Source organism: Gambusia affinis, linkage group LG13, assembly GCF_019740435.1.
Source record: "Gambusia affinis linkage group LG13, SWU_Gaff_1.0, whole genome shotgun sequence".
Lineage (NCBI taxonomy): Eukaryota > Metazoa > Chordata > Actinopteri > Cyprinodontiformes > Poeciliidae > Gambusia > Gambusia affinis.
Genome location: NC_057880.1, coordinates 15,325,945 through 15,467,676, shown reverse-complemented (window position 1 = coordinate 15,467,676; position 141,732 = coordinate 15,325,945). Strand labels below are relative to the sequence as shown.

The window sequence follows — 141,732 nt, the reverse complement described above, 5'->3', positions numbered from 1 at the left end:
TAAAAAAAAGTTTTTTAATCAGCTACTCTTATGTATCAAGTCACATTTGTAAATTCTCAACCAGGAAAAGATTTAGACTTTTTTTGTTTTTTTGCATCAAATTTGAGATGGCAATTGTGTAAATAGGCTATTGTTCTTGACTTTATTTAAGGTGAAAAGCAGTTGGTTTTGCTGGCTCTGTAGTGCAGAGAGAGAGAGAGAGAGTTAATCCCAGATGAGATTGGCAGCTGTTTCTTGACTAAGCAAATTCACTCTCGGTTCTTCTCTTCACTCTCTGCTCTTGCAGTGGCCTAATTATCCTTCTGCACATGGTTTTATGCTCTCATTCACCCTGATGCTCAAATAAATGGAAGAGCGGCCCTAATGAGATTTCATATTTATAGCTGCCAAATAAATTGTGTTGGCACATGTATTTTTTCTCGACTCCCAGCAACTAAATGTCAATGCAAATGGGCAGACATGTCATGGTGGTGAGGATGGGCTCATGTGAAGAATGATATTATTACAGTGGGCTGGATTTCTGGTTGGGTTGCAGGGGGTGAAGCGGGGTGGGGGCAGAAAAGTGTAATTAACTGAACCAATGCTTAGTCTTGACTTAATTAGAGAGTGTGGTCTCCCAGGCCCAGCTAAAGGACCGGTTTTGTAACAGGGTGACAGGACTGGGCCCAAATGAAGATGGATTCTTATCCTGCATACCTCACACCTTTCTGGGGAACTCACACTGCTAATTGTCTGTATCAATCTTCATTTGCTGGATGACGACTGTGCCTTTAACTGCCCTCTCCCCTGCACTGTTAAGACTCTCCTCTTTAAAATAACTTATTTTGTTGCAAAATCTCCACTGTGCTCAGCGTAAGTATTTACGGCCCCACTAACAAATGAAAACATCCACATATCTGTAAAAAAGCAATACATTTTTTAAAGTGCGTTGCAAATTCCGAAATAAATACAATTGCTGCTATATGTAAACTGATTTAGTGTGCAGACATGCTCATTATTGATTTCCGTGTTTTAGGAAATGGAAGCGACAGCGGATTCGAGAACGAGAGGAGAAGCGAGAAAGAGGGGAGGAGCTTACAGACGACAGTGACGCAGAGTTTGACGAAGGCTTCAAAGTTCCTGGTTTCCTCTGGAAAAAACTGTACAAGTAGGTTCAGTGTGAACATTTACAATTAGGAAGATCAGAAGGTATCCACAAATGCTTACACACTATATATCAACTAATATTACCAGTGTACTTTGTCATAGAGTTTTCCCACTGTTTTGGTTGTCCTTTATAAGACGATAATAAACAGGAATATTTTGATAACTTGGAAAGAAACAAACGGGTTCATTGATAATCTATTAGTGGTTACGAAAAAAGAAGAAAAATCTGTCGGGAGAATGTGTGCGTTTTTGTCAGCCAACTCCTTAACATCTGTTAACTCGGATGTGTTTGGTCCCTGCAACATATTAATAACATCTCTAGGTACCAGCAGACCGGTGTGCGGTGGATGTGGGAACTCCACTGTCAGCAGGCAGGAGGCATCCTGGGAGACGAGATGGGATTGGGCAAAACCATCCAGGTCATCAGCTTTCTGGCAGGACTAAGCTACAGTAAACTGAGGACTAGAGGGTCCAACTACAGGTACACGCATATATATACACACACACTTGCACAAATAAACTGTGTCCAGAGACTGTGTGTCTGTATGGTATGAATATTTGATCAGGAGGATTTCTGCTTGAGAGTGTTCGTCTGAATTATTAAACGTGTTTCAATTATCAGACTCCTCACTTTCTTACTGCAGACATAAGAGAAAACACTTACGCTCTGCCTGTGTGTGTTTGAAGAAGACTGTTAGCGGCTTCATGGCTTCCTAAAATGAACCTTTTGACTTGTGAAATGTAGGCGGGGCAGGCGCGGGACGGCTAATCAGCCACAGAGAGCGCGGCATAGTGTTGGAGATAATCGGGTTTTGCTGCACAAATGACACTTTGTGCATTCGATGGGTGGAGTCTCCCAGATGGTCAATACTGTGTCTACTATAGACGCCCACAAATTGATTGTTTGCAAACTCAATTATGGCCCAGTATCAATAGCTTCCACCAGTCAGAGGCTCATACCAGCCCATTAGTACATGTTGGTGTGTGTTTGACAATGGTATTGTAAATCTTTGCAGAAGAGCTGAGGATGTGTACCATTAATTCCTTTGATTCTTAAGTTAGAGATACAGTTGCAGGAAAACTTTGTGTTGTTTCTTTAAGAAGTATGAAGTTGCACGCAAACCGAGCTCATTTTCCGCTTTTCATTTGCCTCTCTATCACCAGTCTGGGCTGAAACATTTCTCTCTCGTGCTTGGTTCCAGATACGTCGGTTTAGGTCCAACGCTGATCGTGTGCCCGGCCACTGTGATGCACCAGTGGGTGAAGGAGTTCCACACCTGGTGGCCTCCTTTCAGAGTGGCGGTCCTGCATGAAACCGGCTCTTTCACCAGCAGCAAGGTAATGTTTTTATTTGTGTGTACTGGTGTCCATGTTTTAGCTTAAAGTGTTTAATGTCCTCTGGGAGGCACTAGAGGTCTGTATGTAGAGAGTTTGCTCATCATTTGCAGCATAGAAAAAAAATATATATATATATATATGTTTTTTTTAAATTTCTACGCTGCAGGAAAAGTTGATTCCAGAGATAGCAGCGGGTCATGGCATCCTGATCACATCATATTCAGCAGTGAGAAATTTGCAAGACATCTTACAGCGCTATGACTGGCACTATGTTATACTGGATGAGGGCCACAAGATCAGGAACCCAAATGCTGGTGTGACCGTCGCCTGCAAACAGGTATCACTCACTCTCACACACACACGTACACACTAATGAGCATGCACACAGTTCAGTAAGGTTCCATCTTTTATAGGTAGTAGGTAATGTACTGAAGTTTCTTCCTTGCAGTATAAATAAGTTTTCAGTGTGAAAAGAGGAAGCCATCATGAGAATGTTGAAAGGCAACCTAGATTAGGTGAAAAATATTTCAAAGACTTTCATTTTACACAAATAATCAAAATATATCAAATTGTGACCAAGCTTTGTCTGAATTAGAGTCTCATTCTGCCAGAACGCATCTTAACACACTGACTAAACAGAGTGGTAGCACTCCACCAATCGGCAAACTCACTAGTCATCACAATGAGATGTTTTTAAGAATAAAATAGATTTCAATTTAATTTATCTTTATTTGCTTTAATTAAAGTGAAAGTAAAAGAGAGAGAAAAAAGACAAAAGTGGGACCACTGTGTTGTCGATGAGGCGTTGCTCTTTTTAAAGCATTAACAGATCAGTGATGTGAGACAATAAGAAGCCTTGAGGAGTTTCCTGCCATTAATTGTGTCGTTAATATGTGGACTCATATTCTTGCTTTCTTCCCTGTAGTTTCGCACTCCTCACAGATTCATTCTGTCCGGCTCACCGATGCAGAACAACTTGAAGGAGCTGTGGTCTCTGTTTGACTTCGTCTTCCCTGGCAAACTAGGGACACTTCCTGTCTTCATGGAGCAGTTTTCTGTGCCAATAACTATGGGAGGATACAGCAACGCATCACCTGTCCAGGTACATCACCCTGCTGTATGATGAAGGTGGTCTGTCAGGCGTTTAATCCCTTTTAACTTGATGACAAGGAGAGGTGGCAAGCAAACTCACATGAAGGCATTTCTGCACACTTGTGCGTGGCTGGACTGAAGCCCGTCAGAAGGAAGGAGAGTGGAGCAACAGAGCTATTAAGCCTGGATAATGTAGGTCTGTGCAAAGGAACTTGAGTCCTTCCCTAATGTGTGAGAGTGGAAGAGGATAAAGTAAAGAGCCAGCGAGCTAAATTGTAGCTCTTTGTCATTAGCGTCTAATCGTTAATAACCCACTGACTGTATAGATTTAATTATTTAAGATGGCTATTGATGCTTCTTCCGCTGTCGATAATAAAAACCTTTACTAATTATTAATGTTATTAAATGGTCAGAGAGGGCAAAGCTCTGCTGCTTTATCCTAATCTTGAAAGTAGCAGAGCAGCAGAGCAGCCGCTCGATGCCACATTAAAAGCACGTATGTACAGACAGATGTGAGTGAAAACATACATGTTTGGGGCTGGACTTGATGAGTGTGTGGAAATTGGATCCATTATCGGAGCATGTTGCTTGCAGCCCCGTGTGGCTCCACTCAGCAGCTTGTGCTGAGATCGCTGGATCCTCTACTGCCCTCCTCTGATTCTTTCCCTCTCTGACCTCCATTTAGCTCCGGATCCCTCCTTTTTATTTTCCCCTCCAGCATCGCCACTGGTGTCTTTGATCCTTCTCAAGGCCCCCCAGTGAGTTAATGTTTAAAAGGCTAACTGGCTTTTAGCGCTAGCTTTAGATAAAGTGTAGCAGAACGTTTACAGCGGGGGTTCCTGGGGATGGAACCAGGTGCTCCCCCTCTGTTTCCAATAAAGCTGATCAGTCCCAAGGATGAAAGAGGAAGGCGCGAGTCCCCTGAGAGTGGAAGTGTTCTGGTCAATGTTTACTGGCCGTCCTGAGAGGGACGGCAACGCGAGGGACAAAACGAGACAATCAAGCCACTCAAACCGTGAAGTCTGAAACGCTTTGAAGTGTGTGTTCATCTCTGAGATTTGCCGGTTGTAATTTTTGTAGGTCCAGACGGCGTTCAAGTGTGCATGTGTGTTGAGGGACACAATAAATCCTTACCTGCTCAGGAGAATGAAGGACGACGTCAAGGCCAACCTCTCCTTGCCTGACAAAAACGAACAGGTACACCTCAAACCTAAATCCTCTCCACTTTGTCGCTGTTTTTCTGTTTCCAGTCTTTGAGCGTCTGATGACCTTGTATGGCTCCTGTCAGGTGAAGCCAGCTAATAAAGTCCCTGTAAAGTAAAAGGGGCTGGTATTCATTAAAGTGGCTGGTCTCTGGTCTGTCCTCGTGGCTGATGCTGCTTGACTGCTCAGTCCACTTCAGCTCATTAAATCAGTCCCACAGGAAGGTGTTTTCTTCAACAACAACAACAAAAAAATAACAAAATCACATTGCTCCCACTAATTTCTCCTTTCACTCACTTCACTTCATCAGGGGCCTTTAAAGTGGACATTCACTGCCCGTTACTCTGTCCTGATATGTTTGTGTCTGCAGGTGCTGTTCTGCAGGTTAACAGAGGAGCAGCGGCAGGTTTATCAAAGCTTCTTAGATTCCAAAGAGGTCTACCAAATACTAAATGGTGACATGCAGGTAAGTCTCATTTAAACTCACAAAATATCACATATCATAATTCTGGTTTTTCCTTTTAATTCTTTTTTTTTTTTTTTTTTTTTTTTAACACAAAAGTCTTATTCGGGATATATGTTGCTTTCTCCTTAAATCTCTAATCTTGTAAATTTAACTTTTAAGAGTTAAACATCTTCTTCTTTATTTTTTGCTGGAATTAATCATCAAGTATGAACATTTCATCACTTGACTGAATACCAAACAACATAAACAAAATGAGAAATTAGGAAAAAGAAAGAAATAAATGTAACACGAATGGATTAAAACACAAAATGGATAACAGATATAAAATGAGTGGAGCTTTGAAAATCACCTGGGGCCTTTAGTTTTCGCACTAAAACTTGGCATACGGGAAAAATTCTGAAAAGTGCGGCGCACAAAAAATTCAGATGTATAAAGCCGCTGCGCACTTTTCCTTTATAAATCCCGATTTGCGGGAAATTGAATGCAGCTGCTGGTCCGCCCTGTCGCCACCCATAAATACATATGTAAATTAGTATAAATACCCGGAAGTCTGCCAACACATGAAGCAATAACCATGGCAACGTCCTTGTTTGAAGCAGTATAAGTATTAATAATAATAATAATTATATATTTTATTTAAAAGGTGCTTTCAGGACACATAAGGTCACCTCACAAAAATAAAAATAATACATTTTAAAGAAAAAAAAATCTAAATAAAACAATAAAGGATTGTGCAAATGCCTGTTTGAGCAGTAGTGCTTTCAGACAGCATGTCAGTCATTTGAGTGGGAATGTGGACGTTTATTCTAACTAGTGGAATCATGTGCATAAGTTGTACATTTCCAGAATAGAGATGCTTTCTGTCCAGAAAGGCACATTGAAGGATGACTGCAGCTGGACCAGTACCAGTAAAGCACGGCTCCTTCTTTAAGTTTTGCTCAGAGAACCAGGATGATCAGTATGGGCAATCTAAACGCTAATAAACCATCATCAACATTTCCCGGCAGATCAATATGATCTCTTTCTTTCTTTCTTTTTTCTGATATCTTGGGTTCTGAGGTTTTTGGATTCATAATTAAACCGAAACCCATGGAGAATAGCAGCATTGAGGAAATTAAATGAAAAATCTACATGAATCTTACTTCTGAAACATCCTGACCTGTATATTTTAATAAATGAAATCCAAGCTCCCATTTGTCACAACTGACCAACTGGACGTGGTTGAAGAGCCATGGGTGACCAGATTGTTTGCACACACACACACACTCACCCACGCACTCCCATTGTAGACGTATTCAGTGGTCACTCTCAGTCCATTAACCACCATTACTAATGCAGTGACCACTGGGCCCTCATCATGAAACACAGCCTTTATTGTCTGTAAATAAATAATTTAATTCATTCCTGTTGACTAAAGTAAATGGGCTTATTTGTTTAAAAGCATAACACTGCACAACCTTAAAATGAACAGTTTCTTCTCCGTAGGTTTTCTCGGGTTTGATTGCGCTGCGTAAGATCTGCAACCACCCGGACCTTTTCTCCGGCGGGCCCCGAATCCTGAGGGGAATCCCAGAGGACCAGCTGACCGAGGAGGAACACTTCGGCTTTTGGAAACGCTCGGGCAAGCTGATGGTGGTTGAGTCGCTGCTGCGCCTCTGGTTCAAACAGGGCCACAGGGTCCTGCTCTTCACTCAGTCTAGACAGGTCAGGAAAGCAAACACAAATATTTCCTTCTTCTTGTAAAGAGAATAAGGCTTCCTAAAAGAATTTGATTTAGGTATCATGCCAAGTAAGGAGGAAGAAAGAGGGTGCTGAATAATATTTACATTTTCAGACTATTTCCTTTGAAAAGTCAGTCAGTCATTGCTTATTTTTGCATTTGTCTCTTTTTAAATCCTGACCACTGTAAACACTTTTGTCAAGAAGTTTTGTTTCTATCCAAAATTCTCTTGTTTGAAAAAGTACAAAATTTAGAAATTCAAAATATGTGAGAACCCTGCAGAATAAAGAGTTTATTTTTTGTTCTTATTAGATCGTGATGTCACATTTCCTGGCGTAAGTGTGTCTTAGAAAGAGGAAGTGTGTGCATGTGACAGAGGCCCCAGCTGTTGCAGTCAATACCAATGAGATTAAACCTCAGAGGGAACCTGAGACCCTCCCTGTCGGCATCTCTGTCCATGTAATATTAATCTGCTCTAATCCTTTTAGAGCTAATCCAGACCTCAAACCCTGCTCTCTGCCCCTCCCCGTCTTCTTCACCGTCTCCCTCATGTGCAGATGCTGGACATCTTGGAGGTGTTTGTGAGGGAGAAGGACTACTCGTACCTGAAAATGGACGGTACGACCGCGATTGCTTCCCGACAGCCGCTCATTGCTCGCTACAACGAGGTAAGGATTAACCTTCCCTAATGGCTCTGAGTGTTTCCCATGAAAATCCCCTCCTTAGGGACACAGTGCTGCAGTGGACCGCTGCTCCGCCTGAGGTGGAGACACTAATTGATGTGCAATCTGTTGTTCAGAGTGGAAATTCTTTAATCTGTGTGTGATTAGTGGAAACATCGCTTGGCGCACATGTTTATTTTTAAAGGTACTTTAGAACTGTAATGTGTTTTAATTATTGCTTAGTGCTCTAAAAGGATGCACTACTTTATTAGTGCATTCTTTTGCATGTTAAATGTTGTGATGAAATGTAATTTTTGCCAATGATTTTCACAATATATGTAAAAACTGTTGAAATGCTGCTTATTAACCACTGACATTTTACCCTGGAACCGCTTTGTTACAGGACAAATCCATTTTTATCTTCCTGCTGACCACTAAAGTTGGTGGTCTGGGAGTCAATCTGACTGGAGCCAACAGAGTTATCATTTATGACCCAGACTGGAACCCCAGCACCGACACACAGGTTGGACACTTGCATACTATAATTCAAATAAAACACTTATCAGCTGCATTATTGCTCTGGTGAGCCTATAGAGCCTCACTAGTGTAGCCATGCCTCTTAAACTTTGTCACAACAAACTATTTTCTTGAGAATGTATGTACATATTTTTAATTGGGAAATAAATGCAACTTCTGGTTAATGCTAGTTTGCCTTCAGACGTTATCTAATATGTAGTCTTCCTGTGTGTAATTAGTATAAATCCAGATCTTTGAAGGCATCAGAGCTCATTAGTGAACAAACAGCATCTTAAAGACCAAGGAACCCAGCAGACAGGTCAGGGGTCAAGATTTGGAGAAGTTTAAAGCAGATTTAGGTTTTAAAACCACATCCCACTTTGTGAACATCTGACAAGGAGTTTGAAAGATCTGCAAACATACCAAGACATGACTGTCCAGCAAAAGAAAAAGCCCTTATTATTGCCCTTAGTTCCATACCTAATCAGCCAGGAGGCCCGCGGTGACACTGCAGGAGCTGCAGGTATCCATTGCTCAGGTGTGTCAGCAGGAGAGCTAATCCGGCATGCTGTGTGGCAAACTACCACATGAAGAGGACGCAGCAAACATAGAATATGGTCCTCCAGTCAGAGGAGACCAAAGTGTAACTGTTTAGGAATTCATGCAAAACGTGATTTGTGCTCATTCAGGCACATAAGACGTGGTGGTGGCAGTATCATGCTGTGGGGACACTTTCATTCACCAGGAACAGGACATTTTGTTGGAGTTTATAGAAAGATGAATGGAGCTAAATGAATGGCAATCAGGAATAAAACCATGACATGCTGCAGAAAACTTGAGACTTGAGGTTCACCTTTCAGTGGTACAGCAACACTAAACAAATCCACAGAGCTGCAACTGAATGGTTTAGATCAAAGCTTATTCATGGCCCAGTTAAAGTCCAGACCTAAATCTGATTGAAAAGGTCACTGGTGCTGAATACAAATGAATGGAAACTTTTTTTATATAAAAGACAGATGGCATTTCTATCAGTGTTACATGATGCTGAGAGCAAACGTTTGGCCCTTGTTTCTATTTTACTTGTCTTTATTTTCGTCCAGATATTGATATTTACGTGTTTGTCTCTCTTACTGTAGCTGCTTCTCAATGCAGAGAATTTCCGTCTTTCATACTGACTGTCTTGCTTGATTCGCTGCGATGTGATCTGTTGTTCACAGGCTCGAGAACGAGCGTGGAGGATAGGTCAAAAGCAGCAGGTAACAATCTACAGGCTGCTGACTGCAGGGACCATTGAAGAGAAAATCTACCACCGGTGATTTAATACCTTCTTTAAACATGCATGTGATCACTCTGTTATATGAACATAATAGATTCCAGAAAGCCTGAGATTTTAACACATTTTTGTGTTTAGTTGTGTTCCCTTTGACCTCACAGATCCCCGTTTCTTACTGTTTACCTCAGCTCAGTTTTACTATTTGCACTGTCCCACTTCTCAGTAATTGAAACGCTTTCCTGCAATATTAAATGGCCAATTGAGGAGTCTGAAACTGTTGCTGTGTTTGGCTTGTGTCGGTGCGGAGCTCTTGGAAAAAAAGCAGATTGAAGAGCTGCAGGGATTCTATTTTGATACCTGCAGCAGTGAACTTATTTAATTTTCTCATCCATCAGCCAAACTACTCTGCGGTGACATGATCAAAATTGCCTGCTGAGTTAAAAAGGAAAAACTAATTAGATACAAGTGTCTAATTCTGTATTATATCTGTTGCCATCCAGGCAAATCTTCAAGCAATTTCTCACCAATCGCGTTCTGAAGGATCCCAAACAAAGACGGTTCTTCAAGTCTAATGACATCTACGAGCTTTTTACTTTGGCTGATCCCGACGGAACGCAGGGAACAGAGACCAGTGCCATATTCGCAGGTCTGTCTGTCTATTTTGTTACCAGAGAAACGTTTTATGGTGCTTTTTAATGTAAAAACTGTATGCTGGTACATTTAAATTTGTTTGAAGATAATCAAAAGAGTAATTTACTATAGTTATTCAACTGAAGAAATGCAAATTATGTATAAATTTAAAGTAGTGTTTTTTTGTCATGTGTTTATTACTGATCATTTTGATGATTGTGGCTTACAGACAATGAGAACCACAAAAATCAGTTTCTTAGAAACTTAAACTATAACATAAAAGTATACAAAAGGAAGAAAAGAATATACTCCATAAGTATTATAGAGTATATTCCTTCAGGACGTTTTTTGCATGAATTACTGCATCAAAGCTGGTGATTAGCTTGATGCTATGTGGAGATGTTAAGGAAGCCCAGGTTTTAGTAGCCGCCTCAATCTTCTCTGTATTGTTGTGTTTGGTATTTCTTATCTTCCTCTTGAAAATACTTCAGAGATTATCGGTGAGATTTAGGTCTCTGTCTGTTGGTCAGTGAATCACAGTGGCCATGATCTTTATTGGTACGTTTGACTGCAGGCTGGAGCCAAGCCCTGTTGGACAACGAAATCAATGTCTCCATAAAACTTGTCTACAGAGGGAAGAATGAAGTTGTCCAAAATGTTCTAGTAGATGGTGGCTCAGACTTTTGGACTTGAAAATACACAGTGGGCCAAGTCCAGCAGATGACATGACTAATAGAATAATAACATTTTCAGGGAAAGTACATTTTCAAAGCAATATTCATCAAAAGTTAAATAACACTTCAGATACGTCACCATACAATGTATCAATTTCACTTTTTGAGTTGAATTAGAAAAATAAATGAAGTGTTTGTAGATATTGTTTAATGGAGATGCACCTGTAACAATCTTCCGAACAAGATGCAAGAACAAACTTACCAAGTTAAGTTTTTGTCTTTAAACAGGCACTGGATCTGACGTCAAAGTACCCAAGAAACCTGACAGGTTAAAGTCCTCACCCTCCATCAACGGCATCAGCCATGATTATAGACCGTCTGCAGGAAAACAGAGAGAATCCGGTGCAGAGAACAGAAACTCATTATCATTAGGACACTCCAGCATATCTCCATCCAGTGGAAACTCTCAGGGTAAATCAAACATGCCAACAGACAGTCGGAGCGCAAACCAAGATGCAAAAAATATAGAGATGAGAAATTCTCCAAATATGCTTCTCGTAAGAGACGAGAATGATTCGGGTTTAGTTGAGAGAGCAAACAAAAGCCCAACCTCGACCAACTGCCACCAGCACAGAGACAAAGACAGAGGAAAGCACAGGGAAAAAAGAAAGCACTGTGACTCCAGGGGTACGGACAAACGCAGGCATAAAAGACGGAAGCACTCCCGGGATGCTCGGTTCGAAGGCCACCGCATCTCTCATCTGGTGAAGAAACGTGCTTTCAATAAACAAGAAAATGAAGAGACTTCGACAGAAGACCAGAAGAAATGCGACGATTACGTCTTGGCAAAGCTCTTTAGGAAATCCGGTAGGCTCAATGCACATCTGTAGTATTTGACCGGTATCTTATGTTTGGTTGGGTTACTCATCCTACTTGGCCTTCCTCAGGTATCCACAGTGTGATGCAACATGACAGCATCATGGAGTCATCCAACCCAGACTATGTTCTAGTGGAAGCAGAAGCCAACAGGGTGGCTAAAGATGCACTCAAAGCCCTTAAGATTTCTCGCCAGCAGTGCAGGTTGCCTTATAACAGACCTCCTCCTCCGCCTACTAAGTAAGTGTCCTCCTTTCTGCTGAGTTTACCAGGAGCTTTGCTTGTTCCATTCCAAACAAACATTATATTTTGCTTTTCTTATTTTTTATTTTTTTCTCAGAAAACGTTTTGGACAAAAGAAGAATTCGCTCTTAGTCACATCTTCTGCTCAGCCTGTCGCCACTTCTGTTAAATGCAAGGTAATAGCATCACGCGTTTCTGTACTTTGTCGATTTCAAATTTGTAAACTTATGTGTTCACTTCAATACTTCCTGTTTTTAGGATGCCGCTGTTGTGAAGAAGTCTATCTCAAAGAAGCCAACTACAGGCGCTCATTTTAGTGGGGAAGGAGCAGATGATGAGTCAAACTCAGCCCCGCTGTCCTCCGCTTCTCTGCTGGCCAAGATGAAAGCTCGAAACCACATCGCTAAGCCTTCCTCCCAGGGTGCCGCAGCAGCAGAGGAGGAGGAAGAAGGGGAGGTTGGCCCTGGAGCTCCAGGAACAAGCTCTCCTCCCTCTGTCCCCACTGAGCACGACGAGCTGCTGGTGGATCTGCGCAACTTTGTGGCCTTCCAGGCGAGTGTGGACGGAGAGGCCACCACGCAGGAGGTGCTGGAGTATTTCAAACCCAGATTGACCCAGAAACAGGCGCCCGTCTTCAGAGAGCTGCTCAGGAGCATCTGTGACTTCCACCGGACTTGCGGTCAGGAGGGCATCTGGAGGCTGAAGGAGAACTTTCGCTGAAGCAGAGAAATTTCTGTCAACTGCAGGGAAAAAAAAAAAAGAACTTCCAGCTATTAGCCTCTTATGACGAAGCTCATGTCTTTTCGTAAATGTTTTTATTTGTGAAATACTCACCAAACAGCGATGATAATATTATGACATCAATCAGGAATACAACATTTAAATGGTGCTTTAGGGACTCCTTCCAGGAAAGCCAGTTTACTGTCTGAAACTTAAGTTGCAGCGTTGTTGCACACGTCTCCATGAGTTTTGTTCATTTTAATCTGGTTGTCTGTGAATTCGTTTTTGTGTCATATTATCAAGCCATATTACCTCATATGCTGTCAGGTGAATTGTTTCTACTTAAACCACCTCACTTTTGTTAGATTTGTGATATTTTTCTATCAAGGTGAAAGTGTGCCACTTTATAAATATCACTGTACAGCAGATTTTGGTGAATTTTCTAATGACTGACTGATTCATCTGTCTGAATAAGCGGACCTTAAGTTGCTTCATGTGGGGAAAAAAAAAATTACCTGCCTTTTTGTAGGTAATGTGCAAAATACGGTAGTAAATTAGTCACTATATTTAACTTGAATTGAATCTCCTGTCTTTTCTTGCATATCTTTTGTGCAATAAACATCTGTAAGCTCATGTTTTTATATAAAAAAATATAAAAGGGGGGTCAGATTTTACTTGAATGTGTTCTTAACATTTGTAGTTACATTGAATTAGGGTAAGTAATGTTTTATGGTGACTATTTGGAAGAAGATGACACTGGAAAAAAGAAGAATTCTCACTTTAATCTCAGATTTTTTTACATTGCTTCTCAAAATTCTTAATCAAAACAAAAATCAGGAATCAGGTTAGAAACCTGGCTATCATGTCAGAATTTTATTTTGCTAACAACATGAAACGCAAGGACAAAATGCTCAACATGCTCATGGAAACATCGTTCTTCAGGCCTCCACTTTTTTGCACTGAAGCCCAAGCAGTAACAATCATAACGCATATCAATAGATGATTGTAGGTACTGAAATGTGTGGTTTTCTGTCAGACATTAATATACTCTACTGTGAGGTGACAACGTGTTTTGATTTTATTTCTGTTAAAACAACTGACTAGCATATGGAGCAGATTTCTGCTCAGGTTTGCAGTAAATAAGCCGATAACTTCCTTCTTTCAGAGCAATTTGCTCTTGAAATGATGCTGTCATGGTGTAATATAACAATTCCTTAGCCAGAACTACAACACAGAAAATGTATGCTGTAATTTGATTTATTTACTAGATTGTATCAGTCTGCCAAATGTCCTAGTTATAAAATGTTTGCACATTTAGCAAAAAAAAAGGTTGTTGAGTAAGCAGATTTGTATTCATTATTGATGAAGGCAAAGCAATGCTTTTATGAACTGTCTGTAGGACTGTAGTTTGATTGTTTCGTTTGGTTTTAGTGAGAATTGACTAGTGAATGTAATTAATTATTTTATTTATTTTTTTTTTTTTTACCAATTCATAAACTGTTGAATCATATTTGATTACAATCAGATGTCTGGGAGCTTCAGGGAGCAATCAGGGGTTTTTGCTAACCTGGCCCCGTGCATATCTCCTTTTAAAAGCTTAAAGAAATGTTGCACATTGTAAAAGTCAAGTGGAGAAAAAAAAGCAAGTGGTGCATAAATCTCAGCCATGACTAAATTGATTTTACAATAGACGATGAAAATCTCCAAATGTTCTTTGAGGCCTAATACTGAGATAATTATATTTCCATCTTAAGACCCTGTAGAAATCCTGTCATTTACCAGACATAAAAATTACCAAAAAAAATGACTGATAACTTTTTTTATGAGTGGTTGAGGTGTCCCCTAACCTAAAGCGCCCTGATCAGTGAGCCATATTCCACCTATGAAGATCAGCCTCTGGTTGTGCAGCATATCGGAAAACTGTAGAAATAATGATTTCTTGAGTTATCTGGGAAATTTCAGGTGCAAGTCCTAATTCAGGTCACGAAATCAGCAAGAGTGGGCATAACTAAAAAGGAAGGGAAAAAAAATCCTGCCCGCTGACACGGAGCTCTGTAATGTCGTTACAGGCGCTTGAATAATCATCGGAGGATTCAGAGAAACGTCGCTGACAGAAAACAATCACACTTCAGGCCTGCGCTTCTGTCAGAGTAGTGTAGACCAAATGTTGGGATAAAGTTATCAACTCTTATTTGATTTCAATTTTCTCCACGCACTTCACCGAGGTCATAATAACAACTTTATTTTCAGTGGTGCATAAATTAATTACGCGCATTTAATAACTAAAATATCATTATATTCCCCCTTTAATAACATAAACGCTGCACGCCAGGGAAACCCTTAATAGCGCGGGGCCCTGTAACTGGCCATTATCCGCCTGTAATGATATTACAGAACCAATTACGCGCCATTAGAAGGGATTTTCTGCACTTTATGTGGTTTAGTCCAATCCCGCACTCCTCTTCTAAATTTCAGCTGCTTCTCGAAGCCTCATTTTGTCTCCACCTCAGAGACGCATGGCGTCTGCGCTCTGCCGTCCCAGAAGCGCTTTAAAACTAATTGAAAGGGTCCCGCAGCAGATCATTTATCTGAGGAAGCGAAATAAATCGCGGGACCCCTTGCTGTGAACAAAATCAAAAATTTGGCCTTGTGAGTGCTCTACATGCGCAAGCCCTTGTAAAGTGGACCCCCTAACACACCCTGACGAGCAATTAACCCACCCGACAGTCAATCTAAAACCCAAAAGCAGTCATCCTCCTTTTTTTAATATATGAAAGAACCAAATAAAAAGTGCAGTGGGTATGTGTGGATGTTTATGGTTAGGGAATATGCCTGACTCTGAAATAACAATCACTTGTGATGAATTTTTTTAGGTACCTTGGGCATGTCTCCCCGCTTCCTCTTCCTTTATTTCTGTCTTTCCAGACAGAACATAAACACACCCACACACACACACACACACACCCACACACACACACACACACACACACCAGGGGTTCGGGGTGAGAGAGACAAAGCCGTGATAATCCGATTAGGACCAATTAGGCGTGAGATTCTGCGACACTAGCTGAAAGCCTTAACACTCTGTAGACAGTTATACAGTTATAGAGACATCTGGACACTCCCAGAGAGAGAAAGATAGTTTGTGTGCGTGCGGGCGTGTGCGTGTGTGTGTGTGTGTGTGTGTGTGTTGGAGAAAGAGAGGAGAGAGCAGGAGGGATCTGGACACTCCCAGGCAGAGAGTCAGTGGGAGCGCAGCATCAGCCGCCTCTCTCTCTCCAGAGCGCAAACTCACTCTCATCAGCATCCTCACTTGCAGGTAGGATGCGTTCAGGTTTCAGCTCTGAATCCGTCTCCTCCGTTTTGTTTTAATCTGCCGCAAGATCAGAGTGATAGCACTAAGGACGTCTGGGGTGGGGAGAGGCTGAAACTTTTTCTCTGTGTTCCAGGTTCCGAGGTTTGTCATCAAGGATGTTCTACTTTCACTGCCCGCCTCAACTTGACGGAGAGTGTTGTCGCTCCAACACGCGTGAGTTTTCCCCCCTTCCCTTGTCGTTTTCATTCAAAGTGTGAGCTGCTCTAAAATATTTCCACTAATGAAGTTTTGTTTAGTGCCTGTGCGCCCAGTCTGTTCCTAGCAGGCCGCCTTATTTATTTATTTATTTTTATTCATTATCTTTTCATCACCTAAATAAATGTTGCAAAAGCGTTATTACTGTTGCTGCTGTTTCCAGTAGTACGATTTTCTTCCCCTTCATAAACTAATTAAAATCGTTTGCTTTATTTAAAAATAACAATAATATTTAAAATAATAATAATACAAAAAAACAGGCTGCTAGGTGTTTGTCATAAATCCAAAGGTGGATATAAAGGGTTAAACGGGATTTTCCCTCTCTGCTTGTGGCAGTTTGTTGGCTGGGTTAGTGAGAAGCGCTGGTGGTTTGGCCCCGGGGCAGTGGGGCCCGCTTTGTCCCGGGCACAGATGTTGGGTGTCATGGCTCTTAGTCCGTCATGGTTCCCTTTAGACTCTCCGCATCAATGTTTCATGAAACAAATGGAAACAAAATATGACCAGTTGGCCAATTTTGGGGGCCTTCTTTTTTTAATGTAATTAAAAACAAATAGGCTAGTTCAAAATTCCCACCTCATATGCTTTTAAAAAAATAAGACATACACATAGCTGAATTACAAAACTAGTTTCTAACATTTTCTAAAATGAAAAATGTCAATCATCTGTTTCTGTTTTTTTTTTTTTATCTTATTTTATGATTTCAGTTAATTCCGGCGGTTTTGGAAACCACACCCCGACTGATTTCGACGATGGGTTTTTGCGGAGGAAGCAACGCAGAAACAGAACAACATTCACCTTACAGCAGGTAATAACTTTTTTTTTCTTTTTTTCAGCAGCCAAATAGGAGGACAGATCTACGATTGAGCTGACGGCTATAAGACAAATACGAGCAAAGAAAAATTCACTGCGACGCAAAAATCGATGAAAAGTTGGCAAAGTTTTAAAACTAGAGTTTTACCCTTGACATTAATAAAGTTGAGGGTCTTTCTCCGGTTCAAGCTAATCAGATAAAAATAAGCCCATTTTCGTGTCTCTTTGGTATTGCATATTAAGTTTTAGATTGATCGATAAAGTAGAAGGTTAAAAGTTTGAGCTATTTCAAATAAATAAAGAAAGAAGGGAAGAAGGAAAGAAACACAATGAATATTCAATTAGTTGTTAATAATATTGAATTGAAAGTTGTGTGCAACCTTATTTTGTGTCCCCGCAGTTGGAGGCTTTGGAGGCTGTCTTTGCACAGACTCACTACCCGGACGTGTTCACCCGGGAGGAGCTGGCGATGAAAATCAACCTGACCGAGGCCAGGGTGCAGGTGAGCCGCATGTAGGCTGCCGTGTCCTGTCACCGGGCACAGTTTGACTAGGCTAGAGAGAGGGGATAAATGAAGCCACTCTGTCATCCCAACGATACACTTTAATAACATCAACGTAATGGTGAATATTAGATTAGCTTGATTAATCGGTCATTCATAATTAAGCAGCGATAATGTTCGGCACTAATTTGTCAGCGTCTGCTGAGGCAGGAATACATCATCCGTGCAGATCCGGTGACGCACACACGGTGTTTTTTTTGTTTTGTTTTTTAAAGAGCGGACAAAAAGTCAGATTCCCCACAAACTCTCTCTGACTGTCCCACACTCACGACTTAAAATGTAACAATTGATATTCGGCTCCTGCCCTGCACATGTGCGCCGCTATAAACTTGGCCAGATGTAATTAAGTTAGGCGTCCTGTATGTAATTTCCCTGCATTCCAGATTTGCTTTTGGGTTTTGTTGTGCGCAGCAGATCTAATTGTAGGAAATATAATAGTTTGGCTTTTTGTTCCCCAGGGTCATCTTTACTATCGCTTAAACCCAATGGCGGGGCTTGATAATGGAATCCAGCGCTGTAAATTAGGGATTGTAAACAAATTATTCCCCCTCCTAATCCGATTACCGCATTCCTATTATTAAATCTGAACATGAATCCACCGCACTATGCAGGGGATATTAAACTTACATTATTATTAGAAAATAAATTTCCTTTCTCTTGTACTGTTGTTGCCCCCCTCTCCTTTTTGTAAAGTGTCAATGGGCCCTCCCCCGCATTAAGAGCACGCAGCAAATTGAGATTAATGGAGCAATTATAGCCCATTCAGAGATGGTTGCGTGTGGGGGGGGGGCGCGACTTCTAGCTGGAAGGTGCAGGGGTGAGATAAGTCCATTGGATGTATTGTTGTCCTGCCACGAAAATGTTGTCCCTTTCTCTACAGAATGAATGCATGTGTTTTGTTTGGCTGTTGACATCATTTATACCCTCCGTCACAATGGGGAGGATGCAGAGCGCATGCACGCAGACTCTAACCTCCATTCACACATCATGATTAATGCCTGCTAGAACCAAGTCCTAATCGAATCTGATGTTGTCAAACAATCACTAAATAGGGAAATAAACGACTTCATCATAGCTGCCTCTCTCTCGGGCAGCACAACTGTCAGTGGGAAGTCATTAAAATATGATAATGAAAAATTGCTCAATTAAATGTTGTTATAGGCACTGACCTTCAGTTGATTAAGATCCCAAGAACTTGACTATATGTGTTCTTTGCTGTGTGGACCGTGAAGTTTTTGGGGATAAATTAGGGGAAGGTGGGAAATTAGAGCTCTTGGTGGGTTCACACACCTAGTTCATACCGACTGAGCTCATCTGATTTAGCTTTTCTGATTACAAAACTCAATATTATACTCGACAGGTACAGACATAATGCAGCATCAGGGCACACAGTCATAATCACATGTATGTCGAACCCAGTTTACTGGGGCATATCCCTCGTGATCAAATTTCTTCTAAAACTGCCATTAATAAATACTTAATGATGCATTTATTAATTGTAAAGCTACTTGTATTTTAAAGTTAACTAGAAAAGTTAGGAAAAGTAAGGTTTTGTTGTATATTCGTGTCCAAAGTAACTTTGGAAGTGAAAATACTTTTACTAAAAGACCAACTTAAAAAAAAGACTAGAAAGTTGTGATCATATACTTAAAGAGCTACATATATATTCTCTTTGTGTATTGCCTAACAATGCTGTGCTATTAGCCACTTTAAACTCTGTGATGCCAGAAGTATAATTTTTGATGCACACATTTATTAAATCCTCTATTTGACAAAACTGGTCCTTATTTTTTTTTTTTTAAATCTGTAGTACTGAATCCAAGATGGCCACGTGAACCTTCTAAGAAATAGAGATTTTATAAATTACACGATCCTGCTTTTCAAATGGAGCAGGTTAAACATGTTAAAAATTGTTGTCATTATTTAAATGACTCTTTAATACAATTATATATAATTTGTTCTAACATAAAATATTTTCCTGAAAGCAGCAGTTGTTATGTTTTATGTATACAGGCATTTTTATTGGTCAGATCTGTTTTTTTCTTTGTTTACTTATTTTCAGTGGACTTCTGCCATGAGCTTTTTAGTGCATGCAATTTTTGGGTTTTTTTTGCTATCAGTTATGTTATGATGGAAGTAAAAGAGAATTTGGTGTGATATTTCAAACTCAAAATGTTTTTTTAAAAAATGATTCAGTTTTTATAATGTAAATTTCTCTTGTTTTTAATTTTCCAGGCTTCTTCCTTTATTAGCCAGTATTTGTCAGAGAGATCTGGTTTTGTCCTTATTTGGATAGATTTGGATCCAAATTATTTGGCTATTATTTTAAAATTAATGTTAAGAATTTTCAACCAGAATCCAAAACAAAAATCACTCTTTTCTTTTTGTTCCTCACAGTCAATATCACACCTGCTAAAGACAGCAATGTCTCTCAGTGTCTTAAAGACACATATTATAAAATTGGAAGTCCCTAATATCTCCATCCTTTTTGAACTTGATTTTAATTTAATTTAAATAGAGAAACTGATGATTATACAAACTGAACTAAAGTGCATATTCTTGGAGTTTCCTTCTTGCACATCAGAATAAATTGAAGGAGGATTTCTTTAAGTGATTTTGATTGAGAATGAACAATATTTCATCACACATTACAATATTGCAAATAAAATTTACATTTTGCAGTAATGTGCATGTGTTTTTAATCTATATGTTATTACATTTATGTTTTGGGTAGTTGTCTGTTGCACTATATTTAAATAATATATATTTCAGTTGTGACATGCTAATATAGTTTGCAGCAGAAAATCTTTCCAAGTTAGATATTTATGCTCAGTCAATATGGATAAAAATCTCAAAATGTCTTTATATTTACTGGTTTCCAGGTTTGGTTTCAGAACCGCAGAGCAAAGTGGAGGAAAACAGAGCGAGGGGGTTCAGAACCTGAAGCAGGGAAGGAGCCGCTGAGCGATGGCACTCCTCCATCTCGCAGCATCAACTCTCAGTCTCCGGTGGACCACGGCAGGAAACAGAAAGAACCTCTGGAGTTACAGCAAAGGTAAAGGAAGACAGACACAGAAATGTCGTGAAAACGGCTGGAGATTTGTACTGGAAATTCATCAGAATAGGTATCTCTGATTGACCTTCCCTGTATTCATTTTCCCAGTCTTTTTAAGTTTTATTTTGAATTTGTTTATGTATACATGTGGTGGGACTAGTTTTTGCAACTACATGAAGTACTGTAAATAACATTTTCCCTATTATGGACAATAAATTACGGTATGCCTTGATGTTGAACAGTTGGAAATCATATTAATTGTTATTTTGTTGTACATTATTATAATAAGCATATAATCTTCAATGTATTATTAAGGCGCAGTTTGTCTCTTGTCTCCAGCATCAACAGGACGGTGGGTCCAGGTGGTCCATTTTTCCCATCATGTATTCCAGGCACGCTCCTCAACTCTGCCACCTACGCCCAGGCCCTCTCACATGTCGCTACGCTCAAAGGTGAATATGATTCTCATTACCTGTCTGATGAACCTATTATTGCTTTTAGCAACTCGTTATGAATTTAACTTTCTCCTTCTTCTTCTACTTATTATTTTCCAGGGAATGGTTTGTGCTCGTGCTGCGTCTCTGACCCCATGGGCTTGTCCTTCCTGCCTCCCTACGGCTGTCAGGGAAACCGCACAGCCAGCGTCGCCGCCCTGCGCATGAAGGCCCGCGAGCATTCAGAGGCCGTGCTGCAGTCCGCCAACCTGCTCGGAGCCGCAGCCACACCAGGAGCCAGCGTGGGGGTCCTTTCCAGTGTGGGGTCGGCCGGGGTGGTCCGGCCCTCTGTGGGACCCGCCATCGAGGTGCCTGGCGCCGGCCTGAGAGGGGGAGACAGCTCCAGTCCTGGCACGGCTGCTAAAGTTCCAATCCTGGGCGGTAGTCCTGATAAACATCCTCACTGCTCCAAGGAACCTCTGGAGAAGAAGTGAGGAGCTGGACACAAACATGGATGTTGCTGATAATCTGTGATTTTTGCCTCCTTTATTCTTTTTCTTTTCTGCTCCGAACTGAGCAACAAAGCACAACTACTGGCTGACTCCAGAAAAATCCTGGGACAGACGTTTTGTATGGATGCAGACATAAATGTATTTATTTGATTGTATAGTATCCTTGTGAGAAACGATGAATAACTGGGTTGTTATTACGCTTGACAAGACAAAACTGTGTTTTTTTTTACCTTTAGCGATCTACGTGCACTCTTGGGCTATATTATCTATAACATAGATGCATTATGTATGAAGCAGAGGCCTATTTGATAATGTGAATTGAAATAATCCTGTGGGGACCGTTGCTAACATTTTGAATGTCAGTGCATGAAGAGTGTTTCATTTTATAAAGATAAAATGATGGTAGGACTGACAATTTTTTTAAGTCAGCAGTGACACAAAACCATGATTTGCATTGATTTTTTAAAAATTAATTTAAAGTGAAATTGCACTTTAGTAATAATCAGCTGTGCTCCTTGTAAAAAAAAAAAAGAAAAAGTAATTGACATTGTCAGTGTGTGTATTCAGTTATCCCTCGCTCTCTGTTAGCACATCTGTAGTGGCAGCAGACAGGGAAACACACCAGTCCTGTTGTGACATGTTCTTTAAAACAATTAAAGATGTAGTCACTCATGTTCCTCTCCTGTTGCCTCTCGCTCCAGCCATCTGTTCTGATACATTATTTATGACCCACTCTTAAAGCCGGGAGAGGACGCTTATCACTTATTTACTTTTAGGAACGCTCTCTGTTCCTGCTACTAAACATTTTTTAAATAAATTCCATCCATAAAAAAGAAAAAAAAAGTTTATTCTATTAATTATGTTGAGTTTAAAATTTCTGTCCACGTTTGTCGCCTTCTCTTTTTCCCGTCTCTTGAATAACGGGGTCAGCTGATCGGACTGATTATACTTAACTGCAGAGCACAACGGCCAGTAGTTTGCCTGATTCAATTTGCGTCCTTGAGGATTTCCAGGAAATTACTTTTGATAGTCAATAACACAATTAAGTAAACTACACACACATTATCGTGAATAATTGATGGGAAATTATGTATTACCATGAAGTACCGGTTCAATAATTGATGAGGAGACACCCCCACCCATGACATGGTAGAGGGAGATAATGTCAGAAGTCGTACCAGATTGTACACAGAGCACTCACAACTCTCAGTTCATTATTATTATTATTATTATTATTATTATTATTACTCCATTGTGTGTGCATGTTGTAAATATCTCACAGCTATAACAATAAAGTGATGCATTCATGTACCGGACTTTAAGATTCAATAAGATTTTTATTTTACCGAAGCATCAAATAACCCAGAAAAAAGGCTTAATTAGTTTGAAAAAAAAACTAAAGTTTTAAACATGAGATGCCTATCAGTGCATGTTTGGTTTCTGTCGCAGGTACTCTGTTGGATTCACTGAAAACATCTTGTTCTCACATAATGGTTTTGTTTTAAGTCAATGGGAAAGCCACCGTGTTAAGCCGAGTGACATGGCAGCTAACGATAACACAATAAATCAGCTTCACTTCACAATGTGGCAGATTGGATAGCAGACCTCATACAAAAGGCACCAAAAAACACATTCAATCTCCCCAAAATTGACTACAGTAGTTGTGGAATTTAATCATTTGGCAAAACAAAGGAAGCTGGAGTCATAATGACTCCGATCATCATTAAGTTCTGCATGGTGCCCATAATTCACCGCTTTAATATTTCATAAACAAGTCAAGTTGGTTGTTGACATTCAGCTTGTGCATGTGGCATCATTGATAATTCTCCATCACCTAAAAAAAAAAAGTCCTGGGGATGTTTTGCCGAGCATTGTTATATCAAATTAGCTGGAGAGCGTCCAGAAAAGCAGACAAACACTGTGAATGCTGGGGGACAACAGCTGAACTCTGTTCTTACATTGCAGTTAATGGGCTTCTTTTGTTGCAGTAATGAAATATTTTTTTTTTTGTCCTGCAAAGAAGCAGTAAAATGGGCTCACGCAACCATCTGCATCTACAAAAAGAGACGCCGCACACTCGAGAAGACCCAGCAAATCTTTACACAAAATTTAAAGTTAGACATAACTCCGTACTCCAGTTAGGCCTGTTCCACTGAAGGCCCCAAAATGGCCCACTAACACATCATCTCTGCTTTTAATTCCTGCAACAGAGCTGATCAATAACACAATCAATTAGAATCAGTGGAGTTCATGTCTGAATGGAGATTATACAAACAAAGCACATCTTAATGCAGCGAGTAATGTGCCTGTCTACTGTCTGCCACATAACCACAGCTCTCCCTTTCTCCTGACTCAGCCCAGGGAGGAGCATCATCAGCGTTTGTGATCAATGCTCGCAGGGTTCAGTGGCTTCTCACTAAAACTATTTAGAAAGGAGGATGCAGAACTGCAAGGTGCAATAACCTGACATGCTTTTTCAAAAGTCTTTTCTGCAGAATCAAATCATTTTTAAATGTGTGACTTATTTTATCCACTAGAGGGACTCAGTGAGCAGGAATCCTGTCCGTACTTCATGAGCGAATCTCAAGATCCTGCTGGAAACCTGAATATTTAAAAGGGAGACAGTCAGCAGGTTATTTCATGTTTTTTATTTTATTTTATTTTATTTTTTTATTTATTTTTATTTTATTTTATTTTATTTGCTTTATAACATTTAGAACATTTGCATAGCATAATCTTAAGTGTTTTATGGAAAAAGGAAAAGGTAAAACAAATAATCATTAATGGAAAGTAATTTCTTAATTAGTTAGAAATGGACGTATTTGATGTTTTAAAAGGAGAAGAGCAATTATTCTCCTGCCTCAGCCTTTCCTCGTGCACTCTGAGCTTGTATGTGTGCTTGTGCATGCACACGTGAACAAGTGTGTCTCCATTAATGCCCATGTGTGTGTGTCCATCATCCCACCCTGGCAGCTCTGCAGCCGCCGCCAACAATCCCAGAGAGCAATCCGCTGCAGCGATCTCCTATTATAGCAGCGGGCGGTTGGAGAGGAGGAAGATGGAAGTTAAAGAGGGAGGTACAGTTCCTCCCTTTTCTGTGCCCTATGGTATTTTTTATTGGGGTGAGGAAGGTTGTAGTCAGGGAGATCAGACAATAAATCTTTAATTACAGTTGGTGGGGAGTTAGTGTGAAAACTAAATTCTTGGAAGTGTTTCTTTAAAGCACAAAAAGCCAATAAATTGTTAAAACATCCACAAACTGCAAAGTTATTCAGAAACCTTCATATTTTGTCTCAGTGCAATCAAAAACTTCAGTGTTGGTCAGTTATGGAGATTTTAGATGGTAGATAGACCAACTCAAAGTAATAAAGTGGATTGATTTTTTTATTTATTTTTTTTACAAATAAAACCCAAAGAGTGTGGTGTGTATATCATTTATTCACATTTAGTTTAATTAACCCAAACAAAGTCCAGTGCAACCAGGTGTCTTCAGAATTCACTTAATTAATAAACAGAGGAATGTTAGGGAACATTAGTGAACAAATAACAACATAAAGAGCAAGAAACACACCAGAAGGGTCAGGGAGAAAAGGATGTCGATTTTTCAAGCAGGTTGGGATTACAGATCTATAACTACAAGTTTATTATAGACAGCTACTTAAGATATCATCTAAAATTGGTAAAAAGTATATGCTTAATATGGTTTTTTAAGGAGAAAATTATTTGAAGCGGCCAAAAGGAAGATGCAATTAATTCAATTCAGTTCAGTTCAGTTTATTCGTATAGCACCGTTTTACTTGCTTGTAAAAGAAATTTCAAAATCATCCATGATTTTCCATCCATCTCACAATTATTCACTACTTTATGTTTATCTGTCAAATTCTATGTTGAGATTTGCTGTTAGCAATGTGAAAAGTTGTGCGAATAATTTTGGCAAACAAAATCTCACTTTGTCTTTTGCTTCAACCACCTTTCCTATGATGTTGTGGGTGGTGACTAAAGGCCAGATGTTTATAACCCATCCACTTCCTGTCTGCTCTGTTTATAGGTCTGAATTACAACCCTCCTGGGGCAACCCTCACCTACCCTTCACCCTTCAACACATCTTCAGAAAATGTAGTTTTATCCCCATCACCCTGTGTGTTCACCTACTCAACCTTCTCACCGACTTCCCCAGATTACTCACAGTTAGCTGTCACTGCTAATGGCCAACATAGCTGTCCAGATTTATAAATAGTTTAGAGGCTGTTTGTTTCATTCGTCTGACACTCGACACCAAAGGATCTCACAGAGCCGCAGGCTAAGCTCAAGCCCTCATTCTATGGCCTCATGGTGGACAGTCTCTGTGGGACAGCTCCTCTATTTTTGTCTGATCCCCTGTCCTGACTTCCACTGCCTGCTGCTGGTCAGATCTTCAGAGATCACACAGTGGACCTCAAACTGGATTTGGGTTATTCTCAATAGAAAGAGCCTGGATCTCCCAGAGAGTGGATGCGTGAGGTGACAGTTCAGGATTAGATCAATAAGGCCTCCTTTTGGGGAGAGGGACAAAACAAGCAAAAAGGGACATAATAAACAGTTCCCAAATTATGGATTATAAACCTGGAAGGTAAGATTATGGGTTTGCTGTGTATTGTTCCATATAAAAAAAAAATCTAAAAAGCACATTAGAGAAATGTTGAATTGAGTAAAATCTGAGTTGTAGAAATTTAAAAACAAATCAAAACTATGAAAGTTATTCTTTAATCCTAACCTCATCTGACTGATGTTTATTTTAACCTCGCTGCCATTTAAAAGCATTTAGTCTATTCTGTTCTCAGAAGCTATGAAGCTGTTAGAGTTCGCCATCGGACCAAAGCTGAAATTTACTCCTCTTTGGTGTCAGGTTTTAGAGCTGCAAGTTCGTCACTGGACAAAAATAAACCTGCCACATGCAAGAATGAAAAGAAATCATCTTGACAGCTAGAGAGGAGTTTATTGCTGCATAAAAGACTCACAGTAAGGAAACTTGTCATAGTTCTGCATGATCTTATTTCATGTTTTATGAAGAATGTGGGTTTTCTTGCTAATATTGATTGGCTGCTGTTGAAAGGCAGAGTTAGTTTTTGGACTGTTTTCTTAATTTAAAGTTAGCAGTAAAAAGTTCAAATCAAAATGATGGTCAAAGGCTTAGTGCTGACTGAGCATGTGTGAAGATGTGCATGAAATGAAAGGCCTCCAGATCAGAGAATATTAATGATTCACGCCGGATATTCTGGGCAAAGTGACGTCTGCTTGGCAGTCACTTGTATAGGCGCATGATTCACACGATAATACTAAGTTACCTCAAAATATGTTAATATTTTGTATAAAGTTCATGCATGATGTCTTAAAGTGAGGCTTCATGAGAGGCAAATATAATACTAGTGGTATGTTAGCACATACTGTTATTGTTTTATATATTAATTGTAAATATAGATGAGTGGAAACTGCAAGTTCAGTTAAGTAATGTGGTTTAAACAGTCAGCTTCACAGTTCTATGTCTAAACAAACTAATCTTTCGCCAGGTAGTGTATAGTTAACATTTGTAAATCTAGACAATAATTTAATCGCTAAAGAAATTACTTTATTGAACTCATTAAACCTGATTCATTTGTATTAAACCTTTCTATGGCAACATAGAAATGTCATATTAAACAATGTTTGAATTTTACTAAATGTATCTGAAGTTATTCTCTTATCTTTATTGCCTAATCTTTAAAGTACTTCTGGTACAGGAAAATCTACTTTCCACCTGCTATCTCTATAATAAGCAAAATGACTTTTCCAAGATTAGGTTTAGGTAGGTCATAAGTCACTGTTCCCAAACCATATATGACTTTATTATTTCTTCCAAATTCTTGTTGTTAATAGTAAATTAAACAATTCATTTTGTTCAAGTTAATGCCAAATCTGCATCAATATCTTTCTTTAGGTGCAATATCAACTTGTATGCGTGTGTTTGTGTGTGTGTGCACTGTCAAACCTGCACTGATGTATCTTGATCACCTAAAATAACTCACGTGAGTCCATCTTTTCTGAGCCTAGCAACAGGCTGGTTTGCTTCACAACATGTCCCTGAAGGTCATAGTGACTGAGTGAAAGGATTTACAGAGCTGTTTTCAGAACCACATACAGTACATTGCTGCTTAGTTCAAATGGGAAAGAAAATCACTTATCATAAGTAAAACATTGCAATGACAGAGAATGAATTAATTGTGGCTGTGGCTGTCTGATAGGAAAACGTCTGCCTTATTCTGAAGGCTTTTGAAGCCTCTGACTCGTGTTCTTCAGGATTTTCCTACATTTATCTCTGACCATCTTTTACCAGCTTCCACCTTCCCACCACATGATGCTGCCACCATTATGTTTAACATTAGGAGTAGTGTGTTCAGGGTGATGTGCAGGGTTAGCTTTTTGCCACACTAGTATTTTGATGTTGTTTTATTGAATAACTTCAAAGCTCTTCAAAATATTCTAAGCTGCAAATCCAGGAGCTTTTGCAGAACAACTTTATTTGTTCTGAGGCTGATGTACACACAGGGGCACTCTATTTGATAATTAGGTGACTTTGCCTTGCAATTTATAGGAAACAAAAACACTTCAGATTTCCATTAGTAAAAAAGAGAGAAAACTGAATAATTTTCCTTGCAATTCACCATTATGTTCTTTACTTACTGTATGTCTGTCGAATCAATTCTAAATGACATACATTTTTATTATGTGACAAAATGTGTACAATTTCAAAAAGCCTGAATACATTTGAAAGGCACAGTAATTCAATCTTTGCATCAAGCTTAAAACATACCTTTCTTACAAATCAAAGCTCTGTTTTTTTGGAGTCAGTGGTTACATTGTTGCATCTGGGCTGATTCTCTTCTCTTTTATTTCTTCCAGGCAAGCAGCAGATTGAAGGATCATTTGTACAGAGCCAAACTGAAACAAACAATGCCTTTGGAGAAAATCCTGACCAGAGGCCCGAAACTTCGGGTGCAGCAGCTCTACCAGCAGAACCTGATTGAAACTTTAAGGTCTACATTTGCATGAATGACCGAACGACTAAAAAGCAATATTTTTTTTTTTTGTAAGTCTGCGTCATGACCTCAGTTGAGAAGCGTCGCTCGAGCCGGAAGAGCAGTGGGCACAGGAAGCACAGTGATGGAGGCTTCAGCGACACGTCGAGTGGGGGCTCCTTCCTGGATGAGACTGATCGGGAGGTCAGCAATCTGACGGACAGAGCCTTCAGGAGCCTTTGTATTGGAGATGAGGCTGTTTATAATGACTCTGACCTCAGTTTGTCTTCACCTAGCGCCTACTCAGACAGACAGCTGGCTTTCTGCAGAGACAGAGAGGAGAGAGAACGGGAGGACCGAAAGAGAGCTGCACAGGAAAATTTTAACCTCAGTGTGCAGCAATATGGTCAGGACTGGATCACAGCAGGGATGTATGGAGCAGAGATCCAGAGAGATGCTCAGTGGGAGGCTTATGGGGACATGACACAGGGGATGGTTTCTGCCACATTCCAGCACTCCTTAGTGGAAACCTCACAGCTGGGCAAGTCTCTGAGGGAAGAGGAGCTGTCCTTCCACAGCAACGGAGCCACAGATTTGAGTTCACAGCAACGCAGAAGCCACTCGAGAGTTTCGTCTCTCATCAGGGCGTTTAACTCTGACGGACACAGAGATGCAGCAGGAGCGGAAGATAACATCAGAGAGCGGGATGATGGGACGAGTTGGGACAAATCAGCTCTCATGAGTATTCAGAGAGAACTTTCTGAATTCTCATACCAGCAAAATTTCAACCATCATTTCCATCCTGCCGGGGCGTTTTCATGCCGAGACCCAAACTTCTATTCCTCTGAAGCAGAATCAGTGGCCCAAATGTCTCACAGCTACATGAGGTCATCACAAACCAAACACATGTCTGCACAGGCCAACTGCAACTCCAACTTCTTCATCCACAGTGAGTTCAGTCCCTTCCAGTTATGGAGAGATTACAACAGGTTTCCGTTTCAGCAGACAGAAGTCTCAGGCTTTATGCATTACTCGGAGTTCCCTAAATGGTATCAGACGCCAATGTACAATGAACTTTCTCTTGAAAATCAAGGACACGGCTGTCATAGAGACATCAGACAACCTAGGAATCACCTGGGATATCCGGTTCCTCTGACGGCTCCACGCTCCATCTCAACTTCCTCTCAGATCCAGAGAGCGTCAGCTGTGGAGAAACGCTGCGAGTCAGAGTTGGCGGTTCATCATCCGCACAGGAAGTGGACACGGAGCCTGGGGACTAACAAACTTCCGCCCCACCGCCCGTCAACTGCGTCACCCTCTACTGAGATGTCTCGACGTGTCAGAGACACCATCGGCTCTGTCAAAGCTCTGCAGCAAAAGGTTAAAATGATGTCAGAGTACGACACGACTAATCAACAAGAAACATTCAGTAGGAATGAAAGTTGGTTTAACTCAGGAAAGAACACATTGACAGCAGAGACAAACATTGTTGGCAGTAACAAAGCAAATTCCTTTAGAATTGGCCAGCAGCTCACACCTTCAGTCCAACAACATCAGGATGTAGACACATCCCGCTTACACCAGCATGAAGTCTCCCCTCAACCAGTAGAGCATCCTCCAGTGAGAGCCGAAAGCCGAGGAGCAACTCCCGATGTGAGGATGTCCAGCTATAGATCTCGAGCCACAAGCCTGCTCTTCAACCTGAAAGACAACAGAAAAAGAGTAAAAAGCACCTACAGTCCAACCAAGTTCAAAGGCTTAGAGACAGCGGAGAGGAACCAACAGTCCTACAGCCAGCAGCCACATGAAACTGCACTTACCAGTTTAGATGTTCAGTGTCTCCAGCCAGAAGCACTAAGAAGTACAAATGCTGCTATAAACCAGTATCACAGCCCCGGCCTATCACTTACTGCCCAGACATCTCACCCCGCTAGAGTAAGCTCAGGCCACTATTCAGAAAACACTGCAAATGATTACCAGGTAGCTCCGATGCAAAGCCATGGCTCTGGATTCAGTGGCTTTGTAACTTCAAATTACTCCAACAATCAGCTGCTGGGAAATGGGCAGAATCCTCCTAAATATTTTGCATCATTTACTCCCTATAGGCATGATATTTATAGATCTGCAGATGAAGTCAAGCAGCCTTACTCAGCTGAGGACACAACAAGGCTGAGTGTTGACAACTATCAACACAGAGAACATCTAATAGGCAAAGCACATGCAACCCAAGAAGGAGTGTTCGTAAAGGTGGACAGATATGAGCAGCTCGCAGAAAACAAACACAATTACAAAAATGTGTCTTCCCAGGATAACTGGAGACAAGCAAGCGTCCAAGATACAGAAAACATCCATCTCAAAACAAATGTCCCCCCAGTGAAATATGAGACAGTGTCTTTAGTAGAATCCTTAAAGCAAGAAAATCTGTATGGTGGAGAAAAAGAAGAAGTAAAAGATGCTAATTTAACACAGAATTATAACAGATTTACTGATCAGTATGGTAGAGGCCAACAAAATCTTACATCAGACAAAGCAATGGACATGATAACAACAGGTCAGACTAAACTAAATATACCAGCTCCAAATCAAAACATACAAACTAAACCTCGGTTTGAAAAGAAAAATCAGCCAAATCCAACTTTTATTGAAGAAAATGCATCAGTCGTCGCAATGACAAATCATGTAAAGAACACGCAGACTGTAGACACCAAATGTGAACAGGTGATGGCATCCCACAGGAAACCACAATATACCCAAGTGGATATGGCCAAAACCCAACAGAAAGATCATGCAGAACCACCAAAAACAGAAATAGCAAAGTTTATTTCATCAAGGCAACCTGCATTAGAAACAGTCAAAATGCAAGAGCTGCAAAATATAAGACAAGTCAAAGATGATCATATAGTTAAAGTGGAAGAGAGGAAAAATGAACAAAAAGAAAAGTCAAGAGACACATATTTTCAGCAGGAAGAAGAGAAACAGATGAAGGGTGAAAAAGAAAGGGATTTGAAGCTAACAGACGACCCAACAAATGTCACAGAAAAAGTCCCTAAAAAGCTCAAAACAGAACAAGCTGAAAAGGAGAAGCTTAAAGAGGAACACATAAAAACCAAACTGGCAAAGACTGAGGCGCCTGAGCAGGTCAGAATAGACCAAGTCAAACATGAACAGGCCAATGGCGTGCAAGCAGAGGAAAAACAGCAGAGCACAGAAAAAGCAAAGGGAGAGCAGATGGATGCAGAGAAAAGCAATATGGAAAAGGTTAAAGAAGAACAGATCAGAGGCGAACAAAGAGAGCAGATAAAAGAGCCGCAAACTAAAACAATAGATGTGAAGAGAATGGGAATGGAGGTGTTGGAGGTCAAAACAGACCAAATGAAAGTCGAGTATGTCAGGGAAGGTAGGGATGAGAAAGATTCAAGTCATGCATGTCAAATTAATTTAGAGAAGGCCACATCAGGTACTTATAGCACCGAAGACACACAAGAAGAAAAGACAAAACTGGAAGAAAACCTGGAGCAAAAGGAATCTGAGCAATCAAAAACAGAAAGCCTGCTGGAGAGGTCAGCTAAACTCACAGCCAAGCTTGCAGCAACACAGCAGGCCAGACAGGAACAGGACAGAGTTGAGCAAGTCAAGACAGAATTAGCGAAAGCCAAAGCAGAGTTAGCTAAAATAAAGGAGAAAATGAGAGGAGAGCAAAAAGAAAAAGTGAGAAACATTCTTTTCACCAAAGAAGAAGGTCTTTTAAAGAATGATGATTCTAATACTGGTGAAAACGCCAGCAACAAAAACCAGAACCACCCACTGGAAACACAAACTCATGCAGTGACTGATGATTATGAAAGGCTTAGGGAAAAATATGGTTTCACATATCCAACATCTGCAAACAGCACCAAAGTGTCAGATGCAGAAAATAACGAACAAGCCAAAGAAAGCAAAGTTGAAATAGAAAATAATTTGATATCAACTGACAGACCTTCTGTTAGTGACTCATTTTTGACACCAGAGACAGCGAATAAGGAGGGAGATAAAAACTTTAAACACAGTAACGAGACAGTACAGGAGAGTGATTGCAATGAGCCCTTAAATAAACCACAATTAGGCAGCTGTCATTCTCTTCTAACAAATTCATGTGATAAAGCAAACAGAGTTAATGTATCTGACAAACTGAAGGACGACAGTGGTCAGAAATTAGAAAAAAGTGATGTTATTAAAGACATGGCCTCCTTGCAAAAAGACTCTGTTTCAGCTAAACATGAAAGGAAGTTAACTGATCAGCAAATTAATACAGGCAAAGACATGGCTGTTGCTCCACTTAGAGCTTTATCTCAAAGGGAGAAAGCTCAAACTAAGCAGGAAATACTGACTTCCAAGATAAAAGCACATGCTGAAAAAGAGATTTCCGCAATAAAAGAAAAGGGATTTGCTTTACCAGAAGGCTGTATAGGCAAAAGCTCGGCCATGCTGTTAACAAGTGGTCAGAGTGTTAATATTCGACAGAGACCTTCATCACGAGAAGTGCCTAAGAAGCATGAAACCACAGTGTCCAATAAAATCACAGCGAAGCATCAGCTGGAGCCTTCAGGAGTGCAAAAAGAACCAGGCAAGTCTGCTTCATCTCTGAGCTCTGATACAGTGGGTGGTGAAGCAGCAGCTGATCATTCAGAAAAATCCACAAAAACAATCCTCCCCACAGGTACCTCTGCGAGCACAACTAATATATGTGTGCAAAACAAACAAAAAGAGGCAAATCACACAGAAGAATCTGGAAGACTGAGCGGGGAAATGCAACAAGTGGAAAATGATGAAACTCTCACCAAAACGAAAGACACAGCACACGCTACGGGTATATCCAAACCTGTGACTGCAGAGGCCGCTAAAGAAGATCTTAAAGACTCAGAATCAGAAGATTGCGTGACTCAAAAAGAATCCTCTGTAAGAGATGACAGTGTGCTGATTATGGGGATTATGGTGACTGTAGTAGAAAGAAATCCAACAGTCAATAGTGCCCCACAGAATAACAACACTGAAAAACAGACCAATTCAGTAAAGGCAGAGAGTAATACATCAGATTCAGGTACAAGGAATTCCAGCCAAGAAGAAGCAGAGGTATTAGTGAAGGCAACAGACTCAAAAAAGAGTCCCTATGTTATCAAAGAAAATGAAGATTCTCTTGGTAAGAATAACTATTCAGATAATGTGAAAGAAACTTTAAACTGGAAAGAAATGAACAGAGAAATATCAGGTGAAAACCCAGATCTCCAACTCAACAATTGTGCCACTAATACAGAACCACAGAAGAAGAGACAACCAGAAGCCGGATCTATACCTTCTAAAGACGAATTCTTGGCCAAAACTCAAACAGTTCTCCACCAAATGGACACAACTCTAGGAGAATCAAAGGATGTAAGTGTTAATACGCCAAAGGAAAAATTGTCAGAAACTTCTGGCCACCCAGAGGCAGGAGACAAGGGAAGTCAACCTGAAATGCAAAAGCCTCTCATCAATGAAATATCCTATGATAAAGTCAACAAAGCCAAAAACAATCAGCCAGTGAAAGACGACATGACAACAGTTAAAAATATTTCCAAAAGCAGTAACAATGATGAGCAGTGTGCACCAGTACCAGAAGACAACACCTGCCCTTCTACTCCACCAAGCCCCTTCAATGATTCATGCGTGGATAACTCTAGGATTGTGTCTCAAAACCAGCAACCCACTGAAACATTCAGTAATGAACACGATCAAGAAGATACTAGTGTGCATATTGATAACATTGCCGTCAGAGTTGTGCCAACTGAAAGTAAAACAGATAACGTGGACATGTTGGAAAAATGTGACATGAAAGCTGTTCCTCCGAATGTGGGGTCTGCCTCTGAACAGAATCAGGTTGTCACATCCAGTAGTGAAGGAAAACCACAGATTTCAAGTCATGGACATCATTTTGAAAACTTGATTCAAGAAAACAGTGAGCAGAAGGTGAAAGACAGTCTGGAAGAAAAATTAGCTGTACAGTATGTTTTATCCAGCGTCAGGAAACTGTCTGACTCATTGAAGGCAAGTGAGAAACAGAACAATGCAAGTACAACCAGGGAATGCATTAAAGCTGGAGACAAAACGTCAGAATCTAGTGTACAGCTGGGGGAAGCAGATTATTTTCAAGTACAAGGACCAGCAGAGACAAGCAACACGTCTCCTAACAATATCACAACTGGAAAAGATTCAAAGGGAAACGACGTCCTAAAGTTATTACCAAACGAGACATTTATTGGCACTGACCTGCACAAGAAACAGCAAAGTGATGTCTTTGTGTTCACCGTGGATCCAAGTGAACGAAAGACAGATCAGTCAAGTTCAGAAATTATTGATGGTGAGAACTTGACAGGTGAAAATTTGGAAACTGGCGATAATACAGTCACTTCAAAACAGCCTGGTGGTTCCATGGAGAGTTGTAATAAATTAAAAAATGTAAATGCAAGCCAATCTAATCCCACCAGAACATATGATGAGGTGAACCAGTTGGAGTCCTGTGCAACGGAAAGACAGAATTCGGGTAATCAAAATTTAACAAACACACATTCTGACGCTAAGCCAAATCCAAGAGAACGAGTGTCTGCAATACCGGAAATATCAGCTATTGCAGACTACGCCAGATTAAAGGTGATTGTTTCAGAGGATAAAGAAGAGCAGCCACTTCAGCATTTCCCTCCCAACAAAAAGGAAGGGTTCTTCCCTCTAATACAGACTCGTCATAGCAGACGCCCTGTGTTTACTGATTACCCACAAGACCACTCTGTTAAAACCCAAAGCTTACCAAGTAAGACAGAGAAAACAGCCACTGTCAGCAAAGAGTGCAAATCGCTAGTATTTCCTATCATGGAGAAGGAGCACCAAAGAACTGGAATGTTCAAACTTGGAGACAAAGAAGGACAAGAAAAACCACCTCTGAATGCCCAAATTACTGTCTATGTAGACAAAGGTCCAAATCAGATTGATACAAAGAACTCCCCCACAGATAAAACAGAAATAGTGGCTCAAGCAGCAGAGGAGCATCAATGGAGGACAGTAGAAGAAGAGCAACAGATGAAAGTTCCACATGAGATACAACGGAGAGGAGCAGTGGAGGAGCAGTACAGGAGGACTGCACAACAAGCGCAACAAAGGGTTGCAGAAAAGGAGCAACAGAGGAAGGCTCTACATGAAAAACATCAGAGAAGAGTAGCAGAGGAGCAGCGGAGGGTGGAGGAAGCGGAGCAAAAAAGAAAAGCTGCATATGAAGAACAACAAAGAAAAGCAGCGGAGGAACAGCAAAGGCAAGCTGCACAACTGGAGCAAAAAAGAAGGATTGCAGAAGAAGAGCAACAGAAGAAGGCTCTACATGAAGAACAACAAAGAAGAATAGCAGAAGACCAGCAAAGGAAAATTGAGGAAGAGGAGCAAAGAAGGAAAGCTGCATATGAAGAACAACAGAGAAGAGTAGCAGAGGAGCAGAGAAAGAGGATGGAGGAAGAGGAGCAAAAAAAGAAAGCTGCCTTTGAAGAAAAACAAAGAAAAGCAGCAGAGGAACAGCAAAGGAGGGCTGCACAACTTGAGCAACAAAGAAGGATTGCAGAAGAAGAGCAACAGAGAAAAGCTGCACATGAAGAACAACAGAGAAGATTGGCAGAGGAGCAGCAAATGAGGATCGCACAAATGGAGCAACGACAAAAAATTGCACAAAAAGAACAACAGAGGAGAGCAGCAGAGGAAGAGCAACGGAGGATTGTTGAAGAACAAAGAAAGAAAGCTGTCCATGAAGAACAACAGAGAAGAAAAGTGGAGGAGCAGCAAAGAAGGGCTGCACTACTGGAGAAAAAAAGAAGGATAGCAGAAGAAGAGCAACAGAGGACAGCTACAGAGCAGCAAAGGATTGCAGAAGAGGAGCAAAAAAGGAAATCAGCATATGATGAACAACAAAAGAAAGCAGCAGAGGAAAAGCAAAAGAGGAGTACAGAGGAGGAACAAATAAAAATGGCTGCTCGTGAAGAACAACAGAGAATAGAGGTGGAGGAGAAGCAAAGAATGGCTGCACAACTGGTTCAACAAAGACGGACTGCAGAGGAGCGACAGATGAAAGCTGCCCATGAAGAGCAACAGAGAAGTGCAGCAGAGAGGCAACAACTGAGGGCTTCACAATTTGAGCAACAAAGAAGGACTGCAGAAGAAGAGCAGCAGAGGATAGCTTCCCATGAAAAACAACACAAAAGGGCAGCAGAAGAGCAGCAGAAGAGAGCTGCACAAATTGGTCTTCATAGGAGGACTGCAGAACAAGAGCCAAGAAGACAAGATGCACACAAAGGACAACAAAGAAGAGAAGCAGAAGAGCAGCAAAGGAGGATTGCAAAAGAAGAGCAACAGACAAAAACTTTACATGAACAACAGAGCTTAGCAGTTGAAGAGAAGCTGAGGAGAGCTGGACAGTTGGAGCAAGAAAGAAGGCCCAGGGAAGGCCCACAAATGAGAAAAGCCGCACATGAAGAGCAGGAGGGGAAAACCGCACAAGAACAAAAAAGAGAAACAGAACAGCAACAAAGGAGAGTACCTCAAAATCCAAATGACCAACAAAGGAAAGCAATAGAATTGAATCAAAGAAGATATTCACGATTAGAACAGAGAGAAAAAGAACATGAACAACAAAGCCAAACTGCCCAACAGGACAAGCAAAGAAGAGAAGAAGAGGAGCAACAAAGGGGACTTTCTCAAGAGGACAAGCAAAGGATGCTTTCAGCAGAAGAACAAAAGAGAGCAGAGTTAGACGAGCAGGAAAGAAAAGCAACACATGAGAAGCAACAGAGGAGAGTTGCACAGAAGGAGCAACAACAAAGTGATGTAGAAGAACACCAGAAAAGGCTTGCACAAGAAAAGCAGCACAGGATAGCATCTCTGATTGAGGAGCAAAGGCAAGTAAAAGAGCAGACAGTTAGCAATACTGAAAAAGAAGCAAAAGGAAAAGCAAAAGAAGGAATAAATGTTTTCATTTCAGAGAAGGAAAGTGTCAAACAGACACAGGAACTTAACAAAATCCAACATTTGAATGAAGAGCCAATGAATGAAAGTCTTGTGGGAGAGGAGAAAACTGCATCACAAAAAATGTTGAAAAATGAGAACATAGCTGCTGAAAAGGAACAAATTATGGGAGAACAGAGAATAGAAAAACATTTCAAGCAGGAGAATTCTAAAGAATTGACACCAGCTAAAACAGATAATGATAGTCAAGCTAACAAGATGGAAGATGATGAGCAGGTATCATCTCTCAAAGTAAAAGTAAGAGACCGTCAAGAGATGGACAAAGGAACAGCACAGAAGACAAATGCTCTCCAGTATTTTGCAGTCTCCTCAACCAACAGAGAGAGAAGATCCAGAGAAAAACAGTTGTCCCCCCCTTTACCTTTACAACAACAAAATAAGAAACAAGGGGAGCTTGAATCACCCAATGACTTGTTGTGCCACAGACATTACAGACCTCAAGCAGCTGCATCTCCAGCTCCAACTCTGCCCCGCTCCAACACCTCCTCTCCTGCGCTTGGGGCCAAGCCCTTGATGTTCAGAGTAAAGGACAACACCATCAGAGGTTCCCCTCTCACAAAGTCTGTCAAGCCACGCTTCCATAAGAACTTTGGAGAGGACTTCTTAATGGGTTCAACATTTGACGGGGCATCAGATAAAGCAGAGGATGACCAGGAGATAATCAGACGAAATACAGGGACCCCATTAAGTCGTTTTGCTGCTATCAGTGAGTCTTCATTACAAGATTACTCAAACACTACCCCTCACCCGAGACCCTATTCTAGGAGAAGCATGGCAACGGATGATGATGAATCTCGCTCTGTCATCAGTAGCATGTCAGAGGATGTGGAGAGCTTTGCGACAAGTGCAGCAGATCTGACTGAAATGCATGGCCTGTTTGATTTGGACAGACCTGAATCGGCATGCAGTTTCAGCAGTGATGTGTCGCGGTCTCTGGGCAAACCTCCAGCTGTTCCACCGAAAAGTGAGAAAGCCTTACGGAGAGCTCAAAGGTTAACCTCTCGAAGGATGAAGAAAGAACTTTCCAAGGCTGCAGAAGGAAACCCTGTGGGAGTTGGGAAAGAGGTCACCAGTTTTCCTACTTCATCATCCTCCTCCAATGAGGTATGCTCCTCCAATCAACATGTTGTGGCTTCCCCCCATTTCTCTCAACCTGTTTCCTTTGCTCTTGCTCCGGCTACTGGATCCAGCTTGCCTTCCTCTCATAAAGATCGCAAATCCTCTCATTGTTCTTTTCATGCTTCTCCTCATGCCACCGGCCCCATTTCTATCCCCAGTCTTTCGCCTCATGCTGGTTCTGTTGCGTCTCTTCATGCTTCTAGCCCTGCTTCCAAACCTGCAGCTCTTCAAACAGTTGCTCATGTATCCTCTTCTCCTACTCTCCATCATGTCAATCACCCAGCCACTCCTGTGACACAATACCATGTAGAGTCAACCAACTATCCATTGACTCAGCGGAAGGTTCTGCAGGATCTGGGATCTGGTCAGTTCTTTGTCGTAGATGTGCCTGTTCAAGTAAAAACAAAAACTTTCTTTGATCCTGAGACAGGAAAATATGTTCAGCTGAATGTGCGCCAGACTGGTCAGAATATTTCTCAACCTCAGCTTCACCAAAACTACCAACAGGTTCAAGGACAACAACAACTGCAAGTCAAGCAGCAACCACAGTCCCTCTCCTCCATCACCACGGTTGCTAGAAAGCCTTTTAGGTTTTATCAAGGCTACCACAGTTCTCCCCAAAACTACCAGGCAGCTGTTGTCAACTCTGTGCATGAAAGCAGCTCATCAGTCCCAGCAGCTCTACACCAAAGCCAGCAGGCCTCAAGAGAAAACCACTGCTCCAGAACTCCAGTTCTTGAAATTGATCAGAACTCTGAGGGCCATCGCTACAGTCCAGAGAAAACACCATACATGGACACAGTTAATGACATCACCAAGACATACAACTTGGTCAACAGCACACGGGACTCATGCGACCCTTTTCCTGAGTGTGACACGAGCAGCCCGCTTGGTAGAAGTTCAGTTTGTGAAAACGATCACTCAGCTAACTTGGAGTATCAGCCTCGTGACATTATTGCCATAAGTGAATTAGAAGATTTCATGGAGGTGTCTGATTGGTGAGAAAAAAAAAATTGACATTAAAGTAAAGAAGTTTTTCCTGAAATTACAATACCTGAAACATACAGTGTATAAATAATGCAATACAAAGTTTAAGTAACTTGTCATCTGCAACAAATTTGTTTTTGATTGTATAGGTCACTGTGACATGCTCTTAAACTGCTGACGATGTCTTTTTCAGAGATTAACTGTTTAATTTTGTATTTGTATTCTATATTTATTGTTACCATTCCATTTGACTTTGAATGTCAGAAGCTAACATATCTCTCGTGTTAACAGTAACATCTGTATCTCATTTCCTGGTATGGTGAACATACCTTACATAAACAAATTGCGAACTGCCCCATCATAAAGTGCTTGGTCCTTTATTGGAAGAATATGCATTTATTTTGCATTACAAACAATGGCTGGTCTGTTTTACCTCTCCTGTTGTGAAAGCCATACAATGCACGAAATAACTCTTCAAAGTCAAAGATCTTCAAATGGTATACAACATAGTTTGTCTATGCAGCAAGAGTGTCAAAACGAACATGGTCACACGGAAGTGATACGATTGTTGCTGTTTTAAAGTTATACAGTACTCTGTTTTATAAGATGGATGTTTCTAGAAGTGCTTTTGTGTTGCTGTGAATGTAGCATGACATGGACTTTTTCAGACAACAAAACCACATTTAACAGATATTTTCCCACCATGTGATTGATAATTTTTTTTTCTTTTCAGGATTAAAAATAAAACAAGATTTCTGAAAGATTTCACAATAGGTTCTTTTTATTTTTGCAATGCTTCAAAATGGGGGAAGACTGCATTCTTAAAGCTTTTTCTTGAGATGTTGAGAAGGTGCGTTAAATGGGTGGGGATTTGGGTAGTGTGTAGGTGGAGGTGTGGACTGCCTTGAGTTGGGCAGCCAGGGGGCAAGAATCTGGGTGCACCGGCTGGGGCCTGCATTACAAACAATGGCTGGTCTGTTTTACCTCTCCTAGGGATTTCCTGGGTCATAGGCTGTTGGCAGGAAGCTCTTTAGGCCCAGGTTCACTCCTTCTACCTGAAGGAAATCACTTTGTGGGAATTCTTTCATGTGGGGTACCTTGCTATGGCCTCCACTTTGGTAATTTGAGCAAGAGTGAGATAAGTCCAATTGGTGTGATATTGTTAATTTAGGCCTCATTACCGAGTGGTTGGCTCCTTTCAGACAGTCTATGGCTCTGCAGACTAAACTGGGCTCAGGTGGGAATCCATTCCTCTTGACCTTTGTGGGGCTATCTCACTGGGCCCAATGGCACTGTGTCCTCCCTCCACTGGTATATCTGCTACCTGCTGATGTCAGCAGGTAGCAGTTAAACTGACTAAAAAACCTTATGTAACACAAGTATAAAACAAATAATGGTGTAAGAATTCTCACAACCCTGTGTTAAACTGGCAACATGTCCTGAGTTTAATCAGCCTTTGGTCCGTTACTTTGGGATGACAGATTAAAATGGTCCAGAAATATCATACAAAACAGTGTACAAAAGTCCAGAAATGTGTTCCTCAAGATTAAACATAATTTGTTAGTTTTATCATTTATAGTGCATACCATAATACCATTAAATAGCTTACAAGAAGCACGTTACAGGCAGGACATTTTGATAACTCATGTTGCATTGTTTCCCACCCCAGTTTTCCTCCTCCTCACACTTTGATTTGAATCCAGATTGTGGGAGTACAAAAATATCCAAACACTCATGGGAAGAGCAACCTCAGAACAGAATCATAAAGTACTTATTGTACTGAACAACCTTCAAATAGACACAGTTGAAAACAGAATATTCTTTTTCTATATTGAAAATGTATTTCTTAATATTTTCAACCAGTTCAAAATAAGGCAACAATTAAAACTAATTTTACAAGTAATTCTGGGCAAAAGCATAGATTTTTATAGTCTTTGACTGCACATTGCATAATGTTTAACAAATAGAAAACCTGTAATTGTTTTGCACTTAATTGATGTGTTGATGATCCCCTAAGAAGCAGTAACCAATTTTGACCACTATGTGGCAGAGTAGAGCAAACCCCTCTTGAATTTGGGACACAGGAGAAGGAAAACATAAGGGAAATCCCAAATGAAGTATCATTTTAGCATATGTTAACACAACCTTTAAATCATAAAACCTGTGACAGATGGCCTAAGGTGAAACTGCAGAAGAACTTCAGTTTGCATGTCCTGAGTTTTAAAAGAAGTTCTCAAGGTGAGAAGGAATTAAAGCAGTCTAGGAACACAACCAGCACACTTTCCACTGATTCCATGGTTTTCATAGAAATCCTACACACTGTTTGAAGGGTTAAATGTGTTGTGTAATTTCATTTGGCTTTGGCAGAGCTGAAAGCAGCCAGTAGAAGCCCTGCCTCAGCAGTTTAGCCTGCCCAATAAAGCAGCAGGCTTCGTACCACTGGGACAGTCAGACAACCGCAGCCAGAGACAAGCCCATGCCATTCCGTCCAGGAGCCGGAGACACGGAGACATCCCACATCTGTGTGTGCACGTACTGAAAACAACGGAAAGAAAACATATCATGTTCAGATTACCATAAACATGAGTATGCAAGGGGCAAACCCTCAAGATGAGATACGGCCATCATCTCTAAGTTCAGGGCTGTTGGGCCCTGATCCAACACCCACTCTCAGGAACACAGGAAATGACATTTCCTACGTTTTGCAGGACACAGAGGGAAAGACAGAGAGAGGTTGACGGAGACAGCTTAGAGGGGAGAGCGAGTGAGAGAGTAGGAGTTTCTAAGTGGGAACAGAGCCTTTTCTGTTTCATATTACAGAGAAAAGGGGAGAAAGAGGAGAGGAGTTAATGGTGGGTAAGGGCTCTGGTGGTTTGTGCAGCCAGCCTCTGTTTTGAATGTAGCTGCTTTTGAAAGTGCTGTGCAGTTGTCTGGGTTTATGGATTCGCTGACTGTGGAAAATGTACTTCTCTATAGTGGTCCTTGTCCTGACTAAGACTCTGGTCACAGGTAAGTTTACTTTGTTTGCAGCAATGAAGCTCAGCAGAATTGAAAGAAGGGGCGAAACCAAGTAGCAATTAGTGCACACAACATGTAAAACAGATTATTTTGTTTACTTTTAGTATGAATACCTTATTTTTACGAAAGATGCACAGGAAAAAAACTTGCTTGTGCTTAACTGGTTTTTTTTTTTTTTGCATGCATTTAAAGTGATTCTTGTACGTGCTAGACTTATGTTTCTCTTGGTTTTTGACAATAAATCAAGACAATCAAAATCACATGTATATTTCACACAGATTGATAAAGTCTGCATGACTTGACCCAGCGTTTTTAAATTGACTGGGCCACCTCTTGGCCCAGTCAAGAGGTTAAAATGTGGGACACATGGAAAGGTAATTCTTATTTAGCAAAATGTTTTAGACTTAAGAAAGTTTTGGTTTCTATGATTAATTTCACATTTTGTGCTAAAGTTGACGAGTCAGGTTTTTCCAGAAGCTTGAACTTGAACTAATATGTCCTAGAAACGTTTTCTGCTTATGATGTTGTATTATATAATGCTGGACCTAACCTGGGGCAGATTCCCAACTGACATTAGAGGAACAACAACAAAAAAGCAGCAGCAGATGTTCCAGGTCATCCCACCTGCTGGGATTGGGTTTTGCTGCACAGAAGATCAATGTTTCCCACCTGTAGCAAATCTTTGCCTGTCTAATCACACTTATCGACTCATATTCTGTGTGACTCTGCTTCCATCAGAAGAAAACAAAAGTAAGCAGGGGGGAAAAAAAATTACAGTTGTGCAGAACGTCTGATTTGTTTATTTCCCTCTTGGCTAGAATTGCCAAATTCCCTTCTGGTGATGGAAGACACATAAAAGCAGAGCCAGTCATACTTTATGCTTTTGACAGCATAAATCCTACAAGCCACCGTGGGTGTGTGTACAAGCTTAGTTTGTGTAAATGCTACAATTAGCTGTAACTGTCAGAGAATACATTGTTATAAAAAATGATCTCAGACCATTCCAAGGGAGGCACATTTTCAACTCCTGTAATTAACTAATTAAAAAAAGCAAGAAAGAGTCATGCAAGCTGAGTTGTTCAGTGACTGTCTGACATACTATGGCAAAGGAGTGTGTTTTTGAACACTGTAATTTTTTTTATTCAGACTTTAAGAAAAAAAACATCAATTTAAGTGATACATGAGGAAACCATTTATTTTTAAACTCAACTTCAATTAAATTTCTCCATAATTTCTCTAGAAGATCTTTTAAAGTTTTTCTTTGGTCTTCTCATTTTGAGAGAGCAATAAGAGTAATTTTGTTCTCTTCTCAAGTTACTTATTGACACTGTTTTCATTTCTTGTAATTTCTTGCAAATAAAAATATTAATAGTGTGCTGTGCATTTGTATTCAGCTCCCTCTTTATTCTGAAATAAAATTCTTAAAGGTTTGTTTGTAAACATTAGTGAACAAACAGCACAATGAAGACCTAGGAACTCTGGGATAAAGTGGTGGAAGTGGAGAAGTTATCAGGAGAGTGAGGCTACAACACAACATCCTCAAAATATACATTTTTGGCTGACAATCTTCACAAGATGGATGCGGTTAAGTACAGGAAAATCCTGAAAAAGTAAACTGTTGGAGGCTGCAGAAGACTTTAAACTGCGGCAGAAGTTCATCTTCCAGAATATTAAATAATCTAAAACATGCAGCCAAAGATGCAGTAGATTAGATTACATATTCAAACGCTGAAATGGCCCAGGCAAAGTCCAGGCCTTCATCCTATTACAATCTGTGGCAAGACTTGAAAAGATATTTTCCAGACGTTTTCTATCAAGTCTGTCTTAGTTTGGGCTACCTTTTTAAGAAGCATGGCCAAAAATGTAAGTCCCTTGCTGTTAAATATTGTGGACTTGTAGCTGCAATTGCTTTAAAAGCTGTTTCTACAAACTAATATTTTGGTGCGGAAGAATAAAAATACACTCATATTTCTGAATTTTTACTTAGATATTTTATAAACCAACAATAATTTTCCTGTTGTATGCTGTTAGTGTTACAAGCATTGAATGAAGTGTTTATGTGAACTCTACTCTGTTTTTTACCAACAGAGGTATGCCACACCCTGAACGTGACGGTCACCCCTCGACCTTTGGTCTTAGTCGCAGAGAGAGACAACTTGACTTTGTCCTGTCTGGTGTCTGAAAAAAAGTGGAACAACAGTGTCCTCATTCTCCGCTGGTTTTACTTGCCTTTGACTTCTCCGACTCTCGGGCCTCCTCCTTTATCGACCACTTCTCCAACTGCACTCCAACCCTCCCAGTTTCTGATTGTAAGGATAGGGATCAAGAAGATACAGCAGTATGGGAACTACAGCCGTCGCTTCCCGCAGCCAAGGTTTCATTTATTTAACGATGCAGGGGGAGAAGTGTACCGGTTGCTCATCATCAACATCACAGGGACGGATCAGGGCTTTTATAGCTGTAGAGTTCAGGAGATCCGAAAATACAAAAACACATGGAGAGCCTCGTCCAATGGCTCCAGCACCACACAGCTGACAGGTAACTGAAAAATACATTTCAGCCTCTTTTTCCTCTTTGGCTAAAACTTGGTTTGCATAGAAAAGAAAAAGAGAAACTTACAATAGAATAGAATAGAATCTGAAAGATAAATGTGACTGCTTGGAAACCAGGTTCTTAAAACTTCTTACTCTATAACAGAGTAGAAGGCCAAAATAGCATAATGTTGGGAAAAATAGGCACATTTATTTAAAAAATGCAGATCAGTACTGAGTATCTTAAGCTTATGTATCAAAATCTTTATTTAATTGACAATAATCGATTAGATACATTTACAGTTAATTGTATTGTAAATTGTGGCTTCTTTTCTTTTATAGGGTTTATAGGGTTTTTTTTTTTGTAAATACATGAAAGAAAATGTGACATTTTTACATATATTCATCATACCTTGATAATTTCTTGCCACTCTATGCCTATGTCAGTAGATAACTCTCATGATGTCCATAAAAGGAGACAGCATAAAGACACCATAAACCTAAAAAAAAAAAAAAAGGTTTTTATTTAAAAGCTATTTATGGACTTTTGACCTTTTTTGGGTTTCCACTGAACAGATATTCAGTCCAGAAGAGAAAGATTTAAGTTCCACCAACAACAATCTTTCTGTGTGATACACATACTGTGGAAAAAAACAAGTGAAGCAATTTTAATCAGAGTTTCTGACAGAAAAGTATCATAAAATATTATAGAGATAAGTGTTGCCCATATTTATGGTGTAGTGCTCAGATGACACTACATGTTCCATTATCAGGATGTTTCACACAGCAATATTAATGATGACACACAGACTCTAACTTGTTTTCTGTGAAAATAATCAATGGCTTTTTTGTAAATAGCTCCACAATGCAAACCCAAGGACACTTCAAACATTTATTAAATAGTCTTTAGGTAAACTACTTTTAGAACTGCATGGTGGTGTCGTTAGTAGTGCTGCTGCCTTTCAGCTAAAAAGTTTCTGGTACAAATCCCAGCCTGGGAGGAGGGAGGTTAGATGTTCTCCCCATGTATGGTTTCCTCCAACAGTCTAAAAACATGACTGTCAGGTTAGATGGTCTGTAAATTGCCATTAGATATGTGTTTGTATGCATGTTGTTTGTTCTGTGTGTTTCTCTGTTGCCGTGTGATAGACTGGCGATCTGTCAAGTGTGTACCCTGCCTCTTGTACATTTACTGCTGAAGTTAGACTCAAGCTGCCCTGCAACCCTTTTACTTTTTGTGTGTTTGGAGTTGATTTAAGATGACATAAGTCCACTTTGGTCCTGACCCCTTTTGGACTAGTTCTGAGCTTCAGGCTCTTGGCTGCAACTGATCTGGGTTTATCCTTAATAAAGATCCCAAGAGAGTCATTTACTGCATGTAAAATTTGATCTCACTTCAAAAATCCTTCCTTGCAGAATCATAAGTTTTGTAATTCTCTCCTGGCATTGATTAAACCAAATCTTGTGGTTTACATGACAAGTTAAGATGCATATGTCTAATTGGGTATTTCTGGATGTATGAGTAACAAATCAGTGCTACATTCCTGTCCAATCAGGGTTCCCTCACTTTTCCTCTCATGTAGAAGGAAGCCAATCCTCCTGATCTACTGACCCCAGTTGTCAACAGCTCAAACTGTATGCTTCCTTTTTAGTGTAGAAAAGAAACCATTTAGAGAAACTTTTAAATAAAGTTAGGGGTTAGTTTTGGTAGATAAACACTTGATTAAAAGCTTCTGTTTGTTATTGGAACAGTTTTAATTAGCATAAAGAAATAATAATTTAATTCAGTCAGTCACTGAGTTTCTTCTCTTTCACTATCATTTATGTGATCACTGAATTTTAAGCAGTACGGGAACAATTTACAAAACTACCTTTGGCATTTCCAAAGAATTATCACTGAGGCCAACAGCTCGGTTCATTTTTGAGAATTTCATGTTAAAAAAATACAAAAATAAATTAAGTGGAAAAAAGCCAAGAAACGCAATGTTTCCAAATAACTTTGTCATTTTTTAGACTAAACAGATTGTTAACTGTAATTCAGACAGCAGGACAAGTTATTTCACATTCCTACATACATTAATAGAGAAAGTGTCCTGCCCTTCAACAAATCGCAGAAAGCAAAGGGGGATTTCTCCTATGTGTATCCTGAAAGAATTTGTTTAGAACTGGATGCATCCTGTTGGGGCATATTCTTCTATTCTATCAATACAAAACTGTCCCATGTTTTTTTTTTTTCCAGAAAGAGCAAGAAAAACTAAGTGTTTTTCATGTAGCTGCAGGAAGAATTAGACTTGAGTATGAACCCAGTTCTCAGGCATTCCCATCCCAAAATAATGATCTCACACAGCCAACAGTATAACTCTATGTATGAATATGAGGGGGAAAAGGTAATGGTGCTTAACTGGCAATGTTCTTAAACTCAAATGATGTCAGCATTCTGGGATAACTGCACTTTTAAGTCACCAAGACTCAGTGAAATATTCCTGGAGAATTAAGTTTTAGCTGCTTCAGCCATGGTCAAAATCCCCCCACAGAGATTAAATAGACACTGAAGGATTAAATGAGGTCATTTTAAAAGCACATAACAGTAAATAATTCTCCACAAGACTTTGACTGAGATCATGACGGGATCATCAGATTTATGATACAAAAGTAGAACTGTTTTTGGAAATCTTATTCTTAAACATTGTGCAGTTGCTAAATGCATATCGAGTGAAGTCCATTTTTGTACACAGTCAGGAAAACTCAAAATGTGAAAGTGCTACAGATTCAATCACATTAAATGTGACTTTAATGCCATTAAAGTCATATTTTTAAAAATATTAATCCAGGCATCATTTTGTGGTTTGTACCTGATGAAAAGCACAGCTACATTTTCATGCAGCTATATATAGTTGACTTTACACTGTTTGGTTCCTAAGGTTCTCATACCGTTTGGACTTTTGCACATTTTTTGTAATGCTCAGAACAGAGGACCCAAAATTTCAGCCAGACACAAAATGGAAAAGCAAATGGTTTATTGATAATCCAGGTATAGGACAGGCGACCACCAGCCCAGGAACCTCTGAGGGCAGAGAACCAGGTTAGTGGCGAACTGGGGAAGGTTCCTGGTTCTTCAGGGAAGTGGTGGTGAGCAGTCATCCCAGGGCTTGGTTGTAGAGAACAGAACACCTCTGCAAGATGGAGACTGATCCAGAGGTTGAACACTGGTAGCAGGTTATGAGCTTATGGTCAAGGGACAGAAACAGGTCAGGCACATCCAGGGGCGAGGAAGGAGGCAGAGGTCGAGAGGCAAGAGTTGGGTCCAGAAATCAGAAGCCAGTGAAGTGTCCGACATGGGCTAGGCAAGGAAATCCAGGAGACAAGAAACGTGGTTGTGGTTAGGCAAACCACGTTTGAGTTTCTTTCAAAAATCTGGCACCATCTGCTTGCCTGAGAGCTGACTATAACGGCTGGTGAACAGGCGGATGACATGAGCCTGATTGTGCTGCAGGGCAGCAGCATGCAGGTGAACCAGATGAGCTTGATTGGAGAGGTGAAGGCTGAGGAGAAAAACAAAGCAGGCAGAGGGGCCAGAATCATGACATTTTTTCATCTTATATCTACAAACCTCTGGATTTTTTATTGCAGTTTTGTGTGCCCAGTACATATAGCCACACAAAATTAGACCAATTAGACCAATGCACAGTAGTAATGAATGTAAAAGTTAAAAGAACATCATAGATAGCAAGTGTAACCATCCTTTGTTGTTGTTAGGTGCAAGCTTTTTGGAGTATGTTTGTTTGAACTAGAGACTGATATTCATGTCATTTAGTCTTTTAAAAAAGATCCAGCTTTTAGATTGGATGATAAATGTCTTGCCGCTCTTTCTAACTCAATTTATGGCTGGACTTTTACTAGGCTGTGGTGACATGAATGTGTTACAATCTTAAAGATTTCGTTGTAGCTTTGGCAGTATGTTTGCTCACCCATATTTGTCTTGTGGCAAACCAAAAAATTATTCTCTTAATAGTAGTTATCTACTACTCTCCTCTTCCACAAAGGCAAGATTTGTGGAGTTCAAGGGGTATGAAAGCTTTTGCAAGGCGCCGCACAGTTTGCTTATATTTTTTTACTAGAAAAGCATAAAGGTTCAGGTCAGACAGAGCCATATGACAACGCCCTGCCCTATATTCAGGGCAAGCTTAGGAAGCCACGCAACCTCAGGCATCCCAGAGATGCAATGACCACAGACCCAGGAAACACAAGAGCTGATATTATAAGGGTAAACAATGAGGGGAATAAAAAGATGTAATCCAGGGAACCCCTTAGTTTCCAGTTTTCAACCTTCACTCAACACTTAAAGTTATGAATTATTCATATCCCAAATATTCTGCCAAACAAGACAAATGTTTGCTTTACTACTTCCCCAATTAAGCCAATTAAACCAAACGTTTGAGTGCTGTCTGCTGCTTTTTGTATCAACGGGCTGAGTCGCTCTGAGCACTGGCTTTAGATTTACAACACTTTCCACATCTTCACTTTTCCTCTCTGGATGAGTGCAGATGAGCCAACAGCTGCAACATGTTCATTCTGGGCTGTATATATATGTTTTAGCATAAACGTGGCGCCATTTGGTGTACAGTCAGCATTTTGCAGACACATCTGTATAACATATGTACATATAGCAGCTCCTGACAGCCAATCTGACCCCTGACCCTCAGACTACGTGAGTTAAAAACAACCATTTCTCAACTTGAGTCTTTATTCTATCAGCTGAACACTCAAAGTTCAGACTCAAGAGGTTATTCATATGTATGTCCATTTATCCCCAAAAGGTTATTTGGGACTGGACAAGTGGGGTACAGATTATGCTACAGCAATACATTAAAAAATGTTACTTTCATGGATCTTTTTGCTATAGGTTTTACCAAGAAAAAGAATCTTTATAACAACATCAATAGTGTAAGATGATTTTGAAGTTTCTACATCTAACTCTTTAAAAATAAAAAGAGTAAATTTGCTGTGCAAATGTTAAATAGTTAAAATAATTATTTTTCTTTTCCCTTTTTTTTAATAACGTAGCTTTTCATGCCACATACTTGTACATGACAGAAATTTGTCAGTTTTCAAGTTCAGTCAATACAGTTTGCAAACAAGTTTTTAAGAAGAAAATCCCAACCACATCATTCCTCACAAAGAACATAAAACAATATGCAACTTTACTTGCAGAAAACAAAACAGAGAAAGCTATTAGATGGCAAACAAAGCAGATTTGATTTTGAATGAAATCTAGTGGTCTGGAAACAGATCTGACCAGGGTGGACCCCGCCTCTAGCCCAATGTCCAGAGTTATATATATATATATGCACAGACGGCTGGATGGATGGCTGGGTGGTTGGATGGATGGATGGTTGGATGGACGGACGGACGGACGGACGGACAGTTGGATGGATGGATGGATGGACGGACGGACGGACGGACGGATGGATGGATGGAAATGATTGTGAAGTTACTCTGATTTAATGCTGAAAATCTTTTATGTGTATCAACAAAACAACTGTGAAGTGACAGTCAAAAGCGAATACACAGAATAAAAGAAAAGCTCCTCATTTTTATCCGAGAGCAGCTGCCCAGTGAGGCCTGCAGCTTTGTGGATGTCCCCACTGTGGGTTTGGCCGATGCTTTTGAGCATTTTTTTTTTTTTTCTTCACAGCAGTGGTTTGGATATTTCCATAAACCACTGAGGTTGTCTGCTCCATTGGGTCAGTGCCCACAGACATCAGCAATTTATAAAGATAGACTTGGAAATTTTATGTTCTTTAAGTGCTGTGTTCTGCCGACTTACTGCAACATGTTTGTTTCTACAGTGCACTTTACTCCTGAGGATGGCAGCAGTGAGGGGCTCTGGGTTTTATTTGCAGGTAATGTCTTAAGTCTCTAGATCTTCATATAACCTTTAATCATGAATAACCTTGAAAATATTTTTTTGTCTCTGAATCAGATGTGTATTTGTGTGTCGTGTTGATCTGCTCACTGGGCCTGCTGTCCATCTTTTTGTTCTCCCTCGTTTTAACATGCCAGTACTTCCACAGGAGACACAGATTGAAAGGTAAATCCACACATTTTTCCTTACAATATCTAGTATGTAAAAAAGTGAAGTGTCACCTGGAGTTCTTACAACAAATTATTACATTCACAATAATCTTTCTTCTGATTTCTCCACAGCCAGTTATCTTTTCGTCAAATGTCCAGAAAGCAGGTACTACATTGTTCATTAAGACACAAAACATTTTGACAAATCAGAATGGTAAACAAAATAAGCATTTTAATGTTTGGTTCAATCATAAATATCTCTTATATATCATACTTCTGAAGTGTCATAATTAGGTCATTCCTTTTGTATATCTTTTCAGTTGTCATCCTGTCTTTCCATCAAAACAAAGTCTATAGGTTGCTTGAGGAACAATATGCTTAAAGGATTTTTAATAGAAGTCAGGAGGACTGAAGCATTTGTAAAAGATATTTTGTCACCAAGTTATTTTCTAAGCCTAATTAAGCAGATGATTTTTGTTCTCTTTCCTGTGCAAGTCTCAATCTTACACATTTTTTACCAAGTTAGCAAAATAAAATTGCATTAGGTAATGTGACATTTCGGTTTTCAGACCTTTTTTATTATTATTTCACTACTACAGCATCTCCATGAAGTCGGGAAAACATGTAACTGCAATACTGTTGCTGAATACTGCTATGAAAAATTTTAAATCTATATCAAGAGAGGGAAAATCTATCTAATGGGTTATGAAATAATAGGAGAAAACAGGGTAGATCAGTACATAGCTTTAAGACAAGAAAACAAAAGGCTAAAACATACACTTTTTATAGGGAAATTACTTTTTATAGGGAAATTACTGGTGATCTTTGGTTCTTCTGTTCTTTGCAGTTCTGGAGAGACTGTTACCAGCTCCAGCAGCTGCTCCAATTCTCCCCCAAGATCACGAAGAAAAGAGACGAGACAGCAGGTTGACAGAGGACCAAAAGTGACACCATCTGAAGAGCCACTGTTTCAGCCACCCATCAGAGGTATAAGATTGTGTTTTAACTCTTAGAAGTAACCACATATGCCTTCAGCACTCAGCCTATTTACTTGTAGATCTTGTTGAAAAGCCATTATTTCAATGTGGATAAAAGTAACATTATTAGAAGTGAACTTCTCCAGCTCTGAATGAAAAAGAAAACTAGGTTCAGTTTCTCTTCTCTTTCTTGCGGTTAGATTTCATGTCTCATTCCTAACATGTGTGGATGTATTTAAAAGTCCCAAAGAGGTCAAAGCCCACAAAAAAAGATATCGCCAGCTAAGAGCAGACATTAAATCTACGCCGAAAGACTAAATCATGGTCTTGTTTCACTTCTAAGCAACATCTTGCTTGAGTTAGACGTTGACTTCAAAACACACAGTGACATTTGTGGATTCAAATCTCCAGGCTGTTGTTTTTCACACAATTAAGTTTCTCACAATCTTTTCTTGCAGTGCCTGTCGCAGCAAAGAGACCTCAGAAGCCCAGAAGGTTGAAGACTCAGCCGAGGAGATCTGCTACAGTAAGTCCTCTGTCTGCTTACTGGATGCCATAAACACGGGCAGTGCTTTTTTTATGCATTTTTAATTTTTTTTAAAAGATGCATTTCCTTTTATTTTGTTCTTCAAGAGCATATTTGTTATTGAAATACGCACAAGAGGGAATATGTTTCACGACCGCGTGATTGTCTACCAGAGTTTATTGCCGTCGCTTCATTCAGTTATGAGCTTGATAATTCTATTTAGCATTATTGCTTCAGAAACTCAATTATTTACTTAGAGTGCTTCATTGGTTTAATATCCACAATGGAAGCCTCAAACGAGTACATTCAGAGGAAAACTAACTCAAATTCAGGACCACCAGTGTCTCTACTTGTGCTGTACTTGAGATTTTGCTGTGAAAAGAATGGTTAGAGTAAGCATTCACATGCGGATCAGATTAGTGCAATTAGAAAGATCTGAGGTTGCTGAATAGGACTCCTTTGGCAGCAAATGTTTTCAAGTAAACTGAATGTTCCCAAAGCTCCTGCAAAAACAGTGAACGCATAGTTTCTGCAGCTGATGAGATGCTTAGCGGGAGAATGCTGAACTGACTACGTTTCTCATTTGCGTTATCTGCCAGCTAAATTCCTCTCTTGTTTTTCTGTTCCTCCTCTAGTCCCGAGTTTCACAAGAAGACAGCCTGACATACGCAGAGCTGGAGTTAGTCCGACCGCGGCAGGAGCCACGAGTCTCCCCCAGCCCTGACGCCACGCCCTCCAGCTCCGACACTGTGTATGCTCAGATCCTCTTCCAGGAAGAAAAGCTATAGACCTGGCAGCTCAGCACCTCCTGGTGAGGGAAGAGGTCCAGTTCTCCACCCAAAACTGAACTAAGCAGCATCTAAAGGAACATATTTATAAACTATGGGCATGATATTTAGCTGTTTTTGATGAAAGACGCCACGTTTGAGGGTAAGTGAATGGTTTGGAGTGTGCTCTGCGCAGGTCAAGTCCTGCACATCTATTTTATTGGAGTCCTTTGCTTATTGACGTGGTAACTGGCCAGTGAATCTGTTGTTTATAGCCCAGATTTACTGTCAACTATTGTTTATAAGCCTATGAGACTGTGTCTAGATTTTTTACCGCAGCATCATGTCACTTTAACAATCAGCTTTTTAAGCAAACTCATTATTACTGTATTAAAACTCAATATTATTATATGCTGTGGTCTGAAGTCTTTAATTTAGAAAAGTGCAGAGTGAAATAATAGAAATATACACGGCAAACCTCAGTGACAATATTGTGTAGCCACCTTTTGTTTCTACAATGCCAAAACATTACACTGGATTAGGTGAATAAAATTCCAGCATTACATTCCTATGCATCTGATAAAATAACAAATAATTATTTGGGGAATGTCAAAATATTCTTCCGGATGACTTTTAGATTTGCCTCTGCTGGACCACCTGAATAGCATAATTAGGTCATTAAGGCTCTGGATAACTGATCTACACAAGGAGGAGGTAATTAAGCCATTTCATTCCAGTGTTTTGTACCTGTGGCACATCTAAAAACTGCAGGACAGCGGCCCTCAAGGACTGGAGTTTGACACGTGTGATCTACAGGGTTGAAATGGCTCCAACTTACGAAAGTCCAATCTATTTTGTCACAAAAATATATGATTTCCAGGTCAAGAACGAAGTTATTGAAAATATTGCCCACGGCTGCTGTTTTGGCTTTTTAAGAGTAGAATTCTTCTAGTTAGATTTGTGCAATATAGTGTAAGCACCCATATGCTGCAGGCTTAGGTAGCCTGAAAATATGGTGCTTGAATATGGTAATTCAATCATTTTATTGCACTTTCCCCCGATATGCATAATCTGTGCGTTAATATTACAATTATGAAAAATTTGCAATATATTGTGCAGCACTACTTTCATTTCCTCACATTTAGAAATTGCTGGAAATTATTAGAAATTACTGCATTTGTTACTCTGCCAAAGATAACTATGATTAGACATTTTTTCTTTGTGGAAAACAAAGAAATTGGCAACGTTCATTAGAGCATAAAGGACTTTTATCTGTTTTTTTTTACCTGATTCATGACACAAAAAGCAAAAGACCCTCCTCCTGGGTCATTCTTTTGATAAATCTTTATTAAAATGTCAGAAATGAGTCCAATCTGTGTGTAAAACTGACGTTTTAAATCCAGAAAGCAGTACAAACAGGGAAGGTGAAGTGTGCAAGGCAGTTTGTGAAGGTCAGTGTGAAGAATGGAATGAAGATGGAGGTGCCTCCAAAAAGAGAATGATGCACATCTACACTCCTTTCATAGCGAGAGGGAGAGAGACAGAGAGACCATCATCCCCCACGGTTCACACTGAACCCGCTAATGACTACATTTATTCAAATTAGACTAATTGTAATCATGGTTAATAATTAGCTTTACAGTGCATTATAATTGGGTTAGGCTACAAGATGGTTCTGCCTAGGTGCAATAATTTATTTGATTTAATTATTCTGAGGAACCCAGTGGTTTGACATCTCATATCATAAAACCAGCCGTGTAGAGAGAATGGAGATGGCTGTTGTCTTTAGAGAAGGTCAACGCTGGCTCTCTGGGAAAATTATGAGGACTATTTTCCACTCTATTAAGCCACTCCACTTAGCACAATTAGCCACACACACAAAGGTTAAAGAGAGGGACCCAGTCCTTTATGATAGAGGAGTGGTGCATTTGCTTGAGAGTCACAACAACAAACGTAACACAAGCAGGACTCCAGTGTTTCCACAATCCAGCATGAGTACTTGTTTACTGCCTTTTATGTGATAAACTGTCACAAAGTAACAGATAAGATGTGGAAGGAAAACTCATACGTAGTTTTCATTTCTTTTAAAACAAAAACCTGAAAAGTATGACATATATTTGTATCCAGGTCTAGAATTACCATGAGCAGATGATGGATTGAGTAGAGATGTGTGAGATGTTCAAAGCTTTGGATATCGCACTACAACCTGACCTAGTTTTAAACTATTTGCACAACTCTATCTCTGACCTGTCTGCTGTGTTACATTAGGAATCGACTTTCAAGCTGCCTACTTTTAATTGGCTGAGATTCAAAGCAGGACTTTGTGGTCAGTCCCTCAGCGATGGATCTAAAGAGACATATTTGTCTTTGGGAAACCATAAACATGCAAAGAATCTGCGACAAGCATAAAGCATCCCTCAACAAGACCCAAACACATTTTAAATCCCCCCACATCCAAAATTCCACACCAAGAATGACGATCCGAGGAAACAGTTAAATTCTCCTAAGTACCGCATTATAAAGCAAAGTAAAAACACATTGTGAAAACAAAACCCAGTTCCTGTCTGACAAACATTCTGCACGCCACAAACATTCACCACAGAAAACATCTTGTAGTGTAACATGCAAACATGTGTGCATTGCTTTTCATTATCCTGAAAAATGACCCAATATTTATTTCATAATATATTATTTTATACCAGTAATTATTCACTATAAAACCACTTAAACACACCATGTTGTCTGTATTCACACACATCCCCTTCTACAATTTAAAAATGAAATTGTAGAAGTCAATCAAATTTTATTTTAAATAAACTTTAACTACAGACCTTGGTCACTTGTCTTGATCGACCAAAGCTTTATTTTATTTATTACACATACTTTTTTGTTTATTAAAGCAAACATTTGCCAGTATCCCTCTGGTTTCACTTGTAAGAAGTTTCAACAACCTGACACTAATGTTCTTCACAAGAGAGGCGTAAGAAATGATTTCACAAAATGTCTGTTCATGATTTTATTTATATTCACTAGGATCCATCATTTACACAGCAAAATACATAATTAAATATGCTTATAAGTGGAAAATATTGTTTTAACTTGATGTGTACTACTATATCTACAAGACAGCAGATGTGAAACAGTTTCTCCTGCTCAGTCAGTGTCACACCTGAGAGTTTTTCTGTCACATTCTTTCCTCATGGAGCATCATGGTACTCAGGCATTTCCACAGTAACAATCGCTCAGTCGCAGACCCAGGTGAAGACTCGGCCCCAAGCGTCTCCAGCCAGCAGGGTCGCATGAGTCCTGCACAAATGAGGGTAGGCATGCTGTGAAGCATCCAGTGGAAGCAAATTTGACAAGATTCTTATCATTAAAAAATACATTCAATAAAGATTTTACTATTCAGGGGAAATAAATAGATGTTGGTTTCTTCTATATTAAAACCTATAAAAACAAATATCCAGGTTTTCGCCCAGCCAAATAAGATCATGGGTATTTTAATCTAAAAAAAAACATCTGACAATTATTTTATCATGTTTTAAAATGCCTGTCTCATGTCCAACCACAAACAAACTTATTGATTAAATTAAAATAACTGTAGAGAAAAATCAGGATTATTAGTAATAGTGGGCTTTAGTGTGGATCACAGTGATTAAACAGAGAAAAATGCAAAATGCAATCATTTCCACTGCTGAGAGTTGGTGCGTAGTGTCTGTACCTGGACATAGCCAGGGCGGTGATGGCGGGGCTATCGTTGGAGCGCCGTTGTGACACACTCTGACCTCTGCTCAGCTCCCGACATAACACCAGGCATCTCCTCCAGCTTTCCCCCCGGCCCGAGGCGCTCCCTGCAGATCCATCAAGATAGCAGATCCACTTACTCCAAAATAACCAGTGAGCTTAACGTTGTGGCACCCAGCGGTCCTCACAAAACAATTAAACTGTACATTAACGCATGTCCATCTGCAGTCAGCGGGCAGTAAAAGGGAGAAAATTCCCTCAAATATAAAAGCTTCAGGGTTACGTAAAGACTTTTCTCAAAGTAATTGGAAAGCATAATACTCCTATGAGGTGACGTGAGGCTGTAACCAACGTATGCTAAATTGGATCTGGGTATTATTGCTTTCTAAATTATACAAACACACACACACACACACGCATACGGGCACGTCAGCAGAATTATTCATCAGCGTTTACTGCCTCTATGCTTAATAACTTTATAACAACATAATTCTTGCTAGCCATAATGCTAGCGAGGGGTAGGGTGAGCACTAGGAGCGCTCGTCTGGAAAAGACAGAGTCTAGCGCTGAGTTAAGCAGTTAGACGCCATCATAACAATTTATTTCATTAAAGTGAGAATGACCCTTTTTTCAACAGTTGCATATGAGTTGGTTTCAGAGTTTTCTTACAGTCAACCGCATACATTTGTACTGTTATAAATAAAACACACACACTCATATCTTATAGCACTGTCAGTAACATTACCGTCTCTCTCTATCTGGTCCCGCCCTGGGGACATGGGCTCTTCTGGAGGGCCAGGTAATTGTGTTCTGGTGTACTCTGTCCTCCATATCTGTATGAGAGACACATAACGAGTGGCAAAATTATAGACATAATTCAACATAATAACAAGCACGCTCACACTTGAACACATCCACCTCACACTACCAGTGTAATGATTTGGTAAGGGTAGCGTTTGCGTGTGCATGTTGTGCACGTGGCACGGACACACACACACACTCTCCAAGCAAAGCACAATTCAGATTTTGCTGCTTTGGTTGCAAGGAGGCGGCATGTGGTAATATTAATCCTGAGTAAAAACACTCAGCCGACACGCGCCACTTTTATGTTGTCATTAATAACTTCAGTGGACATTCAAGCAGGGATATGTGAGGATAATATCAAAGTAATGACTACATGGCAGAACAGTGGAAAGTAGAGCACATAAAAACTGTGCAAAGAGAAATGAGTCTGACTTACTGTACACAGTGCTCTGCAAAAGAATTTATACCTGTTGAACCATTCCTAATTTTGTCATATTTTGTCAACAAACCTTAATATTTTTATTGGGATAGAAAAATTATACCTATTTTCACATCTTTTAGAAATAAAACCCTAAAAAAGTATGACATACATTTGTATTCAGCCCCCACTGAGCCTCCAACAACTTTTGTTTTTGGATTTTCATGAATGTACCCTCATTCATCTTTCCTTCAAGTTCCTGTTCTTGTGGGAAATAAAGCATTCCTACAACATGATGCTGCCACCTCCATGTTTTAATAAAGGGAAGAACTGGTCAGGACACTTTCTATGTGTAAGCAGAACAGTCAGTCTTCCATAAAGGCCATATTTTTAAACGCACAGCTAATAGTTGATTTACTAACATAATACTGTTTTATAACCTAAACTTTGCTTAAAGGTTCTCTGCAACTTTATCTTTGACCTTCATGATGCATTTTACTTATATATATATAAACATGCATGAGTTATAAATAGTTTTGCTAGATACTATGCCTAAATAGAGAGAACTTACCCGAATAATGCCATCTGTACAGCCTGTGACAATAACATTCCTGGAATCCCACTCATGTTGCTGTGTGAAGCTGACACACAGGATGTCTGCCTGAGGCCCGGAGGAAGTTCCTGTGGAAGCCAGCAGCTGGCCCTTCATGGTCCACAGGTAAAGCAGAGGACCCACACAGGACACAATCTCACCCTTGGACAAAGTAGAAAGGTGTTGACGTTCAAACGTGCGCACACAGGAGTGTACAAAACAAGCAAAACACAAAGAGGATATGCCCACTGTCAGCAGTGAGGATCCTCCCTTCCTTACGCTGTGGGCTAATTTCATGGTCGTAAAAAGAAAATACAGAGAGAAAATGGACTTACAGTGAGATCATTGATAGCCAGAGCAGAAATGCTGCCTGCGTGTCCTGCTAACTGGGTGACATAACTTAGCTCCTCCAAATCCCAGAGGATGCAAGTGAGGTCACGGGAGCCGCTCACTATCAAGCTGTGGCCCTCAGACACAGCCAGGCACGTCACTGCGTCTGTGTGACCGTATAAGGGCTGCGAAACACAGGAGAGTCAGAGAGAAGCACTGCTACGTAGCTAGAGTGAATACACTAGCAGACAGACTCACCTGTCTGAGTTTCATGTGAGAAGGTTTGTCCTTACTGACAGCCACTTCCCACACACACACAACAGAGCTGCTTCCTGCAGTGATGACGGTGGTCATGTTGGGGCAGGCGGCACACAACGTCTCCCCCCAGTCACACAAACTCTCACTCACTGCAAAGTGCTGGAAATAATCATTTATCTGTATAAATATTTTTCCTCATAATTCAAGCATGAAGAGAAGCAGGAGAAAATTATGTAATAGTCATTTTGTTCAGATCACAAAATATTATTTTGGTAATAAATTGGATTTCTATGTTTTAGGCCTTTTTTAAGTGCTCAATTATTATTATCGTTTTTATCCTTTTATAGTCAACTAATCTTGTAATTTTATTACTTGATAAGGCAAGGACCAATACAAACAAAGCCAATAAAATAAATAGGAACAATTAAAAAAAATCCCAAAGCTATTGAGAACAAATATCACAGAAATAAAATGTGCACAAGGTGTGTAAAGGCTCACATTGGCAAATATTGTCAATTAGAAGAATTTCAATAGTTCTGAAATACAGTATCTGTTGACTTTATTGAGTTCACAGGAGGATGAAAAAGATAGATAAATTATCTCTATGTAGAGGTTTACAAAATTGTTTTAGCTCCATTAACAAAGCTTAATCATGTCCAACCTCTGAAGCCAATTGAAAAAAAAACCAACTTGCTTTATCTTAATTTAATTGAAGCAATTACAAGAGCTTGCAAGTAAGACATAAAATGCATCACCTAACTTGTGCCAGCGTACGGTACATACTTTCTCTGTGGCATAGTTTCCAAAAGCGCAGCTGTTGTCTGGAAATCCCCAGCTGAAGAAGCAGCCAGATGGAGGCGACATGAGTAACCGGTTCTTCTCCACGACCAAAACTTCTTTTTCATGACATAATATTTGACCCACCGGACCTCTTGGTAGCTCTGCAATAAAATTCAGAACTACTTCATAAGTAAAAGCAAAAGGATTTGAAATTACAAAAGAAAATCTGTCACTGCCTAGCATGAATACCATAAAGATATGGAGTAAGGCTGTATGTAAAAAGGTATTTGGCTTGTATTTGGCGAGTATCGGTGAACACATCAGGCCAAATAAAACTAATAGCTCTTCAAAGCCTCACATTAAAGAGTTCAGTAGGTCCATAAACTTGCAAAGAATTTCATTGAACTGACCAGAAAAAACTGGGCAATTAAAACAGCTTTTCCCAGTTTACAAGCAGCAGAGCTATGTCCTGGGGGGCACCTGCATCTGAGACAGGATGAAAGCAGGCAGATGTGGGTGAGAAAACTTACAAGAGGCTGTAATTGTGCCTGTAATTGACCTATTCATACAGGAAAAGGCAGAAATCATTACATCCATTTGCCAGATCTGCGTCTAAAATCCCCTGGAATAACTTCCATCTGCAAAGGTCTTAACGTTCCTCCTCCTATTCATCTCCATCTCCTTATTGATCAGATCAGACACTCCAAGATTTAATATGAAATGTAATATGCAGGAATCTCTCCCTAAGCATTCACAGATTCATCTCTTCTGCTTCAGTGGGCCTGTAGGGATATTCAGATTATTAAGTAGAGCTCAGCTGAAGAGTCATCTCCATATTGTAGCTCCAGCAGATAGCTCCGTCTACCCTTCTGTAGGATAAATTAATCTATGGACGTTCTCACTGCATTTCAACCATTCCCTCGAGACCCGAGTACATCCAGTGTATAATAACAGACATATAATGGTAAGGTATAAATTAAAAGAGGTACAACAAACACAGTGAGATATAGCATATTCAGGAAAATCTGAAAATACTATATCAATAGTAACAAAACAGTTAATATTGTGTCCAATTGTTAAATACAATACTTGGGGCACTATTGGCTAGCGTTTGCAAAGTAGCCAATCCAGACTGCTTGGCGCTAATTGGCTGAAACCACAAGAGTGGAGAAAATGAAAACTATATATTAGCTAAAAAAGGTATTGCGAAAATAATTTCCACTGTGTGCATTGATGCATATTAAGTTATATTTGGGGTTTTATGTAATAAATTAGCCTGCAGTATGCATTTTTAGAGGAGGTCTCAAGTATTTGTGGATTTTTTCCATTCACGGACAGTTATATAGTTCGTAATCCTCCCCAAATATCCACTGTACTTTGTTCGCTATAAAATAAAATAAAGAGTATCACAAACAAAAATAATCAAAAGAAATGAAAATTGGGTTTATTTCTTTTCTATGGAAAAGAAAAAAGGGCAGAACTATAAATTGGCTTACTTAGAGTACTCAATTATTTAAAATGACTTTAGAGATGTGGTTCAAGTTCAATGTCCTGCTCACAGTCTGTAAGTGCCCCAAGTGGTCAGATATTTATTAGATGAATTAATGAGAAAATAAGGTTATTTCCCTGCTAGCAACTCCAAACATTTGACATAATGTGGTGAGTGATTCTTCACCAATGCCGACAGAATGTCTGCATAGCGCAAACTGAGATTTAATTATGCAATTTTTACTTCATTGATGCAACATTTGCTTTGCATTTTACGCAATTTGTAGAACACACAGCATTTCTAAGTTGTGATACTCAAGCCACACATTTTATTGGGATTTCCAAAAAACTTTGGACAGCCTGGGTTAAAAAGGAGAAATAAGCGGTCCATGCCTCCTCATGGATGAGGAATTTATTTCAAATATTCTCCTGAAATAAATATTCAGGAGAATATTTATTTTATATAAAAATACATTGAAGCAGGAGCAAAAAAAATAAATAAAAATCTGGCAAATATTTTAAGAAATTTACATTAAAAGCAATCTTGTTTTTAACTGTGTGTAAACTTAATACTTTGGTCCACATCAGCTGGTTTGCTTTTTTATGCTATCAGAGACAACATGTAATTGTGAAGATAAGCAGGCTGTACAGAGTACTCAAGCAGCTTAAAGGAATTGTGTGGGACCCAAAGAATCATACCTCGCTTTGGGGGAGCTGTTACACTGCTGTTATATAAGTTGCATCTGGATGTTTGTGGGTGCTCTCTGTAAGCCAAAATTTAATGGTTTGCTGGCAAAACAGTCAAGCATCATCAAACAAAAACATCAGAAATTTGAGCTGCTGCTAACATCCAAAAAATCTGATTTGCACCCAAAGGAAATTACTGAGCATAGACAAGAGTGCCAAAGCTTTTGTTTTAGGACCATTTTTATTACTTTAAAAGCAAATGATGAGAATTAAAAAGTAATCTCCCCAGAAGCCAAAGAAGGCTTCTGGGGAGCCTTCTTTGTTATTTAGTTAGTTCCTGTTATTTGTAGTAACAGGAACTTTTACCTGATTACATTACTTGCATCCCATCTAACCCCTCTGTAATGGCAAAGCTGTACCTCTGAACGGTTGTACAGGTGTCCTTAGTGTATCCAGGTTGAAAAAAAATGGAGTTGGATGAGAGGGAGTCATTCCATCTTTCTTAGAGCCACTGCGAGGGGCATGAGGCTTGGTGAAAAGCTATGGGAAATATACAAACTAATAACTACAAAGATTTTCCATTTAAGGACAATATTATACATGTATTAAAACATGTAATACATAAGCAAATATATTGCGATGTTACCTGTCTGGGAATCTGGCCAAAGTTGCTGACATAGCCTAAGATAGTGCTCCTTATCATGGGGTCTTTTGCATCTTGTCGGCCTCGCTGGGCGTAGAAATAAGGGTGGAACGTATTGATACTTTCCACTGCCGCCGGACCTTGTTGTCTGTAACCAAAGATCAGGTCGATCCACAGGTGGAGGCGAGAACTCACATAGTCACTTTCTAGGGCCTAGTGAAGACACAACAGGAGTTAGAGCAGAAGAAACAACTAGTTATTCGATGTTACAGAAGTTCAGATTTGTGTTACAACTACAATTGCCATTGTAGAACAAGAACCACCACTGAAACTGGTAATATCAAAGTTTGCAAGATGCAAAACTTTTTTCGGATTGCACAGGCGATAATGCTATTCAGGTGCACAATGATTTCTTCCAAAAGTCAATTTAGAAGTTTGGAAACAGAAGAAGGTTGTAGAGCTGTGTTATGAGCTTATCCATAAACTAGAATTAGAGAATGATTTGGGGGGAATTAGCCAGAGATTGGTTTGAAAGAGTTAATAAGGGAAAGTGGGCATTATGACCAGCTATATCCTTGCTGTAATAAACCCATCGTGAAAAACAAAACATTACAACAAGGATATTTTGTCCTGAGTTAATTTGTCTGTGGAAGAAAGAAAAATAAACACAATCTTTTGAAGTCTCTAATTTTATGAGAATGTAGGGAATATGGGAAGTTCAGTAGATTACAGAGTGATAACCATCATAGATGCCCAAGGAATGAAAAAAGGGAGGGTCACACTAAAGAAATCAGAGCGACAAAGAAACACAGAAACCCCCACACAGGGAAAGAAAACAGGAGGCTGACAGAGAACACAGAGAACATTCAGCTCATTAACAACTGGCTGAAATAATGGCCTTATGAAAAAGAGAAAGTCTTGTGCCTGCATGAATCACTTTAAATAGGCATGCTGTCATAATCTGAAACTAACATGGCTATTTATGCAGTTTCTTGGAAAAGAAAAAGAAAACTAGGCATTATGTTTGAGAACAGCACAGATATCAATGAGACAAAACAGCTGAAAAAAATCTAAAGAATAAGACAATGACTGCTATAAAAAACTCATATATCGTAGCTGAAAGAATGAAGGCAAACAGCTATGCTGTCATGTGCACAGCAGATATTTGTTTAGAGATACCAAAACAGTGAGCCTTCTGTCTAAATAAATCAGAAAGTATTGGCAAACGTTAGGCCTTGTGGGAAAAATCCCGCTTAGAACTGGTCAGACTAACCAATTGGAGCAAGGAAACCTAGTGAGGTCAGGTGTTACTGACCTCTCGATGGATCCTAATGAACTCCTGGGGGTCACCTTTGGCCCATGGAGGCAGTTCCACATCTCCTAAAGCAGTACCGTCCTCCATACAACCTGAAAACATATGGATATATCGCATCAAACTGAGGCAACTTCCCTGCAAGCTGTGGAGCTTTAAAAACAATGTGATAAAAACAGTTCGTTGCCAATAGAGAATTTTCAAAAATGTGTGTAAAGAACATTTACTTAAAACTGTACAGAAATATTTTGGATTTTGGTTCCCCATCTCATGTGAGTCTTATTGGATAAAGATGCAACGCAGTAGAACCTAATGCATGTAGAGCTAGCCACATTTATTAGTAACACAGGTGAAGATGTAAAAAAGTACTCAAAATAAATGCAACTTTTATTGCAAAAGACTAAACTCCTATTGACTGTTTTCTTTAGCAGGAGTTTAATGTGAGTAGAATGATTTAGAGGAGCTGTATAAGTTATAGCTGTATATAAACTATACAGCTATAACTTTAAACAGCAATGTTGGCAATACTGCTGCAAAGTCTTTGTACAGTTCTTCTTTGCTCATCCCATTTTTGTTGGATTTAGATTTAAGTTCTATCATGTTGATGGAAGGAGGTTGATTATGTGTCTGGTGAACCATCTCTGTCGTAGTTTGACCATATGTTTGGGATCCTTATCCTCTACAGTTTACTGGTGGAGGTTGGTAGATTTATTTAAAATTTCCTGGCATTTCAGAGAGTCCATAATACCATCTACTCTAAAAAGGCTCCCAAGGCCTTTAAAAGATTAACAGATTCGCCAAACTAAATGATGGGCATAATGTTCCTTTTCCAAACCCCTAGCTTTACACCAATACCACATGGCATTGCTCAATCTTAGAAGTCCATCTAACTAAAGTATTTTCGACTATACATAATGCTCCCAGATGTTCTTCCTAAAGATTTAACACCATAGCATAAACAATTTGACCAACAGCTAAGCCAATTTGTCACAGAGTTTCTGGAGCCTGACTACCAGAGCTTTCACACAACATCCAAATTGCACATGCACACCACTTCAGACGAAACATGCTACAAAACTTGGACAATGGTTTCCAAAGTCAAAGTAAGACCATTGCAATGTTTTTTAGTCTACAAATGAAAAGCAGCAAATAAATCATGGAAATCTAGCATATTTTGATAATTTGATAATAGTGCTACTATTATTACAGTTTTTGTTTTAGAAAACGGAGGTTAAAAAACAGCATTTGCAACTTTCTTTAAAAAAAATATATAATAAATTTTATCTTATTTCTCGGTTTTCTATCTTCATAGAGGTTACAGCTCGCCTTGTGTTTCTGTGATACCTTCCTCCAGGGGTCCCACTGCCTGCCCTTCTGCTGTCAATATCAATTTCCTTTGCAAATGATCGCCTTGGCCCATTGTTTCTGTGTTTAATCTTGTCTCTCTCCAAGACAACATCATTGCAGGAGTTATTGTTCCCAGTAACTATTTGTACTATGTCTTCACAGCTTGCACTACTGGCTCAGAGCTAATCTGCTTAGTTGTATGTAAATTGGATCTATTAGGTTGTAAAGTGTTTTAATCAGCTCATACCTAGAATAAGTGTAGTTAATATAACAAACTTGATGTTTTCCCCCTGTATGCAACAGATATAAAACATTTCCTCCCAATGAAGCTCATTAAATACAAATAAGCACATTTGTCTTTGATGCTGCCTAGTCATGCTGTTTTAAGCTCATTAGCAACAAGTGTTATAAAGTCTGTAACAGTGGTTAAGAAAGATGAAGATACATTATTTATTATCTTGGTCACATGTGCCTTATTACTGAGATGGAGGTCTGCTGCTCCACCCGCCCATGCTCAATGGCTGCGTGGCATCATGTCTGATTTCGATCTTGAAAAGAAATTCTATTTAATTCTGAATCAAACAGACAAATTTGACACAATTTGTGGTTCTCCTGAAATATTTCTCAAAACTTCACTTAAGGACTATGCTTCCTGCAGTCTTGTATCCATGTGAAGTAAAATAGTAAAACTTTCATACATGTAAGTGTGAAACTGCATTATGTGACGGTTCATTTATGTGTGCTCCATAAATATGCTGACGGCAGTAATTTCATGAATATTTACCACCTCACAAGTCCAGGAGTGGAGAGATGGGACTAAGTTTTTTTAATCATCATTTTACAAATATTATTGTGAAAACACACTGAACAAATAACCAAAAAACAGCGAAAAATAAGTGAGCCAGAATACTGATGGTAGAAACTCAAAATTGTGATATTGGTTATTAACTTCTGCAAATAAGTTTGTATATTTATTGCAACAAATGTTTTTGAACTTTTTTGATTCCATAATTCTGAAAAAGTTATGTTAATTTTTTTTTTTTCACTTTTGGCATTCTCACATGTGCAATTTGTAATGTAGATACAGAGAAGGATTTGGCTGCTGACCAAGCAGGATGTGGTTGGAGTTGAGCAGAAAGTCAGGTAGGTAGAAGAACTCCGGGATCAGTTCTCTGACATCTCCCATGTTGTCTCTGGACGCTGACTCCCACTCTTTCTTTATACTGAAGAACATCCGCTCGGGGATGTCAAACCCTCCCTGCAGCAGAATGAAAAACATCACTGTCAGACTCTCAGCACACTTCTGGGCTCAACTTTTCGACAAGCGTGCTGAAAAAAATAACTCTTTTTGTTCTCTAATTTTGTTCAGTGAACCATATTTTACATGGATATTTCCTGCTATAAGAAAAAAGCTTTTCATAATAACGTAAAATTCCATAATTTCAATGCAGATCTCATGAGAGGGAATGTAATTTGAAATAAAACAATTACCTCAATGAATGAAAATAGCATATACAGCAGTAAACTCAGTTAAAGATTCAAATTCAGTTATGAATATTACTGCACGCCTGTTATGTGCTTTAGAAGACAAAAAGGCATCCCAGTTCACCAGATGAACATCTTTATTGCTTTATTCAGACTATCAAATATGCATGCCTTTTCATTATAATCAACTGGATGCTCTATTGTAAATTGCCAACATCTGTGGCCATTTGGATTGGCTCCTTTTATGTGTTGTTTGTAATTATTTGCATATATATTAAAAATTTCTCTATAATTTCCTTTCACATAAAAAAGTACACTGAAAACAGCTGATATTAGATCCACGGTATTAGCTCAATAATGTTTGAAAATAAGTTTAAAAATGACATAATGATGAATGTCAATGAGAATCCAGAGCTCTTTGTTTCCTGTGGGTAACTGAAGACAACACAGAGCAGACTCACTTCACATGTAAGACGAATCAAGACAAAACGGTATGACAGTAAGTCACATAACTGACTTATTGTCATACTGTGTATGACAGTAAGTCGGTTATATGATACATAATTATTTCTTTAAGAATAATACCAACATTTTATGCCGTCTTTGTTAAAATGCCAATTCATTTTCAAAGAGAGTAGTGTGTCCTTCAGCTCTTCACCTCCTATTGCTATTCATATTTTGCCACCAAATAATCAAATTTCAGTGTATTTCTTTGGGATTTCTTTATGGTCTTTGAGACCATTAAGTAGTGAAGATCTGAGAAGTGAAATGAGATGGATACATTGTTGTGCATGTTTTATATCTCTGTTCCAGGGGAGATGAATGAAATAGTTGAATTATTATTAAGTCTGTCATTAGGTTCTGCAGAAGCTTTCTAATAACCCATTTGTTTAAACATATCAAATATTAAAATTTGCATTCCCTGGTGTGTCTCACCTGAAGAGCCTGGAAAGTGTGTGAAAAAGGCTCCATTCTTACAAGGAAGGAGGACACAATGATGGCAGATGAGTAGTGGGTGCAGTAGTGGCAACGTGCTGACATGTCTGCCACTGAGAGAGAAACATATTAGAACAGTGAGATTAGGTTTTACAAAATACAACTTTTAAATGGTAGGCTTTAAAAAGGAAAAGAAGTCAAGATACCTTCATCCCCAGCGTTTTCCACCTCATCATATCTCTCCATAAACATCTGTTTCCTTTTCTCTGTCTGGGCTCCCATTGGCTTGGACAAGTCACGGAAAGTTGTGGGATTTGACAGATCCAGTGTCTATTGAGGTCAGGGATTAAGAAAAAAATCTTTAATCCATTGCAGGATGAAAATGTGTAAGACAGTCTTCTACAACATTTATGATCTAAATAGTAATTTCTGCCATTTTCTCCAGTTAATAAAACCTACCTCTAGCACAATATAGTTTTAGTATCAAATCATAGAGGTGATTTTTGCTACGAACGTAGAAAAGGGGTTTAAATAAAGTAAAAAGTCAGGTCTTATTTCAGTCAGATTTTTCCTGTCTGTGCATAAATTTTTTGGGATGTCATGCTTTTCAAAGACAAACACAATTTTCATTTAGAATCTAATTAAGAACTTTCATAAAATGTACTTAAATTACTCAGAAATTCATATAGATTCTTGAAATATGAAATATACTCAATATGTGTTAAGCATTCATTTAAGTTATAATGGTGATTACGACTTGGGATTATTTAAAAAACATCTGTTTCTCAGAAAATTTGAATAAGACCGGCAGCAGCACTTGATCTTAAAACATTGTTAAGAGTTCTTATCAATTCAGCTCAAAGTTTCAGGGAAGTCAAAGCAGAAAGGCTGAAGTTTTGCATTTGGTTATAGAGCCACAGGTTGTAAACCTCAGATCTAAAACATGTGTGGGATTTTACCTCTGACTGATAGTCAGCCAGGATCCAGGGGAAAACCGGATACTGCATCAAGTCATTATATGTCCTCCCGGCAATAGTGTTCAGGTGCATCAAATACTCAAAGTTGCTCATCTCGCCTTTCTAGAAGGAAAACACACAACACAAAACTTTCCAAATACCACAATGAATAATACTCTGCCATTTAGTGAGGATGTAATGCATTTTTGAGCACAACATCATGCTTTTTACATTACCTGCCATTTTACAAGGGCTGTCTTTTCAACCACTGGAGTCTTTCTAAAGAACAATAAAAGCAAACACTTTAAATTAGCAACAGAAAGTGAGTACTGAACAGTCCTTACCAGCGCAGGTTTCCTTTGCTTGATCTGTTGCCTAGCAGCCTGAACTTAAATGCAACCAAAGGCAGAGTTCAGAAGCAGCAGCAGAAAAGAGCAGTGAGACTCAGGAAACAGAGACTGTAAACAGCTATAGGAGCAGTTATGGAGGTGAGTTCAGCTAAAGCGGATTGACTTGCACTGTCAAAGGATTTCCTACTTCAAAGCTTAGAAAACAAATATAAAATGAGACTGAATGGTGCAAGTCCATCTTAGTCAACATACTTGTGACTCTCCAAAGGCTACTGACTACAATTTAGCTAAGCTTACCATTGATGCTAATTTTAAGCATCAAATTGCTGGTTTCCAACTGACGGGCACACTTTGGCAGGTCCCGGCTGAATTTCTTCTGAAATTTTCTAGTCTTTTTATATCATTCATTTTTGTTCCATCTTTCAGTCAGATAAAAGCTCACATTACAACAAAAAATTTTTTCCAAAAAAAGTGTAGCATTTACCCACTTAAAAATTATTCTATCAGGATATGCAGATAGCTTGAAAAAGCATCTATATCAAAACGCCAACAACGCTGAACATTTCATTAATTCTGAAACAACTATCCAAACACATCTAATCTAAATTGTGAAAGTGGTCCGCTGTTTCTGAAATCTCCTCCTTCTCTGTGGGCTAGTAACAGGTCAATAAAGTCAAAGCACCTCAGTTGCTAAGCAACAGCAATAAACAAGAGAAATCTTTCTTGGTTTGGTGAAAGAAGACTCAGTATGCAAACTGTTATATGTCTCTTTGAAAGGATTAGTGAGTATTGTATGAGCTATTTCTGCAACATTTACAGGGATCGCTTACAAAACAAAGACCAAGGTTAGTTTGACCACTAAAACAAAATCTGATCAAGCTTAACAACATAGTGAAAAAAGCATCTAAAGTATGGTAAGTACAAAAAAAGCCAATAAACACGGCCGAATGTGGGGATGAATGGAGGGGGTAAATGGGGCTGTGATCATAGAGAAAGAAGCACTGTTGTAAATGTATCCACTTTGTCAGGCAGCGCTGTGCTTTTATACTCAAACACGAGGACGAGACAAAATTGTACCAAACTGTAACACTGCAACCAATAGGAAGATTCTACTGCCTAAGATTTGCTTGACTAAAGGAGGCCAGTGAGACGGTTTTAGGCCAAATAATGCCAAACTAAAAGAATTGCACAAAAATGTCAAAATTCACACAAAAACATAAAGATATAATCTTAGAGTTTATCAACAAAAATGGTTGATTTGGGGTGAGTTTTATTTTAAAAGGAAAAGGAAAAGGAAAAGCTAGGTTATAGTTTGCAGATGTGCCCTTAAATTTTGGATACATGCCATGTGGTCTGGTTAAACTAAAATTGAAGAAGTTAGCTATAAGAAATATTGTTAGATTTGGAGGAAAAAGAGGGAAGCATGAAAACTTTAGAACACCATCCCAGCGATGAGGTATGGGTGTGGCAGCATAAAAGTGTGTGAGTGTTTTGATGTAAAGGAACAGGATCTAGGTTACAACTGGATCCTACTTTCCTCTGGATCCAGTTCATCCAGGGGAAATCAAGAAAAAATGATGACATCATGATGAAAGAACCTTGAGCAGAAATACTGAAGCTTTATCAAACATCAGCCCAAAAGTTTAAGCTTGGGCAAAAATAGATTTTTCAAATATTTCACTGTCCACTGTCAAATGGACAGTGACCATTAAGCATACTGACATGATGCCTACAAAGTGAAATAAAGGACAACAAGGTCAATGTTTCAAATTGGCCATTACAAAACTCTGAACTCACAGAATGTGGCCTTCAAATTTGAAGGCCATAGTGACCTATCATTTCTGTCTGATGTGATATTCAAGCAAACTAATGTGAAAAGGTTTATGGAAGGAAACCTAGAATTAAAGAAAGCAAGAATTAAAACGCCAAAACTTATTATTCTGACATTTATCAAATGGAAACAATTTTGATAATCTTAATTAAATTTAAAAAAGAACATTTTAGTCTGATTTAATGCCAGGCAGACAGTAAAAAAATTTTTTTCATACACTTTAAATAGTACGTTTCAACTATAAAAAAACAAACGTGTTTAAATGTTGAGTGTGTATTTTAAATTTTTCCACCACCTAACATCGATAAAATTATTTTGTAGCTCTACACTAAATCAATCATTGCATTTGGCTCGGTATGTGTTATCTAATTGGAGGCAATAATTTCATGCAATAGTTTCCTATAGGAGGTTATAATAAGAACAAGCACCAGCAGATAACCTCTCTCATCCTGAGGATGATGAATGAGGCGAGAGAGGGCCTTGGGGTGTTACGCAGACACAAACAGAAACACACCTTGCTCTTTTAGACAGGGAGGGGAGAAGAGCAAAGCCCTCATTACACTCCCAACACTCCAAAACTATCATTTATCAAAGTCCTGATTTTACTCTTTGTGTACACAAACACACATATAGCACACTGCATGGTTGTCCATCAAAAATACACACACTGTTTTTTTTTTTCTTTCTCAAATAGACCCAAAAAACTAAATCAGTTGAGTGGAGAGAACATCAGTGCTTGTGTGTTTCCTTGCTGTCGCCTCGCTCCTATTGTTCCCGTGCATTAGCCTTAATTAGAGAGTCGTGCTCTTAAATACCCCCATGGGCAACCGAGGGTGAGCACACTCTAATGCAGACACAACACTGTGACACACACGCTGCTCAAGTTCTCATTCCTCAGAGTGCATGCTTTCCCCACTGCCCCAGGCCATACATAGGCCCTTGTCTTGAATAAATCACATCAGCCTCACACATGCATACTTACACCTTAACATACACAGAGCACGTCCATTTCCTAAATTACTGCATGATGCTGTAGATCAGAGAGCACTAGGGGGGGGGAGTATGTGTCCACTTATTAATTTCTTTGGTTTTTGCTTTTTTGGTTACGTTGAAATGTTTAAGATAGTCAAAAATATTTTAATAACAAAAACTAACATAAGTTTGGTAGATAAAAAAAGCAGTTGTAAATCTCGCCTTTAAATCTCGACTAAAAACCCACCTGTTTAGAATTGTATTCAAAACATAATCAATTACGAATTTAATGATGAATTTAATGACTGTTGATTCTATGTTGCAAGAGTTTGTGTTTTAGTGTTTGTTCTGATGTAAAGCACTTTGAAATGCTTTGCTGCTGAAATGTGCTATACAAATAAAATTTGATTGATTGATTGATTGTAATATGATGATTTCATCTATTAGGAAATACGAATCTATAGAGTCATGTCAAACATGTCAAATGTCTCTGCAATCATCAGTGTTACATTTTGGGAAACTGTAGATGATTGGAACTTGCTCTGTGATGCAACTTTTTTGATCTGTCTCTTTCTTCATGTTGAATCATGGACTCTGACCTTCACAGAGCCCAGGGAGGCCTGAAGATGTCTAGATGTTGTTCTTTCTAACCTCCTGAATGAGACATTGACAAGATATTGGGGAACTCTTCTTAGGTCAGCCATTCCTGGGAAGGTTTACTACTGTTTCTCCATTTCAGTGCAGTTCTTAGCCTGCTTCATGTTGTGAGGCAAGTTATATTTAAATTACTTCTTGATATATTGGTTTTGATCGCTTTTTCTTTTAATAAATGGAATCATTTGTATCTTCATTCAATATCAAATATTGTTTTAATGATCTCAAACATATAAGTACAACAAAAAAAAGCTAAATCATAGGAAATCTCTAGAGGGTAAATAATTTTTCACAGCACTATTTTAAATTAGCCTCACGCAGCGAATGTAAAAAAAAAAAAGAAAAAAGAAAGAAGGCCGAACTGATCTGTTTTCTTATCTTTTCAATCCCAGAAAAAAGGGGGCCGATCTGAAAGAGAACTCAAGAAACTTGCCAAGAAAGCGATAAATATAACTCAAGAAGGAAAGCGTAGACTCATATTCTCCAAAATGGGCTTAATCACCGTCCCGAGGTTTCTCATCAAGATGCGCGATCTGAATGAGTTGGATCTCAGTCGAAACCAGATCCAGAAGCTTCCTGAAGCCATCGGAACCTTCACATCACTAACAAAGCTCGATCTGCACAGCAACAAGCTGGAGTCTCTGCCTGAGTCCATAGGTAGCCTGGTTGGACTTACACACCTCAACCTGGCAAACAACTGCTTAACAACTGCTGGTTTACCATCTTCACTGGGCTTCCTCTGCAACCTGACGAGTCTCAACCTTGGACTAAATCAAATAGATGCATTGCCTTCCACCTTGGAGCAGTTAGCGTTTCTCCAAGAATTAGCCCTGTTTGATAACTGTTTCACCGAAGTACCTGAGTTTGTACCAACCCTTCAAAACCTTATTAAGCTGAATTTGGAAAGAAATCCATATGCCGAGGCCGAATATGAGAGGATAAGACAGGAAAAGCTAGATCAGGCAGAGGAGCTGTATCTGGTGCATGAAAACAACTTGTGCAAGGGATGCATCAAAAAATGTAAAGCAGAGGAAGAAGGAATGTTAAGAAATGAAGACAAGGCAGAGAAAATACCTGAAAAACCTGCAGTGTTAGAGGAGAAAAGGAATAGATTTGAAGGGTTGATGACACCGAACTCAGTGGCTGCAGTCACCCAGGATGTATGGAGAATCAGAGAGAAAGAGTGAACTGATCAACTATCTGCCGATTTCAATTTTTCATCGATAAGAAATGATGGAAGAGAGCCCAAATAAAAACAATCTGAAATGTTTAGTGTGTTTAAATTATGTACTTTTATATTACACAACAATTTTCTCATGTTTTCACACAAATAAAACAGAGTTGATAAGCCAAGTAAAGCTGATGAGTTTTAACCTCATTTTGAGCCAGATGGAGACCAAGTCTTTCACCTTGTAGCAATCTCATTTAGCCTGTATCCACCTCATCCCAGCGAATGAAAATCACGCCTGTAAAACAAATCTACATGGAAATAAATAAAAAGATTACACTTACTTTGCATTAGTGATGATATCAGCAACTGCTCTGCCTTTTAATGCCGGCACCACTCTGCTCAGTCTGAAGCCAGAGAAAAACACTAAAGGTCAAAGACTGTTGGCTGAAAAATCGGCGAATATCCAGTAACTCTAAATTAGTTACCTTTTATATGCAGAGACATGGTCTTTATTCATGAATACGAGGAATGCAGAGTGTCCATTTTTCATGAAAATCTCAATAGTATTGTCCTAGTTTAGCAGAAAGAGACAGTAAAATGTATATGGTAACATTTGTTATATTATGTTTATATATTATTTTTTGGACATATATGTTATGCATTTGTGGCATTGCATATTTACTGCTCCTGGTAAATATGCAAGATCACAGAGTATAAAAAAATACAGATAAGCCCCAAATTAAACTCTTTCAGATTTAGGTTTAAAATATATATTTTAAATGTTATTAAATAGAGGTAATAATTATGTTTTGGAGTAGCCCAGTCAGACTTCTAACTTATTTCCTGCACAGATGTTTTTATTCTTCTCTGAAGTAAACTTTTCAGATCAACCTTCCAGACCTCTCCGGTCTTTTAGTTTATGTCTGCCCTGCATGATCAGAATCACAACCAAATGTGGAGAAGCAGCATTCTGTTTTTATGCTCTTCCGATCTGGAACAAACTTCTAAAAAAACTGCAAAAATAAAAACTTTTACATCAAGTCTAAAACCTCATCTGTTTAGAGCTGCTGGTTGATAAAAACTGGAAAAACACACTATAAATTAATAAATAAATATATTATAAATAAAGTGTGTTTTTCAGCCTCTCATTGCTTACCTCTATTTTGCTTCTACAATGTAATATTTTGCTTGTTTTTTTTTTGCTTCTTTTTAATCAGGTAAAGAACTTTGAGTTGCCATGTTGCTGAAATGTGATGTATAAATAAATTTTCCTCAATATATGAAATAAAATAAAACAAGTTTAAACAACATTCAACCAGCAGAAAGCAATAACTGCAATGTTTGAATTGCAAATATTATAGTTTATACAGTCTCAGTGGAAAAACAGCTCAATAGATATGATTTAAAGGTCCTCCTTAAAAAAAGCTAATTTATTAATTTTTAATGTATTCACATTGTTAATTTTAGCTAATCTTTCTTAATTTTTAATTTACTTTTAATCTTGTCATAAACTCTTAGATAATAGAAAATGGTGTATTTAATGGATATATATATACTTATATATCTATATATATATAGATATATATATCTATATATATATAGATATAGATATAGATATATCTATCTATCTATCTATATATATATCTATATATATATCTATCTATATATATATATATAGAGAGAGAGAGAGATAGATAGATATAATATGCAGATTATGTATTGTGTTTCTAATTAAAAGCTTATGTGTATAAATGTAAAAAATGCAAAGCAGCAAACAAACTTGAACAAATATTATTGACTGCAATTTTTTGTGTTTCCTACACTGCATGTTTCTTTCAAAAGTTTGTCTAATGCCTGGTTAAATGTTGTCATTTTCAAAAGTTACTTTTAACCTGACAGACGGGCCTCGAAAAATATATTCTAATTTAAATAAGCATTCATGTATAACAGGTGGCTACATTTTAGTTTAAACTTCTGCAGCTGCTATATATCAAAAATATCTGTGAGATTAATTTGATGGCTGACCTCTAAAAGGAACCGCATGAAGCGAGCCTCCTTGATATCCTCATAAAGCCAGCGTCTGCAAGTGGCTGACGGCAGCTCTTTGTTCAGCACAGTGGAAATAAAGGAATCCTTCACACTGGAAAAAGGGGACACCAAATATGTCATGTTTACCTTTTTTTTTTTTGTAGCAAAGAAAAGTGTACAGCCCTCACAGGGTGACAGTACCTGCTTGGGTGGTGTCTCCTGCAGCAAACGTCTCCAGTGGAGTTCAGAGTGAATCCCTCACACAACAGCAGACTCTCCTTTCCAAACAGCAGCAAACCTTCTGTCACCCTCAGGCCACTCACCATCACCACGCACATCTTTGCCTTTATCTACATGATAAGAAACATACAGAGGCACACCGTTTGCTAGCAGCAGCCCTTGTAAATATGTGTATAAAGCCTATAAATTAAATGTTTTTGTCGTTGCATAATCTGAAACTAAACAATCCAATTTTTTTTTTTTTTTTATCTTATTCATTATCTTTCTTATCTTCCTCCTCACTGTTTGTTTCACTGAGGTACCGGCTGCTGCCAGAAACGGAGGTATGGATGAGACAAGTTACATCCATACCTCAAGGAAGCTGTGAGTTACTAATTAGAAGGCTCTGGAAACTTGGATTATCTTAAAAAAGTAAAGCATAAATTGAATAGATGTTTCGGTCACATTGATTTAAAAGTGATTTTAACAATAAGTGCTTCTTAACAAGGGATTTTTTCACATTAAGTAAATGTATTTAAATTGAAAGCTGGATTATTAATTTGAGATGATACAACTGTAATAATTTATTTCAATGTTCCACACTGATCTTTACTGGGGGTGCCAACAGTAACCCCCAGTAAAGGTGGGTTATATAAGGCTTATACAATAAGCCTTATATAAGACACTCCATACACACCACAGCTTTATTCTCTCAGGGCATGACATATCAGATATCGGTTCAGGCTTTACTTGATTGATCATTTTAATCACATATTTTAATCTTTATTAAAAAGACACCATTGAACACTTCATTATCAGATCTGATTGATGAGGAGGAGAAGGACCGGCCCCTTTTCATCCTCGGCCACAGTGAATCCACATGCTGCTTTCAGCGCTGGTTGCAGCTAATGCTAACTGCATCGTGATAATGTGTGGATAATTTTATTGTCTCCCTTGATTTCACAATGAGTGCGTGCACCTGGCCGTTTCCATGCACCGAATCCACTGGGAGACAAGCACACACACCCCAAAAAAAGCAAAAACATATGGGGTCCCAACACAGCCGCAGGGCCCGCACAATTTATACTAATCAAATCAGGGTCCCTACCCCCAGACACGCAGCCACACACTGGACGAGGAGGAGGTCCTGCCTGGGCATTATTAGGAGAATTAATCACTGCCACACACACAATGGTAAAGCTGATAAGTGATCAGAAGCTCTTGTCTTAAAGCACACACAGAGATACGCTGTGATGGATACGGTCACTTATCATGTGAAGGTGTTTAAGAGGAGTCAAGGTGAGTGAGTCTTCGCTAGGCTATATCATGGTAGATGACATCAGTCAGCACCAACTGTCACCAATAATGAGCAGATTAAACTAGTTGAATTTATTGCCATCAAAAATTAAATACATAACAATAAACTCATTTCCTTATCTGCGGTCCAGACAGATACGCGCTATCAGCCTGCGAGCGATTTAGCCGGCGATGTGGAAGGAGGGAAAAGGAGGACTTTTATTGACTGAGAGCCTAATGTCAGACCATTGATTTCTCCCCACACACATTATTGTCATAATCACACTATTGGCGCTGGCAAGCTAATTATGAGTGGGGCTCCCTTTGTGTGAATGTTCGGTTGTGAAAGTGTGTGCATTTTTCAGAGCTAATGACTGTGTTCATTTGACAAGAAGCTCAGCAGGAGCCGAGCGCTGAACAACTGCAAGGCAACAGGACACACCAGCACACATCACACACTCGCTAAGCGGATGTAAGACAGCTTGCATCACCTCCTACTGCTTTTATTAATACTTCTGTCAGAAACATTAAAAGACGCGGCTGGTTGCCGGAGCGATCAGAGGGCCTTGTCAACATGTGCGTAGTTTCTAACTCGCTGTAACAATGAGGGGAGCTGTGCTGAGCCTCAACATTAAAATATTTAACTAATGAGGAAAGATGAAATTCTGATAGCAGCGCTGAGCTACTGGAATCCCTTCGTCTGCATCAGATAATTATGAATGTGAGTGTCGGAAGGGTGGGGAGTAGTTTTACTTTTATTCAGAGCTGAGAGACCAAAACATCATCGAGTGCCACGGTACCTTCTCTTCAGGGTGCAGCTCTTGGAGGACGATTCGCATATCAGGACAGTCTTGTGTGTGTGAGCAGGCTTTAGGGGTGAAAGGGTCAGATAAACCCTCTGCAAATGACGGTGTCTCATTCAAAGCAGGGAAAAACGTCAGGCGATCACAGCTTTGTTCCCCCTCTGCTTCGTCCTCTTTACCCTCTGCATCAAAGTCACACAAGATCTTTGGCTCTATGAAAAAAAATAATAATAATTTTGAGTGTCCAGGACAGAAATTAAGATTTAAACAGAAAAATTAGTAAGACTTAGTGACATCTTGTGGTGAAATTTCAGAATGCAAGAAATTCAAAATAATCTTTACCTGCATCACCATCTGATCTGCTACTGGACTCCTCAGACTTTAGATCGAAACTCAGTGCTCCCAGTAGCTGCATGAACAACATTTGTCACATTTAAAAGTGGCATAATCTGCATTAAAAACATTTTTAATGACATGTAGCACATCTCAAAACTATTTTTACAATACTCAATGTATTTCTTTGGAACTTGAGATAGATAAACACATAGTAGTGCAGGATTGGAAAGTGGATGATATATGGATGAGGTGCATGGTGATGACACACAAGGCAGGGAGAGTTTTGATCAGAGAAGCACCCAAGAGGCCCATTGTAACTCTGGAGGAGCAGCAGAGGTTCACAGCTCAGGTGGAAAAATCTCTTTGAAAGATGATTCTTAGCCTTCCACGCTATAAATCTGGCCTCTGCCAGGAGCCACAAGAAGACAGATATAAATTTTTCTACCAGCTACGTAGGGGCACAATAAACATGTAGATAAAGTTTCTTTAATTATATGAAACCAAAGCTGATCACTTGGAACCCACCAAGTTATTCATGTGTGAATGCTGCAGGAAGGCGATGTACATGTCATAAAATTCAGAGTAGAATCTCCTTCTCTAATCTGAGAGGATTTACCCGTTTGGATTGTTTCATGACTTTTCTGCGTATGCGTAGCTTGGTCCGCTTCGGGCCTTCCGCAGATTCTTGCACCCAGTCTTGGCTCAACAGCACCCCGGGGCCAGGGCCAAATACAGCTCTCTCTCTCATTAGCTCGGCCTCCACATGCATCCACTGAGAGCTCACAAGCTCCCACTTGGTGGTTTGCAACTGGGACAAAGAGGGAACAAATAATTTTGTCAAACTCCTATTTTCATCTCTGAAACACATTTAACTATGATGTCCAACCTGTAAGTGGTTTGTCCTCATGTTCTCAAACACACTGTGACCTCGATGCCTATGCGACTCCATGTTGGACAGAAACTCCTGCAAGAAAACCAGAGTGAAAACAGCTGCAAATAAAAAGAGGGAAAGCACAGTGACTCGTTTGGGTTCAGACAGCACACACACAAACACACGCCCACACAAACACACACACACAAACAAATGCACACATACATAATGGCATTGTTGTTTCCTCATGCAATTACAATGCATTCACACAATTACATCTGTGTTAAATTGCATTCACTGGGCAAAACAAGCTAGTGGCTACAGTCTTACAATAACCCTGTGTTCAAATGCAATCATTTGTTGGTGTGATCTAATTAACATAAACATTAATATCACGGAGCCTCGCCACAGTCAGCGCCAAGGTTGGTTTGTGTGAGCACCTTTATTGTGTGTGAGCATGCGAGTGTATGGGTGCTTTTCTTTTTCTTTTTTTAAGGACGATTAAAAGAGAAAAGCAATGAAAAAACCCCCAAACAGAGCCGCGTGTTGACACTGCACAATGCTCATGTTCAGACACACTGGGATCATATTCTGACTGTTAACTGCTTCATTAAACCCATCATCACAGCGGTGCTCGCTCTGAGACTAGTGAAACAACATGTGTCCATCTTCACAGCTGACCCAGGAAAGCCATTTAATTGAGCGAGCGAGCACGCAGTAACTCTTTATATCGAGTTTTATTTACACATGCTAATTTTGTGTTCCGAGGAATAAACCCATTGAAAGAATTAATTTGTTCATTTCGACCAGAGTAAAAAGGCAAGAACACTTTTGCACAAGAGCAAATGTACTAATTCTAGATAGGTTACAGAGTGAACATGTTCATGAAAGTTGACAAACTTTGACAGGCTCTTCGGAGAAAACAAATTGTTTCCTTAAATGGCCAGCTGCCTATCCAAATGAGAAGTTGCGTTGCGAAGGAAATAAAAGAGGAATCTGAAGGAAGATTATAGAAATATGAGTAATAATGAAGTTTGCAGACTAGAGGCGCGTTGTGACAAATAAACAGCAAGTTGGCGTCATTGTCTCTAATTTCATTCCTTCATTTGGACAAACATAAGTAATATATAGCATTAATTACCCTATTTAGCAGATAGGAACCTCATTGGCTTTTTAAAATGCTGCATTAAATACATAACTCATCTCTTCCCTCTGCAATTAACATCAGAACATCGCGCTCATTTCCATTTTAATGACTTCCCAACAATACGCCACCTTTGATGATAAGGCAACATAATGTCAACTTCATTCTGAGCTGGCAGTGAATGTGTAATGAACTTAACGTGATCATTAGTGCTGTTAATTATCTTTCTAATATGAGGACACAGATATGATTATGGAAACTGCATTCGCTGATGAAATAAATCTCTGGAAGGATTGCACTGAAGCTTAACTGAGGACAAAGTCTGCTTATCAGTTTTTATATTCTCCTCCACTACCTACAATAAACCTATTTATTTGGTTAATAAATGTAGATGCATTTGCTTTCAAAAGTGCTCTCTTAGAAAGGCAAGTTCTTAGAAAAAATGACTTTGGTGAAATTTTCTCACAATGTATTCCACCTTTAATGATATATATCCTATGAAGAAATAACTAAATAAATGAAAACCTGTAATAGCCTGCATACACATACACACCCTTATATTAATGTGTTGCTGATACACCTTTTGATTTAATTTTAGCATTCAGTCTTCTTCAGTTTACACCTGCCTCAACTGTGGTAAAGCTGATCAACCTGAGATACAGCTCTTCCAGGATCTTTCTGCCATTTGCTGATTTTTATCCTTAAGGCAAATTTACAAAATTTACAATTTACAAAATTGTACATAACTATTTTCATCAAAAGATCATATTCAGGGCTGGCAAAAAGTCTTAAAGCGTCTGACCAGACTGAAATTTAATTTTCGGGACATATTTTCAAATGATTTGGCACAAAAACAATACTGCACACCTTTAAAAGAACCTTAAACACACTACGATGGATGGTGGTGGCAGCATCATGCTATGGGCCTGGGGTACATTTCTTCAAATAAAACTGAAGTTTTGGTTGAGATGGATGCAAATGATAAAGAGAGATTTTATTTTTTTCAGCATCACAATGAGTCCAGGTCTACCAGACCTAGCTCAAAATAAAGACAGAGTTGGAGAACTAAAGCTGACAGAACATCTGTGACATGACCAAAAGAGGGCAGTTTGAGAAATTTGGAAAGTTTTTACAAGGTAAGAGTGGGCACATCTCACTTACTGAAAAATAAAATAGGCTGAACTTACCCCATAAACTGGAATATTCCTACAGGTTTGTTTTTTTTATTAAACTGTGTTAGTTTGCTTTTCATTTTGAATTGTACAAAATGATTAAACATGGGAGACGTTTAAGAAATAAACAATAATGGTGTCATTTTAAAAGGGGTGTGTACTGTTGAGAGACACTGGAGCAAAATGATTCACTGTGCTGCAAAGAAGCTCATCAAAAGCACACAAGTTGTTAAGTAAAGGTCATAAGTTGATGATCTACAAATTAATTAATGGCTGTTATTACTTCAAGAAGATGGATGAAAAGGTGAGCGGAGCAGCTGACTATAGCTGATGATTGTTTCCACATCTCTAATTTAAACACTACCAACATTCTGCAACATTTATGCAGCAAAACACCATAAAGATGAAGAACTAAAACCTCCCGCCATCGTCTTCCCTGCATCTCAGATGGAAAAACAATTCATCACCTTCTCTGATAGCCTGTCAGGAACTGATATGATAAAGAATAACATCAAATGAGTAATGTTTTCATCAGATTGCAACCACTGTAATTGCCAGCATGATTTCTGTGGGCAAGACACATGCACAAACAAGAGCATACACGTACACTTTTGGGGAGTGCGAGACAGACACACAGACGCTGTAATTTCATGCCTGTGTGCCTGAGTAATATGTCCCTGCTCCCTGCTCCAGATGGCTCAACGTCTTAAGCGTTGTGGGGGAACTAATGATGTGGGCCACGTGTTTCGGGGGGGAAAAAACAACAATAAAGGCGTCTTTAACCTTCAGCGGCAAACGGTGTGCTGTGGCTAGTGTTCCCATGGATGGGCCTAACAGATATCAATTACAAAGCCCACTCAGGGGCAATCAGCTGTGATAATCCAAATCTATTTAAAGAAATAAACACCCCCGCAGGGCTGGACGGCCCACAGCATAAGCACATTGTTGTCTTTCGATGGACTTTTGGCACAGTCCTCTGGGATTTGGGAGAAGGTAACAACCCCAGATACCTCAAAGGATAAAACTGTGTCTTGTGTGGAGACAAATCTAAAGTTGAAAAACTCTATGCTGAGCAGCTTCATATATGTATGCATACCATTTGAACTTTTCCCATTTTGTCACATCGAAACCTTAATCTGAAATGTATATTAATACAACAATACAAAGTAGTACAAAACTAAAATGGAAAATAAAAGCATGGAGGGTTTTAATTTTTTAACTAATAAAAATGTACAAAATATATTTATCCTTCCCGAGGCAATCCTTTGCTGCTGTTTTATTTTTCATGTCTCCACAGATAAAAAAGCATCCCCACAGCATGATGCCACCATTACCATCACTATAGTGATGGTAGACCACCCCTATGAACATGGAGTGGTCTGTATTTTGCAGATTGCTTTTTGTCACAGCCAGCAAGTTTTAACGTGTCTTTAGTGTCTTCTACATAATTTTGTGGTTTTCTTTCAATACTGAATTTCTTCAAGAGACTCTTCCACAAAGATGAGATTTGTGGACTATTTTTAAGTTAGGTGAAACCTTATAGTACTTTCCCTCTGCAAAGATACATTAAAACTTGTGTAACATCACAAGATGAAAAATGTGTGAGGCAATGTGGAAGTACCTCTGCTTTTATTGACTTGTGACCTTTTCCCAAAGCAGAGCGAAGAGCACTACTGATGGCATCGAACGTCCTCTGAGATCTGCTGGCTGCTTTTGTCTTCTGAGATTCTGAGAAGATGTAAATATCAATACCTGGGCACTCAAAGTCATGCTTTTTAACCCTTTGTGCTTCTGAAAAACATGAGCATACCTGTGTACAGCTGCCAGGTTTTGTGTGCCATCTCCTCCCATAAAGGGCTGATTTCAGTCATGCTCACTGGCTTTGTCTCTGTCGTACTGCTCGCTGAGATTTCAACCTTGTAGCTCTCTTCAAGAATGTGTTGTCTTTCTGATATTACCTTTGACCAGCAGGCCTCTGCTAAGGACACGAGTTGTTTGTCATCTAGAAAACACACAAAAACACACATTTAGTATTTTCTGAGGAGTGAAATAAACATAAAATCCCTAAAAGAGGGGATCAAACCTGTCGTAATGTCTGCTCCATTACTGAGGTTGGAAGGGCTTTTACTTCTGCCAGGTATAGGGCTTGATTTCTTTTTGTGACCCTTTTGTGGCACACATCCAAAACCTTCTGGGTAGCTACAAAAGAAGGATATGTGTCAATTTAGAAATATACTAAAAGATTTACTAAGTGAAAAAGGCATAAGTTTCTGGTATTGACGCATATTAAAAAAGCGACAAAAAATGTGTCCATTCTTAAGTTTCATAGTTCTTTCAAAAAGAAGCCAGATGCAGTTTCAACGTGTTTTTTTACACTTTTTCCTTTACCTGCCAGAGCGAATCAGCAGCAGACAGTGAAGTAGGCAGGTGATGAAGTTCACATTAGCATTGTAGGTTGCCATGAACACATCCCAGCGTTCCATGAAGGTCTGCAATGCCCTGATGACAACTTCCCTCTCTTCTTGGGAATTACGCGGTTGAGACAGGAAGTGAAGCAGGACTTTATTGGTGCACGAGTAGAGAGCAGACACAGCCCTCTCCCTTTGAGTGAGAGCTTTCCCCACAGCCTAGAATCAGACAGACAATGCCTGAAAAACTTGATCTACATTATTTTTACGTTAAAGATGTATCTCTTATTGCTGAAAGGCTCTCTAAGTTAATAACATGCTGCTGTGAATTTATCTAATAAATTTTGTGAAAGTCTGTGTCTCACCACCATAATCTGATCAGCCAGGAAGTCGAGCAAACTTTCAGGATCTCCAGCAAATGTTCCACTGTGAAGCTTCTGCAGCATAGTCCTACAGAAGAGCACCACATTGTCCATCAGAGTACCCATCTCTCCTTCGCCATTCTGATTACTGCAGTCTAACAGAAAAAGTAAAATTATTATTTAATTTCTGTTGAGTACAGATTTAGGTGTATAAAAATAATGTATTGTGATGTTACCTTGTGAGGTGAGATGGGTGTTGTTATCATCCTCATGGCTGAGCATATGGATGATGTTCATGATCAGCTCCACCAATTCAGATTGAAAAGTCTGCCTTTGCTCCAGCGACGTGGCAACAGGACAAAACTAGGCCAGAAATAAAAAAATCTTTTATCTAACGGCAAGTGCATAGATGATGTGAGTGAAAACACTTGTGAGGAAATGTGCTATTTTGGCCATCTAGGTGCTTTTTTTTCCTCCAGCGGTGAATAATTTGATCAAAAAAGCTCAGCTCTGCTTTGTTTGGTAAATGAGCATAGAGTGGCACCTTCTGGAGAAAAAAGAGTTTTGCAGAATTTGGTCAAATTGAAGAGGAGCTTTTAGTAAAAAAAACAAACAAAGCCTTTCTGCTATAGCATGCGTCAATTCATCATGACTGTAATCTACAAACTGAATAATATAAAATACGCATAGTACAAGCCTAACGTTTACATACCCTGATGTTGAAAGCAAATATCAAAGTATAAAGAGTTTCTCTATCCCTCAAACAGTCAAACAGACACATCTACTCTTAAAAATGCACTTCTTTGTTTAGATACATGTTAATTATAAAACCAGTTATGATGTGTTGGGAATCAAGTCTCAGATAAAAAAAACTGTTCAAACTCCAAATCCTTAAAAGTCCCAAATTATTTGGACATTCATGGTTTCCTGAGCAGCAAGGTGACTGATGGCATGGGCTGGAAATTCACCTCCAGCAGCAGAACTGCGGGATGTGTGTTGGAGCTTGAACACACGTTTAGAAGACTGTCCATCAGCAGAATACGCATGAAGTCGAGCACCGGCTTCCTCGTTGGATGAGTGCTGAATGTGCCCTCTCTCTTATTTGTTTTGCAAGGGTTAACCTACGGTAAGAAAGAAAACCAGACAATAAAACTCCACAGATGATAACTTATAGGAGAGCTTTATGAAACAACAACCACACAACAAACCTCTGAAATCTCCGCAGGATAAACAACGCTGGCGAGTGAATGCAGGAACTTGGGTGATACCCACAGTGGGTCTCTTGGTCGGAGATTGTGAAGGAGACAAAGGAACTGCATTACACTGGCTGGGAGCTGCACTTCCCATGGTGCCTCACTGTCAGATTCATCTGTAGATAAGGGCTTTTGAAACAAGAACAGAAACACATGTTCTTCACTGTAAATTTTCTTTAAAAAATACTTGTGAGAATATAGACTCTTTTAAGTTCTTTCAACCTGAGAGATGATAACTTTAACCAGCTCCATGAGCAATATAGCAGCTTCAACACAAAGTTGCTGAGAGGGAGCTTCCCTTTGGCACTCAATTAATTCCTGAAGGGCATCATCCAAATCAAGCTGTATGAGAGATACAATGAAAGGATGATGACAAAACTGGTACTGTAGGGGAGAATTTAAGACAGTGCAGACTAACCCACCTCTCTGCCTGTCATGTGACTGGTGCTCCTCCCAAGTAGAAGAGCAGCTAAAGCTTCATATACCTGTGGCAAGTGAATGTGTCTGACTAACAACTCCTGGAGAACATCAAAACCCAGACAAGTGGTGCTGAGGCACTCCTGGGACCAAGGGTAGACTCGAAGGTTGTCTGGTAAGAAGGCGAGGAGTCAGTGACTAACAAAAAGTAAGACTTATTTTTAAATTGATCAGTAATTGGTGTGAGAGCCATGATATACCTACTTGATTAACTAACAAAATGGCCTGACCTTACTAAGGTAATAGATTGGTACGAACAGAAATTATTTTGCAAGTGACACCTTTTGTGCCTTAAAAAGCACAAAAGGCAGATAAACAAAATGGCCCAATGACTGAAATATTAACTTTTGTAAAATAAAATTGTCACATTTGTTGTTGTTTTTGTATTTGTTTTGCTGTTGTGTCTACAACTTAGAGTTGATCTAAGATTATTATTAGTATTATTAGTATTATTTAAATAAGGTGTAGCACCACTTGATTTAGTCTAAATAGGACTGTATCTCAAAAATAATCAAAATGACCATTAAAACCCACAAAATTCGAGTGGGATACATAAAAAAAAATGTAAAAATAATCAAATTTTGTCTACCCATGATAACAAATGGTTCCTCTACGCCCTCTATGAGCGTTCCTGGCATCACTCCCTCTCTGAAGCTGCTCTGCTGTCCTGGATTGGACAGAAACTGTGTGAGCAGGATGAGGCCCAGTTTCAAAGTGGATGGGTGGAGGTGGGCCTGAAGGAAGAGCAGGAACCAATCGTTGCCAAGAGATTGGAAAACTGTGGCCTGGTCACTAATTGGGGGATAAAAAAAATCTGATTAATTTGGGTACGTATTCCTGCCATGATATGACTTTACGTCAAAAAAAGACATGCTACCATCTATTTATACACTGATGCTTAACAAAAAGCATAAAGTATTCATCCTCACCATTTTTGAAAGCTGTCTGATTTAAGGATTTCAGAAATTACAAGCAGCATCTTGTTACGAATCCAGATGATGCTAGCTGGACCTGAATGGCAGAAAACAACCTTGTATCAGACACAGATGTCAGACATGTATTGTCATCATATGCATGGGATTGTTAACTGTGTACCTGACATGTCATTTGAAACCTCACAGTCCACTATCTCACTGCCTTCATAAATTTCACTGGAAGGAGGAAGTGTGTAGACCAGGAAAAGCCCAAGTCTTATCACACAAAAAGACACATGCAGAAAGCATTAAATTATAAAATAGGTTGTTAGTATTTAAAAAAACAGCATCTTCAGGCTCTACCTGCTTATGTCTGAAGACGTCATGTGAGCCTTCAGTAGTGAAGTGATGATGTCAGAGATAATGTGGACCCTTTGTAGGGTCACTCCAGGATCACAGAAATCAAACAGCAGCTTTGGCAGCAGGCCCACGCTGTGCATGACCGCTGCATTCCTGCTGTCACTGCTCGGTTATGATGAGGGAAACAGAAACAGCACCGATATCAATCACAATTTGTTCCCGCAGACAGAAAATCTAATTCAACAATCCATACAAGCATCCAGTCCTCTCCTCAGCCTTCCTGACTGATTCTGCTGAACGTTCCCTTGACTATTTTCTGCCGTTCTGTGATATTGATGACAGGCGTCTCTGTGCATTGACAGAACAGCCAATAAAAGCTGTCAATTCAGAACAAGGTCCTCTTTATTGTTTTACATGATTTGTTGGTTGTGACAATTAACAGTAAATTTAAATATGTCTAGGCCCTCTTCATACAGGATTAAGAATACCAGTCTCCAAGATCTCCACCACCAACTTAACAATGCTAGATCATGACAAAGTTTGAAAAACTCATTTCAGTGTGAAGGTAAGCATGATCTTATTGTGATTTTAATTTCCTGCTGACCCAGTCACAATGCTAACTCTAAAAGCATTCTGCCAAGAATGTCATGTACAACAAATTTCAACCTGGCGCACATTATACCTGCTTTTGAGGACTCAACTATTGTAAAATCATCGCAACATCAGTGTCTTTCCTTATAACTGTCACCTCCCTCCTTATCGCTAAATACAATGAAAAGGCTTTATTTTGTCAAAATGGGAAACACACAAACATATTAAAGCAATATCACAGAGCAAGCGTTGGAAATACTCAGGTAAGTGTCGAAACCTTCAAGCTGTTTTGTGAGTAACGGGGATAGAAGACTATTAATGTTCTGGACAATTTTAATTGTTGTGATATAGTATTAGACTGAATATGGACTTGCCACATGTTGTTAACTTTGAGGATTACCTGGAGGATTTCAGGATATCCGCAAAGTGTTTTAGAACTGAGAGGTCCAGACTGTCTGGCGTATCTCGCCACACCTAAAAATGAGGGATAAAGAAAACGCATCACGTTTTTATTTCAGAAAAAAAAAAAATATATAAAAAATCAACTTTTGCACATATGTTTAACTTTTAATAGCTATGCTGATTTTTACCTCCAAGTCACATAGCAGAGCCTGGAAAGCAGGCGTGTTCTGGAGGTAGCCAGTTCCACAGCTCATCTCCACTGAACTTGAGAGGCACAAAGCCAGCTGAAAGGTTCGATGGCTGATAAGACTGCTCTTCATCTTTAGCAGGAAGGCTAACAGCTAGATAAAGAACAAAATACAACAAAACAGATTCAAACTGTAAGAAAATGTTCATGCCTGAAACAAAAGTTAATTTACAGATGTGTTGATCAAGTCAGAAAAACCTTGTATCCATTGATGCGGTTCATTTCGGCCTGCATTGCAGAGTTTGTTTCCAGCACTGAGAGAAGAACTTTAATAGCCGCATACAAAGAGCTGTCATCTGGTGCCATGGCAACAAGACTGAGGACAACGGCAGGCCCACCAACATACAGAAAACCAGTGGAAGCAGATTTGGGGATGAAAGTTCGGACACCTGGAAAAAAAGAGACTCCAGAGATCAAAAAATAAAACTCAAAGACTTTTCAATTAACTTTTCAAAACCTTATCTTGCTTACCAAAACGTCCAATCAAAGCAGCACCTATGGTGCGAGCTGTACCACTCAGGTGCTTGCTAATGTTTTGAAGGAAAAAAACAGGTGTTGAGTGATCTCGAGACGTTATCCCCATCTGTAATTACACAAAATTGCTGTTATTCTTTATGAAAACAACAGAATCATGTTCAGAAAGTATTCGCCTCAGCTATACCTCTTTCGCAATGAGTCTGCAATCCACCTCATTGTAATCCTCTCTAATCTGCACCACATTTGTAAAAGTGGAAACTGCAGGGTTGATGCCAAAAGAGATCCTCTCCTCATAAACAAGTCTGAGCGACGAAGACTCGCCATTCAGATCAGCGCCTGGAAACAAGCGCTAGACATGTAACCATAACACCATGACAGGTTTTACCTGGAAAGTACAATGTTCAGTTATTGATCTTGTACAGGACAGCTCCTGGTACTGTTGCATTTAAAAAAAAATAAAAATAAAAAAAATTACATAACAGAAAAACATGAAAGTAACTGATTAGACTTGATTGTCATGAATATACACAAATTTGCCTTCTCGCTCTATAAAAACTTAAAACAAAGCAAATTTAAAGATATTAACTTCGGGTACTTCTTCAAAATAAACCACTGACTTGTTTCAGATCTCTTGCAAAACACAGACTCACCCATGTTACGCAGAGCCAGGAAGTTCCCTAGGTAGCCAGTGCCTTGTGTGTAAACCACAGCCACAGTCTCTGAGCTCAACACCTCTTCAAACAGGTGGCAGGGACCCACACGCCACACCAAAGCCGCATAATCTTTCCACATCACCGGAGTCCCTATCAGTCCATACACATCAATCACAGCTGTGGGGTCCATGGAGACAAACTGACCTGGGAATGGCTGGATGTACTTCATCTGAGGAAAACAGGTATGAAGAAATTAAATGATGTGAAACATTAGATACATTTGTTCAATTATCAGCTCCCTCTAACTTCTCCCATCTACCTTTCCTGTTCCCACTGCCTTTCCATTGAAGTAGGCTGAGGTCAAACAGCTTTTCTTCACATCTTTGGCCATGACGACAGCCAAATGGTGCCACTGGCCAGGGACCAACATGCTGGAGCAGCGGAACCTGAGCGACGAGGTCAAAGAAGTCGGAGAGCAAACTTCTGGCTCCATCATATCTGAACAAAAGAAACAGTGAATGGGTCTACTTGGGCTTCCTGACAGTTCTGAGAAAAAAAAAAAAAAAAAGACAAACAAAAACCAACTTCCGCTTCTCCTACCTAGGTATGTGAATGCTTCCTCCTCTGTGGAGATGACCAGACAGCCATCGTAGGCTGAGAAGGAGATTGACAAACAGATATACTGTTGTTCAGTTCGCGACATGTGGCGGACCACTGTCAGCAGACGGATCGGGTGGGAATCACAAGCTGAGCTGAACCTGTTGATCTGGAACCAGCAGGTAAATGACAGGCCGGATGTTGGCGGAAAGCCTCTGCAATCTTGAACACGAGAGATTATTTAACATTTTATATATCACTGGACAACACACAAAGTAGCTGAACAGAATGAATTATTAATTACCTCCTCCAATTCCACCAGTTGCGATAGAATCGGCAGTCACGCCTTTCACCGTGGCTACAGAGGGAAGGAAAAGACACCTACAAGAAAACATGACGTTTGTTAAATGATTGATTTTCTGCTGCAGATCTTATTGCAACATTTTTTTGTAAACAACTCACCCATATCCGCTCTCGCTCATATCAAACTCTACAAAGGCAGGTGAGGAAGACACTCTGTGTGGTCTGAAGGTGCGTGGTGCCGTCATGGAAACCAGACTGACAATCTGGTGGAGAGGAATGCCGGAGCCAAACGATGTTGAAGGTTGCAACAAGCTGAAGGACCGTTTCAGCGTCTTCCGAGAAGATTTAGCATCTGTGTTCTCATCTGGTTTAAAGAAGAGAAAGTTTAAAGAGGGACCTGATGTCTGCAGGAGCTCTGAGAGGCAAGCGAGAAAAATAGTTTAAGAACCCATCTCTGATGTAGCCCAACCTGCAAATGTGATTTGTTTCCTTAACAAACATCCCTGGAGTTTTCTTGGTTAAGAAATGTGTATTTGGTTTTCATTAAGATTAAAAGTGAAGGAAGAGTTATAAATAATGGGTCCTCTCAAGGACAAATATTAACGCAATGACCTAACCTGCCTTGCACACAGATACACAAACCTTTGGAAATACAGAAAAAAAGGACATTTTTAAAACCCAAGTTTCCAAAAACTTTCATACAAAAGACTAATTAGACCACAATTACTTTTCAGTGTTTGAGAAATAATCGTCGAGATGAGTACAAAGTGCAAAAGACTTCCAAATGTTTTATTCAAACAATCTCAGATTTTGCTCAAGAAAAAATATCTGTGCATTAAAACATAAGGTCAGGAAAAGACAACTTTTTGTCAGACTTAAAAAACAGCTCAATAACAGAAATATTTTCACTTGGCTTTTAGGCCTTCTAAAACTTATACAACAATAATTTCATTTTAAGTGAAATGTTTACCCTTTGAATGTGAGGTCTGTAGTGTTGGGTTGTCCTCTGTCTGAACCTGTTTGGATGTTTCGTCTGCCAAACACATGAGAGGATCTCCTAAGCACAGGAACTGTCTGAGAGGATGCAAATACAGAAAACGTCAGCACAAACACTCAAACATTAAATCGCAGTAACAGGCTGTGTCTCACCTGAACTCAGAGTGCGAGATGGCCTGGGAGGAGAGCTTCTCAAAAATCCGCGTCACAGGTAGATGCAGATGGTGGTTGGGAGACAGCAGTATGCTGCGGCAATGAGTCAGGAGAGTGGACACCAGTCCCCCCTCACACATTATTTGTCGGTTTCGCTCCGATTTGACCATAGATAGGATGTGGTGAGCCAGCGAGCACTGCACCTCCATAGAGAGCTGCAAAAAGGAAGACTGAATTCAATTCAAGCCTTTTTGCAATTTTATTGAATGTGCTTAAATCAAAACTAAGATCCCTTAAAGCTAACATGCAACTACTACTTGTCATTTCAACTGAATTATTTTTATGTAATTTTTTCTCCTTTTTTGCCTGTATTTAATTGTGTCATTTTCATAACCGTGTTTTAATTACTGCTGCATATCTTAGCCGGCTCCCCCTTGAAAAGAAGTTTTAAATCTAAATGGGATCTTATTGGTTAAATGAAAAAAGATCACTACAAGTTTTGGTAAAACATTAGAGGAATACTCTTTAGAAACAATACTGCCCACATAGCTGAAGGCTCTAGTCAATGATGCTACAGGCCAAGCTGTTTACAAATGAAACATCTGATTTCACAATTAGTTCAGAATTATTTGTGTAAATTAGAAGGACTGTGTCAATCGTATCTTACTTAACCAAAGCTATAGCAGTTACCTGTGGGTCTTCTGGAGCAAATACATGTGGGAGGAGAGTCATGATCACTGTGATTGCTCCTGGATGAAGAATAACCTGATCACATGTGAACTTACTGTAAAGCATAAAAAATAAACCAATTATTCTCAATGTAACATTATAAACAAGCAGTCTTTGTTAACCTCTTTGTAAAAAAAAACACATATAAATTTAAAGGAATCTAGTAATATTTACCTAAACTGGGTCACTGTACTCATGGTGGGACTGCTGGGTGCTGTGTTTTTGAAACTTCCTAGTTTCCCCTCTGTGGACTGTGGACCTGAACCAGACAAAACTGATGGAGGTCCAGAATTAACTCCTTCATGTCCTTCTGGTCCATGTAGTGTCTTGCTATTTTCGTCACAGTCACCATCGGACTCTTGTCCCAGTTTTAAAGCCTGAGGACAGTAGGTCCCTGTGGCAAACTGGTCTAGGTGAGACAGCAGCCGTATGCACATCTGAAGAGTGATGGGCAGATTTTGCTGGGGTGAACCGGAGCAACTCTTAGGAGCTGCCAAGGCTTCTGCCAGCTCAACAAACTGAAAAAAACTTGAAGACTGGCTTTCATCTGATGTCTGAGGGCAGAAACATTTTTCTCCTTCCCACTTTTGGTCTTCAATATGGAAGCAGCCCAGTTGGAGAAGAGCTTCTGAGAGCCTCTCATAAAATTCCTCAGTTTGAAAATGGTGAGCATTTACAATGTGAAGATGGACAGCCAGAGCCATGATGTGCAGAATGAGGAGAAGCAGCTCCAGCAGCTGCTGATGCCCCAGAGTCTTCCACACGTCTCCATTAGGAGGATCAGACAGAGCTCCCTCCATGTCCACCATCAGAGACAGCAGTCCAGTGAAGCCTCCTGCCTTCCTAAAGGCGTCCCAGGTGTTGGGGCTCTCCAGCACTCTCAGCACAGACTAGTGAGACAAACATTGGACAAACACAGTCACAACACATATGAATCAAGCAATTCATTCTTTTGGTTGAAAAAGAAATGTAAGAAGACTAAGCTTTTCTCTAAGTCTTGGCTTGTGGCGTATCTTCTTAGTCAATTAAAAAAGTGTCATGAAAAACAGATGAAACATACAGATAAATCATAAATCATTTCTAGTAACTAGTTTTTGGTTGTGAACAAAATCACATTATCTTTATTGAATTTAGAGAGCTAATCCATCAGGTAGGTAATGTGTGAGACAGAACGCAGGGAAAAATGTGATTAAATGAAACTGGAGTAATCACAATGGCTCTCAACACTCGCCAACCCAGGTCGTAGCCAATCTGATTGCCACCTGCTATAACCGCGTTAGCACGAAGAGCCCCACACACACGCAGTCCAGCTCGTGCACGCAAGCACAAGCGAAGACACGAAGAGTGTCATGTGTGGGTACTCCTTTTGCTGCCATCTATAAAAATGGACACATACAGTAGGTGTGTAACTTAGTTAGGCTTTAATGAGATCTTTGTCCCATTCACTGATCCGATAGAGGTGGTAATCTTCAGAGCTACACAGCACAAGGCTGCCGGCCTAATCAAATCGGTTCAGAGTTAACAGCTGAATCAGTTTTAGCAAATCAATCTGCATTTGTCTGTAATGTAATCAAAGTCCCACATGCTCAGAAAATAAATTCACAAGCTTATCATGCTTTAAGTGCATTACAAATTGTTACAATTGAATGTGGAGCAAAACTGCATTTAGAGCTCAGCTGAGATCTCCAAGCATTTGAGTGCGTCTGGATAAGTGTGTGTGTGAGCTGTCATCTCTTCTTGTCTGTGCATGTGTTGCATACCTGCAAGAGGTCCAGCTTCAACCTGAGCTCCAGCTGCGTGGAGGAGCAGAGGGCTCCGACTGCTGTGCTCATGAATTCGTCTGGGTTGATTTCAGCGAGCTGCTCCAAAATGCTGAGAGTCGGACCCCGATACTGATCGTCATCCAAGAAGATCTTTATGTAGGGCACCATCCCGAGATCCCGCAATGAAACTAGAAAACACACGGAAAACACTTGAATTAAAAATGATACATTATTATATTTAGATGAGTAAAAAGATAAAACATAAGATAATTATTTACACTTTAATGGATTAAAAAAACCTAAAGGGCATACAGAATTCCACTGAGGATAAGATTACTTGTATTTATCTGTATGAAAACAACAAAATAAAACACAGTTACACACAGTAATTTGTACAACTCAAAACTCCGTTAAACTATTAATCAAACAAAGCTATTTATAACTAAGAATAAAATAATTAATAAATAGAAAAATAAATAAAATTACATATGCTTATATAAACAGATAATACAAATGAAATGAAATAAATATAATAGCATAATCCTATAATTTTGCTGCATTAAATGAAACTTAATGCAGCAGGATTTATTTCAATTTTAAGAAAGCTGTATATACTTTCATGAAATATATCAAATCCCTACATCTATTTAAAAAAATGTCTGAATACAACTAACTGAAACAACATACCTGTATTTTTAATAGATCGCAAAGTGAGGGTTGAAACAAGTTGAAGCATGCATGTAGTGAGTTGTCTCTCATTTTCCTCCACAGACTGCAGCTGCAAAGGATCTGAAAAGAGAAAATGAAAATTCATTCAAAAGGGCTAGCAGTTAAGAAAAACTACTTTTGTCTTCCGTTTATAATGTTAAGAGACTTTCACACCTTAGTGAACTAAAACAAGTGTGGATAAGCAATTTTTTTATATTTTCGTATAAAAGATAAATATTTAGCATGAGTTTCAGCTGTTGTGTATAAAGATTACATCAGAAACATTACCAGCCTTTCTCAGGATCTTAGCCCTCCTGCGAAGTTCTCCAAGCACCAGCTCAAGAAGCCCCCAGTCACACAGGACCTCTGTTAGCATAGTGCTGTGTAAAATCATCCTACAAAAAAGGAGAAAGAGATGGCTTTTGCTATAACTGTAGAGGGAAAACAAGGAGAAATAAAACACTTTTCCCCAGATAACTTTATTCTACTTCACCTGAGTCAAAGAAAAGGACAAAAATTCTTGCAAACAAACAAACTTAAGTAAAAAAAAATACATTAAAAAAATGGTATTCATATCCTGTTAAAAAAAATGTACTTCTCACTTGTGAAAACACCGAACCGCCACCACACTAAATTCTGTCCTTGCCGCTCCACCAGTCCCAGCCCAGTTCTGCTTCAGTACACCTAGCAGGGCTCGTAGTGTCTCATGTGGTATATAGCTCAACTTAAACACCACCTGAAAGACAACAAGATGGTTAAGACGAATCATTTCAAAATCTAAAACAAGTCATTCATGGTGAAAATCCCTACCATTTCCAGCATAGAAAAGAAGATTTTTTGGACAGGTAGCGGTTTACGGCACACACGGGTCGCTAGTTGGGCCATCGATTGGACAGTCCACTCTAAGAGGAAAAAATTTGCTGGGTCCTTCTCCCAGACCGTCTGCAGGGTTCGAAGCAGCTGACAGCAGAAGAGAGAATCCTGGGAACGCAGCAAAGAGGCCTGCAGCAGGTGGAAGGCAGGAAGGTTCTTTACTGCCAGACCTGGAGATTATTAAACGTATCATTAACTTTTGCTTTGTAAATAAATTTCAGTTTTTTTAAACTGATTTTATACACACTTCGCAGGAGGGCTATATATATATATATATATATATATATATATATATATATATATATATATAGCTATATATATAGCTATATATATAGCTATATATATCCAGAGTGTCCAGAGTGCTATATATATATAGCACTCTGGACTGATATGCATCTATTAGAATGGTGTGATAACATAATTCAAACTGCATAATACCAATCCATGCTCAGCTTAGACAAACTTCCTCTGTAAGAGTTTTCTCTGATAAGGTCAAACAGCTAATATTACAGACAAATATATAATATCTTTATAATACACAGCACGCAGGATCAAAAAGATGAGCTAAATTTTATGTGCTCGGATTGCATCAAAACAAACAGATTTCTGGCCATAAATGCAAAGAATGTATTATAATCTGCCCTAACAGCATTTGTCTGGTGCCTTGTCAAAATATTTAGAAAAAGTCCTACATTTAACGTGCAAAAAAACAAACTTTTGCTTGTAAATAAACATAAATCTATTTAATAATGAGATTCATTTCCACTCTTAAAACTATATCACGTAAAGTTTTTAAAAACAGCACCAGGTCCCTCTGCTGGAAACAGATCTGCTCCTTGATGTGATGGATGGCTACAGAGCTGCTCAATCTGTGTATGTATATTATAGATGCTCTATTTATGAGTGCTGGATGGAAGTGTGTGTGCGTCGATGATAGATGACTGGCTGCTGTAGGCCAGTGGTGAATGGATGTGGGGCATCCTAACGGAGTTAGAGGGGGAGCCTCCACTTCATCATCCCAGACATAATCACCTCAGCTTCCTGTTAACTTGAGGGAGGCTGCAGACTGCAAAGGGGGCAGCGGTACGGAGAGAGAAGAGTCAGGGTCTGTGGGAAATCAGCTGAGGGGGGTTGATGCAGTTTAGCTGGGTTATACGAGGGCAAAAGTGCAAAGTAGTGATGAAGTCTGTGGTTCCTTTGAGTAGGCTTCCCCCTCCCTGAGTCCATCTTTGCTGAGCCATGCGTGTGATACTAATTACATAGTAATTTGTAAGGAGTAGTTCATAGTTTATCCTCATGAAACAAGCAGAGATAATAAGATGGAGATGGCAAGAGAATAACAATAGAGAAGGTCTTAGAAAGACCTGACCAACCTTTAGTGAGTGGCGGATCGAACTTGAAGCCTGCAGGCTGGGGATTGGGCACACAAAGAGCCACTTTCAGCTCTGCTTTTCCAAGGAGAGTGAAATCTGCGATCAGAGCCAACAATTCGTCCACAGGCTGAAACTGATCCAAGGGCACGCCTTCTTCACAGCTTATTATTGAAAAGTCAGGAGGGAAAAAAGACCAATTAATAGCAAGAATGAATAAAAATGTCATCATTCTAACTCGGGATGCTGACAAATCTGTCTGTAGATTGCTGCACATTTAAAACACAATATGCCAATTAGTACTTTCAGCTTCATCTTGCTGTCTACTACAGTGCTTTGCAAAAACTTTCCCTCCCCTATCATTTTTAATTATATTTTTATATGTTCAAAATTAAAACCTTCCGTGTAATTTTACACTGATAGAAGGTCATGATTGTGCTTTTTTTTTTTTTTTTGCATGTTTAAGACTAAAATGTAAATCTTAGCAAAACCTCAGTCAGATTGGACGGGAAGCATCTGCTTGTTGTTTCGGTTGAATTAAGTTCTTGATTTGGAGTGCGTAACTTTAACACATAAATATACTTTTATTGTGGCTTTGGTTATCTTTAGACTCAAGTCTTTGTAGACTCCAGATTTCTTCCAGAATTGCTCTGTAATTACTTCCATCAATCTTCTGATCAACTTCATTGTTGAAAAAAGATTCCTAAACCATTATCCTGCAGCCATCATGTTTTGTTTGGAGATGCTGTGCTATCTCTCTGATATTAGCTCGTGCATCCTGTCAGTTTAGGTAGACAGCTTCATTTAATGCTTACAGAGTGTGAATGCTTCTGCAAGGCAGTGCATGGCTTAGTTAGAGAAACAAAAACTTGATTATTTTTTGTGGAGTTGATATTTTTTTTAAATTCCATTCACTCCTCCTTTCTGTCTACATCATACGATCTTACCGTTTGAGGATGTTTTTAAGGGCCTTGTAGCCGTTGTTGGTGTCAAACTCAGTAAAGAGAGCTGGATTCAGGTGATAAGTGTCTCTTACAAAGCTAAACACAGCCACGGCCACTTCAGCTAGTAGTGATCCTGAAACTTTGGCTTTGATGTGCACCAGGTTCTGGATACATATTCGAACACAGTTTTTGCCTTTGAGAAAAATGCAAAAAGACACAAAAATTAAGCAATAATACACTTCACTATGCTTCTAAATATTCCACGAAAAGGGCTGAAAAGTTAGGAAAATAAAACATCAAACTGGAATGGTTTGATAATAACCTCCAATAAAAAAGATGAAGTTCATGAATGAGCAGATTTAGCTACAATATATATGTAGTAGTATTCAGAAAGGTTACCTCACCTCTCAAAGACACCAAGCGCAATAACATCCTTTGTAAATCAAATATTTTTACTCAACTTATGTCAGTCAACAGCTGACAATGAATAAAACAAAACATTACGTATCATCCATAGTTTTTGATTAACTTACGCAATAAACTTGGAACCGTTTTGTTTGTTGGTACAGAAGAGACAGCTTTGAGAACGCATGACGCCTGATGCCTCCACTGTGGACTGGTCTGATCGCATAATGATGTGAGTCCGATGATGAGACACTGCAGCTCCTCAGTCTCTACCAGCTGTTCCACGTTATGTGGGTACTTGGAAAGTTGAAGGAAAATCTGGAAAAACATAACTTTCAGTCAAATTTGTCCTAAAATAATGAAGGAAGTTAGAAAAGATTGGAGGAAGAACATCTGTGGTCCTAAAATGTATTAAGAGCAGAAGGACAGTACATCAAAGATGTAATTGGACTTGAAGGATTCACTTTCTTTCAGGTAATCCACCCACCTTCCTTTGGAAAACTGACCTTTGGGAAACAACATGGAGCAGCAATAATAATTTATCACTTAAGTTTTTGATTTAGAGTGATGTAAAACAATGGAACAAAGAAATTGTACCATTGTGTATCAAGTTACTTTTATTTCCTCGTCATCGGTAGAAAAAAACCCCAGTCTGGATGTATTGTTCACTAATTTATGTTCATTTTATAGTGATTGAAAGGTAAAACCACTGTCTGAAAATTAGTAAGAAAGCATAATACACCTGAAGAACAGCTATTTGTATTACCTAAGCAACTCTTGAAAAAGAAGATAAAAAAATACTCTTTTAAAGTGGAACATATAGAAATGATGAGTGTCATTTCATTGCTTACTGACTGACCTGTGTTAGAGGCTTCTGGAAGGTCTGCTCTATGGATGTGTTCTCCTTTTTTGCAGGAAGGCACACCAGCAGGTACAGACATTTCACCAAAGCAACCGGCAGCTCTGGGTTTAAATAAGATAATATTTCCTAAAAGAAACACGTAAAAGAAAAGGCACCATTCAGAGCAGATTTATTTATTTATTTTTTGTAATTTATCTCTAATAACAGAATAGAATTGGTGTGCATCACTTACTGCAGAGTCTGATGTGAGCAACAGAAGGGACTTTAACAGGTGCCACCCAGAACATGTCTCTGCTCTGCAACTTGTGTTTCCATCTGGTCTTTTGAAGAAGTGAACAACCTCTTCACGGGCCTGCTCTAAAAAGATAAAAGATATCCAGCAGCATGAAACCACGACAGACTAAAGCAAAACCAAAAGGCAGTGGGGCTCTAACTTTATAAAGATTTTCTTGACAACAAAACTAAAGTGAGTCACACAGTTACACATAAATTGGTCATGATAAGGGAATAAATTAACATGAAAGTTTAAAGCTTTTGCATGAACAAGACTTTATTTTAACAAACTGGTACTCAGAAGAACACAGGTAGTTATTTCAATGAAAGTTATATAACATATAATAAAAGTAACTTTTATTTTCTTGTTATCTGTAGACAAAACACCAGTTCGGATCAAAAATTAGGACACAACAGTTAGTTTTTGGTGTCAAATATTTACAACACACATAATTTCACCTTTGTTGAGACATGTATCAAAAACAGAACCAGGCACTTCCCTAAAGAACCTAAACTATATATAAACAAACTTGCACAACTACAGCCCATTAAAGTGGGCCATTATGAAACTGAAAAGTTGCAAGATGGTTTTGCTCTTTATTGCTGTCCATTTTCAAAATTCTGACAAAAATAGAAAAATCTACTGGAAAGATGAAAGGCACATGGGAAAAAAGAGAAGTAGGGAGAAAGACCCTCTGCTTTGAATTACCAGCAGCACATCTGCTGATATGAACACAAGTTAGTACCTGCAGGCCGTCCTTCTAGCCTTTTGTAGATATTATGTATGACAGAGTCAGCAGTGAGAGCCGCAAGGCCCTTCATATCTGTACCATCAACTCTGGCACCTTCTTCACAAACCTGTGATCAGAGAGGAGAAAGCACATTAGAATAAGCCCCCAAAGAGATTCTCGTGGAATGTGTAAATACTTCAGTTCTTTATTTCTGATTTCTGTCATTGGAGTAGCAAACTAGTCCACATTGTAGCAAATACTGATGCAAGAAAAAAAAAACCTGGCAATGTTCCACTTCAAATCATAACTTCAGTGGTTTTGACAAGTGAAGGCTGCCTTAATGTATTTGTCTTGTCCCAAACCAGGTGGTAAAATCAACTAATCTCAGTAAAAAAAAAAAAGAAAAGAAAAATAGACAACCAGCAAGTTGTCAAAATTTATTAAAAATGTGTTTAAAGAGCTCAGTGGAATGAAATTCCCTGGCTGAGCAGCTGCATTGTGAGTTCTGCTGGAGTGTGGCAAGAAGACTGTGTGCATAACCATGAAGGTTCAGAAAGACCGGTGAAGTGAGTTTGGTGAGGAGAAACTTGACCACCTGACCTTAACTCGATTGAAAACAATTAGGATGATGTTGAGAGAAGACACAAGCAACTTTTCATAACATCTTCTTATATTTCCAAAGTAGTGTAATGTTTTTTTGTTTGTTTGGTTATTGTGGAATGTTTTATCATGTAGTGAATTTTGAATTGCCTTGTTGCTTAAATGTGATATACAAATAAACTTGATGATGATGATGATGATGATGATGACCACATTCCTTAGTGTTTATTTTACAGACTGTCAAATTGATTTAGAGTCTGGAGAATTAAGAGTCCAACTGAACCCTTTGTGAGGCATTGCTAAAGCCATTTCTGAGTTACTTTTGTCATGTAGCAGACAGAAATTTTTCTACTTCTGAAGACTGTTATTAAATTGTAGAGGGGAACTTGGTCATAAACATAGCTGAGGTGACTGGACAGCTATGTGTCAGACTGATGTTTACATAAGTAGTGACTGTAAAAGTTTCACAACAAAGCATTCCTAGAATAACACTTTTTTTCCACAGTACATCATCATGACATGCCCATTCCAGTTTAACATCCCCTGACCGATATATGAACATATAGTTACCAAAACTAAACTTTAAAACAGGGCCTTCTTCCACTGCAGAATGGCTCAGGCATGGTGCTTAAATATGCCTCAAAGTTGCCTTAGTATTTTAAATTACTTGCCGTCACATTACCTGAATACTCAACAAACACCTACAGCATATTAGCATGAGCATTAAAGCATCGGTCTAACTGGGACGTTTAATGAAAAATGACCCGAATCATATAGTTAAACAATTTTAACAAATGCTAGCAATTGTATGTGACGTTCTGAATAAAGCAAACAAACAAAAAAAGACAAATTTTCTGCATTTAGGAAATAAAGATCATTTTGGTGATCCTGACTGACCTAAAACTGAAAACATTTCATCTAATGTAATGTTAAAACAGTAAGATTAAAAAGATGTAAAGTTAGGATATTAACACTTTGAAACAATATGTTTTAGAGAAAACACAAATAAATATTTACTTGTGCAGTGAACCTTTAACATTCTCAGCGGTTGTTTGTTGTATCCTTATTCAGTAATGCGTAGTTTAAATGCCTAATTAAAATGCATAAGCTAGTGTAATATTCATGTAGAGTATGATTGCCTGGCCAGCACTACAAACAGATATAAAAAGCTGACAGTTCAATCTCTTAAATAGTTTCTCTTCTACATTTACAGTTTCCGCAGATCTCGAACAAAATGTTTTCCAATAGGTTTTCAAAAAGCTGGCGAGCAGGTATAAATATGTCTTTGAAAAGCACATTTAATGGCGTTTGATGACCTGAATATATTTATTTAAAATGGTCATTTTGGTTAAAGCACAGTAATCTAGTAGTCTTTATTAAATAATAAGATAATAAAGAATTCATGATATGCTAAGTCATCTTTGTAATCCTATAGAAAGATATTGAATTACGCTGAATTTGCTGTTCTGAAGAGAGGCCATAAAATATGGTCAAATCTCTGGTCATGAGACTTTTTCATTCACCAGTGCAGACACAGAGCTGCACACAGACCAAAGGCTGATTACATCTGCAGCTCTAAGTCTGGTCAGCAGTGTTACATATGCAGAGATGGAATTACCATGAATCCATCAGTGAGGGTAAAAAAAAAAGAAAAAAAAAAAGAGTGAGGTTTAATTTAGCTGTGACAAAGTTTGAGCTAAGAGAATGCTCTATTTTCACAGCTAATCAAAGGTAGACCTGGAGCCATGAGTTTAACGCAATACTCTTATTTTATGTGACAGAAGTTTGTCTCAAGTTTGCAGAGAGATATTGGAGAGGTTCAGTACAGGCTAGTGATGAAATCAGCTGAAGGCCAATCATCTAGTGCAGCTCCTTGGTATTTTATGCAGTTCTGGAGACCCAGTTGTTTTGTGGCATCCACTTAACCTTTTGAAAGCTAAGCTAATAAATGCTGTTTATCCATTTAGATAATATAAACTATTGTCTGGCAGGATTCTTTTTCAGAGTAGCAAAAGAATGAGTCACATTGTTGACAAATAAAGTGGTTTGAAATGTGTAAACAGGTTAAAATGTGAGATCAAAGATGGGGACATTATACCTGTGTGTGGAGATGGAGGATTTTAGGCAGATGCTGCTCTAGTTGCTTCAAACAATGATGGCTTGTTTTGTGGTCATGGCTTGAGTATGTGTAAATCCCCAGCGCCTGTAGCTGCTCTCTTAGCACCTGAAGGAGCCGAGGATTTCCAGAAGAACCCTCCACCTTCTCTTCCTTCGCCTCCACTGATACAGACAACTCGCCCGAAGCACTCAGCTCTCCTGTTTCCTTATTGATCCTCTCTCTCTTCATAGTTTGGTCCTGGAGAGAAAATATGGAGAAGTCCTGAAAATGTTTGTTCTATTTTTAGGTGCCACGAGTTTCTGTAATTTTTGCAGGTACACTTAATCATATTTCCTTGGTCTGTCTCACTTCCTCATCTGAATTTGTCCCAAACCGAACCTCCTTCTCTGCTCTTCTCAGCACATGCTGGAACTGATAAATAAGATAACAAACTGGCTTCTGGCAGTCATGTGCCATTCTTATTCACAAAGGCCTCTATGAGGAATCAGCATGTTGTTCCCAAACCCTAAATATCATTAACACCAGTAAACCCTACTGCTAAAAACCCTCCATTTTGTCCTTTGTATACCAAAGCGTCCTAGGCAACTTTTAACAAGGATCATTTGACAACAATGGCACAGATTGTGTTGTTATCCCAGAGTGTCATTTAGTAGAAGAAGAATACTTCCCTATGGGTGCCAATGTGAGCTTTACACCACATGGACAGGTGAAGAGATTTGGAGTCTTGCTGCCAAACAGATTTGGAACAGTTTCCTCTCGCATAGTATCACTTTGCAACGTTTCTATTTAAAGCAAGATTATGATCCACAATGTTGGGAAATTTGTACTTAAGAGGTAATCTGATAAAATGCACTAAGTTAAAGAATGTGAATAGCAATTTTTTAAAGAAACTCCAATTTATATACATTTTTTTATTGTTTTTGGTTTGTTTCATGAATCACAAAATGCAAGAATGCTGAGAAACATAATAACTGCATGCCTGATACACATTTCACAAGAAAAATCATTCATGAAACTGACGGAAAATCCTTACCTGTAGTTGTGTCAGAGCCATAAAGAGGCTTCCTGGCTGCTAAGGAATCGTATCATATGTGTTGTGTTTTTCCGAAGGAGTGAGTGATCTGTCTGTATTCCTATGTCAGGGGAAAGACATGCCAGGACCTGCTATTGCATGACGAGTAACGCACGCCACAAGACCCTACTGCGGAAAAGCACGCCCCTTACTAATCTGCACCTAATAGACTTTGAACAAGCACTGTAACTTGTGTCAGCTGGTTCAGGTCATGTGCTTTCTCACTTCCTCAGAGAAGCAGAAGTGAAAGACTGTTGCTAGGCTGGTTGGATGAGGCCCTCCCTGCAAGACAAAGAGGAGCTGTTATTTTTAAACGCTTGCCATGTCACACTTTAATGATCTGAGTCACGTTAAGATCTAATCAATCACCAGAGAAATCAAGAAATCCAAAACAGCTTGATGTAAAATTGAATATTTTCTTCTGAAACAATTTTGACTTCTAATAGTTGGTGTGACAGATGTATTAACTGTAGCTGAGCGTGTATTTTAATCTGTAACACTTTGCATAGGAGCTCTAAAGAACAAAACTGCTACCACAGATCTTGAACAACAACATGTCTTGCTGAGAGGACTTTAAAACCCTATACTTACTGATCAACTAAAAGATCAGTAACAAACTTGGTAAAAAAGAAAAAAAAAAAGTTTAATGTTTAATTTTCAAGCCAGGGCATATAGATGACCTTTATTTCAACAAATGACCTAGATTTGGATCAGATAAGAAAATTAGTGAATATTGAACTTGAACGAAACAAAAAATGACTGAGAAAATGTGAGTAAACATCGCCATCTTGTGGTACTATAAATGATACACCAGTCTGACAATAATTAGACTGAAATAGTGTCTGTTAGACAAAGTACCCTTCAAGCAGGTAATTATTACTAAAGACACCTTGTGTGGCACAGGCTAACCTTGTTAAAATCTTAAGGGAATATTTTCTAAGGGCTGCTATTTGGACAAACTTCAGAGCACTTAATGATAAGGTTTCCTTATGTTTGCTTTCAGCACTGACACCAGAACTTCTATGATCTATCAAGAAATGTTCTTCAATGGTTCGGTGAATTCTGCCTACCACTTTCATACTGTGGCCTTTATAGTATTTTCCATTCATATGGAAAACACTTCATACGGAAGGTTTCTTAAAGTTTTCCTGTGGGTTTGCACCTTATAACGAGACCTTCCATGACCATCAGGAAAATCTCTTCAAATTCCCTACAACACTCAAAATCTGACCTTCACGGGGCCTTTAGGAAACAATCCTTAAATGTTCCTGGGAGGTTCACAGTAAATTTAAGGCATAAGCGGTTTCTGAAAGTCCCTACTGCTATCACACTTTGGAGAACTTTTAGGGAACATTCTTTGACAATTACCTTTACAGTACGGTAAATTTTGGGAACTTCCAGGCCATGCAAAAGTCCAAAACAATTACAGGGGTCTCAAACTCCAGTCCTCCATGGTCGCTGTCCTGCAACTTTTCGATGTGTTTCTGCTGCACCACATCTGAATAGAATAATTAGGTCATTAGCAAGGCTCTGGAGAACTGATCTATACAAGGAGGAGGTACTTAAGCCATTTCATTCCAGTGTTTTGTATCTGTGGCACATCTAAAAAGGACTGGAGTTTGAGACCCCTGAATTAAAAAGTAACCTTTACCAGACCTTTAGGAAATATGAAGGTTTCCGGGAGGTTCACTCGCCTGTAACGTTGATTTGTTTAATTTCCTCATTAGCACTTCTTTACAGAAGATGACTTTATAACTCGGCTGGTGAAGATTAACAGAGCCATATTTTTGTCCTGTTTAGCAGTTATAAAACAACTTGAGAGGGAGTCAGTTAAGATGACCTATTTAATTTGCCCATTACTGAATCCTAGAGAATCTGACCTCACAGAAACCCCGTCCCACTGCTGTTTCATTATAAATGTTTGCTTTTCAAGCTGTTTTAGTGAAATAAAACAGCTTGAGGGGGTTGTGTCGTAGCTAACCTTTTAGAAGCTCAGCAGTCCGTCTTTGTAGTTTGTGATACATAATTCAAGATGTGTTCAAATTTAAGTAAAAGCTTGAAACATGATGACTTTTACTTTAACTACTATTAAATTGATTCTATTCCATAACTGAACCGAAATATGCTGTTTAGGCTGTTGTTTTCGTTTGCCTGTATCTCATTAGCATAATAATGCATACGTCATTCTAGTGCAGGGGTGGGCAATTAATTTCTTCAGGGGGCCGCATGAAAAATCTGAAATATGTTGGAGGGCCGATCCAGCAATGACTCAAATTTAATCTTGACTCATTATTCATTTTCTCATACCTCTTGTTGTAATAAAATATTTAAATCATATTCTTTTGTTAAGAAGAATATTCAGTAAATATTAATAAAAATTAATTTGTGGTTTGGCTGAAGTGAGAATTAATACTATCAAATTAATAGTTTAAAAAAATATCACATGTGAATTTATTTTTAACTTTTTAATCTCTCCACAATTGAAATGGTGTGTGTTATATTAATCAACTGATCAACTGCATATATGAGCAATAAATGGTTTTAAGTGTTGGAAAAAGCCTGACGAACCTGCAGTGCTGCAACTTGAAGGACTAACACAAAAGTACCTCCAATCAGATGCAAATGAATGGGAAAACAAGTACCACAAAGTACTTTAAATGCAGCAGAAACTTAAAGAGGTACACACACAAGACTAATATCACTTTAGGTAACATTAAAATAACTCATTACAAAATGTAATTACAAAATGAAACTGTAATGACTTGAAAACTTGTAAGAACCAAAACTGAAATACTACAAGGAATAGACAGCTTCAAGTATCTTTGTCCTGGATTCTCTTTAATAAACCAACTTTTTTTCCTGTGAGATTTGGACACCCATCTGTTGTCACGCCCACCAGTTTGTCCCAGTTCAGACCCAAGCTTTCCAGACACGCATTTACCTCTACTAAGAGCTCACTCCCTGTTGTTGTCCCTTTCATTGACCGCATGCCTGCCAGCTCCTCCGTGATGCTAAATTCTGCATTGATCCCGCGCGAAGATGAGCAGCTGGGCAGTGTCCCGTATGTCACAGCTCTCATCCAAAGCCAGGGGAAAATACCGGTTCTCAAAATCATTCACGCTGTCTTTCAGTTGCAGCACCAGGTTCGTCGCGATGTCCTCAATCCTTCTCGTTACGTTTGCGGCGGGAGAGGGAGATGTTCTCAAAAGCGTCTTTATTCTCAGGACATATTAGCACTGCTTAATATACTCTCCGTCAGAGAAAGGTTTGCTCTTCCTAGCAATCTTGTGGGATATGACAAAACTTGCCTTGACTGCAGCTCCTCTAGATGCCAGGCGTTTTGTAAAAAGTGTTTGTTGAGCTTGCAACTTGGCTACGAGTACAGACGACTCAGTGACGTGCTCTTTCTCTGAAAAGTTCTTGTATCTCTTTCTCGTGTTTGGTCACATAGTGACGGTGGATATTATATTCCTTTAACACAGCCACCTGCGCACCACAAACTAAACACACGGCCTTGCCTTTGACTTCAATAAAGAAATATTTCGCTGTCCATGCCTTGTTAAAAATGCAGAATTCGACTTTTCTTTTTTACCGTGAGATGACATTTTGTGGGGATCGTGTATTCGGCTGCTAGCATCACCTGTTGCTGTGCGTTAGCATTTACGTACGTGCATTCATAAACGGTGCGTCAAGCCCTTTCAAAATAAAAGACAGCTGTGTCGCATGCACACGAAAATACGGTGTTTTGTTTTGACTGGGGGGACGCGGGCCGGACAGGCATGCCCAACGGGCCATATCTGGCCCGCGGGCCTTAAAATGCCCAGGTCTGTTCTAGTGCATGGCGATCTCAAGTAGCAGTAAGTCACGTGACCTGTTTCAACCAATGGGGGGCCTAGGGAGCGGTCTACATTTAACAAAAAATACAGATTCTGAGTGATCGCTTGAGAGGAAAGATGATCCTCTGTTTCGCTTTGCGTCGTGATGTAATGGCGCGTTTTTTGCTGATCTGATTTCAGTGTCGCTCCAGTTTCAAGCCGATGGAAATCGTGGAGGACAGATTGTGTGCCCCCATCACAATGCATGCGATGCCTCTGTGCACCATTAGTGGTGGAGAAATATTTGACTATATACAAAGAGGGGATGTTGAACAGTGCATACTTTTCGTGCAAAATGATCGAACAATCCTCAGTCACAAAGGTAAGGTAACATTAGGTGCAGTGTAAACTTAAAATGTTTTAAATCATGCATCGCTTTGAATAAGGAAGTCATTTTCTTCCTTCTGTTTTCCTGTCAAGAGGGTTTAACCTCTTCCTGAGGAAGAGTTAATTTCTCTAGTTTGTCTTTTTCCTCTTAGGAAAAAAAATATGTGTGAAATGTCTGCATAATCTCCATTATAGTTTAGGACTACTACACTAACACAGCTGTTATTTCTCACCGTTATCTGCATGTCTGGTAGTTCTCCATGTGTGGTTTTGTGACATTGCGAGGAGGAAACCCAACTCTGCTGTAGTTAACCTGTATGATGTTCTGGTGCAGGTCCTGTGGTAGATAGATGGACAGCACAAACTCAAACTGAACTAAAGCATGCTTAAGTCCATGTAACTTAAGTGAAGAGGGACATCTTCCTTCCTGACTGTGATGTGCATGTGTTTATTTAGGCTGGGGTGGATTCAGTCCTCTTCATTATGCTGCTCTCCATGGAAACCGCTCCCTTGTAGACTTCTTCCTCAGCTCTGGTGCAGACCCTAACATGACGTGTGATTCAGGGCAGACAGCTTTTCATTTTGCCTGCAGGTGAGCAGAAGCTGCACCCATTGCCTTGCAAAAGTTTTTATACCTGTTGATCATTTTCCCATTCTCCAGTTACAATTACAAACTTAAGTGTATTTTGCAATGATTTTATATGATAATCTCTCTCAAAGTAGCTCATAGTTGGGAAATTACAGATTTTTTTTTTTCTTGTAGGTGGCACACTGTGTAGGGAAGACCTCAAACAAGTAAAATAAGTTTTTTTCTGGGTACATGAAACCAAAACTGACATTACTGACATTTGCACAAAATACATATGTGTGACCAGAAATCAGTGCAATCGTAAATAAATAAACTTTATAACGTGTGAAGCGGATGTTGTCAGACATTTCATAGAAAATATTAGTGAACAAACCATCTTGAAGACCAATGAAAATACTAAACATATGTAATATGTTTAGTATTACATATACATAGGAAAATACTAAACATATGTAATATGTTTAGTATTTTCAAAACAAAAACCCAGGATACATGCAAAGGAAATGGTAAACATGTGGAAGAAGATGCTCTGGTCATATTTTTGCAGTACATGCAAAGTACTGAACACTACCTTCAGAATAACATTCCTGTGAAACATGATGGTGACCATATAATGCTGTTGGCCTGATTTGTCTGAGATGATGGAAAATAAAAATATGTGATAAAAACCTTTTATACTATCAAGTAATTGTTCCATCTTACCTCTATGAACTTTGTTTTTTTGTTGTTGTTTTTTTCAATGTAAAACTTTCAGGTTTGCAGTTGTTACAGGACAAAATGTGGAACCATTCAAGGAATATGAATCTTCCACAAGTTGCTGTTTTTACTTTCTCAAACAAAAACCCAGGATACCTGCATTTGCATGTGTTCCATCAACAGGCAGGGAAACATCTACAACATGCATAAAATGATGCAATATGGTGCAGACTTGCGGCTTGTGGACCTGCAGGGGAAAACATCCATGCATCACGCGGTTACCGGAGGCAACATGTAAGTGGTAAACTCTTCAGAACAAATATTTTTTTTAATGTTTTTTTGTATGCTCTAACTGTTACTCACCTCTCTAAGAATCGCTGTGCACTATCTGTGGGAGACAGGAGTGTTCCGATTCTCTGACGCAGACATGTACAAGGTGACACCTCTGCATCTCGCTGCATCCACCGGCAACATTGACATGATTCGCTATTTGCTCAAAGACCAGGTATGAAATATTCTAAATGGATACAGTTTTAACTTTTTGCTTTGATGTTTGTGCTGTAGCCTGTGATGCTGCAAATTTAACATACTTAAAACAAACATTAAACAATAAATATATAGCATACAAAATTAACAATGTCAGATTTTCAAGCAGTGGCATAAATTATGGGGGCGGGGTTATTGGTTTTCTTGTCCAGCGGTGTGTTGTGAACGCAGTTGACCAGCAGGGAGCGACAGCGCTCCATGTTGCTGCAGAGAGGGGTGGAGTAGAAGTATGTTGGGCTCTGCTGCAGAAGACTGGCTGCATAGTGCTTCATCAGAAGAACTACAGTGGCCTCACACCACTGGATCTCTGCAAGCAGGGAAAGACATTCAGGTGAACAATATGTAGAAACAGATGAAACGTTTTTGTCATTTCTTGAGTTCTTGATGCTGATTAAGATCTGCTTATGTTGTTTTCAGGCATCAGCAACTCAGCAAACTGTTAAAGCTGTACATAAATGAACCAATACATCACAAGCCCAGAGAGTCTCATGGTACTTATTATATAAGTTTTATTTCAAGCAGTGAACAACAAAAATTGCTTATGGAATGGTAGAATAGGATTCTACCATTAAACATCCTTTCTCTGTGTTGACCCATGTGTGCTTGTGCTATTTCTCTCCAGTTCTGTACTATTGGAGCCTGTTTTTTCCATCTCTAAGTGGAGCTGCCATCCTGCTGATAGCTGCCATGTTTGGAGGCTATGGAGGCCTCATCTGTGCATTCCTCTTCCCATGGCTGGCTAGAAGCATTTTCACCCAGTACTACCGCATGACCACATACCAGAGGTATTTGCATGTAAACTATAAACTATCACTATGTTATTTGCATGTAAACTATAAACTATCACTATGTAGGTAACATATTGCATTGTTTGTGTTAACTCCCAGTTGACATCTCATGTCTTTGTCTCTAGGCTAGCTAATCCGATATATTTGGGGACACTGTTGGCTGGCATCGTCCATTCCCTGCTGTGCTTCTGTGGAAAAATGATGCCTAATATCCTTAAAAGAGGGGGTATATTTAGGTTTATGCAGAGTCCCTTTTCTTTTGGCCAAATTTTGAAAATGGGAAAGACCACAGAACATGTCATACAAGGAAGGCACATGTGGGATATCCATAAGTAAGAAAATAGCTGCTTGCTTGAACTTGTTCATCAGACCAATATTTAGATATGAATTTGGAAAATATCTACAAAGGCTGGACCAGGACCCAAATTTATCAAGGAATGATGAGCAGTGGAACTCAGAAAATATCAGTAGGATGGCACTTTGCTGAGTGCTCACGAATAATCATCATTATAATCATTTTATAAAAATTGCTTTTTTTTGCTGCAATAACAAATGTGACCATATTGGATGTCCTCTGACTGGACTTCTATTTGAATTATGTGCTTTGATTGACAAAGTACTATATTCAGACTTTTCAGCATCAAATGTTCCAGGTGGGCTTGGCATGAATGTTTAGAAGCATCCACCTCATAGTATGGTGGAAGATCTGTGATACTGCAGACATGTTTGACTTCTAAAATACATCAAAGTTTTGTTGGATTTCATGGCATCATGAATTCTTTAAAACACTAGGATATTGTTTAATAAAAATTTCTTGTAAATTGAAAATTACTCAGTTTTTTATATGATGGATTTGCCAGAGATAAAAATAATTCTTGTCCTATGGTCATGGTTCTATAGGTCTGTTTTAGTCATTTTCTGACACTTCCAGCAATTATTTCTTCAAATAAGTGTCTACTAACAAATATAGTAATATTTTCTGTTCTTATTGGAGACTCCAAGTCCCCAGACTGAAATTCTTGAGAAAATCTGTGGGGTGAGCTCACAAAAGAAGCGTAAGAAGACACAGGATAATCTCTGTGTCAAAAGAAAGACTCTGCTCTGTATGGTCCATACTTATGAAATGTAATCGTAGAAGAATAACTGTGGTCCTTTTGGCAAAAGAGGTATGAATAAGTCCTTCTGTGGTGAAATATATACATATTTGCAAACTACTGAGCTGCATATAACAAATAAGTAGTTTCATCCTTGACCTTGTGAATGTGTGTGGCCCATGAGCACTTTGGCTCAGGTGTCCTCGTTCCACTTCTTCATACTAGCCAGTCTCTTCTACAAGGTTTTGACTCAAGATCCCGGGGTTTTAGACAGAGCAGATGCAGATCCTCGCTTCTCCTGCATTGCTGACCTGGTGGAAAACAACCAGAGCCCTCACAGGTTCTGTCCATACTGTGAGGTAAAACAATCTGGACTTGTAGCTGACATTGAATCTCTTCTCCGTTGCTTTGTTTCTTACCCTGCCCCTGTGTTCCTCCCAGTTGTTCCAGCCTGACTATACAAAACACTGTAAGCTGTGTGACGTGTGCATTAAAGACTACGACCACCACTGCCTTTTCCTCAACCGCTGCATCGGTCAGGGTAACCACAGACTCTTCCTCATCTTCATCCTCTCCATGGTTACCGCCCACCTTCTTTTTATCGCTTCGGGGGCGAGTTACCTGTATGGCAGCTCGTCTGAGTCTAGTCCCAGCTTCTCACCGTGGCTCACGTTGTTAGGGGAGGAGTTCTGGGTTGTGGCTCTGATTATTATGAATGCACTGACGCTCCTGTGGGAGGTGTGGCTTCTGACAGAGCAGTTTGACGCCATCGCCGCCAGAACGACCACCTACTTCAGACACAGTGAGGGCACTGCTCAGCAGAGGTCACTGGGACATCGGTTGGCGGTTGTAGCAGCCTTTCTCCTGGAGGGACGTAGATCTGTGGGTGTTGGACAAATTACAGAAGACAAAACCGCCATCGATATTTAGCAGTGTCAGTTTGGCCCATACAAAGCTGTCCTGTTGACCTTAGTACAGTTTCTCATGTGCAGATTTAAAGCCTTGGATTGTTCAAACATTGTACTGACAATGTCTCCCTCGTTCCAGTGCCATTTAATGTTTTTAATATAGGATTTCCTAATAGCAGCTGAATATGTTGTACTGAGGAAAGCGGATGGCATGAATGGACCAGAAATAGAAAACAGTAAAATGAATTACAAAGCAAAATTTCACCAAACTCATGCATGACTCAAAATATGAAAGCAAAAAAGCAATAAGGAAATTCAGAAGGAACCAGACTATCAAACTGAAACCTAGAATCTTCAAGAAACACAAGAACTAATGATTGCAGCTCAACACCTTATGTAGTGCATCAAAGTTTTGAAACAATAAATGCATAATAATCATGAAAGTCTGGATACATCTGGGAAAAATGAACAGACCATAAAAAATGTATATACAGAATTAGTTTTTCATTTTATTACCAAAAAACGTTTTCCATTCATCCATTTGAAGAAATTCTTCCTTACTTGTATTTTGTTTTTGTTCATTCATTATTTCTTAATTTGATTTTCCTTTGTTCATTCCTTCATTATCTCCATTTACTTTTATTTTTTCATCTCTAGTTCTTTGTCCTTTCATCCCTATGTTCTTTCTTCCTACCCTTTTCCATCCCCAATTTGTTCAAGTCCTTCTTTCCTTTTTTTCTCTGTATAGCTGAAGAGGGTCTATTATGCAGGGTCCATATTTTCATGATGACCATTGTAGTATCATCTGCCATACAATCAACGAAAGTTTTGTATTTATAATTTTAAAAGTAGACTAAGCAGAACAAATGTCTCTGGACAAGTATGTTTGGAAAGTATTGCATTTATTGAAAAAAAAGTAGATTTACCAGCTGACATGCTGATTGTGGTTTACCAAATAACTATAACTAAACATTTGTAGTGACATTGTTTACAGCTGCTTTTAATGTCATTTTCATTTTTATTTATTTATTTTTTTAAGGAAAGTTTTTATATGCAACACTGTTGGGTAAACCCCAGACCAATATGCACTAAGAGACTTGTTTCTAATTTCATCTGCTTCAAGACTTTTCTACCCTCACATTTCTTTTGCTCTGGCTAATGGGATATGCTTTTTTCATGCTTTGAATTAAACACTCATTTCCTACACGTCTCACAGGACCATATTTCCAGATTATAGATAGTCCCCACCCCCTCAGAGACTGGTGTGTCTGGACTGTGTGAGTGGCTGCGTCACACACACTGATTTAGTGTCTGCTGTACTGCCTCTCATCCATCTGAAGTGATGAAGCGAAGCGCATTTAAGACTGTGAAACCATGTGCTTTTTATGCTATTTCTCTGTTCATGAACATAGTACTTTGTCAAAGTGTTCATATAGCTTGAATGGTTCTTTTTCTGCATTTTGTCAAATTACAGTCACAAACTAGATTTTTTTTATGGAGATTTTATGTGATAGAACAACACAAACTGTAAAGTATAAAGTGTATGTTTTTTTTTCCTGTTGTTTTTAGTGCAGTGTGCATTTTTATTCAACCACCTAAATCTATATTTTGTCAAAAAATTTTTCACCTATAATTACATTTTCAAGTCTTTTGGTACATGTACTTCGCCTCTTAAGAGCCTGACATTTTTGGCCTTGTAACCTTCATACTATATCACAGATCTTCAGTTGGATTTACTTCCAGATTTTGAGTGGGCACCTTCAACACGCTTAACATCTTGGATGTATGTGAACAGCTACCACCCTTTGTAAGTCTTTGCAGCCTGTAAGGAATTTTCTTCCTGGATTGCCCAGTATGTGGCTCCATCAATCTTCCCATCAATTTCTCACCCAGTTACCTTTTCTCTGTGGAAAAAAATGATCATCACAGCATGATGCTACAACAACCATGTTTTATGGTGGTGACATGATCTCTAGGACTATCCCTGTCTCCGTGTGTTCCTGGGTCTTCAGGCGGAAAACCCTGCCATACTTTTCAGAAGTTTGTCTGCAAAACATTTTGAAAATGTATAATTATTCCGCTTTATATTTGTGCTCTACATTGTGTCAGCCTGTTACATAAAATTTAATTAAAGTAGAGGTTTGTAGTTGTAACATGACAAAATGTAAAAGTTTAGTTGTATGAATACATTTGCAAGTCTTTGACAGTGCTATGTATTTTCTCATTTCAATATTGTGCCTCCTGTGTTTTTCCTAAATGACTGTTTTATTTATGGTGATGTTTTTTTTGTGATAGAAATCATGTTTATTAAAATGTATTGTTTTTTTTAAATACACTTTGTTTCGAGTCTGTCTCATGCTTGGTCAAACCTTTCAGATACTAGACTCTCCTTTTGAATTGTAAAGCATCAGGAGGCAGAGCTTTTTGGTTTAGCTCCTCTGGAGCCAGGAGAAGTGTACATTAATAACATCAGAGGGAGAAACCCATTATATAATTTTCTTTCAAGTCATCAGTTTTCACTTCTCCATCAGCGCAGCTCACTTCCTCTGTGGATGATTCAGTGCAGGAACACAATAAGAGAGCATCTCATGTTTAGGTTTTGTTTTTAGTTTATTATTTATTTATATATATATATAGGTAATTCTAATCAAAGAGGCTATCTAGAACTATGCGAGCCATCTTGAGCTGCAAACAGAGCCTTTCTTAAGAATGGGAGTTGTCTGGGAAGCCCATCCGAAATGACATGGCAAGTAATCCTCGCATGATCGTCTCTACTTCCTTCTGCTAGAGTCTATTCACATCGGCATTCCTTAGCCACGTGTTATTTGTGTTAATTATGGCGACTATAATGCTTCTTTCTCTGTGTGAACATCATTTGAGTTGTAGCTTGTTTATAGGCTGGAGAAACACAATGTTGGAAATGACATTATTTGGGCTCCGAGACTAATGGATTTGCATGTGTTTTTGTTGTGGCTTCAGAAATGGCACCATTTGAAAAGGACATAACTGTGCAGACAAGCTCGGTGTCATGAAGTCATCCAGAACTCTTCCGATCAGAAAAAATTCAAAACAATCAGGTGAGGCACAGAGTTTAGTTTGGTTTTGTAAATAATTATATCAGGTAAAGATGAGTTCTTGCTTTAGCCTATCTGCTAAAATCAATGGCAATTTCTTCACAATAGTTGTATTAATAGTAATTTGCTTTTACTCCTCTCTAAAGCCTTTGTTTAATTAGTGTGATTTGTAATTTGTCTTTAATAACTACAAAGTGCTGAAGCCATAGAAAGCTTTTTGTGCTAACAGCTTCTTTGTGCTGCATTTTGTGTGCCAGCCTGATGAAAAACATTTAAACATTTTAACACATCCATCCACTGCAAACCAAAAAGAAACGAGAACATCACTCCCCTGAGAGTTGTGGCTCCGACCACACAGACTACAGAGCGCATGAGAAGTGTAGCAGTTTTCGTCAGACTGTAAACCTCATCCTGAATGAGTCAGGGTCCTGGCTGAGCACATCTATTACCAAAACTGAGTAGCCCTCTTTTCATGTTCAATTGATGATACAGTTGAAAAGCAATATTTTATACAAAAAAAAAAAAAAAAAATCCAAACAATGTTTGTGGAAATGTCTGTTCTATAAATCAAAGTTGATTTATGTATAACCCTTTTCCCTCGTTCTCCTTGAAATCAAGCTAATAACTGAGTTTTTGACTGCATAGATAATGCAAATGAAAGGTAAAATTTCAAACAAGGAGAAAAGAAAGTAGGAGCTCAAAAAGCAGCAATGACTGAAATGCTTAGCTCATGTTGGTTTTGATAAAAATGCAACACATAACTAAAGCCAGTTCTCAACCTAAATCTAAATTAAATTTTTATCTATGCCAAATATAACAGTAGTTTTGTCTTGCTGAGCTGCTTTTTTATGTATTTTGTTTATGTTTTGTGACCATATCACCCTTTCATTTTCCATCTGAGGATCCTTCTTCTTACTGTGTCCATCAATTGACAAGATGAGCAACAGTGCTGGTCCATTTCAGCCTATGAAGCTCATGGGAGCTTGGTTGTCAGATCTACAAGTGCTTTGTTGATCTGGAAAAGGTTTATGTCCCCTGAGATCTTTTGAATGGTTTACTGAAAAAGTATGGGATGCAGAACTGTTTTAAAGTCTATGCATTCCTTATTTAGGCTTAATTGGTTTAAAAAAAAAAAAAAAAAAGCTAAATACTTGCAAGTTTGAGCTGTTTTCAATGTGAAATTGAGTTTTTCATTGAGTTTTTCTTCTCAATGAAAATTTGGTGAAATAACAACTTTCACCTGAAAAATTCCATCATTCAGATTGCATTACCTTATACTGACGTAGTACAGAGAATGCAAAGTGGTCAGTGAGAACAATGTAATGCCATGTCTGCTGGTTCTGCAACATTTACTGCTGAGAACGTTGCCCATTAATATAAATATATTGATCTGAGGTTTCGCTTCAGGCAAGCATCAGACCGAATCTCCATGGACAGATTACAGGGAGCAGAGGCTATGAAACAGACTGGAGCAAAATTAAGAAATAGGTGACAAGATAGAGGACACACAGTCAGACATATTTATAGAAGGTGAGAAACTGATACTGCAAGTGTGCGGCAAAAGGCGGAGAAACCGATAGGGAGCAAAAAGAGAGGGAGTGGGTTGGGCTTTAGGTATGGGAGAACAACGGCACATCAGGGCAGTGGGACAGAGACGGAATCAGAGAAACGAGTAGAGAGGAGGGAGAGGAGTGTGCATGCTTAAGTGCCTGTAGGGGTGCATGCGTGAGTGTGTGCATGTATCAGTATGAAATCAGAGTGAGATGCTGGGAGAGGATGAGGAGTAACAGGGTGAGGCAGCTGCAAGAGGCGCTAAGTGTGTTTGTGTGTGAGGGTTAGCGTGTGAGGGATGCAGTCATGTCTCTGTGAGAGGGCGCAGCACAGCAACGGTAACCATGCTGAGCCCCAAGATAAAACAGGCACGCCGGGGTAAGCACAATCCCTCCTCCTTTTCTCTTCCTTTTGCTCTCTCTGTCACTCCTGTTTTCTCACGTCTTCCTCTCACTGTCTCTGCAAAGCTCCATCTGTTGTTATGTCTTTATAATATTCCTGGCAGTGTGAGTGCTTCAATACTATAGTTAAATCTGCACACTATGCTAGTTTGCATCCTGGTCATCATTGTAAACTGTAATTTGCAGAGTTTTACTTAATTTTATTATCCAAAGTCCTTGAACCTTCAGTTTTTTCCCAGTGTTCAGTAACAGTTAATATGCCCTACTACAGGGGTGATGTAATCTGTCATGTCTCCCACAATTGATTAAATTATTACCCATCAAATTTGATTTTGCTGTACATGGGTTGTAGTAAACATGGCTGCTGGCAGCCTTCAGCACTGCCCTGCACGTCCTATGTGTTTTTCAGGGTGTACCCCAGCTAGTTGGTTGCAGCTCTTAACAGGTGACAAATTCTAGATCGGAGCAACTCTTGACTCTCTTCCTCCTCTAAAATCACAACAGCTGACTGTCAAACATAGTTCCGCTAATGCAGAGGAAAATCCATGTGGGCAAACGAATGGAAAAAGCTGGCCAGTGTGAATGTGCAGAGATGAATATGGAATCAGATGAACAGCTTCTGCCTCAGAAGTTGTAATGAAGCAGAGTATAGATACTCGGTGTGGTCTTCACAGCAGGTGGTTCCTGGATCATTCATGCATGCCGTTTTAAGTGGAGTGGCTTGGAGTTGTTGCCCTTCCTCCTGGCATTTCCATTAAAGTATCTATCTTTACTTTTCATCTGGCTAAAAATGAAAACCTTTGAAGATTTTAAATTCACTAATCGAACATGCTGCTGAAGTCAGGTCCATGGCAGATGGCCCATTTTCATGCTCAAAACCTCAGACAGATTTATAATTTGTAAGACAAAAAAATCTTTAAAACGAAATAAAATAGACAAAAAAGAGAAATTATCACTGCAATCTATATTTCACACACACCTCACTCATGAAGAAAATAATTAACTTTGGAGTTTTCCTTCTTCCGCAAAAACTTCTACACTGAAGGGCTTCCACACTGAAGAGTGTTCATATAAACTCGCATGTTCATATGAACTTGCAGTTCACTATGATGTATTCACTGATTGTGAAAAATCAGTTCCTCCTCTAGATTTCCTGTGTCTGTAATGAAGATGTCCAAGATGTGGCCATGTCTGCTATAAATATAGATCATGCTCCGCCTGCTTCTGATGTCAGCATACAGTTTTACTAATGACTACTCTGTGAACGTTACAGTCTTCTCTCCTCTCAGCATGTATGACACTGCAAAGAAAGGACATCCAGAAAGAGGAGAAACTAAAGTCCAAACACAGAGCTGATATACCAGACTGGATGAGGGACAAATGGAAAGAGAGATTTCTGTCCAGGCCCTTACAGATACCTTCCCTGCTGTCCTCAGCAGAATGCAGGATGCAATTAAAAGCAAAAAAAGACGCCATTGATTCCCCTCTTCTCTCCTTCCCTCTCCCACTGCATTCTGCTTATGTCTCTCCATGACTCCCTGGAGATTATTACACTGGCACTGCTTTTTGCTCTAGAGCTTTGGCATATAGATTCTAATATATAATCCATACTTGTAATTACTCTGTGCCACGTGAAGCATAATATGATCCAAAGCAGAGGTGTCCTGTCTGCAGTGGTGCAACTTTCAAGCTTATTTATTGGTATTTGAAGGAAACAAAATCTACAAAACATGTAAAGCCTGGATTTCAGTTAAAGGTGTGGTATCTGGTATTGTCCAGATACCGCAGTAAGATTTTATTTGAAAAAATGGTTTTTCATTCAGTGCACAGTTATATGCTACTCTGTGTTGGTTTAAGAAATCAATTCCAAACAAAAGGCATTGAACTTTGTGGTTGTATATCCAGTACCAACGCTATGTCCATTTAAAACAAATGTAGAGAAAATTACACAACTCTACCAACTGAGAAACACAAAGGTCCCTTAAATCAAGGCTAAAATCCCATTTGTTTAGAGTTGAATTTGTTTAATAAAAAGAGAACATGGATTTTCTCATTTATTACTTTTCTTTATTTTATCACTAATGTGATATTTCCTTTTTGTTTGTTTATTGTGTTATGTTTTTTTTTTAATCATGTTAAGACTTTAAACTGCCTTGTTTCTAAAATGGGCTACGCTAAATAGAACTGACTTGATTTAACTTATTCTATAAAAAGTGAAAAAGTTCAAATGGGATGACAATTTTCTCAGGGAACTGTGTCCTTATCGTTTTCTGATTATCTTAATACCTCAATGTTACCTCAATGTTTGTGTCCATGCAGCACGATCCAAGAGCATGGTGCTTGGAGAATTGTCTCGACTCTCCAGGCCTTGCTCTCCTCAGGATCAAGAGAAACCCTTGAAGGCAGGCTGGCTGAAGAGGCAGAGAAGCATAATGAAAAACTGGCAGCTGCGATGGTTTGTCCTGAGGTCTGAAGCTCTGTACTTTTACAAAGACCAAGATGAAAGCAAGGCACAGGTGATAATACCAACAACAAAAAAATTCACATGAAGAGGGTACAAACCTGATGCACACCACAATTAAAGTGCCTTTTTTTAGTAAAATGTTATGTGTTCCCCATCGTCTGAGTTAAGAAACATGGTTGAAAAAAAATCTTTTTATCTGCCAAACGAAACATCAAGCTTTGGCAACAACTCCAAATCCTTTTTGAATGTTGTGCTATGGTTTGATAAAAAACAGAAATGGAACTTTTGAGCCACAATAGCAAAAGACATATTTGTCAAAAACAATATTCCACATCAAAAGAATACCATGGTAGCACGGTAGGAGACGCATCATGCAATGGGGATCCTAGAAAAGAAGACTGAATACTACAAAAGACATAGCAAGTCCTACAACAAACGAGTAGTTTAAGAGTGTACATGCTCATCCAATGTAATACAACAGCTTGATTTTGATTTAAAGTGTTACCTACAGTGATTTGTATTACGATAAGACCTATTCACTAGTAATGTTTTAAGAAACTTGTTTGTCATATAAGAGGCTGACTTTTAGCCATCTTACGGTACATCCGGAACCACCCCAGGGATAAGTAGATGAAGAGAAGTTCCCCTGAGTCATTCTTGCTTTAATCTCAATTACCTCTCGCTGTTGGACAGTTGCCCAGCATCCTGTATGCTCACTATTGCACATTGTTTAACATGCACTTCACATTCAAGTCTACCCCTCTGCTTGTCTTTCTCTCTATCTCGCTGCTGTTTCATTTCTCCTACAGGGCTGCATTCCTCTTCAGGGCAGTCAGGTCAATGAGGTCTCAGCCCATCAAGATGAGCCAGGTCGCCATCTTTTTGAAATTGTTCCAGGTGAGTTGGCAGGATACCATGTCTGTTGTGTAAGGTTGTACAGTAAGGGACAAAGGATGCTTGAGCAAGGATTCCAACTATCATTTTATTATTGTTCAAAACACATTTTAATATATAAATAAAATTATTTTTAAACTATGGAAATGGTGTTTCTAATTCTACATATTTGTTTCATTTAACACTGGACTAAAACAACAGATGCCTTGCAATGGGAAAAGACTTTTGGATCTTTTCCACATATTAACTGATGCCTTTTTTTAGTACTTCACACTGTTATGCTTTTGGTTTGTACATGAACTTGAAATTAATATCCCTCTAGTGGTGTTGCTTTGCAAGATTCTTACTGCCAAAGTGCACCTTTCCTACCTTTCCCCAATAATTCACAACCTTCCACTAAGTGTAGGTTTCAGATTGCCTCACAGTGGCATAAAAACCACACACATTTCTATGTGATTTTGGTAAATTGCATACAAAAGCACCGAGAATGTGCTTAGAAAGTAATTTGTAAAATGTGGATTTAGATTTGCAAAATCCCTCCCAATTTTAATATAGAAAATGCAGCCAGTATTTGCATTATGGAGACAGCAGAGTGAGAAAATACAGAGGGCAGATTCCTGGACAGAAAGAACTGAGTGAGAGGCATGATGCAGTAGCTGCTGCTGTCTCCAGGGAACACAACCCTTTCTAGGTTGGTTCCCCTACACACAAAGCACACTATAAACCGCAATGCAGGGCATTACAATAAGTGCACATAATCATATGTAAAAATCCAATTCCCGAAAGCATGTGTTGGACTGCAGTACCACTAATAAAAAAAATGTATGCCTGTATTCCAAATTTTGTTTTATTTTCTTTCTAAAGTTAGGTAGCCCTTTATGTTCACAAAGCCACTAAAAGGGAAGTCAAAGCTGTCATGAGATAAAACAAATGCCAAACCAAAATGTCAAACAGGATGATCTCCTGCTGACTGAACTAACAAGAAAGAGACAGAGCTCATGCCATGCTTTGTACTTCACATGGGCACTTGGTTTTCAAAGGTTATTGAAAACATTGGTACTGATAATTATTGATTGACCGATCATTTATAGTATTTGTCTTTTACATAAAATCAAAAAAATGGAGTGGGTGGTGGAGGTGTGATAAAATGACCAAAGGTTCAAGAGGCATAAAATGTGTTAGGAACTGTATCTCATTTTATCTTTTTTATTCACTCTAATCTGAGTTTTCAGGGGGAGCTGGAGAAAAGGATCGTAGTAACACAAGTCATGAATCATTCCTACTAATGGCCAACTCACAGAGTGACATGGAAGAATGGGTCAGAGCCATACGCAGAGCCATCTGGGCTCCACTTGGTGGAGGTGTGATTACATCAAAACACATTTCTATTAATCCACTAAAGAACACTCTTTTGGAGTGAGCATAACAGAAAATATAAATCTACTAGCTTAGATTTTTTTTGTTGTTGTGTTACTGCAGGTGTTTTCGGTCAACATCTACAGGTGACAATGTCATATGAGTCACAGTGTGGCCCTCAGCGAGTGGTCCCCGTGCTAGTCGAACTGTGTGCGAGCTTTATACGTGAACAAGGACTCAAGGAGGAGGGTCTTTTCAGAGCACCTGGGCAGACCAATCATGTTCGAGAACTGCAAGATGTTTTTGACCGTGGCGAAATCCCTGTTTTCGACAGGTGAGAGAGCAAAACGGGTCATCTTATGAGTAAAACATGTTATTCCATTATCCATGTTAGTTGTTATTTTAAAATGTACATCATTTTTCCCCAACAGTTCCACAGACGTCCACACAGTGGCATCACTGTTAAAGCTGTATATACGAGAGCTGCCAGAGCCTATAATCCCATTCTCCAAATACACACAGTTTCTATCCTGTGCTCAGCTTCTTAGCAAGGACAAAGAAACGGTACAATTCTCATTTGAACTCTTTTCATCTTATTGTTTCAAAGTTTTCCTGGACATGAACATGTCATTTGGTTGTTTCTTTTGTTAAAGGCCATCACAGAACTAAGTAAACAAGTGAAATCCCTCCCTCAGGTCAACTACAACCTCTTGAAATACATCTGCAAGTAAGTTTAACTTATGCATCTGTGAAAGTATTTTGTTGAGATTGCAATGGTCTTGTTGCCACTTTATGATTTAGGAATCGGATAAATTACTGTAATTCTCACCCACATCGTTGTCACCAGAGGACATCATAGACTTCATGATGTCTATTCTGTCTTCTGAATCACTAAATAACAGACTGAGCACACACCAACCACATAACTCCATCCTTCTTTCAATAGCTGTAGCATAAACAATGGCCTTAACATTTCTGAAATAATTTTGATACTGCAGCCATTTCGTGTATAATTCCAAATTCAAAAAGACTCAGGTTTTGTTGATAAACTAAGTCCAGAATTCATCATTTTTAAGCTTTGAGCCACATAAGGAAGCCATAAGCTATATTAAAAAAAGAAATGCTAACATCAGCAAACAGAAACTAGCTTATCATACAAAAGTCAAGACATATTACTCACCTTAGCTGTTATGCTAGTTTTAAACTGAAAGCTTCAAACAGTATGTTAGCTAACAGTAGCTAATTACTGCTTTCACCTTCTATGTTATCTGCAGCTTACATTTAAATGTGAGTAAAATGGTAAAATTAGCATGCTAGCGTTCCTTATAAAACACTGGTGAGGTAATCTACAAATGTCTGGGTTGCTACTAAGACTAGTAAACCATGCAACAGCTGTTACAAAACTGCAATGTACAGCTATGTTTCAAATATAGGCCTATGCTACTGTGCTTACTGTTGCAGCTATATATACTCTGATGCGTGACATCAGAGTATTCTTGATTGGCTATTTGTCAATAGCTAAAACATTGTGGTTATCTAATAAGCAGTTTTGGTGTGTTGATTAACAGCTGCATACAGCAAACATTAACTAATGCTATATACTACCGTTCTTGGGGTTATCTTCTCAGGTTTTTGGATGAGGTTCAGTTGCAGTCCATTGATAATAAGATGAGCGTTCAGAACCTGGCCACCGTTTTTGGACCTAATATTCTTCGGCCTAGAGTGGAGGATCCTGTTACAATGATGGAAGGTTGGAGATTATTTAGCATACGCTACACAAATCAGGCTTACAATTATGACCACTGACAGGTTGCATAATTATCTGTTCTTTATGGCACCCATTATCGGGTGGGTACATATTTTGTACTCAAAGTTGATGTTCTAGTAACAAATGTTGTCCAAGGAACAAACAAATTGTGGTAAACTGGCAATAGGTGTATGGGCACCCAAACCACGTTATCGTAGGTAGTGATCAAAGACTACATCTGAGGTGTCAGGGTTGTTTTTGCAACAAAAGGTTTAGGCAGTTGTGATGCCTGATATGTGAAAGCTATTTTTTATCTTTTTAACACCTTCCATATAGTGCCCATTACATGTCTCAAGTATTGGTATTTTCTAATGTATCTAGGAAGTTCGCAAGTGCAACATTTGATGACTATCCTGATCAGTGAACACTCTCGACTATACCCAAATGAGGATTCCAAAACTGAGGTCAGATCTCTCCCACTCCAACATGAGCTCAAACGATCCAAAGTAGAATGGGTTTCACAAGAAGAAACAGACCCACCAAATACTACAAGTGTAAAATCTACAAATCTCAAAGAAAACCACACACCTTCCTGTGTTTTGATGGACAGTGAGCTGCCTACATCAAATCCTCTTGCATGTGAGAAGGATGAGAACAGCCAGACTAAGGGCAATGATGTAAACAAACTTAATGAAAAAGGAGATGAAAAAGAAAATATCAAAACTGAAGGGGAAAGCGAAGTTGCTGTTAGCCCAAGCAAACAGGCCAAAGCTCTACCTTCATGGAGGTGCTCCTTCAAGGGCAATGTAGTCTCTGGAGGGTCAAAGGTGAAAATGGGAGGCTCAGCAGGGGACGTGTCGGCATCTGGTGGGAGCAACTGGCTGATGAATGGCCTGTCATCCCTCCGAGCACATAGACGCACGACCTCGTCCGGTGAAAGAGTGAAAGACTCTACATTGTCTCTTAAGGATTCAACCCAGTCTCTTAAAGAAACCACTCTACAACTCAAGGACACACAAAGAGACTATGACCTAGAATCCCCTCAAACATCCCACTCTCACAGAGTCCTCCACAAATCTCATAGACTTTCTGCCTATGACAATGTAGCTCCTTCCAGCCTAAGCCTGCCTGCTGACACTTCGTCTATCTGGACACCCTTTGAGATCTCGCTATCGGACACAGAAGGAAGCAATAAGTCAACAAAGCCAGAACAAAATGAAGAGAGAAACACTGAGGTGGGAAACGGAATAAATGATGAGGACGTTGCAGGAACAAGTGAAGAAATCCCAAACAAGCTGACCCAACTAAAGCAGGAGCTGAAAACACAGAAAGTGAACTATGAAACCCGCATTCGCAAGTAAGACTAATCAATTTATATTGACTTACTCAAATAGCCGATCAAATCTACTAAATTAATAATGTGTCTTTCTCTCTCCTTTGAGGCTGGAGGAGTCCTGTTCAAAATACCAGTGCCAGGTAAGCCGCCTTAAAGAGGACCTGGACCAGGAGAGGAAGAAGTGTCACATGTTGGAGATCCGACTCAGGAATTCAGAGCGGGCACATCAGGATGCAGAAAACCGAAACATTCTCCTCCAGAGAGAAATGGAGGAATTCTTTAAGACTTTTGGAGATCTAACAACAGGAACAGCAAGGACCAACTAGACCTGACCAAACTGCCTTTATTTGGTCCTGGAGGCACTGAGTCACTGGGAGGACCAACCAGTCCCAAAGCTTTTTAGAAAACATATCTCTAGTGCAATGCTGATAGCCATGTTTTCCACTTCAGTATGGCTGTCCTGTGCCTATGCGGACCAGTACTGGTGCCAAACAAGAACTTCCCTGGACCAAGAACGAATTTTGTCATTCCATAAAATATATCTCAAGAACACAGTCTAAATTTCTGCCTGATTGACAAGAAATCCTAAAGTACTGTAGCATTACCATCCATACAATTTTAAGTCATGTTTCTTCTTAACTTTGAATGAAAGAAAAATGTAAGACTTTAACAATAACTTTCTTAGTTGGGTGATTTCAGATTTAAAGGTCAAAAGCCACTCAGCTAACCTCTCAAAATATCAGGCCACTTGAGGATGGCTTTGTTGACAATGTTTGTCCAACTTTAAGTAAACTGGTACAACATCCAAGAGATACTAGATAGCATTTTTTGTTTCTTCAAATTGTACTTGCACTAATGCTAAGAGAAGTTGTGAAAGACTGTTTTGGCAGCATTACCTTTTAAACAATATCCTAGTGCATCACAATAAATTAGAATATCACCAAAAGGGTAATTCTTTTCAAAACTTTTAACTCATTAAACACAGAGGAATATGCAGTATTTCAAGTGTTCATTTCTGATATATTTGATAATGGTTTATAGCTGACGCAAACCCAAAATTCACGTTCTCAAAAAATTTTATATTACATATGACAATGCGAAGAATGTTTAATATGAAAATTTCTGCATACTGAAACTGTCTGTTATTATGCAATATATGAACTCAATACATGAGTTGTGTTACTTGTGCATGAATACTACCTCCCAAGGCTGTTTTGGTTCTTCATCTTTTTCTACTGAACCATTTCTTCCACTCAACTTTCCTGAATGAAAGGCTGTCATCAGTCAGACAAAATTCTCTATAAAAATCTTTTTAAAAATGTGTCTAAAATAATTATTTAATTTTATAGAAAATTTGGTTTATTAAAGCTTTAAGCAGTTCAAAATGAACAGAAATTAATGCTTGAAATATATGACAGCATGTTCACATTGGATTCACATTTTAAAATCAGTTACTCAAATCAATTAACTTTTCAAAGTCAATTAATTTATTGAGATGCACCCAAATGTGAGTAAAATCTTATTGAAGGTAGTGCCTGACTTGTAATGAAAGAACAAATCACTCAGGACAACTGTCATAATCTACAAAGTGCATTTATGGAGATGGTACTAAAGGGTTAAGAGCTGGAGCCACTGAGAATCTCAGCCATGAAACATATCCAGAGCTCACCATGGCAGAGATTGGAAAAGAACCACTTTATGATGCTCAGAAAACGCATCTTCAGTCAAATGCAGACAGATCACTGGCTACACTAATTCAAAAACTATATTACTTAAAACAGAAACAAAATGGATATGAATATCCCCAAATTTGATGTACTTTACATACTAGATGTCTTCTAGCTTGAAATAATGTGAGACATAATAAAATCTTCTTAGGTTTTGTTTTCAGTCTATATGTACCATTGTATTGTATATTTAATAATTAAAGTGTCTGAGTGGTTAATGGTATGAAGGTGGAGTCATGGTACTGAGGAGAATCTGAGAATCACTGAACTGAGTAAGGGCCCTTTATACAGAAAAGGGTGGTGACTTAAATTATAGTACCCTACTCTACTCATTGAAGACATTACAAATTTGGACAAATTTGTTGGTAACCCTGGTAACAATGTGCAGATGCTATAGAAGCAGCCACCAATTAAATTAGTGTCAGAACTGCACAATTTTACATTGAAAATTTGAGAATAACATGAAATAAGTACTTCTGTCACTAAGAAATAATTGTCAACCAAATCACAAACGGACCATTTATATGTACCCTTAACATCCATCCACCCATTTTCTGTTCACCCTTGTCTCTAATGGGGTCGGGAGGGTTGCTGGTGCCTATCTCCAGCTAACGTTCCGGGCGAGAGACGGGGTTCACCCTGGACAGGTCGCCAGTCTGTCGCAGGGGAACACAGAGACATACAGGACAAACAACCATGCACACACACACTCACACCTAGGGAGAATTTAGAGAGACCAAGTAAGTTGACAGTCATGTTTTTGGACTGTGGGAGGAAGCCGGAGAACCCGGAGAGAACCCACCATGCACAGGGAGAACATGCAAACTCCATGCAGAAAGACCTTGAGCTGGGAATCAAACCCAGGACCTTCTTGCTGCAAGGCAACAGCTCTACCAGATACCAACTGTGCCACTGTGCAGCCTGTACCCTTAACATTGCCTTTAATATACACATGCCTGAAGTTATTTTTTATGATGCTTTACTTATTCAAGTTAATGAGCAAGAGCATCTAATTTGTCCGAGAGAACTGTGCTTTTGTTTAACTGACTTAGTAGAACAGCTCATAGAGTCACCTGATGGTTCAGGGTTACAAGTCCCTTTAGATTTTCAGCGAATGAAATGTTTAAAAATATTGTGAAAAGAGCAGGTACTAATATTGGTATCAATGCTATTAAAATTAATTATACCCTGCCCTTACACATACAAAGGAAATGTCCTTGAGGTTGAATTTTTATCAAAATTTCAAGGGGTCAAGTTTCAAAATTTTTCATGTGAGATGATGCAATTGCACTAAAATATATTTTTACAACTTTTCAACACCTTTATTTGGGTGCCAATACATGTGGCCGGTCCTGTATATCAGGTTTTCACAGCACTTCCCTGCTCCTTATAAATCAGATTTATTGATTCTACATTCACCCCTTCTTCTCATCTAAAGAAGTTTCACCTACAAATTAGATTTACGTCTGCAAACAAGGAAAAAATCATAACTATACTATTTTATAGTAAAAAATAACACCCTGTTCTCAGATTGTTCAGATACACACACCGAGACAAGTTTGTAAAAAGAAATATATTAACTTGGACACACCAAGATCTGTTTTCTACAAGAAAACTTAGTAACAGCTTGAAAATAAAATCATTCATTTGCATCATTATAGTTCAAGATGAAATGTGCTATAAACTACTGTCTGAGAGAACTGATATATGTTCCTTCCAAAGTTCACAAAAAAGCAAAAAATATACTCAACATGATATTCCAGTCAATACATTATGGTTTTTGACTGCAGTAGTAAGTAAAAAAAAAAACAGCAGTAGATAAAGTACACTCATGTCCTTCCCATTACATACATCACAGTTTCACATCAAAACATTTTCGCATTTTGCCTCTTGCAGCAAAAATACAGTAATCATGATATCACCTTATTCAAACCACAATAATTTACAGCAGAACAGGTAGAAGGATGGCGGGGACAAAGAACAAACTGTACATCAAATCCTCAACTCTATAAACTAACAATTACCTAAACACTCTCCCATCACACATACACACGCTGATGAGGAAAGGTTTGTTTTGAACATGTACAGTAGATGTGTGCTTGTGTAGTTATCTGCAGCAGGCCAGCGCACTGAGGGAGGTGTGGCTGTCCAAGCTGCTGTCTGTCTCCGAGCCCAAAGCGGGGTCACTGCCGGGATCGGTCGGCTCTGTGGACATGGAGGAGACATCGTTGGCCGAGGAGGAAGAGGAGGAAGATGTGGGCTGAGGAGGACTGTCAATCACTGCTGCACCTGTGCTGCGAAAAACAGGCAAACACATAGGTTTCACTGAAATATACAGAGCACTGCCATTTTCTGGTGAGCTCAGACTATAGAGAAAGACCATAGCAGCTAAACATCTAAATGCAAAATTGTAAATTTTACAAAATTTAGAACACAAAGAAAATAAAAAGTTGACTTAAAAGTTTTGCAGTCTTTTTAAATTTATACAACCATAAAATAATTTTACAAATGTTTCATTTCCAGCTATTTTCTCATAAGTAGGTTATGTTACTATGAGCAAAAACTTGTGAAGTTACTTTAATCATTCATAATTATACCACAATTTATTGCACTTATTTAACTGAACAAACCTTCAAAAATAAAAAGCGTGCCTTCATAAAATGCTGTAAAAACGAAAAAACATTCTGCATCCCTCAGCACAACCATAAAACCATGCTTAACTCAGCTGCAGAGACTAATGTGACAAAATTCTGCAGCTTTCAGCAGAGCTGCATGTTCTCTTTCAGAGAGGAAATCATGGCTCAAACACAACTGGAAAGAATAAAAAGAGCTCAAATTCCTGTTCTTAGAATACACCAAACAACTACCAATATTTATCAGCTGTGGCAGTTTTGTAAGTCAGTCCTAAAGAAGAAGGAATCCCTTACTTGTGTCATATCAAATAAATATATATTAGGTAGTGTTCATTGTAAAATTTTACATTTACCTTGGGAATGCACAGTACATTATTCTTCATTTGATATAATTGCAAAATAAGGAATCTTTACCAAATATTTAATCTCAATGACATAAGTTTACATAATTAACATGATGGTGCATCTACTCTAATTCTCCCATATTTTAACTAACCCATGTTATAGGGATTACTCACCTAAAGCAGTAGGTTGACCTCTGATCACTCCATTTTTTGTTCGTTCCTCCCATTCAATCACTTCCTTATAAATTAGCTCTGGAAAAAAAGTGCAGCAAAAGGTCAAGGAAAGCTCAGTGGTTTAAAGGAAATTGTCAATGGGTATATTCAGGAACATCAAATCTTTTACCTAAGATTAGGGTGCATAACATACTGCTCATCCCAAAACAACATCACGATTCTAATTTGGACTGGGCATGCTGGTGTGTGACCCTTCTAAAAATGAGTGAGGGGGTCATTATCACCTGACAGGCTATGAGATGAGCTCATCTTGCTGCACGACTGAAACTGATATTTAATCACAGTCTTTCCTATGCAGGACAGAATCATATTCTTCACAGTAGAAAAACATAAACCGGGATTTTAAACTGCTTTGAACTCGTAACAAGTCCAAATGTGAAAAAATAATCCAGTTATTCTTTTCCATACATATAATACCTTGCAAATGTTTTCATACCCCTCAACTTTGTCACATCTTTTCATGCTACAATCACATAATACTATATATATCTTATTGGAATATTTGTGATAAAATTTGTGTTTAATTCTACAGTGGAAGTGAAATATTTTCAAACTATTTTATCAATAAAAATCTCATATGTGTGTCATACATTAGCGTTTAACTCCCTTCCCCCAGAACCATTAATCTCGTAAAACCAACTTCCTCCAGAAGTCGTCTGACATAGTTGTACATCAACGTGTGTAACTTAATCTCAGTTAAACAGCAGTTATGTGAATATCTCAGAGATTTGTTAAATAATTTTACAGAAAAAAAAAAAAACAGTAGTTTGAATCAGGCGGGCAGTTTGCCATGGCAGCATTTGAAAGGGTAGCACACAAAATTAAGATAATATTTCCAATGTGTCCTTAAAACATTTTCTTTTGATTCTATTCAACTGTGGTCCGTTGATTAGGATCCCATGCTTGCTGCTGAGAATGTGGATACTATGTTAACTGCTCTCTGTGGGACTGTATTGCATTTTATCCTGCCCTGAAATCTCAAATCATTTTCACATCCAACTGTTTGTGGGACAGCAGAATGATAGGCTCCCCCAGGGTGCAATACACATGAGAGCCATTACTGCCAAGGAGCAATCCAGGAGGTTGGAAATAAAGTTCTGGCAAGGTTTAAAGAAGGTTTTAAGAAGGTTTATTTCCTATCAAGATATGTCCATCCACCTAAACTAAGAGACTGACCAAGGGGAGGATTAACCAGAGAAGAAGCCAAGAGGATCATGGTAACTGGAGGAGTTACGACTCAATAACACTGAACACACCGTTCCCAAAGTGACACATGTTGGTGGCAGCATTATGCTGCAGGGATGTTGTTCTTCAATAGTAAGAGGGAAGGTGGTGACAGTTGATGGTAATATAGATGGAGCTAAATATAAGACACATCTGGAAGAAAATCTGTTAGAATAGCATGTGTCCCACTTAAAATCCAGACAGAAATCTGGGTAATTCAACTGGGGGAATCATTTGAAAATATGCTCTCTATCCCATTTCATAGAACTTAATATTCTGCTCTTTTAGTAGCAAGAAGTGCTTCTACTCTATTGAGTGAAATAAAAGTAAGCCACACTTTCCGATTCCTCCTATTTCTCAATTATTATTACTGCACTACTAAAAATGGTGAAAGTGGATAATATACATTTAAGATTCAACGATAGCAATAGTTTTCCATTCCAATGTCATGTTTTTTTGATAATTTACCTAAAAAAACAGTTAGCTGTTTATTATTATTATTATTTCTAATTTTTAAACCAAGTTTAAATGATAAAGGCAAGCAAGAAATGTTTTCTTGGTGCATTTTCAGGAATAAAAACATTGATGCGTCTTTATTTATGTGTTTCAAACTAAGTCAACAACAAGTGAATAGGTTAAGTGCAGAGCTAGAGAAATAACTAAGTTGTCTAACCTTTCCACTCCTCCACAGTGTGCTCTCTTTCATCCAGTGTCCTGTCTGGGATCTTTGGAGGCGGCTAAAAATAAAACCAGAACAGAAAAGCAAATTTTATTTGAACGGCGTCCTGGTATAAGAGGAGAAATGGCACATTATGCAATGTAACAAACGCTTGTGTATTCTGCTCATCTCTCCAGAGATCCACTCACCGCTTCCACTTCAGCAGGATCGTACCAAACATTAATATATGGGTGGTGCAAGGCTTCTTCCACAGAGATGCGCTTTGATGCATCAATCACCAGCATCTTGGATAACAGGTCTCTGGCTTGGCTTGCTGCAACAAGCAGATATGGTGCAATGGTATTCATAAAAAAATAAGGGAAAATCATGGTTAAAATTTGCATTTGTTAAACAGAGGATGTTACATACCTTTCAGTTTATTGTGATCAGAGTCAGCAGGGAAGAGCACATCTGGGAAGAGCTTCTCGAAACTGTATCCAGCGTACCGTGGTCTGTTTTCTACATACGTTCTCACTGAGTGATTCAGTTTCATTAGAAAATCCTGAGATGGAGTGCCTAGCTGCTCAATCACCTTGTTCCACTGGTCGATATCTGATGTGGAAATGTTAAAGGAAAGGACCTCACACAAACACATGCTGCCAGAAGGGCAGCTTGACATTTAACTTTGCTTTGAGGTGCAAAAATTAAGTGTAACTCTGTGAGTTCATATAAACAGAAAAACACACACGTTAGTTAATAGTAATGATTAAAAGTATATTATTTCATTTTTAAACCCAAATTAAAAGTGAGGACATAACGAAAAAACAGTATAAGTTCTATAGATGCACATAATTCTCCCCATCAAATGCATTTTACCTTAATAGTTACAATGACCAAATGACTTTTTCTCCTAACTCGTTCAGTTTAATTTGGGAACACTTAAATTACATTTATGGGGCTTGCGAAAAACCCTTGGCCGTTACATCAAAATGTTTATTTATGTAGAGACATAGTCAATTGTTTCAGAAACTTTCAAGCAACTCTGCAACCATTCAACACAAAATAAAGCAGAGACTACACACTCACTAGTAACCTTTACCTTAAAGGTGACTTCAAGGTTTCATAGGTGGGTGCAGCAGCACAAGCAATCTGGGTCATGGAGAGTATGATGGATAGAAAACCATAACAGAAGAAGCATTCATGGTGGTGGTGGTGGATGTCTTCATAATGAAATGATGACATGTTGATCAATGAGGGAAAGGATACGATCAGTGCCAGGGAACAAAACACTCCCCCTGATCATCTCAGCCACAATGCAGCCCACTGACCACACATCCACTTGGGATGGACATTAGGAAGACAGACAGGTGAACATGCAAATAAATGATAAAGAGAGAAAAATTCACATAAAAGCAAATAAAAAGAGAGAAAACCAAAGACAATGGCAAAGGTGCAATGATGAAAATGTAGACCATTCAGCAATGAGCAAGCTGCATGAGAGAAAAAAAGCCAGAGACCTTGTACGTGTCAAAATTTATGTTCAACCAACAACTACCAACTGGAAATGAATTGACTTGTAGGTATTAGCATTTTTATGTAATTTCAAACCAAATAGCTTTACAAAACAAACAAGAGAAAAAAAATCAAACACAATCAATAAAGCCTTTATGAATACTGTTAACGTAGCGGAAATACTCAGCAGACAGAAGGATACAGTCCCTTCCAGGGAAAAGGATTTTATGGCGAACCATTTCTGCCAGAATGCAGCCCACAGACCATATGTCCACTAATGAAGTAGACCACAGTAACCAGAGCCAGTAAAAGAAGTGAGGAATGCATAGCAACAGGTTAGTTACACATAACAAGCTTGTTAGTGAGCATTTTTCTACAATTAGCTTTTCTTTTTAGAACAGGCATCAAGTGGATCACCGAGTTACAGCTAGATTTAGTTCAATAATTATATATGTATATACATTTCCGTTCCAAAAATAAAAACATTGGACAACAGATGCTGTATTAAACTAATCACTCACCATTGGCCTGGTAGCCCATGCCCAGGATAACTTCTGGTGCTCTGTAGTAGCGCGTAACCACATAAGGCGTCATCAGGAGGCCTGTGGCTGCCGTCCGAGCCAAGCCAAAGTCCAAAATCTTCAGCGTGCAATCAGACTTGACAACTATATTACTGGGCTTCAGATCCTGTCAAAAAAAGACATTAATCAGGGTAACCAGTTAGCTGAGATTCTCACTTTTACAGAATCAATGCAGTTTCTAGTTCAGGCAAACTGGTCTGTTTTCTTTCAAACTGTGAGGGCTCAGCCCTGGCCTTCAAAGAGGATATGCTCTCCGAGTGCCCTTCTAGTTACTGATGCATATGGCAAAATGATACATCTACCTGTCATTGTCAATTTGGAGGATAGTAGTCTGCATCAGCTGATGTCAGCTACACAAAATGTGCTGGAAATTCTGTAGTTTGTTCAAGGTCATTTTACATTTGAGATTGGCCACTCTGATTTTAGGCTCAGTCTGTTAACATTTTACACATACATATTTTTAGCAGAGATTATTACAACACCAAATAGTTACTTTACATTGTACCTAGAGTTTTTTTTAAATGCTTTTGTCAGTAGTTAAAGGACTATATTCATCCAGTAACCCTCTAATCATGCCATTTGACTGCTCGCCTTTAAACTTCAGTGTCACGTATCACAGCAAGTTTACCAGCTCAGGACTTCACACCTCGGAACATTGGCCCGACTTCAGGCTGTGTATTCGTGGCCAGCTGCTCACCCTGTGTATGATCCCGGCACCGTGAAGGTGTTTGATGCCACACAACATCTGATAGAGCAGGTACGACAACCTCTCATGGTCCAGCTCCATTTGAATCACTTGACACAGGTTGGCATCCATCAGCTCCATTACCAAGTATCTGATAGAAAAGAAAAGGGTTCATGATCCTGGCAGAGGGTTATCTTGGCAACAGGTACAGCAAGGTCTGATTCCCATAACTGCACAGGCTATTTTTATTTACTTACACATCTTGGAAATCTTCTAGTGATTTTTGTGGCGTGAATACATTTAAAAGGCCAATGATCTGTGAATAGAAATCAAGAGAAATAACTATGTTGTGATTTCACATCCATTTAAACATGCTCCTTCTCTGTGTAATGCTCAGAGAAATGCTCTTTCTCTGTGTAATCTACTTGTGAATTAAAGGACACAGATATTTTGCATGTTTAAATAGTGGCACACTTACATTTTTGTGATTGACACATTTCATTAGGACTAGCTCTCTGTACGCCCTCTTAGCGTGGGTTTGATTTTGAAAGGGTCGACTCAGCTTCTTGATGGCAACATTTCGTTCAAGGATTTGGTCATAAGCAGAGCTGAAGGGCAAAGACAGCAAGAGAAATTCAGCAAAAAAAGGCAACAGCTGACAACAAGGCCTTTACCCTCTCAAATGCGTCCAAAGAAATAAAACGTAGAGATGTACCATTCTGAATTTTGTTGTCATTTTTTTTTCCACTGTCAGGTTTTTGTATAGGTTTTGACTGACCAATTTAGATTTAAGCCATTTCAAATTTCTCTTTAGAAACTTTAATTTAAGAAGACTGAAGAACTGCTCTCTTCAGTCTTACTGATATGAACAGTCCAGTTTTACATACGGAAATTAAATGTTAACAAGCTTGTGTGAGACAATGTAGTTGTTGTAAAATGTGAAAATAATAAAAGTTCACGGAGTCGCCATCTTAAACTGGTCTTACCACCCAATACCATGATTTGTGCAACAACTAAACTGAACAGCAGACTCAGCATAAGGTACAAAATAAATTTAGATTCTTCTTTTGACACAGATTTCAAAAAGGTTGGCAATATTCCTAATATTTTTGCCTTTAAAGGATAAAAAAACAACTTGACTATTGAGGCTTCCTAGTTTCTGCTGAAAGTCATGCTCTCTCTCACAGCTAAAATTAACCGCAGACATGTCAACATGCAGAATATACAATTTTCTTTTAAATTACTTCTTCTCTGACATTATGATACTGATTGGGATCAGTGATTGGGAGAGAGCATGATTTTAAAGTTTTTGAGTGGCTGAACTCAGGCTGAACTAAGCTTTTTTCCACAGCATAGGTGTTAGCAGAACAAGGAGGATGCTGAACCACTCACCAGACGATTCCCTGTGCTCCTGAGCCGATCGGTCTTAGATTCTGGTATCGCTTCAGTACTGTAAATGTTGAATCCCCAACATCTACGCTGTAGAACTCTCTGTCTCTCTTGTTTTTGTTCATGGTAAAGTCTTCGATTACTGCTTTCTGTGCATCCAAAAATGTCCTCTGTGAAGAAGGAAACAAGTTTGAGCATCCGGCAGAGCGAGACTGACTCCACGGATATCGCAGGAGTTGCTGAGGTGAGTGGCAAGTAGCGAAAAACAGCAAAGGAAGAAAAAAATCCTGCACTCAAGGAAACTGTTAGACACTGCTGCATTTCACACTGATGCAATGCAGTTTCCTTTCTCAGCAAACCCTGGAAACCCACATGGACTAAAGATTGGATGTCATTATTTGCAATGGCAGAACAGCAAGCAAATCAGAGCTCTGCTCCATCACATGTAACAGAACTCCGGGTGACTGTGCCACGCTGGAAAACCAACCATGGTGATAATTCCTCTGAGTTTGGAGTGCAGCCCAAGACAGCTCACTTCTACATGAGGGGTCTTTTACTGGTACAATTGCATTTGCACAAAGGCACTGTGGCCGCACCTAAAACACAAAATGAAGGTTTGTGCCAGTGGAGACCATCGACTGTCTGATTACAAGAAGCTCAAACAGATCTATCATTTTCTCCAACTCTTGCGTAAACAGTGCCACCACCCTCCTCGTTCATCCACACAGCCGACACTGAGTCCATATGAGGGAAATAATTGCCAGAACGAAGTGAGTCAGCTCCCCTTCTGTTCCGCCAACGTCACAAAGACGTCCATAACATCCACCTCCCTCGCAGAAATGAAAATAGACATGCAGCATCTTTTTATAATACAGACAGGAAGGCAGCTCTGCTTATTAGAGTTGTGATGTCTTGAATTCAGTTGATGTTTTCTTTTTGCAGTCGTCAGTGAAAGGAATCAAAATTAAGGCATTACAAAGAGGTTTTCTCACTTTGCAGCTTTAGATGCTATGAATTCCAACAGCCGCAAATATTAATGAGACCATATGTACTGATGCAAGCAGCTGTATGCTGCATCAACAAATTCCCCTGAAATCAATTACACACTTTCAGATTGCATTTTTGCATTTTCAGACACAAACAGTCACATCAGTGCTCTAAAACGGCTCTCGAATACAGAATCTGAGCCTGGTACTCCAGCTGCAATATGACAAACAACAGGGCCCTGCAGAGGACGGTGACGGGAACTTAGAGGGTCACTGGAGTGTCCACCTTCAGTCCAGGATCTTTTTCAGAGTGGATGCAGAAACATGTCATACTTGTCAATCACGTTACATTAACTTTCTGACATGCTGACATGAAGCAAACATCAAAAGCAGAACCTTCAGCCTGCTGCACAGCCTCTCTGGTACAAGACTTTTCAAGATAATGTGCTTTACATTATTAGACTTATTTTATGCTCTGACTTCTCTGTTTTTATCCATTTTATACCCATATTTTTAACACACAGAATTCCTCTCATGTTGCAGCAAGCCACTCAGTTTACCCAGAAATTAATATGAAATGGAAGGTGGTAAATCATGTGAAATGTTTGCTGCAAAAGCAGAAATATACTGTAACCTTGATTTGTGAATTTAAAATGGACTAAAATCTTGGTTTATATAAAATGCTGAATAAAACCAATGATTAAAACCCACAATTTGCATAAACATTTTAACAAATTAGAATAACATGACGAAGTCTGTTTTTGCAATACCTTAAAAATGTCAAACTAATGTAGATTAAAAACACAGAGTGATGTTTTGCACTCAGTTATTGTTGATTCACTTATAGCTTACAGCTAATGAACACCTCATATTTAGTTTCTTAGAAAAAATTGAATATTATAAAACACAATAGAAAGGGGATTAACACAGAAATGCCATTCTACCAATAGACCAGGTTGCGAAGTTTTCCATCCAACTGGTTTGAATGCATCTGACCTGAAATAAATAACCTCCAAAACACTGCATTTAAGCATTCCTTCACAAGTGTGATAATGCATAAAGTTATGAGGATGGTTGCCATTTGATATACTGTGTAACTCCACTTCTGAATCTTTCCTACTCCACTTTTTTCTTCCACTTAACTTTCCATTTACATTCTCAATACAACATTCTGAAGAGAAAGCTTCTTTTGTAATGACCTTTAGTGGCTGAAGTGTCCTAGAGAGTCAACGACAGTGTGCACATGATGTAGGTTATAACTGTTCACAAAATGCTACTGCTTGAAGCTATTTAAAACCGAGAAATATTCTTGAAAAATGCTTTTTAATTTCGTAGGAATCATTAGCCTAGCAAATAGAATAAAATATGAGATCTCCTGCTTCTAAATCCCTTATCCTGAAAGGAAATCAAGGTAAATCTCACTGTTACTTTGATTGTGAGCTAAGTTGACAGCAGTAGCCCCTTTTCGTCCTGATGGGAGTCGGTTGAAGGAAAATGACTGAAGTGCTGCATCAGGAGCCAGATTAAGCCGGCTGGACGCCGCACACAGGCACATTTTTATGGCAGCGATAATAATGGCACCCATATCGTAATATGACAGAGTGCGCTGTTGGTGCTGACTGTATTGCCTGTGGCTAATTTGAAAGCTGCAGCTATATTATCATACAACGGCGGGAATAATCATTAATCGGGGGATAAATGGAGCTGCAATGTAAAAGTAAGGGGCTGAAGCAGCATGCACGCAACGATTTACGACCCTCCCCCCACGGCCCAAACAATGAGCAGCGCAGTCTGAGGAGCTGAGGTGTGAAACCTTATCTTACCTCTGTCATCAAATCAACAAGGGATCGATCCTGTTCTAAAGCCCATCCGGCGAACTTCGAACCGATCCGGAGCGGCTCCTCGATTGTTTATGCCGCCGCTGAAGGATGGTTTATCCCGTCGTGCGGCTTAAAAATACGTGACCTCACCAATTTCATTGCCTACGTTTCCAACCGGCTGCTACTGACAGGCCAGGACGCGCAGTGAGCACACAGGGCATGCGTCCCAGCAGCGCGTCACACACAGGCAGAGACACACCCACCGCCTCCTCCTCCACCATGTATCCATCCTTCCGTCTGCCCATCTATGCAAATCAAACAATGTTTTGGTCTACTTCCGTTCTCTTCCTGAAAGGTTACGTTAATCTTTCTGTATCTGGCTCCGCTTTGATTAGTTACTTCCTGTTTCCAATTATGCTACAACAAGTCGAGGCTGCATATTACCACTGCATGCTAATTTTTATATGTCAGGCAATTTTGACAAAGACGACCCGGGAGGAAGTGGTACGAATCACTAATAAGTCAGAAGGCTAAAAACATGTTTATTATGTCCGAAAATACGAAGTTCCAGGGAAAACTGATCCCTCTGTAACCTATCCTTGAAGGTCAATGTCCTCAAATTGGGCAATTCAGAGAAAATCTCTGGCATTGTACTCTAAGTACAATTTGATACATTAAAGCCACAAACTCCAGTATAATTTCTTTCAATTTTATGTGACCAACCCAAAGCACTGCATAATTGTTGCATGAAACAATATGATTTTCAAAAAAATAACATTTTTACAAATAAAAATCTGAAAAGTGTGGCTTGATTATGTGTTCAACCCCCTACAATAGCTACATTGTTTCATTAAGTGTCACAATTACAACTTGAAGTCTCTATGGTATGTTTGGACATTGAAATATTTCATGTCTTGTATACCTCAGGCACAGATAGGGGTAATGGTGTAATGTCAACAAAAATATTTGAAGTCTTGTCATACATTCTCAATTGTATTTAGGTCTGGCCTTTGATTGGACCGTTCTAACATATAGATATGCTTTTATGTAAACCGTTCTGTTGCAGCCAGTCTAAATATTTAGGTACATCACCCAGTTGTAAAGTGAATTTTTGGCATCATGCCTCAGTTCCATTTCTGAGAGGTTTTTAACTAGAATTGTCCTGCTTTGAACTACATCCCTCTTTCCGTCAACCCTGACCAGCTTCTGTACCTGCTAAAGACAAGCATTTCCACAGCATGACGCTGTCAGGATGGTGTGTTCAAAGTGATGCACAGTTTTACATTTCTTGCAACTCATGAAATGGGATGCAACAAAGTTAGGTTTAATCATGCTCAGTCTCCTATAGGAGGTACTTCAGATATGGGCTTCATAGAAAATGCACATTACCCTCAATACACCATTCCTCTAGGAAAACATAGAGG

General features: G+C 39.1%; 9 protein-coding genes across 22 annotated transcripts in view; 7 read left to right on the top strand and 2 right to left on the bottom strand.

Moving 5' to 3' along the window:
• Positions 1-13,221, top strand: part of ercc6 (excision repair cross-complementation group 6) — a 17,240-nt gene extending 4,019 nt beyond the window's left edge. For both annotated transcript variants that reach the window (XM_044136048.1, XM_044136047.1), the window contains exons 7-22: positions 1,016-1,147; positions 1,469-1,627; positions 2,349-2,484; positions 2,651-2,821; positions 3,410-3,586; positions 4,657-4,773; positions 5,150-5,245; positions 6,731-6,949; positions 7,523-7,633; positions 8,031-8,150; positions 9,361-9,455; positions 9,917-10,062; positions 11,009-11,587; positions 11,668-11,836; positions 11,937-12,015; positions 12,098-13,221. In XM_044136048.1, coding sequence (XP_043991983.1) covers positions 1,016-1,147; positions 1,469-1,627; positions 2,349-2,484; positions 2,651-2,821; positions 3,410-3,586; positions 4,657-4,773; positions 5,150-5,245; positions 6,731-6,949; positions 7,523-7,633; positions 8,031-8,150; positions 9,361-9,455; positions 9,917-10,062; positions 11,009-11,587; positions 11,668-11,836; positions 11,937-12,015; positions 12,098-12,559 — 2,968 coding nt within the window. In that variant the 3' untranslated portion in view covers positions 12,560-13,221. The remainder of the gene's footprint in view (positions 1-1,015; positions 1,148-1,468; positions 1,628-2,348; positions 2,485-2,650; positions 2,822-3,409; positions 3,587-4,656; positions 4,774-5,149; positions 5,246-6,730; positions 6,950-7,522; positions 7,634-8,030; positions 8,151-9,360; positions 9,456-9,916; positions 10,063-11,008; positions 11,588-11,667; positions 11,837-11,936; positions 12,016-12,097) is intronic.
• A 2,658-nt stretch (positions 13,222-15,879) lies between these two features.
• Positions 15,880-22,597, top strand: drgx (dorsal root ganglia homeobox). The gene is made up of 6 exons (XM_044136081.1): positions 15,880-16,088; positions 16,835-16,935; positions 17,341-17,442; positions 20,385-20,557; positions 20,897-21,009; positions 21,112-22,597. Exons 1-6 carry the CDS (start codon positions 16,031-16,033, stop codon positions 21,483-21,485), a joined length of 921 nt encoding a protein of 306 aa, XP_043992016.1. The 5' UTR covers positions 15,880-16,030; the 3' UTR covers positions 21,486-22,597.
• Positions 22,598-25,635: 3,038 nt separating this feature from the next.
• LOC122842292 lies at positions 25,636-40,469 on the top strand. 2 transcript variants are annotated; one of them, XM_044136046.1, is made up of 5 exons: positions 25,637-26,112; positions 26,389-26,501; positions 28,419-28,511; positions 28,611-28,738; positions 28,831-40,469. In XM_044136046.1, exons 4-5 carry the CDS (start codon positions 28,680-28,682, stop codon positions 39,719-39,721), a joined length of 10,950 nt encoding a protein of 3,649 aa, XP_043991981.1. In that variant the 5' UTR covers positions 25,637-26,112; positions 26,389-26,501; positions 28,419-28,511; positions 28,611-28,679; the 3' UTR covers positions 39,722-40,469. The 2 variants fall into 2 exon arrangements, with proteins under 2 accessions (XP_043991980.1, XP_043991981.1); XM_044136045.1 differs by having other exon boundaries at positions 25,636-26,112; positions 28,611-40,469.
• A 2,047-nt stretch (positions 40,470-42,516) lies between these two features.
• vstm4a (V-set and transmembrane domain containing 4a) lies at positions 42,517-54,011 on the top strand. Its single transcript, XM_044136790.1, has 8 exons — positions 42,517-42,715; positions 44,813-45,262; positions 51,105-51,158; positions 51,239-51,346; positions 51,463-51,496; positions 52,178-52,317; positions 52,766-52,833; positions 53,469-54,011. The coding sequence occupies exons 1-8, from the start codon at positions 42,667-42,669 to the stop codon at positions 53,619-53,621; spliced, it is 1,056 nt and encodes a 351-aa protein (XP_043992725.1). The 5' UTR covers positions 42,517-42,666; the 3' UTR covers positions 53,622-54,011.
• Positions 54,012-56,602: 2,591 nt separating this feature from the next.
• On the bottom strand, positions 56,603-107,009 carry wdfy4 (WDFY family member 4). The gene is made up of 65 exons (XM_044136534.1): positions 106,851-107,009; positions 104,831-105,151; positions 103,777-104,034; positions 101,094-101,205; positions 100,307-100,431; positions 100,072-100,200; positions 99,341-99,530; positions 98,811-99,000; positions 97,867-98,027; positions 96,431-96,663; positions 96,223-96,356; positions 95,909-96,015; positions 95,600-95,701; positions 94,910-95,100; positions 93,324-94,039; positions 93,111-93,204; positions 92,421-92,635; positions 92,242-92,345; positions 91,431-91,635; positions 91,273-91,349; positions 90,972-91,190; positions 90,691-90,869; positions 90,369-90,600; positions 89,903-90,054; positions 89,713-89,824; positions 89,440-89,630; positions 89,183-89,335; positions 88,993-89,066; positions 88,005-88,163; positions 87,823-87,917; positions 87,657-87,738; positions 87,317-87,519; positions 86,673-86,839; positions 86,473-86,592; positions 86,206-86,379; positions 85,966-86,118; positions 85,234-85,360; positions 85,001-85,152; positions 84,616-84,854; positions 84,311-84,426; positions 84,038-84,229; positions 83,849-83,955; positions 79,927-80,004; positions 79,657-79,848; positions 79,047-79,113; positions 78,702-78,916; positions 76,588-76,736; positions 76,384-76,498; positions 74,844-74,929; positions 74,700-74,762; positions 69,617-69,659; positions 69,384-69,503; positions 68,631-68,754; positions 68,425-68,537; positions 67,111-67,261; positions 64,660-64,751; positions 63,348-63,557; positions 63,121-63,241; positions 60,530-60,687; positions 59,747-59,905; positions 59,494-59,673; positions 59,138-59,320; positions 58,090-58,177; positions 57,322-57,451; positions 56,603-56,906 (listed from the first exon to the last, which is right to left on the bottom strand). Exons 2-65 carry the CDS (start codon positions 104,849-104,851, stop codon positions 56,843-56,845), a joined length of 9,663 nt encoding a protein of 3,220 aa, XP_043992469.1. The 5' UTR covers positions 104,852-105,151; positions 106,851-107,009; the 3' UTR covers positions 56,603-56,842.
• lrrc18a (leucine rich repeat containing 18a) lies at positions 69,726-74,457 on the top strand. Of its 5 annotated transcripts, none has more exons than XR_006372578.1 (3): positions 69,726-69,868; positions 73,141-73,228; positions 73,580-73,664. XR_006372578.1 is itself a non-coding variant. In XM_044136535.1 (2 exons), the coding sequence occupies exons 1-2, from the start codon at positions 69,863-69,865 to the stop codon at positions 74,372-74,374; spliced, it is 801 nt and encodes a 266-aa protein (XP_043992470.1). In that variant the 5' UTR covers positions 69,730-69,862; the 3' UTR covers positions 74,375-74,457. The 5 variants fall into 5 exon arrangements, 2 of the variants coding, with proteins under 2 accessions (XP_043992470.1, XP_043992472.1); XR_006372579.1 differs by lacking the exon at positions 69,726-69,868 and adding an exon at positions 70,029-70,575; XR_006372577.1 differs by lacking the exon at positions 69,726-69,868 and adding an exon at positions 70,029-70,644.
• Positions 107,010-108,773: 1,764 nt separating the features above from the next.
• On the top strand, positions 108,774-114,457 carry si:ch211-223a10.1 (putative ZDHHC-type palmitoyltransferase 6). Its single transcript, XM_044136631.1, has 10 exons — positions 108,774-109,066; positions 109,528-109,663; positions 110,540-110,650; positions 110,729-110,861; positions 111,055-111,233; positions 111,320-111,393; positions 111,525-111,687; positions 111,816-111,898; positions 112,953-113,143; positions 113,226-114,457. The coding sequence occupies exons 1-10, from the start codon at positions 108,907-108,909 to the stop codon at positions 113,712-113,714; spliced, it is 1,719 nt and encodes a 572-aa protein (XP_043992566.1). The 5' UTR covers positions 108,774-108,906; the 3' UTR covers positions 113,715-114,457.
• Positions 114,458-116,224: 1,767 nt separating this feature from the next.
• On the top strand, positions 116,225-128,234 carry arhgap22 (Rho GTPase activating protein 22). 4 transcript variants are annotated; one of them, XM_044136597.1, is made up of 11 exons: positions 116,225-116,438; positions 116,672-116,769; positions 121,038-121,234; positions 121,992-122,079; positions 123,309-123,437; positions 123,556-123,766; positions 123,864-123,996; positions 124,086-124,159; positions 125,061-125,182; positions 125,561-126,536; positions 126,622-128,234. In XM_044136597.1, exons 2-11 carry the CDS (start codon positions 116,721-116,723, stop codon positions 126,839-126,841), a joined length of 2,199 nt encoding a protein of 732 aa, XP_043992532.1. In that variant the 5' UTR covers positions 116,225-116,438; positions 116,672-116,720; the 3' UTR covers positions 126,842-128,234. The 4 variants fall into 4 exon arrangements, with proteins under 4 accessions (XP_043992532.1, XP_043992534.1, XP_043992535.1 ...); XM_044136599.1 differs by lacking the exon at positions 123,309-123,437 and having other exon boundaries at positions 116,333-116,438; XM_044136598.1 differs by lacking the exons at positions 116,225-116,438; positions 116,672-116,769 and adding an exon at positions 117,915-118,695.
• A 1,566-nt stretch (positions 128,235-129,800) lies between these two features.
• On the bottom strand, positions 129,801-140,568 carry mapk8a (mitogen-activated protein kinase 8a). Of its 5 annotated transcripts, none has more exons than XM_044135908.1 (12): positions 140,312-140,568; positions 137,506-137,672; positions 136,592-136,721; positions 136,371-136,429; positions 136,126-136,264; positions 135,369-135,534; positions 134,602-134,673; positions 133,765-133,947; positions 133,545-133,669; positions 133,351-133,414; positions 131,394-131,471; positions 129,801-130,531 (listed from the first exon to the last, which is right to left on the bottom strand). In XM_044135908.1, exons 1-12 carry the CDS (start codon positions 140,318-140,320, stop codon positions 130,350-130,352), a joined length of 1,374 nt encoding a protein of 457 aa, XP_043991843.1. In that variant the 5' UTR covers positions 140,321-140,568; the 3' UTR covers positions 129,801-130,349. The 5 variants fall into 5 exon arrangements, with proteins under 5 accessions (XP_043991843.1, XP_043991847.1, XP_043991845.1 ...); XM_044135912.1 differs by lacking the exon at positions 134,602-134,673 and adding an exon at positions 135,050-135,121 and having other exon boundaries at positions 129,801-130,536; positions 140,312-140,560; XM_044135910.1 differs by lacking the exon at positions 134,602-134,673 and adding an exon at positions 135,050-135,121 and having other exon boundaries at positions 140,312-140,558.
• Between the last annotated feature and the right edge of the window lie 1,164 nt (positions 140,569-141,732).

Bases quoted from the DNA above. Each gene is read 5' to 3' on its own strand.
- wdfy4 (XM_044136534.1), bottom strand. From the start codon at position 104,851: ATGGCTCTGACACAACTACAG. The intron at 93,205-93,323 runs GTAAATATTACT...TATGCTTTACAG, and splicing joins AGTACAGTGACCCAGTTTAG to TAAGTTCACATGTGATCAGG. The intron at 87,520-87,656 runs GTGAGGATGAAT...TCCCCCAATTAG, and splicing joins TCAGACAGCTTTCAAAAATG to TGACCAGGCCACAGTTTTCC.
- si:ch211-223a10.1 (XM_044136631.1), top strand. From the start codon at position 108,907: ATGGAAATCGTGGAGGACAGATTGTGTGCCCCCATCACAATGCATGCG. The intron at 109,664-110,539 runs GTGAGCAGAAGC...TTCCATCAACAG, and splicing joins GCTTTTCATTTTGCCTGCAG to GCAGGGAAACATCTACAACA. The intron at 111,899-112,952 runs ATATCCTTAAAA...GACCTTGTGAAT, and splicing joins CTGTGGAAAAATGATGCCTA to GTGTGTGGCCCATGAGCACT.
- drgx (XM_044136081.1), top strand. From the start codon at position 16,031: ATGTTCTACTTTCACTGCCCGCCTCAACTTGACGGAGAGTGTTGTCGC. The intron at 16,936-17,340 runs GTAATAACTTTT...GTGTCCCCGCAG, and splicing joins CAACATTCACCTTACAGCAG to TTGGAGGCTTTGGAGGCTGT. The intron at 21,010-21,111 runs GTGAATATGATT...ATTATTTTCCAG, and splicing joins ACATGTCGCTACGCTCAAAG to GGAATGGTTTGTGCTCGTGC.
- LOC122842292 (XM_044136045.1), top strand. From the start codon at position 28,619: ATGACCTCAGTTGAGAAGCGTCGCTCGAGCCGGAAGAGCAGTGGGCAC.
- arhgap22 (XM_044136597.1), top strand. From the start codon at position 116,721: ATGAAGTCATCCAGAACTCTTCCGATCAGAAAAAATTCAAAACAATCA. The intron at 116,770-121,037 runs GTGAGGCACAGA...GTGTCCATGCAG, and splicing joins AAAAAATTCAAAACAATCAG to CACGATCCAAGAGCATGGTG. The intron at 125,183-125,560 runs GTTGGAGATTAT...TAATGTATCTAG, and splicing joins TCCTGTTACAATGATGGAAG to GAAGTTCGCAAGTGCAACAT.
- vstm4a (XM_044136790.1), top strand. From the start codon at position 42,667: ATGTACTTCTCTATAGTGGTCCTTGTCCTGACTAAGACTCTGGTCACA. The intron at 51,347-51,462 runs GTAAATCCACAC...ATTTCTCCACAG, and splicing joins CAGGAGACACAGATTGAAAG to CCAGTTATCTTTTCGTCAAA. The intron at 51,497-52,177 runs GTACTACATTGT...TGTTCTTTGCAG, and splicing joins GTCAAATGTCCAGAAAGCAG to TTCTGGAGAGACTGTTACCA.
- mapk8a (XM_044135908.1), bottom strand. The intron at 133,670-133,764 runs GTATGTAACATC...TGCTTGTTGCAG, and splicing joins TGATCACAATAAACTGAAAG to CAAGCCAAGCCAGAGACCTG. The intron at 130,532-131,393 runs GTGAGTAATCCC...TTCGCAGCACAG, and splicing joins AGGTCAACCTACTGCTTTAG to GTGCAGCAGTGATTGACAGT.